Source organism: Solanum pennellii, chromosome 2 (genome assembly GCF_001406875.1).
Source record: "Solanum pennellii chromosome 2, SPENNV200".
Lineage (NCBI taxonomy): Eukaryota > Viridiplantae > Streptophyta > Magnoliopsida > Solanales > Solanaceae > Solanum > Solanum pennellii.
Genome location: NC_028638.1, coordinates 55815206 through 55944368, shown reverse-complemented (window position 1 = coordinate 55944368; position 129163 = coordinate 55815206). Strand labels below are relative to the sequence as shown.

Here is a 129163-nt window from a genome sequence, read left to right as displayed (position 1 = left end):
ATCATATATTATTATAAGCATGAAGCTCAAAACTTAAAAGTTGAATTACCATTTTGCCCCTCTAATAAATTAAAAGTTATATAATTTATATATATATAATCTTCTTATTCTCATTTCATAATCTTGACCTTTAAAATTTCTAACATAAATGTAAATAAAAATAAACATGAGTAATTATCAAGAAATTAAAGTAGATTCATGTATCTAGGGTGATCAAAAGATCGAATTACTATGCCTATCTTGGTGGTCGTTACTTTTGGTGGTCTTTCTTTTTGGCTGACTCGTCTAAGTATAAAATTAAATTTCATCTCTATCTTTTTATATTTATTTTAACAATAATTCATGTGACTTTTCATGTTTCTATAATTTTGTTCTATAAATTTAACTTTTTCAAGAAGAACTTTTATTTACCACTCCTACAATTCTTGTATCTAGGAACTCTAAACATGTGAAATAATGTCACAATTTGAGGTGAAAGTTGTGAGATTCCCTTATGCAGTTACGAGAATAGATAAGAATTCAATTACTGAAGCTTCGGAGCTTGATGTGTTAGTTTTATACTTATTTGTAGTAAGAATTATAATAAGACTTTTTTTTGTCTCTCTTCATATAGTTATAGTTGAATTCTTGTTTTATTAGCAAGTTGCTCTAAATTCATATTTATATTTTGTATGCTCAAATGTTCAGTTTCACTATAGAGACAAACAAAATAAAATGCCTAATTATCTTGCTCATGTGTANTGTACCTTTTTTTTTCTTTTCTCCGTACTTATAATTTTTACATATACATTAATTTTCATCTTTAAGAATGAATGTGATAAAATAGGATGTTTACTCTTTTCTTTTCTTTTTATGGAAAAAAAAAAGGTGAAACATATAATATTAGATTAATGGTGGATAAGTTATGTATGACAAAATTAAATTTTATATAAAAATAGTAGTTATTCATAAATATCCTGATTTTTAAAATATAAATGATAAAACTTTTTACATCTTAGTTTTAAATATTTATAGTTAACTAATTAGTTTAAAGTATTTGTGGATAAAAATTTAATTCAATACTTAAAACACATTCATTAAAAAAGTTGAAAGGTTTTGTTTTCCTTCACTCAAAGTTAATCTATACTATGTAGCATTATTCTACAAATAAAACGGAACTATCAAGAAATTTAATTTAGATAATTGTTATTTTTTCTTTTAATTTTCCAAACTTATTTTTTGACTTACAAACAAAATTTATTTTATTAATTTCTCATATTATTATCTCGATGCATTCACTTGGAGGTCAGAAAATTGGAGTGTCGCAATTAGTAGTAAAACAAAGTAAGAAATCTCAATTAGACATATTTTATTATTTAGTAGTATTATCTTTTAAGAAATAATACATTCATGGGTTACACGCGCAAAGCGCGTGGAAGGAAACTAGTACGTAGATATACATAAGAGTATTTACACAAATCAGTTCAAAGTTACTACAATTAAGTGAAATAATAAAGTAAAACATATATTTAATAATCATAATTGTCATTCATAATGCTGATTTGGACAACATCAACGCGAATAAATTTTTATTTATATGAGTGCTTAGGAAAAGGGTAGCTAGTTTATAAATACATAGACGGATATTGAATAATTAAAAAACAAATCAATTCAAATTTACTATAAATGATTGAATTGGTAAAGTGAAGAACATCTCTTATTTAATCATATGATTAAATGATAATTATGCATGTCAATTACTAGTATTTATATATTAGGTCCGAACTCATAAACAGATCACTAAACTTGTTGAGTTTTTCCTTCAGGTACCTCAACTAAGTCATTTTTCTATTAAATCATCGAACTACTCATAATTTGTTCCTTTTAAACATTGTTGACTGATTTTGATCGGTTTTTCTATTGTAAATGACTTCAATTGTGTTCGTATTGTAATGATTTTAATTGAATGAAGACAAATTGTGTGTTACTCTCATTTGTTTTCTCTGTTCGAATGACTCGAAGTAAAACACAATTATTCTCGAACAGTTTCACTATCAATTGGACTAATGAGTTCTAGAACAATATATGTATTCTCTATCAATACCCTTCAGAAAATTTGGTTCCACATTAGCCAACATTATTTAAAAGGAACAAATTATGGATGATTTAATGATTCAATAGGAAAATAATATAGTTAAGATACCGAGGAAAAATCTAACAAATTTAGAGACCTATTTATATATTAGGCATATATATTAATTTGATATAAATATAGTTAGGATAATTTTTTATTTGTAAAAAGTATTGTTGTGGTGGGGTGACTAACTAGTTTACATATCCATAGGAAATAGCTAGGTCATAACGTATTTTCTACACAAACCTTTTTAACGGAAAATTGAGCCTTCCATAGGTTGTTTTGAGGTCAACAAAAAAGTTGTACACTAGAAAATTGGAGTAACCATGGGCCATGGCACACTTAATTAGGTATTTCGTGTGAATTCAACCACTCATATATAAAACTATATGCACACATGTATATGCATGTACCTATTATATTGTCATTATTATTAATAATTTTGTTATTAGTATATGATTCATACCCTAGAACTACCAAATCCTTGTATATTAGGAATGGTATCCCACTAGCTTTAACTAATTAGAATTATTTCAGCTACTTAAAAGATATCCAATTTCACGACGACAGACACACTCAAAAAATATATCTTTTTGGAAATTAAGCTTTTATAAAGAAGAAATTGTATTAGAAATTAACTTTTGCTTTTTTAAATGCTCTTGTGGAAATCATATACGTATCTTTTTTTCATTTTCAAACAGTGCTTCTTTCTAGAAAGTACCAAATGCATTAACTTTTCTTGGCTTTACACGAGGAGTTTTTTTAATGCGCTCACTTAAGTATTTTCTTCGTTAATTTTTATTTGTTTATAATATTAAAAATTCATCATACATAAGTAAAAGCAAACTGAGAGAGTATAACGAAGGAGGGATGGTATAAATAGCAAGGTACCATGTCTATTGAGTTTTTTCTTTTTCACATAAGGCTAAAAGAAGAAGAAAAAAAAAGTAGTGCCACACCTCAAAAGAGATGAAAGGTGAAAGGAAGGGTTAAAGGGGGGCATTGGATACTTAAAAGGAAATGAAGTTTTGTGGGGTTCCTTTTGTCTAAATCTTCTTTTTGTTAAGAGATACCTATATTGTCCTTGAGTAACAAAGAACTAATTGTTTGTCAATAGAATCCTCAAAATTAAATTAAAATATGGTCATGGGACATAGACACTTGAACTTTTCCAAGATAGAGACAAAACAAAATAAGGAGTTGTGAGTATTTGCTAATGTATGTATGTATGTAGCCATCAGTCAGGCCTTTGGTTTTTGTCGTGATGTTCAACTACTCATTAGAAAAGTTTCTTTCTTAATAGCTACTTGTGATAGCAAGAAAGGAACACTTTCCCATAAATAAATTGCATTTAACTTTTTTTAGATTTTTCACTCGATGATATATTAAAATTTCAATTAAATTTAAATCGCGTATTATAGAGTTTATTTGGAGTGGTGTTTTTAATAGAATTTTCTCTATATACAAAGCTCGAATATAAGACCTCTGATTAAAAAGAAAATACTCCCATAATCATGTTGGTATATAATTTTTGACTTATTGCGGAAATGTGATTTTAGTGATCTTCACAAATAGTTAACAAATTAATTAAGCTCGAAATAAAAAGTGAAGTGGAGTTGTATTTGCCTGTGTACATTAAAGCTTTGACTGAGATGACAAACAATACAATTCAATTCTTTTTATAAAAAAAATTTTAAAAATACTTTCTCTAAATAAGACAAAAAGTTAGTGTGAAATTTTAGTGTTACGTTAGTGGTTTCTACTCTTATATTTCCCCTTTTCCTTACCCCTATGTAATATTAGAAAAATAAAATTCATAAAAAAGAAAGCGAAAATTTTGTGAAACGAAAATAGAAAAACAAGCTTCATAAATAATATTTTACTTTTCTTCGTCGTCTCACCCGCAACTTCCACCTCCACATAATTTTCATTTATATTACATAAATATTTTTTATATAATACTTTTTCCTCACTTGTGACAAAGGTAAATTTAAGAGAAAAAAAATGGAGCACATCAACATCTGATATTTATTGGCACATGTAATACAAAAAAGACTAATTGTCCATTTGGATTGATTAAAAAGTACTACTTCTTAAGTCTAAAAGTAAAAAATTAAATTTAAATAATTTTTAAGTTAAAAATAAAAAAGACCTAATTTTGGTAAAAAGACTTTTTTAAATATTTTAACTTATAATTATTTTTTATTTATAATTATTTTAAATTTATTTTAAGTTATTTTAAATTTTGTCAAATACTCTTAAAGACTAAAAACCTAACTTAAAAGTAAATTTGATCAACTTTTAAGTCAATTTAAATAGGATCTAAGTTAGCGATGGCATTGGGGGTGTGGGGCGTGTTGGGTTTTATTTGCCCTAAATTTCTTACCATAAATAGGTTTTCCTTTTAGAAAAAGGTTTTGGATTGACTAATCCATTTTCTTGTAGGAAAAAGTTTAGGACTCTATAAATAAAGGAATGTTCCTTCTAACTTAATCATCATTCACAATGTAGTCTTAAGGGTTTTGAGAGTTTTGGTTAAGGGGGAGAATTTATGGGTCACAAGCTTGATACGTTATCACTTGTGTGAACCTCCCATGTATTCCGAGTGAATTGGTTGAGGTTGTTTCCCTCTGTATTTTGTACTCTCATATTTATAGTGAATTGCTCATCTCCTTTGTGAACGTAGGTCGATTGACCGAATCACGTTAAATCTTTGTGTCTTTTGGTATATTTCTCGTTGTCTTCTTACTCGTGGTCTTTCGAGGTTTGCTTTGCTAGCTTCCGCGTTTACACCTGCTTATTTCGGTCCTAACAGGGCGGGGGGAGGCAGGTTGAGCTTAACCCGCAAAATTTTTAATTCGCCCTGCATAATAACTTTTTTTCCTTTTCAACCCGTCTCATCATGTACTGCATAAACCCGCCCTGCATAATTTTTATAATATTCTCTTTTTCTAATTAAGTTTGATACTAAAAATAAAATTCGTACAAATAAATTCATTTTATTAATGTAATACGATAGTGACTTAAAAAATTGTTTTTTAAAGGTCAATTGGAAAAATGTAAGAAATTGTTTATTTTTCATTGAACCATTTTCATTTACTATTTTAAATATTTTAGTAGCTTAAAGAAATTATTATAATAAATAATGTCCTATCATTCTTATAGCAAGTTAAAAGTTAAAATTAAGTTTAAACTCACGTAAAATCAAAAATATACCTCAACCCATCCTGTCCCATATTAATTTTAAAAAGACCTACATCAACCCACCCTGCACAATCCTAAACTCGCTCCGCTGCGCACCGCCCCATTGATATCCCTACTCTAATTACACACTTGTCTAAGATTTAGCTATTTTCCTAAAGGAACTAGTGTTCAATTTCCTTTGAATTCAATTATTCCTTTTCTTAATGATTAATTCTATAAATCTTGGATTCGTCACTATCAACCAGACCCCAATTAAGTCCAACATTAACATACATTGTCTTTAATTTAGAGCATCACCAGAAAATGATAACCTGTGGTCCTAGTTAGTATATTATTATGAATTACGCTAAAAAAGAAAATAGAGAGAGAAGGAGAGAAAATTGAAACTTCTATTTTATCTTATTGTCCATTTTTATATGAACTGATTCGGATTGGGCATCTCCCAATGTGCAGGGTAGGCAGAAGATAGTTAAAAAGTGTTCTTCTATTCATTAAATTAAAATACTTATGATTTAGTGGAGCAAGTGAAGCAACTATTTTCAAATGAATCTGACAGACATCCCTTGTGATTCCATGAATAATTGACTTGTTTATTTGATATTCTGTAAATTGTGTATTACTAAAACCAACATGCCCACTATTATTATGCTACCAAGATATTTTTTATTTTTTTTTGAAATTTCTAGGCACTAAATTAAGATTAGATTCCCCTGTATCTCCTTGATTTTCACTGAAATACTTGATTTTTTTCAAAAAAATTGTACTTCTCAAGAAACTCTCATCAGTTGAAATGGTCAAACATAGATTAAGCTAAACAAAAATCTAGAGTGTTTCATTGTTAACAGTCACAGAAGTAAAATAGACAGTTGCTGAAATTAACAGTGTGGAAATATTAAGAACTAATTTTTTCACCAAATTCAATCTACATGTTAGAATCAGACAAATTAGAAGAACTTAAGCTTAATTTTCTTGTATAACATAAGCTTAATTTTCTTGTCGCCATCAATAATTAACCAATTGTCTGTTTACTTATACATGTCCATGAGTTTTAAAATTAAGATGTTAGAAAATTAGTTTCCCGATTACTAGTTTACCACTAAATGATCAACTTTGTCATGCTCCTGTATGAGTGAAAAAAATGATAATGTGAAACACTATTTCAAGTGTTATTTATAAACGGATACTACTATCAAAAAGAAATTCTTCTAACTTATTTAAGAGACCTGACTGTGTAGATATTTTTTCTATATCAGTACATATATGATGTGAAGAGGAGATGCGCGGTTAAACTAATCACCAGGAGTGGTGAAAGGTTGGCTATAATGTGTGTTAGGATAGAGGTAAAAAAAAGGTTTGGAGATCGAAAATTAGTGTGTAATGTAGTGACATAGCATCTTTAAGAGGGATGAGAGAGTCTTCACTCTCCTCTGCTACTTTTATCTAATTAGTAGTATTACTATTTAGTATGTCAGTAATTTTTACTTTCGTTTTATTACTACCTATTGTTTTATTGCTTATGTCTGTTTTGTTATTCATATTAATGTTTCGATAATTATTCTTCTAATTTGAAATCACCTCTTTACCTCAAAGGTAGAGTAAGATTCCACATATCCAACTTGTAGAATTAAATCGAGTATGTTGGTGTTGGTGCTTTATCATAGCAGTGGCTCTTTTCAAGTTTCCATGCAGAAGGCTGTCCGTAAAGCATTAAATATGTGACAAAAGTCATTTATGATTAGAGAGTAGAACAGTTGGGGTTCTTTTGATGTGTCCATATTGTACTCATTTAGATTCAAAACTAAAAACGAATCAGATATTTTTGTTTTCACTTCATTTTCTTTATCAGTTGCTGTTTATATGAATCATGATGTGAATATCTCACAAGCGCATAGAGTCAGCAAACAGAGACATTGCTAATAAACTTGACATCAACATTTGAGAGAAAAAGTTGAAGGCTTTTTTTGTGGGGCTGAGAAAAGAGGGGCAGGCCGTGATTGGAGAAAGGTGTTAGAATCCCCATAAAAAGAAAAAAGACATTAAAAAAAGGGAACTTTCCAAGAGGATTTGGACAAGGGAGTCAATGCCAATGATATAAGGGTGCAAAAGGCATCTCTTTCTCCCAATGTTGTCCCCACAATGTCAATGTGTGCCTTTTAAGGATCGTAATCAAATTTAAAAAATCCATATTTTTTTTTATAGTATAGTCCAGACTTATAACGTTAAATTCTGAATCTATCTCCCACACACTTTCGGTTCTTAAAACACAATGAGGATGAGTTGTATTCTAGTTATAACTGTATCTGAAGCTGCTATAGTGCTGCATTTTTCTTCTTATCTATAGTTATTGGCCACAAGTAGCACTTACACTGCCCAACGGCCACTGCACTTTAGTCCTAAACTTTGGAACTGTTGATTATAGTGTCATTTTGGTTTATTGTCAAGTTAAGTAATATTAAACTCAACTGATGTGCAAATAGAATTTTTACGCAATATATATAACTCAAAATCCTAATATAATATGATAATTAATTAATATTATTGCTGCTGATATTATGTTAGCAACACAAGACTGTATTCCTGAAATGTAATTAATAAACTAGTAAGACAAATCTTAGATTCAACTCCGTGATTAGTGCAGCTTGTGTTGCCAGGCCACGCACTGTCCAATAATAAAAATTAGAAAATCCATACTATTCAACTATAAGTAGTTGTTTCCTTTAATATATTATTATCCAATCTATGACTTCAAATTGGTTGTAAATTAGCAGATTGTTTGCCCCAACAGTCTGGTTATTGTGGTTGCATAAGCAACTAGTAACGAAGCAAAAAGTTTTACCAACAATATTAATTAACCAGTCTGAATCTGGTTATTGTGGTCGCATTAGCAATTTTTTTCTCCTATTAGTATCAATTATTAAAAAAAAAAATTGATACTCGTGGGAAAAAAATAGAAAATAGAAAAGCTTTTCTGATGTACAATATATTTATGAGCAAGAAAAAACTTACTCGCATTATGTGTTTACACTAAATTAATGCAAAATGCATTATTATGTGATTTAAATTACAAATTTAAACGCATGGCATGCATTTATTGGCTTGGTGTAAACATTTGATGCGGATAAGTTTTACCCGAGTATATTGCTATAATTGTGACATTGCTGATTTTTTATGATATATTAATTGTCCAAATTATTACTAAAATCTTATTTTAATTAATTAAATCTTGACTACTAATAATTTTTATCAATGTCATGTGTCTCTAATTCAAGCAAAAACTCTAAAAATAATAGAGAAATAGATAAAAGGAACCCCGATCTATTTACTTTTAGATAAAAAAAACTTTCTTAAAAGAAATAGGTAAATTTACATAAATATACTATAAATAAAAAATATTTACTATTTATAGTAATATCATATTTTTTTTTCACTTGATCACTTTTAATACATTTTTAATACACTTTTAATTCATATTATAAAGAAAAATTTATTTTTTATATATAATACAAGTTGTATTGATAGATAATACATATATCACACATTTTAATACATTTATAATATAATGTGTCAATTTCTTACCAAACAAGTCTAATATACTTTTAAAATAGCTATAATACATATATATTGCATACTTAATTTAATTTTAATGCATATTGTAGATTTAATATGATATTACTATAAATAATAATAATAAAATCAGTAATTATTTATTAGAAGACATTTATACACGTAATTTTTTCAAAGAAAGGGAATAAGTCTCTAGACTCATAATGACCCGTCGGTTTGAGTCGTCATTTAACATGGGCTTTTCAGCCCATTAATCTGCTCAATTCCAGGTCCAACAACCCTCTACACCTATTTCACTACTAGTAAATAGTAATTGCTCAATGCTGTAAAAATTGAAATTAAAATTCCCTTTATGAGGGCGAGGGGCCGAGTATTCCAAATAAGGAAAGTGGTACCATAGTGTCAATTTGTTTATTTGAAAAAATCTTAACCTTTGATAATTTTTAAAATGGATTTCAAATCCCAAATTTTCTTTCAAAAAAAAAAAAAATAGAGTAAATATGACTTTGAATTTTACATTATGGTTTCAATTTATTTATTTTTTAATGTAAAACTTGACACGTGTATTTATATTTTGTTAAAAAATAACACTATTATTTTTAAAATTGAAAAAAAAAAGAAAAAGGAACAATAATAATAACTCAGGGTCGGTATGAAGAGAATGTTTGTCATATAAACAAATTTATATTAAAAATTAACTAGTTACTAATGTTGTTGATTAATGAATCTTTATTAAATTATGTGTTTTCGAAAAATTCTAATTGCATATATTTATTTGTAAAATGAATATAGATATGTGATTTGTAATGTGCTTCCTTGGGATATTTCAATTTCTTGTTTGTGGACTATGATTTGCTTATTTGGTAAAGATTGTATAACAATTGAAGAATTTTATATAGTTTTGATAACTCATGAGTTTTTCGTGATATGAGGAAAAATATAACTTAATAATATCAAATTGTCTATCCAAACAATTCTTCAACTCCATATTAGTACAATTTCAAATCATGTCTAAAATGAACCGAAGTTTAAAAACACCAAGTTTATTGTCTTTTAATTTTCTTAAATTTTGTGCAGATCAAAATTAATCAAGCAAATTGAAAAAAAAAAAACGCAACGATCTAGATATAGTGAGTAATAGAAGATAAGGCAAGCTGAAAAATATTAAAAAAAAATTATTAGACAAGACATAATACAACTACAGATTTAGGCTCTAATTTTGAACATGACCAAAAATTTCAGGCTCCAATATGTATTATTTTTTTTATAAAGAGTGCTTCTCACAAGTGATTTTTCTGCTAAAAAATCCAAGCAAATTGACCCCCCTTCCCCACAATGAAAAAAATTATTTGGGTTGGAGTTTTTTACTGAATAATCATTGATTTTAGTAATATCTTTTGTTTATTAAAATCAATAATATATTATGATAAATTTCGTACTTCCTCTATTCAATAAAAATTGTCCATCATATTATTTTGAAATATTCAATAATATTTGTTCACTTTATAAAATAAATGGATAATTTTACACTTAGGAATTGTTTGATGTGATAGATAAGAAGAGTTAATTTAACGATAAATTTAGTGTGACATTTAATTTGTTTTTTAGTTGCAAAGGTTGAGAGAACTTATTCCAAGATTAACAATTAGTCCTGAGACAAGTTATCTCTCACTAGGGTGGATAGTAATCCCAAGATAACTTATCCTACGATAAAGTATGTAAATAATGAAAATATTCCCTTAAACTTTTTTTTATATACCACTTTTATATTCATGATGTATACTAACATAATTTTTAACATCATTTATAATAACATTCACAACCTTAATAATTCGTTATTTATGATACTATATTTTTTGATTTAAAAAATTACATTTTATAAATACAAATTTTAGTTATGAATATATTATAAGTTGAATTTATTTACCTAAATTCTTATGTTTATTTATATTTGATTTCTCTTAAAATGTCCGCTCCACTACCAAATTACATATTTTTATTAAATAATATATTACTCACTTAAAAATTATATTTTATATATCAATTGAAATGTAGATAATTTTAGTAATGAAATTTCTCTCACTTTAACAAACTTAAAATGAACATTTTATTTTTAAGTTAAATAGTAAGATGAAACATTTATTTTTAAACTAAATAAGATGAAAGCTTTATTTTAATCTAAATAAGATGAAAATTTTATTTTAAAGCAAAATAGATGAAAGTTTAAACTTTTTGGGAATTCATACACAAAATATTTTTGCTACAACTAAGCGTGCATGAAGATGCAAAAAAGAGAAACTAAATAAGGTGGAGAGTATTTTTGCTAACAAATAACTTATTCTTAAAAATTAATCAATAAATATAAGTTTGAATATGACAAATCAAACAATCAATAAAAAGTAATATCAGCAAAGAATGGTATAGTAAAATTAACCGTCTAGCTTACTTTTCTAGTAGCGAAGGAGAGGACAGGGCTTTTTTCGTAGTAATAGTGAGCCGGTCTCATGAGATCTATGCCGGCCGGCGGAATCAAACAAAGGTCGAAGGAAATTTGGTTAGAACGGGGGCTGCTCTCTCGCACTTCCCAATCTACGTTCAAGCACACCAATTCTAGCGAAGCAACATCCAACAGCTCCAGTCCTTCTGGGTTGTACTAAAGTGGCTTAAGTAGCCCTCGAGGAGTCTGTTTATTCTCTCCGCCTGAGCTTTCAAAGATATACCGACCTACGGCATCTGATGGTCAGATGCCGTAGGTCGTCTTCTAACATTACGGACATTTTGAGTTTTCATAATGACTAGTTTATTCCGAAGTGTATCAAGTCAATAGTAAACAAATATTGTTGAATAGAGAAAGTATGTGTAAATGGGATTTACACAAATATATTACAACCATTTAAAAATATTATCATTGTTTGCATTGTCAGTAACGCATTATTTTTAGATAAAATTTTATATTAAATGTGTTTTATAAATTGTCCTCTATAATATATATTGAAACTATATGATAAGTGTTTGTGGAATTATTTTAATTGCTATACATAATTAATATTTTTTTTAAAAAATTTATGTGAATTGATATCTTTTAATAAATAATTACTGATTTTTAGCGACATTTTTTTTATTACCATTATGTTAAATCTCCAATATGTATTAAAAATTAATTATATATGTAATGTATGTATTATAAATTTATAATTTTTTTTAAAAAAAAGTATTATGTTTGTTTGGTTAGAAATTGACACATCGAATTATAAGTGTATTAAAGTATGTGATAAATGAATTATTCATCAATAAAACTTGTATTATATGTGAATAAGAAATTATTTTTTGTAATATGTATAGAAAATGTATTATAAATATATTAAATAAAAAAATTATTACTATAAATGATAAATATTTTCTTAATATAGTAAATTTTCTAATAAGTATGAAACCGTAAAATTTTTGTAAGCCCATAGCGGCCCATCCAAATTCCGTCTTCTAAAATTTGAATTCCCTATTTTAGCCTTCTTCGAAATTAGTCCATCCCCTCGGTTTACTTTAACGCACAACTACCAATCAATCCTCTCGATGTACGCATTCTCATTGTTATAGAAAATTCCATAAAAACCCCTAACTAACCCATTTATTCCAAATCTAGACCCAATTCACGTTACGGAATTCCCAATTTCTCATGCCTTAAATCTCCTTCACCTACGCCCCACCCCCCACCCAAAAAAAACTCCATTAATATTCTACTTAGGCCTTTTCTTCTTCCGTTATATATATTTATATAAAATTTTCTCATCATCATGCCCCCTGTTTTCTTTCATCCCCAATTTACCACTTCGATTTTATAATATATTTGGACCCTTATACGTGCCTATTCAACCATTATTTCTAAGCTTAAAAATCTGGTCACCACGCATTTATTATATCTTTCCTTTTTTCCCTAACACTCTTAACAATATAACTTAGTCAAAAAAAATAAAATTGTTATACCCCTCTCTCCAAATCTGCACCCACTGGAAAAATATTCTTAGAATTTCTTGATCTCTGCTGTAAAGGTACATTATCTATCATCTCTTTTATGCCTCTAATTTAGCTTAGACAATATTAGTCTTGATATATATTATATGTCACATATTTAATTTATATGTGTGTTGCCATGTCTACCTAGGTCTCTTCATACCCAAATACGACAACCAACATGCACCAGTAAACCCTTGCAACAAAACCCACTTCCCTTTTGATTTTATTTTATTTTCATTAAAGATTTCTAGGGCGATACATACACATTTGGGGTAGGTCAATTGAATTTGGTACCTTTTTTTTTTTTTTGATTTGGACCCACCTTTGGTTCCTAGGTTTGTCGTGGTACATTCTTGATCTGTGTTACAATTTCAATCTTGATATAGTTAGGGTTTTAATTGTATTGATAATTAAGATAATGTAGGTTTATGTTTAATTGTGTTTGATTTGGTAATTTATAATTTCATATACATGGGTGTGAAGCGGTGTGTCTTTGATTATTCGTAACAGTTTCACACCAGTATCGTATGACTTGTTTAAAGACAATTAATTATTTGTAACAGTTATTTGATGTTACTTTCTAGCTTAATGTACATAATTGACATGGAATTCTGCTCGTGTATCACTAGATGTCATTAGTTACAGTTGAAATTGGATGGAACTTAAATTGTTTAGCAGTGAAGTTTTTTTGGTTCAAACAGTTGAATTATTCGTTTCCAGAGAGGGATTTCTACATGGATTAGTACTTGAATTTGTAGTAATACTGTACTGATTTGACTTATATAATTGGGCATTTTTACTTGTATATTTTCTGCACATTAATATTTTTTAGTTTTGGTTCAGAAATTCTCTCCTCCTTGGTAGCATCACAGTTACTATTGTTGTTTTACCTCATCTAGTAACATACTCAATTGTTTGTTAATCTTTGAGGAGGTAATTAGTCTAACTTACTAGCAAGTAAAACAAATACTCCCTCCATCCATTTTTACTTGTCCAGTATTGACTTGTTACACCTCTTAAGGGTGGACAATAAGTAGAATGACAATTTTACTATATTATTTTTCGAATATAACAAATCCAATGTTTTAAGAAATGACTAGTAAATAATAAGGGTGAATTAAGAACTAACCGATAAATTGTATTTGGATTATCTAAATTGGACAAGTAAAAGTGGGCATGTATTTTTAGTATAGTGGACAAGTAGAAGTGGATAGACGTAGTAATTAAGAAGGAAACTATGGATTTCTGTGAGATAAGCTATGCTGCATTTTTTCTCTCAAATATTTGGATACAAAAGATAATTCTCTCCTTTTCATCCTGATGTGTTCTTGGGATCTGTTTTTTGGAATTAAGCAAGGATATTTTAGAACATTATTTTTACAATTTTATGAATAACTTTGGATTTACAATCTGCTCATATATATGTTCCTTTTTATTATATCCAGTAAACATAAATCAATGTCCTTTTCTTGAAGAAAATTATTTATATGCATCTCTGTGTGTTTGTGCATAGTTTCTTCCCTCCTTTAACAATAATTTTGCATTTTCAGTTTGTGGAACACTTATGATAGGCCGAGTGACCTGATTGTCTAAATGAAGTACAATTATAGTACTAACTGTTCCTTACAGAGTTTAGAGTATATGCTCAAGTTTCCACTCAAAGGCTTTGCAATTTGAAGATTTCTTTTGTTCTTAAATGACATTTGATCAGTTGGATAAACATATAAATAATATGATGGGACCATAATTAGTTGCATATTTTGAAGATATTCAGCTACAGTACTAAATATTAGTGGCAATATGATAATGATACACATGTTTGGAGGTGGTAAGATTCTTCATGCAACCTTAAATAAAGTAAATCTTAACACTAGTAACTAGCAAATACACTGGCCAAAGTTACCTTTGTATATAATATTTTCACCAAATAGGATCCATGGTAAGAAGTCTTGAACGAGAAAGATTCTGTTGGTTTCCTATTAGCCATGGTTTGTTAATAGCAAGCTAAATGTATTTTTGAGAGTTCAATTCAATGGGAGGAGTTAGTCCACATCGGTTTTAACTCTGTGTGGCATGTAATTTAAGATTTGAGTCCTGCTAGCTGATATAATTATAGAGATTGTCAGAAAATACTCTGCCTGCTATTTCAAAAGAATATCATTGCTGCTGTATGCAAGCAGTTGAAAAAGGTGCATCTTTAGTATATCATAACCTTTTGTATTTGTCGCTGGAAAAAGTAACTTCTTTTTATTCTGCTTATTGCTAAGACAATAAACTGTGTGCATGTAGTTTATCTCAGAGGATTTGTATATTTGTTTGTTCTTAGAATTTTCAGATTACTTGTTTAACCAGGATACTAGTCAGGTTAGCATATAATAGAGAGGTTGAATTCATCGCCAAACTCGTCCTGTCATCGTATGGAAGTGAAGATTTTCTTCTGCAATCATGGAAGTGCTCCCATGTTCCAATTTACATTATGTCCCGGAGTCTGATTGCCCTCAACAGGGCTCTGGAACTACTCTTATGTATGGTGGAAAACCAAACCACCTTGAACATGCAGAACAAGTTCAATCCGGTGATGTGAAAGTCGATGATGTCCTTCTTAATACAAAGGAGTGTCAGGAAGAGCAAGCAGATGGACGTCAATTCTCTGTCGAGGGATCACCAACTGCAGATGTGATTCCTACTAAAGATGCATATTATGATTTTGGGGGAGACGGCCAAATTCTGTCCAGTGATTTCCATGATTCTGTAGATGACAATGTTGTGGAACATGATCATGTTACAAGATCTGATCTAGTGAGAGAGTGCCTACGACCAGTTGTTGACACTAATGAAATTGGACTCCCTTATAGCAACCAAGTTGTGGGATCCTCTTCCTGCGAGTCCAAGTGGCTGGATGAAGATGGACCTCTGGCAGTATGGGTCAAGGTATTTATTAGTATTTGGTCATTTTATCTCGGTATATATTTCTATAACCTACATGTTTAACTTTTCCTATTTGGATAAAGACATTGCTTCCTTTTCTTTCGGTAAAGTCAAGCACCCCTAAGATGGTGTCAAAAGTATGTGGATGTATGTCTGAAGACTCTCAACCACAATAATCCATCAAACTATTCTAAATATCTATACAAAAGGGGATCCTCTATTTCTTACAAGATATAAATGAATCAAATTAGAAGTGAAGAGTTACCTAGTACCTGCTGTTGGTGGGAGGTGGCAGGTATACCCTGGAATTAGTCGAGGTGAGTGAAAGCTGGCCCGGACACCACGGTCATAAAAAAAAAAAAGAAGTAAAGGGTGATATCAACGAAGGGATGAGAAGAGGCGAAGTCAACTTGTAAAACTGATGTTGGACATAATTGGCTGGTAGTCATCTGTCCATCTTAAATAGCAAATTTATGTTCCCCCTTCCATGCTCGAAAATATTGAGGAATAGCTTTAATGTACAATCTGATGATGCTCTTTGTAAAGTATAATTTAATGGAAGCACGTTGCATTTTGAACACTCCACCCCCCCCCCCCCCGGGCGGAAAAAATAAATAAAAAAAAGGAAACAAGATTGCTTACTGATGATTCTTTATTGATTTTGCATATTCTGTAGTGGAGGGGGTTGTGGCAAGCAGGAATTAGATGTGCAAGAGCTGATTGGCCGCTATCGACTCTCAAAGCGAAGCCTACGCATGAAAGGAAAAAATATCTTGTGATATTCTTTCCTCGCACCAGAAATTATTCTTGGGCCGACGTGCTTCTTGTTCGCCCCATTAGTGACTTCCCGCATCCCATCGCATATAAAACCCATAAAGTTGGGGTGAAAACGGTGAAAGACTTGACTCTTGGTCACCGTTTTATCATGCAAAGACTTGCTATCAGCATACTGAATATTATTGATCAATTACATGCCGAGGTTTGCTTTTGAAGCTCATATTACATATAGAGACGCACATTCACATTTTATTTCATGCTTATTCTTTTAACTTTTTTATTATCTTTTTAAAGTTGAGATGCTACTTGACTCATTAGGCTCTAGAAGAGACTGCTCGCAGTGTGATGGTATGGAAGGAATTTGCAATGGAGGTTTCCCGCTGCAAGGGCTATCCTGATCTTGGAAGGATGCTATTGAAATTTAATGATGTAAAATCTCCTGTCTTTGAAGCTGCGCTAAGATGCATACTCTCCCCTCTTCTGTGTCGCACTCTCCTTTAATGTGGTTCACAACACTAAAATCTGGTTCCTGAACTGCATTGTTGTTTTTGACACTGCAGTTTGCCAGAGCCATTCTTTTGCTTCTTTGTTTTAAAAATGGTAACATAACTTACGCGGATTCTTCTTCTTATTGATCTTAAAGTGTCAATTGTTTCTAACCCTCTGTTTTCTTTAAGCTAAGTAGAACAACCACTACCCAAAGATTCAGGTAGGCCTATGTCGCTGGCAAAACATCTAATACTTTGGAATCTTCAAACTAGCCAAAATTGTGTTGTCAAACATTAATGTTGACAATTGACTATTGGATGAATGAGTCAACACACATCCTTAACACGTCTCTAGCATGGCTAGAATGGGAGTGCTCTTGGGCTTTAATTTGATTTATCATGAAGATTCTTCCAAATGGACCCCTTGAGTTATTACTTAATACTTTTTGTAAAGATATGACACATGGACCAAAAGCTAGCTTATGAGGGGAGTATTACCTAAGTCTTTATAAGCAGACCATTGGTCCATTCCCAACCAATTTGGCCACTTTAACACTTCCCTTCATGCCTAGACCCTATTAGAGTGTGGACCGGGAGCCCAAATGGGGATGAACCTAACCCCAAAAAGCAGCTATGAGGGGAGAATTTGCCCAAAACCATATAAGTATACCACTAGTTCATTCCCCAACCACACTATCTTTGATAGGTATAGTAATGAATACAACAATGTATATTTGTCGATGCTACTCTTGTATATATGTTTTTCAAGTGGAGGGTAAAATGAGTTCAGTTTACCAAACATCATCTCTAACGAAGAAAAGAAAAGGACAGAAATATATAGTAAGGTAAAAAACCGAAACAAATAACTGGTATCCGTAATCAAGGTTTGACTTCTCATGGCTTGCACTATACTTATTCTTTCTTGGCCTGGATAATGCTGTTTTCGCTTGTGCCTGGATAACACAATCATTTACTTATGCAGATGATACTGCCGTTGTATAAAAAATCATTTTCGATGGAGTCTTGGATTCAGCGCTGTCAGAATGCCGACAGTGCTGAGACAATTGAAATGCTGAAGGAGGTAAATCCCTAAATGATGCTCATATATGCATCCATTCTGCTGTATATCTATGGTTGTAAATTTTTTATTGTTTGTTTTGCTTTTCTTTTGTTGTCTTTTTCTTGAGTGAAGTTTATTACTTCTAATAATAATTATGAGTAATTTATTATAATAAATGTGTACTTGACTTCTTTTGATTGAGTTTCTGTTTCCACACAACTGGAACTTTGGAGTTTTACTGCACCACCGAGGCAGTTATATGGATGGGTGTTACTCTTTTAAGAGTTGATTGCTGCCATTGAAAGTGAAGTTTTGCAAGGACTAAAGTATGATTGTTGTTGATGTATAAGAACATGCTTCAATGTCAAGAAGCAGAATCCAACTTCCTGTTGGCACTTTGGGATGTGGGAAGGACGTCTGTGTTAGTCCTTGATTATGTCTGCAGTTGCTTCACTGATGACACTTGCTACCTTCTCAATAGCATTTTACCTTATCAGTGGAAAACCCATTTGATTGAATAGATGCTGAACTGGTCTTTTGATATTTCATCATAGTAATATCTTGGCGCAGACTAAAGCTTTTATCTTTCTATTCAGGAATTGGCTGATTCTGTACGTTGGGATGAGTTGAACTCACTTCCAAATGAAGGATTACATCTTGATCTGAACTCTCAGTGGAAGAATTGCAAATCTGAGGTTATGAAATGGTTTTCAGTTTCACATCCCGTATCTGATAGTGGAGATGTTGAACAGCCGAATAATGATAGCCCATTGAAAATGGAGCTTCAGCAGAGCAGAAAGAGGCCCAAGCTTGAAGTTCGTCGTGCTGAGGCACATGCTTTGCCAGTGGAATTTCAGGTGTCACATCAGGCTGTCCCTGTTGGATTTGATGCTGGTGGTCTTGGTGGCCATGATATCTCCAAAAATGTACTTTTAGAATCTCAACCAACAAAAGATGACATTTCTCTTGGAGAGGCTCCTCGAAGTGGTTCTCCTGGTAGTGTGGCAGATAGATGGGGAGAGATTATTGTTCAAGCAGACAATTCCGACGTCATTCAGATGAAAGATGTGGAACTGACCCCTATAAATGGAGTTTCAAGTAATTCCTTTGATCATGGAAGTAAAAATCGCCAGTGTATGGCCTTTATTGAATCCAAAGGAAGACAATGTGTCAGATGGGCAAATGACGGTGATGTTTATTGTTGTGTGCACTTGGCCTCTCGCTTTGCCAGTACCTCAATTAAGGTGGATGCATCTCCACATGTTGATACACCTATGTGTGGAGGGACCACTGTTCTTGGGACTAAATGTAAACATCGCGCCTTATGCGGCTCTCCTTTCTGTAAGAAACACAGGCCCCGAGATGAGAATGGATTGGGTTCTATTTTGACCGAGAGTAAACATAAACGAAAGCATGAGGACAATGTCCTTGGAATGGATACCTCAAGTTGCAAAGATATTGTTCTCGCTGGAGCATTTGATGCTCCGCTCCAAGTTGATCCTATCTCAGTTCTTCGTGGAGAATCTTGCTATAGGAACAACTTGCTTGAGGTGCCTCAGTATTTGCAGAACAGACCAAGTGGTTCTGAGATGCATTGCATTGGTTTGTGGCCACATGGAAGTGAGCTTTGCGTAGAAAGTCCAAAACGACATTCATTATACTGTGAGAAGCATTTACCAAGCTGGCTTAAACGTGCGAGGAATGGCAAGAGTAGGATTATTTCAAAGGAAGTATTCATAGAACTTTTGAAGGATTGCCAGTCCAGGGATCAAAGATTGTATTTACATCAAGCTTGTGAGCTTTTCTATAGACTTCTTAAAAGTTTACTTTCTTTGAGAAACCCAGTTCCAAAAGAAGTGCAATTCCAGTGGGTCATATCTGAAGCTTCTAAAGATCCAATGGTTGGTGAATTCTTAATGAAATTAGTTTGTACTGAAAAAGAGAGGCTGAAAAGTGTTTGGGGATTTAGCGCTAGTGAAAATGCACAAGCTTCCTCTTACGTCGAAGAACCAATTCCATTATTAAGGATTACGGAAAATGACCAGGATCATTGTGATGTCATAAAGTGCAAAATTTGCTCTGAGACGTTTCCAGATGAGCAAGTGCTTGGCACACACTGGATGGACAGCCACAAAAAGGAAGCTCAATGGCTGTTCAGGGGTTATGCTTGTGCTATCTGCCTTGATTCTTTTACTAATAAGAAAGTTTTGGAAACTCATGTGCAGGAAAGGCACCATTCACAGTTTGTTGAAAATTGCATGCTTTTTCAGTGTATTCCGTGTACTAGCAATTTTGGGAACTCAGAGGAGTTATGGTCCCACGTGCTCACCGCACATCCTTCCAGTTTTAGATGGTCTCATACTGCTCAAGAGAATCATTTTCCTGCAAGTGAGGTTGCGTCAGAGAAGCCTGATATAGGCAACTCCTTGTCGACACAGAATTTCAATTCAGAGAACCAGTCTGGTTTCCGAAAATTCATCTGCAGATTTTGTGGCCTGAAATTTGACTTGCTACCTGATCTAGGCCGCCATCATCAGGCTGCTCACATGGGTCCTAATCCTGTTGGCTCTCATATCTCCAAGAAGGGCATCCGTTTATATGCTCATAAATTGAAGTCAGGAAGACTTAGCCGTCCAAAATTCAAGAAGGGTCTTGGATCTGTAGCATATAGGATTAGGAACAGAAATGCTCAGAATATGAAGAGACGCATCCTGTCATCTAAGTCCATTATTAGTGGAAAACCTTCGATTCAACCTAGTGCAACCGAGGCAGCTGGTCTAGGTAGACTGGCAGATCCCCACTGCTTAGATATTGCAAAGATATTGTTTGCTGAGATTAAGAGAACAAAGCCACGGCCAAGTAACTCAGACATCTTATCAATAGCTCGGATTACTTGCTGCAAAGTAAGCCTCCAAGCATCACTTGAAGCAACATATGGAATTTTGCCAGAGCGCATGTATCTCAAAGCAGCAAAATTATGTAGTGAGCACAATATCCTTGTCAGCTGGCACCAAGATGGTTTCGTTTGCCCCAAAGGATGTAGACCTGTTCATGACCCTTTCATAGTATCTTCATTACTTCCCCTTCCTGGTCAAGTGAATAGAACCGGAAGTATTCCACCGAATTCTGCTATTAGTGAGTGGACTATGGATGAATGCCACTATGTCATAGATTCTCAACAGTTCAAGCATGAACCATCTGACAAAACTATTCTCTTGTGTGATGACATAAGCTTTGGACAGGAGTCAGTTCCGATAACTTGTGTGGTAGAAGAAAATCTTTTTGCCTCCCTCCACATTCTTGCTGATGGCTCCAATGGCCAAATTACCACAAGTTCTCTACCTTGGGAGAGCTTTACCTATGCAACAAAACCATTGATTGATCAATCCGTGGATCTTGCAATAGGGGTAACTTGTTTTGACTTCTAGTATTCCATGCAAGTTCCATTTCATCTGGCGAAGCATCGGAACAAATGGTTTTCATAACCTCGAGTTGTTATTTTCCCTCAGTCACTGTCTCTTCTCCTCTCTAATCATCTTTTCCCTTTTATGGCAGAGTTCCCAATTGGGGTGTGCGTGTCCAAATTCAGCATGCTCTTCTCAAACTTGTGATCATATTTACCTCTTTGATAATGATTACGATGATGCAAAAGATATTTATGGGAAGCCTATGCGTGGAAGGTTCCCATATGATGAGAGAGGTCGGATTATGTTGGAGGTAAAAATACATTTCTTTGATTTTTCTTTCCTAATTTTGTGATTTGCAGTCTGTAGTTTTTTTGGCTGATAATTACGCACTCTAGGATGCCTTGTGTACTCTTGTCATTAAAAAGATAAGGATGCCCTGTGTATATTTTCTGCTCAATAATATGGATTTGTCTTATAACTGTGTTGGCTGAAGAGCATTACAGTATGATAATCATACATGATGCTAGAAATTTGTAGGGTGTGCTCGATTTGATAAGCATTTTGCGCCTGATTATCTACTTGATTTTCAGGAGGGGTACCTTATCTATGAATGCAATCAATGGTGCTCGTGCAGTAAATCTTGTCAGAATAGGGTTTTACAGAGTGGAGTGCGTGTGAAGCTAGAAATATACAAAACCGAGACAAGGGTAACACTTTGATCTGAAATTATGAAGGCGTAAGTTTCTCTAGTTATTTACTATTTTGTCTTACAGGGATGGGCAGTCAGGGCAAGAGAAGCAATCCTTCGTGGTACATTTGTGTGTGAATATGTAGGAGAGGTACTTGATGAGCAGGAAGCAAATAAGAGACGCAATAGGTTATAAGCTTATAACACATTCTACTTGGTAGCTAAAATTTCTTTGTTGTATGTCATTGTACCTTATTTATATCTGCATCCACCTATTTGATTAGGTGTGCCACAGAAGGTTGTGGGTACTTCTTGGAGATAGATGCTCACATCAATGATATGAGCAGACTGATTGAAGGGCAGTCTCCATATGTAATTGATGCTACTAACTATGGAAACATTTCACGTTATATCAACCACAGGTACTGTTACAGCTCTCTTCTTGATTTGCTTTAATCGCAATGTGGTTATAATTGCCTCAATTTGCATTATATTGGGACCATCAGCTCCAATAGAAGTGTATAAGTAAAGGCAATGTGGAAATATCACGTCTCAAAGTTCCTTTATAATGCCAAACGATGCTTATAATGGTCAGTTCATTAACTGAAGATTGACAAACCAACAAATCTATTATTACAATGCCAGCTTGAAATTCCTGTACTAGCCAAAAATTCAATTGAGTTCTACTCCAACTTGCTATAAAGATAAACGGTCTTCTTTTACGTAAAAATCACTGTTAAGCAGTCTGCAAGAATACCATCTTTTTGCTCCACCCGTGCATGGCACTCCTTGCCCATGGAGCAGCATACTGAAAAAAATTCACAATCAGGATACCACAACTGATTTACTATCTTTTTCTGTTCTTTTTTTTTTAACTTGGCCAGTACACTCTAGTGATCGATTTGCTTAACTCAACTGCATACAAAGCATAATTCATGTTTTCAATTCCGCCAACTTGTTCTCACTTCTGCCATTCCGTGCTTCTACCTAACCTACCTGTGTGTTGCTGAGAGATTTAAGTAGATACAACTATTTGGGATTACATTGGGTACACTGTTGTTGTATAACTGTGTGAAAGTTTGTCCTATGTCTGACATCTTTTATTTTTTTTGATGATTGTGTAGACTTTCGCATATGATTTACACCTTGGTTTCTTATGAAGTAGTTTCCCATAAACACTGGGCCGCTTTTTTTCCAAGCAAGATAGCTTTTTGGTGGGCCCCTTCTTATAGAATGTAGAACAATTATACTGGTGTAGTACTGATTGCATTAGGACATAGTGAGTACTACAACCATGCTGCCTACATGAAAATCTTAATAGATGAAATATTCGTACTTAGAATGTATATGAAATTAGGATGGCTTCCAATGGCCTGTAGATTGCTGCTTGTCAATGGAATGATCCTTCACTTAACAAATGTCTTATTTGTAACTCGAGGAGTTTAAGTTCTCTTCTGCTGTAAATGTAGCACACCCACAAACACAGAAGAAAAAAAACAATATTGATAAGTGAAACAGTAGCTGTTTTTTTTTTTTTGGATTTCCTGCTGCTGATCATGAGTTGATGTGTAATATTATTTCAGATTGCTTTCAGTTAAGTTCTTACGAGAATGTTTTGGTTCCTTTTTTGTTGCAATTTTAGTTGCTCACCAAATCTCGTGAATTACCAAGTTCTCGTGGAAAGCATGGAACATCAGCTTGCACATGTTGGTTTTTATGCAAGGCGAGATGTATGTTCTCTCTCCTCTTTGGTAAATATTGGTCAAGTGACGATGCACAATTGTATTAGTCAGATCATGAAAAAAAAGATTATTGCTGCTTGTTCTTATTTTTTCTACTGGATTTTTTTTTGGGCAACTTAATTTGACCTCAGCTAGGACTGGGTTTATCCCCTCATGTCTCAAGTTATACATTGTGCCCCCCTCCTCTTCGCGTTTCATGACTGACATATTGTGTGCACCCTTGATTTCCTTGAGCAGATACTTGCAGGTGAAGAACTGACCTATAACTATAGATACAAACTATTGCCCGGAGAAGGGTCTCCATGCCTGTGTGGATCCTCCAATTGCAGGGGACGTCTTTACTAAATCCTCTACTTAATAGATTGTGCATTCAGAGGTTTATGAATTCAGATCTGTAGAGATTTGGAATCCCGAGGACTGGTGTTTGCAGGAAGCAAAAAGTTTGTAATTGTCCTTAGTTTATAGTTTGTGTGACCTAGTTTTGTCACACGTCTTCTAGTGATGTAATGAACTTTTTACCATCACAGATTTGTAGCTTTTCCAGTTTGCTTTTTTTCTACTCTACAGTTTCTGGGGTCACTCACTCTTCAATTTCAATCAGAAATGCATGGCCAAATTTCCACTCATAAAAATAGAGGCAAGAACTTGAGTCTAGACACTGCTGCTAGTAAGATTTTCTTTTTCCAGTAAATTTATTACACCGGGGATCGATTTAAAGGAAGGGTAAACAGAATAGTGAGAATTAAACTGGAACCCAACTTATGAAATACTTTTACTGATACCACTAGACTTAAAATATTGTAAGATTAGAACTTCATTTCTGGCTTTGAGAACAAAAAGAAAGCGAAGGACAAGCCATAACCTATTGCAACCAAGATTGACTGACCTGCAAGCAAAAAACAGACGCATGACATAGTGGAGAAGCAGTAATACAAAAAGCTAAAAACATTCAACACACACATGAGAATCAAAACCAAAGGAATAGAAAAATTACCAAGTTCAACATGGTTTGAAAGTGTTGTATTATTAGGGTTTCCTTTTTGAAGTTGTATAGACATGGAGAGAACAACAAGTCCACTTCCAACCTTTTCCCTCACTACTCTCTCCCTCATATCAAATGACCAAATTCCAGATATTCCTTGAAGAAAACAAACATCTTCAATGACAACTTTGAGGAATAAGATGGTTCCCAACAAGAGAGTAGTTTTGGCTATTTTTGTTAATCCATTGACCAAGTTGACAAGGCAAGCCATTGCATATAGAGGAAACCAGAAATACCAATCTGAAATCCAAAAACAGAAGGAAATGAAATCTCACTTAGGGATGGATAGCTAAATGAAGAAAGGGTAATTACCAGGGTCATTGAATTGGAAAGATGCAGAGAGAGCAAAAAGGAAAGCCATTAATAGTGAAGAACATGTAGAAACTGTAAATCTTGATGAGTTCATGTGTTTTTGAGAAGATGATTCTGCTTTCATGTTGTATCTACTGGTGTAGAGATTTGACTCTTCTCATTTGAAGTTGTGCCAGGAGGATTAGATGATCTAAGCCAACTACTTTCATTGATAAACAAGTTCAGTAGTATATTTTATTGTGAAATGATGTTGACCAGGACTTTTGCATCCCTTCACCAAAATTTTCATGGCTATGAGGAGAACTCAAACTTGATAAATTTCACCATTACTTGTTAATGGTATCGAGTAAATCTATTTATCAATTTAAGGCTTCGCTAAAGGGAAAGAACCTTTAGGCCTTATTTGTTTGCACTTAATGAAAATTTTAATTTAAATGATTTATATCTAGATTATTAAATGTATTTATTTAGATTAAGATTTAAGCACTTATTTAGTATTAGATAAGTTTAGTCATTAAGATCTTGAGCAAGTCTTAATATTATTAAAAGGTATTTTTGTGTGGATAATTTCACCCCGTTCTGTTGACAATCACTAGTTACTGTCAGTTACCACCTCAATCATCCCTATTGCCACCACCACAACCATTACATATCAACCATCACTGGGCACTGACAACCACCACCGGTGCTAACCACTAGTATCAATCGCTATCACACCTATTACTTTTCCATCATTATAATTAGTTCACTATCACCAACCTCACCACATCCATTATGACTCTCAATCACAATCATCACTATAGCCGATTCCTATTACAAACAACCTCCACCATCAACACATTGTCAATCATCACACATTTTTTGGTTACCATCATCAACAGTACCAACCAGTTTCACCACTGACAATCACCATCACTGTCAACTACTAGTGTTGTTCACAACCATATCTACTACTCCATCATTATAATTATATCCTTTGACATTGACATCACCATCTCCACCATTATTATTGGTACAATGTAACCAACTCCTATTACCAACCATTTCCACTTCCAACACATCATCAAGCACCCATTATATAGCTCTTTATGTACTCCTTGGGGATAACCTACTTTTTTCGAAAAAAAGTTTGAGAAGAGAAAAAAGTCCAGCTTTCCAGTTAATTTTTCTGTTAATAGGTATTACTCCATAATTTACATTTTTCACTACTTCAATTTTCAAATTTTTCTCTAATTTCTTTATGTTTACTTATTTATCGAATATATTCAATTAGAACAACAGCATATATTTGCCCCAAAAATAAAATGAAATATAAAAAAACTCGAGATTTTTAAATTGGGTAAACAGATCATACTCATAGTTAGGTCTTCTCTATTTGTTTCTTTTGTTTTTCAATCAGAATTCGCGTTGAAAAATTTCTATGCTCCCGAATAAAAATGATGTAACACAATAAAAAAAATAATTTAAATTCGAGACCTCTTAATTAAAGATAAAAGAGTGCTAACCTAAGTTGTATGTCCGGGAATATATATATGATCAGATTCTTAAGCAAAGTCCCATTCCCATATATTTTACAACGATTAAGGCTGTTTTAATATTAGATGGGCACATAGATTTTGTAAGATACCACACTTCCAAGTTCCACCCCACATGGAGCTAGCATATATAGTAGGAATTAGAAGAATGATAAAAAATACCAATATATAATAAAATGGGGCCAAGCCAATATTGGTGTGACAAAGAGAGGTAGCTAATTACAATAGTGGACTTCTTTTTGTACACTATCTATAACTACTCATGACAAGAACGTGTCTCTTTTTCTTCTTATAATAATAATAATAATAATTACACACACATAGTGTCATCATCACTTTGCACATCGTATATTCTAAAACATTACTTTATACTCCATGGAAACAAAAGTATTACTGTATTAATGCCCCCACCTTCTTTTATTTTGATATCAATAACTGCACCTAAATTTGGGTTGAATAAAGATGTAGACTTCATTTTTCTCTTTAATTTGCACATAATCAAGATATCCTAGGAGAGTAGAAATGAATCAACTCTCGAAGTAAGGGCCCTAAGTTTTTCCTTTCAATCCAAATCGAGGTAATAGAGAACTAACGAGATTTTTTCCCCTTAAGATAAGGCGTATAGATATGTTTCTGAATTTCGAAAATAGAGGAATAATATTATGTTTTTTTAATGAGAGGTACAATTTATTTTTTTTAAAAAAAGCTACTAAGATTTAAATTATGACCTTCCCGACTACTAAATTTTGTTGAAAGGAAACTTAAATCTAATTGAGAAGCAAATATGAGATCTTGTCGCAAAGTATGGTATTAGCTGTCATATTGAGTAAAAGAAAAGGTCGCATATATATATATATATATATATATCATGTTTCAAAGATGTGTAATGGATTAGTGCCAGTTAAACACCAATTAATGATGATAATACTTATAAAGAATTGACATTAAACAGTAAGTGATGTTTAATGTCAATAATTTGTCAACTAGTCATGAGTTTTGTTGGCTAAATCTCAATCATGACAAAAATCATCTTTATGCAAATTATTCTTTAACACTTTTGTAGTTAGTGAGTGGAAATGAAAATAGAAAAGAGTTGAAAGAGAAATATATGTATGTACTATACATATTTTAAATATTGTCAAATGTCAATAATTAAATAACCATGTAATTAAGTTTTTTTTTTATTTGGTTAAAACTTACTCGATACGAATAGGGGAATCATCAACAAGTTTCCACTACAAGTGCCAAATTTTAATAGATGCTTTTAATAAAAGGAAAAATTAATGGGAAGTCTACTTCTTGGAGTTCCATCCATTAATTTTCTTCCGTTATCCCTACGGCAAAGTTGTCGTACCATTTTCATTTTTTATTTCTTAACTTCGATCCCCACACCCATACATAGCAAATAAAAATCTATATTATTTGCTGTTTTTACCTTTTGGTTTTGATTTTTTATATAATCAAGAGGATTTAATTTCAACTTTTTTCAAATTTAATATTCTCTCCATCCCATAGATGAGTACTTTCTATTTTATGCCATTATTATTAGATTGATTTTAAATTTACTATTTTGTCCTTCACTCAAATTAATAATTAGCCTCCCTCCTGAATAAAAAAATTCTATATCTTCAAAATATGTTTATTTTTATTCAAACTATTTATTGGTGATCAAATATTACTTCTGGTAATTCTTTGAGGGTAGTCTTGTCATTCAATGAACTTTGTTTGGTTTGAAAATTATGGTGATTTCCTTATCTTGAATTGATGAATTTTTCTTCTTTTTTGTAAATAATTTAAGGAGAATCAATTCTGCAAAGACCCAGAAAGCAACAGGAACAGTTTTTGTTTTTTTTTTTGAAAAATAAAAATATAGTATTAAAAACCAAATAAAGCAAAAGCAAGATTGGGACTTTGAGAAGACAACCCAAATGCATGCCTTGTTAGAGTGTTTTTTAAGGGAAAAGGATAAAATAAACTTGTGAGACCTACAAAAGCAGATTCATAATAAAAACAGAATAAAGAAAGTGAACATCATCAGTGAGACAAAGTGATAAAGTTGCAAAAGACACAGCGCATAAGCCATCTCTCTCATTTCTTTTCTTTATTTATTTGGACCCCAATTTTTCAATTCATATAGGAGGGGAGCTCATCATTCCACTCTGTTAAATCTCTGATTTGGTGGTTCCCTTCATGCTTGACATCAAAGCTTTCATTCAATCATTTTCAATGCCTCTTCCTTGGACTTTTAAATTAAAGATTTGGGGTTTTCAAGAAAATCTCAGATAGCTCTCTCTGTTTGTAGGTGAGTATTTGTTGTTTTCTCTATTTCAAGAATTTGGGTGTTTCAAGAATCCCTTTCTCCTGCCATTTTACTTCTTTGGGAGTGGTGAGTTTCAACTCTTCTTTCTTTGTTTCTTGACCACTATACTGTTAAAAGGTTTGATCTTTTCTTTTGTTTGCTGTCCTTTTGGAGAAAGAAAGAAAGAAACAATTTGTTTTTTCTTTTTATCAGAGTGGAAAAAATTAACTCTTTGATGTTTTGTCCTAATTAGTATATGTTCGTTCTTATGATCAAAGAGTTCCTTAGTTCTGTGTAGTCAACCTGATTTCAATTTCATCATCCCTTAAGTAAAAGAAAATGCAGAACTTCCCCATGATAACGCATAGCGGATGTTGTAAATGCCATATATTGAATTAGTTAGGCATTGAGTCTTTTCAAGAATGGCTGAAATTAGACTGACAAAGGTAGAACAAGGCCAAACCAAAATTAGGAATGTTCCAATTGCTGTGACCCCAGAGGGTTTCTGGTGTTGTCCCTCTCCCAATGTGTTTCAGAAGAGCCTTAAAACACCGAATCCTTTAAACAAGCCCAAAGCTCCACTTCCTACAACTCAAACCCCAGCTCACAAGAAACAAACTTCAGTAACTGAGAAAAGACCGGCTAGTGCTGCACCTAAGTCGGGTGCTGTTTCTGATGAAAAGCGAGGTGTTAGTTCTGATACACCTAGTGTTACCACATCGGTGCCTGCAGAGAGAACGCCTCGGTCCAAGACTGAAAGTGTACCAAGGAAAGTGTCGATTGAGTTTGGTGAGCCTGGAACTAGTGATCTTAGGGTGATCTTGCTAGGAAAGCAGGGGTTTACTGTGAAGTTGAATGTTCACAAGAATATTCTGGTTGCAAATAGCAGTTTTTTTGCAAATAAAATATCAGTACAGCAGCCAGTTTTTCCTTGCATTGAAATTGATGATTGTGAGGATGTTGAGATATGTGTTGAAACCATTGGCCTCATGTATTGCAAAGAAATGAAGCAGCGGTTGATCAAGCAAAGTGTTTCTCGTGTTTTGCGTATTATCAAGGTAATTTGGAAATCATGAGATGGACTTCCCTTTATATACATCTTTGAAAGTTTCCACTAGAACTGCTGCTTATATGTTAGATAACTAAATGTTTTGTTGATGCAAGTAGTTAACTTAGTCATCAGTTTCCCATAAAGTTTCGTTCTTCCCATTTTGTAAATGTAGTAGAAATATACTAGGTTGCTGTATATCTGCTGTAGCTCTGTGCTTCCATATGCTTAGAGTGATCGATAAATGTATTGAAAGATGCTTAAAGATGAAGGCATAAACCGTTCAAAGCAATTTGTTTCAGTTCAAACTATAGCTCTGACATACATTTTAATGGAAACATAAAACCTAGCTCACTTATCAGTATATTGTTACATGAGTGGAAAAAATAAATACTGAAAGAAAAACTTTTAGACAAGTTCTCTCTCCCCCTCTCACTTTCTTGCACTGCGTGACCATCCTGCAGGTGTGTGAGAGATTTAGACTGCCCCACGCTCTCACAACTCCATCAGATGCATAATACTTTGATCCTGTTTACTGATGCAGGACACCAATTCAGTGATGGTTTTACTGGGAAGGTCCTAAATAGTGTTGAAAACTCTTTTAAGCACCCTCAGAAAGTTTGCATAGAGTTGTCCAAGAGTTAGGAAATATGGTTGACTATTGTACTTTGTAAAGTTGCTGTAGAAACTAACATCAGGCAATTTGAACTGGACTCAAGTTACTATTATAGGCTATTGATCATGGATAGATATATATCTAGAATTCCTATTATAAACTACAATAGGGTTTATCAAATGCTGGGCTATTAAGTATATGTTAGATATAATAGGAAGGTCTTAATTAGTGTTAAAAACTATGTTAAGCTTCCTCATAAAGTTCCCATAGAGATATGACTGAGTTACCGAATATGGTTGGTTTTTGTGCACTATAGACTAACATAAATTTAATTGAGGATTTGTAATTGTTGCATAAATCACTTCGGATAGCTTGAATGTCTTGTCTTTCTGTGATAGACTAATCGATTGGGAGGTTATGTATATATGCTTTGACATTCAATTGTAAACTGCAGTAGGGGTCATTTATTCATCAAATGCTGCACGGATCTTAATGTCATAAAAGGAACATTTTCTTCGCCTGTTATTGCATTTCTATTAATATTCTAGTTTTAAATGGAGTTTAATTGAGCCAATACCTTATCCAGTGTTTGTGAACTTCTTTACAACACATCCTTGAAGCTTCAATATTTTAGTTTCGTGAATATTCCCCTCTGAATTTGTTGGTTGTCAAATTTATTTTGCATGCAAATCATTCTTATATCTTCGAAATAGTAAACAATTCCTAACTCAGACCCGCACTGTAGGTAGCGGAACAACTTGGATTTCAATCATGCATGCAGTCATGTTTAGAGTATTTGGAAGCAGTACCGTGGGTTGGGGAAGAAGAAGAGGAGAAAGTTGTTTCCTCGGTCCTACGGCTGCAGAGTGAGGGAATTGGGGTGACCCCTGTGTTAAAGAGGGTGTCATCTGATATTTCAAAGCCTCACAAGGACACATTCTCGCATATCCTAGAGCTGGTGCTCAAAAGTAATGAAGAGAGAGGCCGCCGGGAAATGAAATCTGTTGTACTGAAGCTTCTCAGGGAAAATAACTGTCTTCCAAGTTCCTCTGGCTCAGTTGACAGTTACAATGAAATAATATATGGCTCGTGTAGAAGTTGCCTGGATTCAATATTGATTCTGTTCAAACAAGCAGCTGAACCTGTGTTTAGCAGCAATTCTACTGATTGCAGAGAACCAGTAGTGAAGCAGATGGTTCTTGAGGCTGATAACCTCTCTTGGATGCTTGAAATTTTAATTGACAGGCAAGCAGCAGATGAATTTGCGGTGATGTGGGCTAGCCAGCAGGAATTGGCGTCTCTGCATACTAAGCTACCTATTGTGTCTCGCCACCATGTCAGCTGCATCACAGCAAAGCTTTTTGTAGGTATAGGAAAAGGGGAACTTCTGCCTTCAAAGGACACACGTAACCTCTTGTTACAGACGTGGTTACAGCCATTGATCAATGACTACAGCTGGTTGCAGCATGGATCCAGGTCGTTTGACCGAAAGGTTGTGGAGGAAGGAATTGGCAGGACAATCCTAACACTACCTCTGGAGGAACAGCAGAGCATTTTGCTTTCTTGGTTAGGCAGTTTCCTCAAGTCAGGTGATAATTGTCCAAATCTACAGAGAGCATTTGAAGTCTGGTGGCGTCGTACATTTGTCAGACCCTATGCAGAGACAGGAAGTACCCGCCCATTAGACCATGTTACGACTCCAAAGGTAACAGAACATTAGAAGTTTATGGTATCATTTAAAAGGAAATTGTTGAAGATCAGTGTTTAGTTGAATTGAAGGAGACTTCTGTTGTATGCAATGAAGAAAGCTCGGGGGCTCTGTCAAATCAAGGATAAATTACTCATCTATGTAAGGTGTCTAACTGATTCCTTGTGTGAATCATGTAAATTTAGAGTATCATTTGAATTGTCCAATTTGGTGTGTTAGTGATAATGTAAGAGGTATGTAATACAAGTTGGTTGTGTTAAATTATAGATTGATCAAATTTTCTGACAGGACCATGGCTAATGTAACATATTGTCTTAACTGTAACTCATTTAGAGATGAATCTGTTAAAAGATTTATGCAACTTCTGTAAACTTTCTTTTATAAAACAATGGGGCCTGGTGTAGTAGTGACAGTTCAAGAATAGGAAATCTTTAGGTCGATCAGTTGATTTGTATCCTTATCTGGCAGTTAGCCAAGCGAGAAGCTATGATCGAAGAAGCCACGCCACTCCGGTCACCGGTGGCATAAGATACCCAACTCAAGTCAGATAGCAGCAATCACTCGAAATAGTCGTGAAAACATGAAAGTTCAGATAAAGGAAGGGGAGTCAAAGCAGAAAGAAAGCCTTAGATGGAGCAGTAGTCAGAGAAGCAAGAGTTGAAAGGCTAAGTAGGCGTTTGACCATGCGATATCATATCATGTTATTGTATCATGAGATGGAATCAGCTTTTGGACATGCGATTTTACGCAGATTTCATCTCATGATTCCATATCATGAGATGTGATTTCATATTCTCCAAAAATCATGATATTGAATCATGAGAATATCATAGCATGATTTGAGATATTTTAATACAAATATTAATCCACGAGTTTATATTTTGTTAGAACAACCCCACATTTATATCTATTAACCATTTATTTCACATGTAAATTAAATTTATAATTACATCATTACTTTTTATAATTTATTACTCTCACCGACATAAAATTTATCATTCTCACCAACATATAGTCACTTTAACTCACACTTTACGATTGTTGAGTAATAAAATTTTAAAGAGCCCATAAAAGGTGTTCCATTTTTACTCAAATATATTGATGCGAAGTGAAAGTTAGGTTGAAAATTAGATTGAAACAATTACTTAAGTGGAGAATAAATAGTTTTGTAATAATTTATTATGCGATTTTATAATTTTTTGTTTATTTGATAAATTTGAATAAATAATTGGGGCTATTTTAATAGTTTTAGAACTTATAGAATTTTTATGTTTATGAAGAAATATACAACACCAAAATTTCATATGACATATTCAAACAAAACTTCAATTTCATCTCATGATTCTGTATCATGATACCATATCATGATTCCAAACGGGCCCTTAAAGTGGTCTTATGCATTCCAACTACCCAGAGAGTCTTTTTATTTTGCATATCTCAAGTTTCAAATTCTCCTCGCTAGTTGATTCTTAACCTCCTTTCTTTTCTGAGTCTTGAAGGAACTGATACATATAAATATTTGAATTTTTATTCCTAAAAATAGTTTCATACACAAATCTGGAATTTCCCAAATTTATATGCAATTTAGGGATGGGCTGCAAAATTGACTCAAACGTATGTAATCCGTCTAATTCACCCAAGTTTTAATGGGCTTGAATTAGAGTAGTTTTTATAATGGGCTTATTTGGGTCACTACCCAAGTTAACCTATCAAAAATCATTAGCCCAAATAGGTGTGTGGTGTTGCCCAATCTTAACCCATGAAAAATATTTTTGATCTTGATGTCTAACAAACAAATCTCATAGTGCTAATGATTAATTACATCCTATCCCTAATTGTTTTGTATGTAATATTTTAAAGGGTAACTTTCACATATATCAGATATAAAATTCATATTTGTATGTTATAACAAAGTTTGCATAATTGCACTCCATAGCAAACATATATATATGTATGTATGTATGTATGTATGTATGTATGTATGTATGTAATAATTCACTATACATATACAATTAAAGCAAATTGTATAAAACGAGAAAGAGAAAGAGACGGTGGGCAGAGAATTGTATAAAACGAATTGTATAATTATAAGTGTATAGAACGATTATATACAATTTGAATTTGTATGAAATGAGAAAGAGAGAAAGGCAAAAGAGACTTGGGCAGGGAATATACAATTGAATCGAATTGTATAAAACGAGAAAGAGAGAAATTTTCGCTTTATGCAAACACAAATTATACAAATACAAATGTCTTAATCCGATTCAATTGTATACAAATTCAAATATTATGCAGATATACAAACACAATCATTGATACATATACATAATAGTTACATATATACAATTATCTATAAGATATACATATAGAATTCACCTCTTTCCACTATCCACTCGCCTCTCTCATTTGTGTCTTTAGCTTATCTCGCTCGCCACTCTAACCTAACTCAGAGAACCTTTAGAACTCAAAACATACACATATACAAATGCAATTTTCACAAACATAGAAGCTCAATTTATACAAATAAGACGTTTCATAGCAAACATAATTTGGCTATAATGCATAAATATAAAAAATGTAGATAGCGTGCTAATATTATTTTTATCTTTACTATTCCTAAAATTTTCTTTAAAATAAATTATATATTTAGGTAATTTATCCACAAACAATGCATTCAAATCACCATTTTACTATAGTATATTCTTTCTTGCAGAAGTACTCATGATGTGTAGGATAGGAACCGTAAAATAATTGGTACTCAAAGTCGAACGAGTTGAGTTATGATTTATCCTACTCAAATTCTTCTAAAATGTTATCATATCTATATCAAAACTTTTTGAAAAGTAAGACCAATATAAGTTATAACCTATATTTAGTCTATCTTTACTCATATAAATTTAGAATAGGATTGATTCATCTCATTTTAATTCGCCTAATTTCGAAGGACCAGCAGAAGTGGTCAAGTGGATATTGGTTTTAAAAAAATATAATCAATGCGCACTAGGAGTAAGAGTGAATGTGGTCCTTGCTAATAATTACACCTATTGGTCGATTGAAATCATGAAAGTTCTCATTCATTGATTGCTTTAGTAATGTTGGTTCAGAACTATAGTGGTCCTTATAATATATATAGCTAGCTGCTACAAAATTAAGTAGCTGTGTGAGTCTCTGTCTCTTGTCACAATCAATATGCATGAGTAAGTTTTTTTTAAAACATGAGTGTTTTTTTACCAAAGAACTCTTGCATGGTGAAAATGATCGATTGATTAATCATCATTTTCTTATAGTAGCACTATACTAGTCATTCATCTATAGGAATTCCAAGACAATGACATCCTTTTCTTCTATAGCTCGTGTGGCGTATGGACAATATAATATTAAATCTAGCTAGCATTTTTTATTACCCAATATAGAAATACGCTTATATTAAAAAAATTTACTAGTGACTCAAAAATCAAAATTCTAGATCCGTTTTACTAGAACGTTATTTTGAAAGTAAAAGGTGAAATCAAAATGTGAAACAAGATAGAGCAGCTGAACTAACTTTGTGTTCAGAGATGGATGATGAAAATGGGCTATCACTCAAAAGTAAGAAGAAATTGAAGTAGGTTTGTTTGTGATTTTGTTAAAACTTAAAAAGGCCAAACAACATCTTGTGTCACATGATCCAAATTTTGTTGAGGCTAATCTGATTAGTGGGGGGGCCATGAACAGGACATGCATCTTTAATTTATTGTTTGCTCTTTGCATTCAATCAGAATAACGGGGGCCACCTTAGCCAAACTTCAAGTCATGTACTGCTACATTTTGCTAGAAAATAGCCTTTGCTTTATTTATTTGAAGACAAATTTTTATTTCCCAAACACTATATATGAAATTTGTACGATTGACATTAGTATTAATTATATTGGTCAACCACAAGCAGTGAGAATAGTAAATTAACAGAGAGAGAAAGACAAAGAAACCATTCGGAGGGGTCACTCCATTAATTCAGCACATCACCATACTTGGGCACCATTTAGCCGGTTTTCAAAATTAAACAATCAAGTGACTATTAGCCAAAAGTTCTTTAATTATGAGTAAAATTAAATGAAAATAGAGGGAGAGCTAATTAAAATTTGGAGATTGAGTAGTATTGTGTGAAGTAGTAGTAGTAGTAGTAGGAGCTAATTAAATGAGAGAGGCTCATAATAGTATATATCTTCCAACTAAACATGTACAATAAATGTAGCAAGTTAAGTTTAGATGCCAATTGCATTTTATTACTGGAAAATGACATCTCCTCATATAGTCAGTAGATTGGGACACTCTTAGCATAAATAGACAAAATCTACTCCCAAGCATTTTGAGTTTTACTTCATACTAATGAGACTGACATATCACCTTATTGTAAAGCCATTCAGAACTGCTCTGCAAATATAATAAAAAAAGAAATGGATATTAGGTGAAAGGTGATTGTAACTTTACATCTAATTGTATGTTTGAATTTTAAGAAAAGAGGGAGAAGGTGTAAGTTGGACAAAATAGGTAACATAACCAACTCACCAGAACAACGAGTTTTGCAGTTTCTAGTTGTTTTCCTTACCAACATTATAAAACGCTCCCTTAAAAAAGACGACTCTGACTCTGTATTGATTATTACGTAGGAAATAAAACGATCTACTTTAATATATTATCGTATTGTGGCAGTTGGATATGTATTGACGATGTTACTCACAGCAAGAAAATGTCTTCTAATTATACTCTAAAATAATAGAGATGGAAATTTAATCAGATGGATTGTTGCTTTCTATCACCACACATGATTTAAATAATAAATAATTGAGGAATAAAACTTTTGCATGAAAAAAGTTTGCTAGCTACCTTATGATTGCATTCACATTACACATAATTAGTTCCCTCATTTGTCCCCTATTGTAGGTCTGAAGATATATATGTGGGGATACTTTGATTGACAAGTTCCCTAGCTAGCTCTCCCACCCCACAAAGAAACAAAGCCTTCTTGGGACTAGGTGCTAACCCAGTAGGCCTTTTAGTGAAATTTTTTTTTTAAGATAAAATTGAAGGAAGAAACCAAGAGATATATAAGAACAAAAACAATGAGACTATTACTGTTACTGTGTATGAATTTTATACACTTTTACAAAGATTCCAAATCCAATAAATAAGGTAATTAGAACAACTGTCTCATTTTATTGTCCAAAACCAGCTTTCATGAGGTACAAGACACTATAAGTACAATGAAACAAAAAGCTGGTGGAAAAATTTAATAATGTACTAGTACTACTATACAATTACAGTAAAAATAAATATCTCATAGCGCTTGCTGGCTCAATGCTAACACAAAGCTAATTTATGGAATTTCTTATAACAAAAAGCAAGGCATAAATTATGATGAGCTGAAGCAAATTCAGTTTTTTAAAATATTACTATGGGAAAATACGTATTAATTAACCAAAGAAATGAGTATTCTCTGGTAAATTTCCTGCATGTCGTAACCCTAAGGTGAGTGACACATCACCAGCTGTGGTCCCAAACCTTATCATGGTGGAGCCCATATGATTATGTGTGGTGGTCCCATCGTCACCGGAGAAGTTACCGCGACGGCAAGCGTCGGGATCATGAATGTTGGTCGTAAAAGCAGCTTGGTTTTCCGAGAAGGAATTGATTGCTACAAGTGAAGGGTCACTATCAGTGGCATTGATTTGGGATCTTTTGCTTGAGGTAACAGTTATGGGAGTGGCAGCTGTTCCTGTCTCTGCAGCAGCTAGTGCTGTCGTAGTTGTAGGGGCTGTTGTTGTTGTTGCTGTTGTCGTCGTTATATTAGTAGATGAGGAGTTAGTCAGGCTATTAGGCGTTGGTGTTTGTGCAATTATATTATTGCCACTGTTTTGGCTTTGGCTATTCTCATCTTCATCTTTGGCTTCTTGTTGATACATATCTTCTACCATGGGTTTCCACAACCGAACTCTCGCATTAATGAACCAATTTGATACCTGAATAATTGACACATTCATATACACAACATTAATTAAAACTCTTATTTTTTATAATAAGAGATTAACTTTCATGTACTATCCTATCTTCTGTTTCAATACATTTGTCTGATGTCCACAAATACAAAATTCAATCACTTATAGATACATACTGTAAAATATATCAAAATTTCTTTAATCTTATGTGATTAAATATATCATACGAAAAATAGAATTACAAAATATCTGGAGAAGAATGAAAAGATAGATGATGTGAAAGGGAGTTAAGAATAGAGGTGTAGAAGCGTTCAAAAGAGTAAATATATACTACCCCACATGTGTTAATTGTATTTCATCTTTCAGTGAATAAGATCCAATCATGTCACTAAATTGAGAACATGTATGACCAACATTACATTTTTCAGTTTCTTGAAATTAATTTTTGTCTTAAAGAGGAAGAAAAAAAAACATGACATTTCAACCTATGACATTTTTTAATTAATAATTGTGGTTGGGTTCAACATTCACCAGACAAAAGAGGGAATGGAGGGAGTATGCACAAACAGAGCTGTAAACTTAAATGGGTCGTGGAAAAATGTATACCTTGCCTCTGCACTTACTATTCCTAAGATTTTCTTTCACAAACCTAGAATTTATGTCTTTGTAGAAATAATATAAATAGAAAAAAATGTTCATCCTCTACCCCTAAGAAAAGAAAAAGAAAGTCATGCACCACATAAAATTACTTCTTTTATTTTTAACAATTTTTATTGGTAATAATTAATTCAATATCTCTTGAGCTAATTAACTCTATATTTTCTTGAAACTAAAAAAGAAATACTACCCTCTATGGTTTAGGAGATTCAAAATCATCTTGAGGTTGCACTATATTTTTGTTTTTCGTATCCTAACTAAAGATCCTGGATCCACCGCGAGACTCAAATATGTAATGAAAGTTAAAGTAAAAGTACTAGTTTAATTTCATAGAAGAAAAAAAGAACAAAAAGTATAGCATATGCATATGCATAATGTGAATAAGAAAGCTTGAAAGAGAAAGAACAGAGGATTCACAATAGAAATAAAGCAAACCTGATTTCTGGAGAGACCAGTCTGTCTTGCCAACAGATGTTTATCAGCATCACTTGGATACCTGAGAAAAACCAACCACACAAACACAAACAAAAAATAAATAAAATCATATTCCTTACCAAAACTGTATAAAGAGATGACTAACTTTCTTTATCACTACATCTGAATTAACATTATTTTTTCTCTCTGCATGGGCGTGACAATCCAAGAACCAACAGCAGCAGTTACAGTACCTCTCTGCCACTATTCAACAACCAAACCCAAATAAAATAAAAAACTGCATGCACTCATCTTTTTCATAACATATACTCTACTACATAGATTCTATTTTATTTTACCATTTCTTTTGTGCCATACTTTCTCCGTCTCAATTTATGTGGTTGTTGTCGTTTTCTCTTGTAGTCAAACTACGGAAATTTTCACTTAACATTTTATAAGTACACATACTTTTCATATAATTAATTAATACTAGCTAAGTTCTAAAAACTCAAAATATTACATTCAAATTAATCAAATTGATTTTCAGAAAGAACAAAAGGATGGAAAGAGCGACTCGCAAGTTGCTTTTATTATCATTATTGTTACTATGCAATGTCAATGAATAGGTTGGTTTTCTTTTTGTTATTGTTCAAATTCATGCCAATATAATGTCAGCAGTAGTAGGGCATTGGATCCAGGAGAAAAGAGGTTGTACTAGAGGAAAAGAAAAATAAAGTAAAGAACGTAAATTATACTTTATACATCAAAGGACACTGAATTGGGATTCCTTTAAACTCAGAGACACTGCAAGAGAAAGAAAAAAGAAAAAGGAAAAGCTAAAAAAGAGATGTTGGAAATGTGTCTTCCCTTAGACTAATAAAAAAAAGTTGATTGATGGGTTTGAAGCTTCATTTTGTCTCTTCATAATTCCATAATAATGCCACTTTAGACTTTTGTTTATACAGTAAAAATATAAAAAAAGATTCAGATTCCATCGGTATTAGGAGTTAAGACTTCTTGAGAACGAAAAAGGTTAGACTTCACAACAGTCAATGGAAGAATGTATGTACGGGTTTAACTTATACACTAAAAATATTTTTTTTTAAAATCCTCCTATTAACATGTATAATACCTATAAAAGTGAATTAGTAACTTGAAGATTAAGAAAAACAATAATGAAATAGCTTTGCTCTAACGTATAAACTACATTGACAGTGAAAGCCTTAAACTTATACTCCCGACTACTTTTTCTCTCGAGAATCAATATAACTCAACTTTAAAGGTGAATTAGATTGAATAAATTTCATATTCAAAAATTAAAATTTAGATATTGATAAATACCATTAATCATAAAAAAAGAAAATAAATTAAAATTAAAATTTCCTTTGACCTATCAATGATGTTTAACTTGTTATATTTTAAATAAATAATAGAGTAAAGATATACGTACGGGTGTAGAAAATGCTCAAAAAGCCAAGCTCTTAAAATATTGACCGAACGTTCAGGTAAGCCTCTTTGTGGTCTCCAAGCTTCTTGTTCCATCATTCCCATTTGGTGAAACGCCCTTTGTTGCCTCAAACTTTGTTCAAGCATCTTAAGCCTCGGAGTTTCTCCTTTAGTCAATCCCGAAGTTCCTGCATCTTTCTCTCCTAATAACTCACAACTCTGCTTCAACTGTGCTCCTATTGCATCCTTTAAACACCTGAAATGTCTCGACATTGCCTTCTGTGCTAGTGCTGTATACGGAACTGCTGCCCCGAAACCCATCACTAAATCAAACGAATTCACAACCATCTGCATTTGTTCACAGTAATGATTGTACCTCCTATCTACCTGCTTACAACATTATTTACTCTTAGTACATGTCAACTTCTACTATTTGAATAAACAAATGTATTAAGATTAACCAAACGGACTTTGTTTGCAATAATGGTAGCTAGCTTACTTGCTAATATAATTATCATTTAATCTCCGTGTACTCGTAAGAAATCTAAAACCGTTGAATTACTCTATATTTATTCTAATACGGATTTCTTAATCAGAATGTAATAAAAAAAAATCTATGGAAATGACGAAATCTAATCCCTTAGCCGGCATTTTCTAGTCCTTGTTTATAAAATATATATAATTAACTCCACAAGAAATGCCGCAACTTTCTGTAAGGTTTTTTTTTTGTTTGTTTGTTTAATTAAGAGATTAAACAAACAACAATGATTGGTAATTGACCCCGTAAGATATAGAGAGATAAGAGAGAGATTAGGATACATGCCTCATCAAGCATAGATAAAAGTTTGACCTTCCTTCTCTGATGCTCAATTCTATCAGCAGCGGACAAAGTAGGAACATCTTTTGAAGAAGCTTCATTGTTAGCTCCACCACTAGGGTTATTGGCTGCTGCTTTGTTGTTATTCTTCTTCAATTTACCTCTTCCAACACTGCAGAATTCTTCCAGTAGTTCTTGGGCAGCTTTCGCGTATTTGGAATTCCTCAACACATTGACCACTCCTAAGGATGACCCATACCCAACATGGACTTGATGAATGTTTGGGCTTATTCCTGATCCACCCATATTCATATTCTTGTATCGATATTGACCGGAAGTACTAGACCCTCCTTGATTGAAGAACAACATTCCTCCAGCTTCTCCGCTCATCTGTAATTCCTCCGCCTTGTGCTGTAACGAAGAAGACAAGGATAGAGATAGGCCTTGACTTTCGACGACGTTTACCCCTCCGATTTCATTCTGGGCATTGAGATGATGAGTGGCTGTAGCAGCACTTGCTCCTCCATTCCCCCATGTCATGAACTGACCGAAAGATCCTTCGGCCGGATTAGGAAACCCTTGAAGTGTTGGAGTAGATGATGGGTTTGGTAACAACATATGAAGCGTAGAAGAAGTTGAATTAGGAGGAGATGGAGAAGGTGACCTTGGTTGTGGATTCATTAGAAAAAGTTGCATGGAGTCCGTATGATTTTTTGCATATCCCAATGGTTGACTACTTGCACCTCCACCCACTACCATACCTTGTCGGTGGTTCCCGAACCACTCGTTCCCCATGGCCGCAGCAGCATGAATCCGTGGATTCGGCTGTCTAAAATTCGGATTGAATTGAGTTTCTAATAATTCCGCTGCGTTGGTTGCGGCGTTTCCAGGAGGGAAATTAAACATCTCAGATAACATTCCAGCAGTCTCATAAACTGTTGGTAGCCCGCTTGTTTCATCTTCAAACGGTTCGAATCCTTGCACTCGCAATTTATCTCGACGGATCTGTTGAGCTTGCTGGTGCTGTTGCTGCTGCTGCTGTTGTTCGGCTTGTGATCTCTCGAACCCATTAGGGAAACTGAAGAGACTGTGGTGATGATAATCTTGGGACATAGAATTGAGATTTTCTACAACTTGATGAATTACTGGATATTTGTGACAAGGACGAAGTGTAATTGGTTGTGTTGCTATTCCCATGGCAGCGTTGTCTTCTTCTTCATCATCTCTTTTCTTCTACTGTGGATCGGGCATGAAATAGTTAAAATCGGTTTATAATCATTAAAATAATTCATCATGGGATACAATTATTGTCAGGAGATTGAAAAAGATAATAAGTGTGACAAAGAGTAAGAGGTGAGGAAGGGAGAGAAAAAGACTCTTTCTTAATTTATTTATTTTATTTTTTTTATAAGAAAAAAAAAGTAAGAAAACTGATAATCAGCTTTATTCATGTAAGCACAAACCTCATAAGAGTTTTTTTGCAGGTCGGAAAAAGGGTTTCTCAGATATCGTTTTCTCTTCGTGGGATTTGAAAGGCAAAGCTGTTGTGAGTGTCTCTCTCTATTTCTCTGCTGTCTGCTGTCGTTTCTTTTTTATTTCTCGTGCTCTACTCTATGCTGCAATCGCCTTCTGGAAATATAATTGAGCTAAGCTTCCAACAAACATATTTTTTCTTAAAATAAGAAGATGAACTTTGACATATGTATTCTGGTTTTCTTTGTCTCTCTCTGTGTGTGTGTGAGAGAGAGACATAATTAAGGGAAGAAAATAGAGAAGAGGTCGCTGTTCTCTTTTTTCACTCAACTAATTTTTATATTCCAATTAAGTGTGTACCAGTACTACTTTCCTATTTAATTTCCTTGCTTGACAAATAAACTTTAAACTAACTCAACCAAATTATAAAATACTACCTGAATTATTTAGTCATATTTTAAATTGACTCATATAACCTCCTAGCTAGTACTAGCCTACATGTTGATGGGTGACTATAATAGGAGTATGCTCACCAAACTTTCAGGAATAAATGTAAAAAATATATATTACAGTACCGTAAACTGAAGGTTTCTCATAGTTTACTCGTCATTTTTGCAAGTTATCTACCATACCAACTTGTTTTATCATGAGAAAATGTATTTTATATTTTCTTTTCTTATTCAGTATTTGATAGATAGAGAGGGATTTTCTCATTTGAAAAAATGCTTACTAAGAAGGAATTTTCTATATTTAATCTTCTTTCATTTTGTTTCGTAATGATTGCAACATAACGTTCGTGAGGAGATTAATGATTCATCAAGAATTAAACTCTTACAATTTAAGTAAGTGAACTTTAATTTGCTGAAGGTACAATTATTTCTTAAAAGTTTGAAATTAAGGTTGGCTAAATAGACATTTCAACGTCATTTTATTAAACGTTAATCTATCATTATCACAACATTTCTCAATTTTCAGGGAACCTACGGTGTAATTGTCATGGTAACCAAATGCTGCTATATTTTGAATTTATAATAAAAAGGATAAGGTGAGCAATGAGTCATCCCAGTAAAAGAAATTATTTAAAAAAATATTTATTTCAATATAGATGACAATTATGCCCTTTATAACATTGCCTGCATGACAGTAGTGGTATTACTGGTATTGTTGATAGGGTCATGCCAGTCACTTTCTAGACTACTAGCTATTTAATTGCTTTCTTTTCTTTTTCCCTCCCTTTTATAATTTATCTCCTCTCCATTAAACTATATACTATTGAACACCTCAAATTCAAAAGGAGGAGAAATAAAAAATAATTTGATGTAAATTAATTAGTATTTACTAATATGGTGACACAAACAAAAAAAGATGACTTAATTAAGTTAATTTATTGCTACTTGTTATAAAATTTTATAATATTACTAGTCCATCCTATATAAACAGTCATTTTTATCTCTAACAAAAATCAATAAATAAGAAGATTTTTTTACTAAATTATTTTTTACTCCTTCAAGGTAATCATATTATTTTAGATTCTATCGATCATATTTTTATAAATTCAACAATAAATATTTTAAATAATGTTACAATTAAAAATAGTTGTTAATACTATAAAGTAGTACCCCAATGAAGTTGATATTATGGATTGGACTAGTATCAATAATACTAATGAATAGATAATAAAATAGTTAAATAGGAAGAAAATTAGAGAAATGTTAAAAGAATTAAAGGTGACACGTGTTGGAGGGTTTTTGTGTATAAATGGTGTGGAGAGGTGAAAGGCACTCATAACTGACTCATGTTTGGCACTGAAGAAGACTTGTACAACTATCACTATAGGTTATATACATACATGTCTATCTATGATTTTACCTGCTTTAGTCACTTTCTTCATTTCTCCCAAAATTTTATTTTAAATATTATTGGCTTACTCTTCTCTGGATATTGTATTTTAATCTCTGATTGTAACCTACACATATAGTACATCATTTCCCTTTCAAGGGTACGTACCTACACAATAATCTATACGTTGTACCTCCTTAATATGCATATATATAATGTGGTAAAATTAAACTCAACTTATCACACTAATTAATGCATGCATTTTACTTATCAAAATCATATAAGTTAGTAGTAAGTATTTTATTTTGTCAACTAATTAACGTGAGACATTTTAACAGTTCACTTTGAACCTCATAAGCTAACATGTATAGTAGATGATGCAAGCAAAAATATATTTACTTGAATAATGTAATCTTGTTGGAAAGCAATCATGTTGATGGCATAAAAAATTCAAAATTCAAAGATGGCTAATGTAACATAATTAATAATGTGGAGAATGATAATTCATATATGAGTTTAGCAATATGTGAATTTAAAGTTAATCACGTTTCATTATAAATATCGAACATCGGAGGATGAATATAAAAAAAGTGAGGAAAAAAGTGAAACTTAGGAAGATGAATAAGAGGATTGATGGTAGACAGACTAACTTTCAGCTGTCTTTGGTGAACTTTAGGGTGATGTCACGTGAATCTCACACTTCACACGCTTCAACTTAATTGACAGGACCACTTCAACTTAACCATTCAAAGTCCAATAACTATCACTTATCTCATTTACACGTGCCACCTTCCAATTAATAAAAAGAGACTTATTTGAATTGGAACCCAAAAGGCTAAATATTTAAATGAATCATGAAAATAGTTATTTAAAATTTTGAAAGAAAAGTAATGAAAAATGTTGTACCAAATTTCAAACATTATCAACTGAGGGAGTATAATTTTAGACTGTTATTTGGAGTTTTAGTGATCTATATAAGAACAATTAGGCGCCTTAATTAGTCTTGTTTACATATTTGTAAAAGAGTCGGAATTCACGTGTTAAAGTAGAGGACTTTATGGATTTAAGAAGCATCGATCACATTTTTGTTATTTTATGTGGGCATGCAAAAAGCTAAAAAGGGTTTATATGTCGGTTGGTTTTATTTAATTTGCCTATTTATGAAAATAGTAGTTCTAACAGTCTCTTAAATTCAATTTAATACTACCTAAATTATTTGCACTAACATATATTATCAATTAATTGTCATTTACTTGGTCATATATAATCAGTTTTTTTTCTTACTCGATAACTTCAATCCACAATCTCAACATTTACTAAAAAAAACAGTGTTAAATCATTCGACCAACGTCTCCTGTCTTATGTAAGACAATAGATAAGAAATCCGTTTTGATTTCTTTAACATTGAAATCCGTTGATACGAGTAATGAATTTAAAAAGAGTTCAAGGTATACGTAGATACACTTTAAAGGTAGATGCACTGTCGATTTTTAGATAAGAAAGATTACGTAAGAATAGGTAAATATAACGTGATGGTTTAATCTGATTTAGGAAGCTAAAACAATGATGTTTTTCTTTACAATAATTGGGCGATAGTGGAGTTTGGAAGCTATAATTATCGTTGACAAGCGCTTTGCAACTTCTTTTTCTATTATCATGATATATGATGTTTTAATTTAGTGTGTAGTAACTTAATTCTCAATGTCAAGATATCTTTGTGCTTATAACTTTATATTTTCTTTCCCCATTATGTTTACAAAATCAAAAAATATCATTTATGATCATGCGATACGCAAATAAATTAACTGATATGAAGGAGAAGAGAGAAGATGAAAGTGAGTTTTTCGTACGAGGAAGCGTCAACTCCATTTCCTATAACTGTCTCTTTGCCTAATGGAGAAATGATAAAAGAGAATGATGCAAAGCAACAGAATCAAAAGAGGACCATAATTCATCACAACACTCCCACTCAATTACACCCCCCACCCCCACCCCACGTCGCAACGCTTCGTTATAATTCATAAAAAATATTTACACAATCCGATCGTTTATTATTACCTAAATTATAAACATGTAGACAAAGGGTTGAAAATGGGAGGTTTTTTTTTTTTTTTGGCATCACTGAAATCCTCCTTTACCTTTTAGTGATGCTCTTTCTTTTCATTCCCCCTTTTGAGAATATAATTATACGAAAACTTTATTATTAGTAGCAGTGACCACAATTCCACTGGAGGAAAGCTTACTTGATAATTTTAAGTGGACTTATTATTAAAAGCCACCTTCATGATATTGACATTGTGGGTTCAACTTCCCCTTTCTATCTTCAAAACCTAAACAATATTAAAAGCAACAAAATTTTGTAAATCTTTGAATTTATGTCACACTATATCTTTTTCTTCTATTTTTTTTTTCTTGTGGCATAGAGTATTTTGCTGCCATTGACTGATCGGAACCCTTTTTTTCTTATGGATCAAAACTTGACCAACTTTTGTTGAGGTAACATGTCTCATTAAATATTACATTGCGGTCCATAATTTTATGACTTTAGTTTACTCCTTTTTCTTTTGAGTAGGAGACGTTGTAATCGAAAGATGAATTTTGGATCTGAAAATTGAAATCGTTTGTGGATCAGCACTTTTGTTTACGTAACTTTGTTTAAGTGCTTAAATGTGAAATTCATGTAAGCAACCTCTCCAAATTAAAACGAATATATATCAGACATCAAATTGAAAAATTAAACCAGACTCTTTTTTTAGATATATCTAATGAAACTTAAGAAGGTTTCATCAAATAGCACCTTTTAAAAAAGTCTTGAATAATCATATGATAATTTAGTTTTATTTCCATTTCCAAATAAGAACACAAAGGGAAAATGAAGGGAGATTCTTGAGTGAAAGTGACTGTGAGTAGCATATACCTAGGATGATATATAAGATCAATATTGTCATGTCACTAGCTATGAAAATGTTTTTGTCGTAGCTCTGAATTTTATCTCGAGTGTGAATGGTACTCTAAGAAGTCACTCACTTTCCCCAAAGGTAATTTAGACCTTTAAAAATTCAAGAACCATACAATTATAGTATATGACAGCTACCAAATAGTAACAACGTCCATTTTCAAAAATGTTTATCCGTCAAAGTTGAATTTGAAAATTTTATAATCAAGTGCTGATTTTAAAATAATAAAGTCAAAAAATAATTTGACAAAAAGATTGATAATTTGGATAGCCAAACGTGCCCTTAATTTCCTAGAAGCGAAATCTCCCAAGGATTAATCTATAACCACCTAGGTCATAAAGAAGAAATATATTTCGAAATAATAAGTCAAAAAATATTTTTGAATAAAAAGGCCGAAAATTTGAATAGCCAAACGTGCCCTTAATTTCCTAGAAGCTAAATCTCCCGAGGATTAATCCATAACCACCTAGGTCATAAAGAAGCAAATATTTCGAAATAATGAAGTCCAAAAATATTTCGATAAAAAAGGTAAAAAAATTTGGTTAGCCAAACGTGCCCTTAATTTCCTAGAAGCTAGATCTCCCAAGGATTAATCCATAACCACCTAGGTCATAAAGAATAAATATAACCCATAAACTAGCTAGTAGGAGTATTTGGAGTTTCTCTGATATATATTGTTCCAGTAATTACAGCTACAAATCGGAAAAGCCCAATTTGTATATATTTTTTTTGAGGGTTAAACCATCAACTTACATGCACCCTTCATTTGTCACATGACATAAAAAATTAGATAATTGTTGATAAAACCTTTAAAGTTATAGAGAGTTCAGGGGTCACTACAACAAAACTGACCATTAACGGCATTTAATTCTTAATTGTCGCTAAATATGTATTTTTAGCGGCAATTGTCACTCTTTGTATATGTCCCTAAAACCTTTAGCGACATTGGTTCTAATGTCACTTAACAAATGCCGATAAAGACTTTAGTACTCTTTATTAGTGTCAATATTTAATGCCGTTAAAAGTTATTTTTATTGTAGTGAATGTATTTCTCTTAGGTTACAAGATTGAAGGTGTATTTAAGTTCAATTAGTCAAATATTTTTAAAAATATTTTTATGACTGTCAATAATTTAAAACGAAACTAATAATTCACATTAAATTTTAAAATATTTTCAATACCTCGCTCTACCTAGATATATACTCTATCTATTCATAGCCTTGAATGTGAATAGTCACAAAAACAAGTAAGTCAATACAAAAATAAGAACACATGAAAAACGAAATTCTAATTTTTTTAATCTTCTTATTAAGAGAGAGAGAAAAAAGTAGAGTACACAAATATATTAATAAAAGAACATAACCTTTTACCTAATGATGTAACCTAACTAACAAAATTTTCAATAATAGGGATCTCTGTTGATTCTATAATATGGTATGCTCTTCTAAGCAACCTAGAGAGCGAAATCAATTAAAAAATCTATAAATTACATATGATCAGTAATACTATTTTACTTAAACTCAAAGGTTATTATGACAACAGCCCCCACCAAACATACATTAAGATAGGTGTTTTTATTTATTCAGCTTCTTCTTCCATTGGCCCAAAAAGTTGAAATCTATCCCTCTTTTAACAACTTTTGTAATATGAGGAAAATCATTACAATTACGTCACACAAAAATATATGTTGTTTATTTCATAGGTGCCATTCATGTCGTATATACATAATCATTCACCTTTGGTACGTAGCCCAAAAAAAGTATTTTACATTTTTATATGTTGCTAATAATGTTGGACCAAGTAAAACGTCTTAAGAATTGCCAATTAAAAAATTGCAAATTGAGTACCACTATGTCTTCCTAAGCTTCATTAATTAGCCAGTCAATGCAAATAAAAAAAAAAGTTTAGTTAGTGGTATTTTTTTTGTATCATTCTATGATCAAATCTTAAGCAGTAGATTTGTCCTTACAACTGTAGTTTCTTTTTTTAGTTTTTCTTTTTGGAGGTTGGTGAGAGAGGGGATGATATTGAGAATTAAAAAGGGATAAAAAAAAAGATTGATATCATTAATAATTGGACAGTTAATTAGGGGATAATACTGTATGGACAAGTTTTGTACTAGGAATAATTAGTCTTTTGAAATAATTTATGAAAATATTAGTTATCTCAAAATGTATTATTATAGTTTCGAAATAACTAATTTTGAGATTATTGATCGAACGTTAAGAGAAGAGAAAAGCGGGAGTAGCTAGCTAGGGTCTTTCTCAATATGAGTCACTTTCTCATCTGATGATTACATTTAATAAAGGACAAACATTCTCATGGTATGCCTCCCTCTGTCTTCTCCATTAAATTAATTTTTCACCTTTTTAATTTCTTTGCTACCACCCTAGTCTTACTTTTCACCTATTAGTTACTAGTATATATATTCACCTAAAAATTAATGAAATAGATATAAAATGATAAATAAACACAGGGAAACAATGAAGTAAAAATAGGAGCTATGGACCCCATTATGGAAAACGACATGAAATTATTGAAAGTTAGAAAAAGCCAAAGGGGGAAAAAAAAAAGAAAGAGTGGGAGTGACAGATTCACTTCTTTTTTTCCATTGCTTTTTTAACTTTTCCTTTTCAATTACCATTTCACACCATAAATGAACGCAAAAAAAATAATTAAAATTCCATTTCTCTTAAGTCTTAATCAAGCATTTCATCGCTCTTAATTTTATAAATAAAAGTGTAATGCGTATCTCCATTATAATAAAGGTCATGTCCGAAACTAATTAAATCAGTAAATTTTAAATATTAGTCTTTTTATCTTTAATTAATCGTTCATTTTTTAATTGAAAGCGACAAGTAAAAAGGAAAAATTGGACGGAAGATATAGGAGGGAGTATTAGGAGAAAAGATTTGAGATATTGGGGGCCTATAATACAGGCAACATGTAAATGGTGGTCCTGAAGGGGGTCCACGTGGCCAGACAGGCAGAGTGGTGGGCCCAGCCACGTGGGAGATGTGGTCCAAGTGGGACATGAGTTGTCCGATATTTGACACGTATACTGTAGAAAACGTGACAGACTGTTTGCGTTGAGTATGGGGGTTGCCATATATTAGCGGGCACACACTCAAACAACACCTAACACCCATTTTTATTCAAATTTAATTTTAAAAAATCAACGTCTATCAAATATTATTATTATTATCGTAAATTATCATCTTCGATTGCATCATCAAAAAGGTGAAAAGTATGAAACAACACCTATTTGCAATGAGATATGGCAGCCTCAGAAGAGGAGCTATGAACTTCACTAACAGTAAACGACTCAAGATTTTCATGGGAAAAATTTACTTGACATAGGGGTAGAAAAAATAATCGATAAAAATATAGCTTACTCAATCTATTTCAGTTCATTTAATTTGTGTAAAATTATGGGCTTGCAGACGAAGTCCGGCCCAACAAAGGATTGCCAAAGGGGAAACTTTTTAAAATGTCAATATTTTAACATTTAAGAGGGCTCATTAGCAACACTTTTAATATTTAGTAAAAATATCAAATTTTAGTTTGTTATGTATCTTATTTATGTTTTTATTATTTGTTTTTATTTAAAGAATATAATTATTTAATAACAAAAGGGAGAAAATTAAGGGAGAGAATATTTCAAAAAAAAGTAAGGATCACTTAATTTCTCATCAGTTACATTTTCAAATAAAATTAAACTTTGTTTTTTTTTCTCCAGAATTTTTACCTTTTTAAAATTATATTCATCCACAATATATCTATTTATATTTATTATAGTTTTTTATTAGTTTGTATTCATTCCAATAAGTATGCCGAATGTATCTATATAGTCATTTAAGAAATATATTTATATTCATATATTTTTTTTTCTATATAGTTATTTTTTTTCTTCAAAAATTTTTTATATATTCATTTCAAAATGTATTTTATTTGTATTTCTATTTATTCTAGTTTTTATTTAGAATTTTGTCTAATAATATATAAAAATACAAAAAATTAGTGTGATGAAAAAGTGAATGAAAAATAATTTAAAAAAAATAATTGAATATTTGGTGAACTCCTTCTTAAATAAAATACATAACAAGTTGACATACCTTTAGAATAAATACAAATTAGAAAAAAATGTCAAATTCAGAAACAATACAACACAATTTTTGAATGAATACAACTATTAATTGTAAAAATACATACTGACTAAAATAGTATCAAAATTCAATATATACTTCCAAATTTATGAATACAAAAAACAATAAAACTATGAAATACAAAAATAAATATTAACTGTGGTACATTAATATAACTATCACAAAAAAAACAGAATACAAAATGAATTAAATATATAAAATATAATTCCAAATTTATGGATACAAAATACAATGAAATACAAAAATACATGCTGACTAAAACAGCAATAAAATTTAATATACACTTCCAAATCTATGAATACAAAAAACATTAAAACTATGAAATATACACGAGTCCGGAGCCTAAAGGGTACAAAATATTAACAAAAATTCCAAAACGATATAAAAAATTTTATATTAACCAAAACGGTAAAATCGCTGCACCAACAGCGACTTACCCCACCGGAAAAAGCAAAATCGTTGCCTCTGCAGCGATTTTGCAAAATGTCATTTTTTTAAAAAAAAAATGAAATCGCTTCCTAAGTTCCGATTTATAAATTTTTATTTTATTTTACAAAATCGCTGCCTAGGCAGCGATTTTAAAAAAAATAAGCAAATCGCTGCTAAAAAGAAAATTTTTTTTTTAAAAAAAATAAGGAAATCGCTTCTGGGGCAACGATTTCAATTTTTTTTTTTTTAAAATCGCTGCCTAGGAAGCGATTTTATTTTAAAAAAAAATTTTAAATGTCAAAGCAGCGATTTTATAAAAAAAAAAACTTAATAATATTTTTTGAAATTCAAATATATAACTTATAAGAAAATATACATTATTTTAAAAAAATTAAGAATAAGTAAGATAACAAATATATTTTCTTTCTAAAAGATATTATATTTGAATTTAGAAATCTATTTGAATTCAAACATTATTTAAATTTAAATTCAATATAATATCTTTTTTTAGAAAGAAAACATATTTGTTACCTTACTTATTCTTAATTTTTTTAAAATAATGTATATTTTCTTATAAGCTATATATTTGAATTTCAAAAAATATTATAATTTTTTTTTTATAAAATCGATGCTTTAACATTTTAAAAAAAAAATTTTAATAAAATCGCTGCCTAGGCAGCGACTTAAATTTTTTTTTTTTGAAATCGCTTCCCCAACAGCGATTTTCTTTTTTTTTTTAAAAATAATCTTTTTTCTGAAATCGCTGCCCCAGCAGTGATTTCCTTATTTTTTTAAACTTATTTTTTAAAAAAAAAAATTTAAATCGCAGCGATTTTGTAAAAAAAATATTTTTTTTTTATAAATCGCTGCTTAGGCAGCGATTTCAATTTTTTTTTTTGTAAAAAAGACATTTTGCAAAATCGCTGCTTTTTCCGATGGGGTAAGTCGCTGTTGATGCAGCGATTTTACCGTTTTGGTTAATATAAAATTTTATATACCGTTTTGAAATTTTTGTTAATATTTTGTACCCTTTAGGCTTCGGACTCAAATATACACAATCAAACTCATATAATGTGTTACATTGACATAACTAACACATAAAAAAAAACAGAACACAAAATACAATAAATATATGAAAATACAAAAATAAATACTAACTATAACATAATAAAAATTCCATATACACTTCCAAACGCATTGTAACATGAATTTTTTTGAATCTTAAAAATTACTAAACAAATTAAAGTGAACATGCAAGACACAGAATATGCAAAAAAAAATACCTCTTCTCCAACAAATTGGTCTTCTTCAACTTCATGGTTATGAATTTGTGTGGAATTTTGCACATCGACGGATTCAGGCATTTTTCTGTGTTGTATATCCTCCTTAGATTAGAAGCGGAACCTACATTGTTGTTTAATTCTTGAGTAAAAAAAAAATTAAATGATGAAAAATCGGAAGAACTTTGATTATTTAGTCAAATACCTCTAGTAACTTTCTTGAAAACGTCCATTGAAGAGACAATTATGTAGTCTCAAACTCTAAAAAATGTTTTAAGAACAACAACAAAACAAAAAAAATTAAAAAAAAAACACTAAAATCAGTAAGTAAATAAATAAGGAATCTGAAAAACATAATACCCAAATCAATATTAATCTCAAATCAAAAATCAAATCTTGCAACGAAATTAAATGAGAATAATAGAAAATATTAATATATCGAATCGAAAATCTATGGGATTGATTTGGAAGAATGTTAGAGAGAGAAATTGAAAAGAAGCCTAAGAAAAGAGAGAAAAATCTGGGGATTTGATTAGGAAGAAAGTAAGAGAGAGAAATTGATAAGATTAAGAAAAGAGAGAAAAAAATTAAAATGACATTAATATCTATCCAATTATAGAAAAATGTGTAATCTATGAGAAAGAAAAAAAGGATGTAAATAATGAGAGAGAATATATTAATAATATCAAAATAATTATTTATTTTTAAAATAATGACATTTTTGACATTTTATTAATATTATTAAAGTATGGATATTATCACTAAATAAGTTGATTTTTTTGACTAGTTGGCTAAATTTTCCTTGCCGAAATGCTGCTCATGGGCTATATAATGAAGTGCAAGTATACACACCTCGGATTATTTGAACTTTTGTTCTTTAAGTTTATGTCTCTAATAGTAATAAATAACTTTTTTGTTGAGCACAAAATTATAGTTTGATATTTCAAAAATTATTTATGAACGTGATTTCAATCTCTGAAGAATTTATGCTACGTTAAGTTAAAGATTAACAATTTGAAGAATAAATGTGCAATTTTATGGTAAACATGCGATGGAAAATATTACCATCATTATTCTTTCTTAAAAGTAGTTGTCTCTCTTTGGTTTTACCTGCCAAACTTTTCTTCAATAGCTCGTGAAATTGTGAAATTAGGTCTTACGCCTAACTCACACCCCAAAAGTTAGCTCAAAGGGAGGAGGATTGCCCGAGCCTTACAAGGAATATTGTTCAAATACTTTTACGAGAGGGTTTTATCGAAAACGTGAGAAAACATCGAGAAAACAACAAATACTTTTTGGTTTTAACCCTGCGACCCATCTCATTAATCACCGATGTGGAACTTTTGTCATTCTTTAACACTCCCACCTCACGTCCAGTGCTTAGCATCTGGTGCATGGGCAATTTTAATTTTGCGGACCCCAGCATCGGGTGAGACGGGCCCTGCTCTGATACCATGTGAAATTAGATTTTAGGTCTAGCTCACACCCCAAAAGCTAGCTCAAAGGGATGAGGATTGCCCAAGCCTTATAAGGAGTCCACCCATCTCATTAATCACTGATTTGGGACTTTTGTCATTCTTTAACAGAAATATAATAACGGATAAGCATCGATAACAATCAAACACAATATTCAACAATAACAATAACATAATCCTTATAATCCTATAGGTAAAGTATGAAGCAAATAAGACGTACGCAGATCTTACTTATTAAAAAAAAGTTCCTTAAGGTATGCTCCTAAATGGAAAGAAAAACACTTACGTGGCCAAGGAAAGAGCTAACAAGAACTCAAATGAATAAAAACAAACAGTGAATTCTACTGGACCCTGCATGACTGGGCCATGGAAAATCCACAAGTACATTATTAAGCTTAAATTTCGAACATGGCCTGAATCAAATATGCGGGCTTCATCAATCGGCCCAATAAACACACGTGTTTCACAAAATTTCAATGTTGTATAACTTTCAAGTTTCATTTTTGAAATAACAGAATTTCTAACATAGTGTAACTATAGCTATTACATTGTTGCATATGAAACCTTTTCTTGGATGCTAAAAATGTTTTTGTAATGTTTATTGCATAAAATTGTGTTTATCTCTTGTTTAATAAAGAAAATTTCATAAATAGCCAAGAGAAGAAACTCAATAACCCTTCTTAGCTACAACTTCCATAATTACATTTCATAGTTATAGATCCATATGTGCTATGCTAATTTTTCATTTGTATATTTATTTTTTTATTTTTTTTTAATTAATTGCACCAGTTGGGTTTATATGTTTGCTAGTTCGCCTAAATTTTCCTTCTATTATGTATACCTAAAAATGTATATTATGTTTCTACAGAGAAGGAAGCTACAAATAACTTGCATGACTATTTGCATAAAAATAAGTAATATGATTATTTTACTATTTTTAATTGATTAAAGCCCAGATTTACTCCAATTTCCAAGTTGTGATGAACGTTTGAATATGATAAACTTACTGTTTTAATTTAAGAGGATGGTTATTTAAACTAATTTTCCTTATTATACTATGATTTTCCTTTTACACATACCATTACTAAATTAGTGGAAATCATATCTCTAGAGATGTAGAATCAATGTGTCTTAATCATCCATTTCATATTATTCAAGCTAACTTTTTTTGTTATTTTCTTTTTCAAATTGTATATCAAGTATAAAAACTCATCAGCAAGGAGTCACTATCAGCAAAAAACCCTTATCTAATGCTAACATAATATGATTGATCATGTATTATAGTAAACACTAAAGTTTGAAAAATTTGTGTGGTAGTTAGGCTCACCAAAACTAATGGTTCTAAAGGAAGTGCATTATTTAGCGTTAGGTATCGATGTGTAGGTAATGAAAAGGACTTTTTTTTCTTTTCTTGTAACATAATGAGTTACGTACGTACATATTAAGGAACAATTAATTAAGTTATTTATATCAATAGTATAGCAACCCATATGGTTGTGTTTATTTTATTTGGATTTCGATAATTGAGTATCATCTTTGACCTTTAGGAAACTTGGTCTGCTTTCCTATTACTTTCTTTTTCCTTTTGGCCAACTACTTCCTCTTTACAATTCGGGCATTTCCACCTATACAATCATATGCATGTCTTTTGACTTTTTTTTTTCGAGGATATAATAACCTGATAACGTTGTATAATCAAATAATTTTATATTAGTGAATAAGTTCGAAATTTAGGATATCTTTTTCTCTCTTTTAACTCTTTGTTCACTATACTATGCTCACTTTTATTATACATTGTATACTATAATTTTTTTTCCACATATTTCTAATATAAAATATTTTTCATAAAAGAAATTTCTCTATGTATATAGGTATAGGAATCCTTCCATAGAGTGAATTAGAGAGTAGAGTAAGATAAAACATGTGATACTGATTACGACATATTCAAGTCTTAATGTGCTAATTAGCGGTAGATAATGACATGAGATAATACACCACTACTTTTCTTGTCAATTTATGTCCACTTATAGCATGAAAACATATATTGGATTTTAATCTTAAAATGCACATAAACTCTAATATGATAAACCACTATATATAGTTACAACCGTATATGATGAATAAGATACATTTCTTTCCTCTTAATTAGAAATTCTAAATTTGAATTTTGGAAATGAAAAAATTTCTAATGGTGTATTCTCTTTTTGATGAATTATTAAAGTGTGAATGGGCATTAGGCTAGCATGTAAATATCGAATGTCACAGTTTTAAAAACAATGAAAAATTGGGGGCTAAAATTCATTTTCTCGCTATGATAGATATAGATACCTAAATTTTGACTAATAATGGAGGATAAGGTTTCAGGAGTTAATATTTTAAAAGATCACTCAACTTTAAGAATTGATCTAGCAAAGTCATTAAAGTTTGTTTTGTATCAGAAAAATCACTCAACTTAGATTTTTATATCAATAAAATCACTCAACTTTAGGAATTGATCTAACAAAGTCATTAAAGTTTGTTGGATATCAAAAAAATCACTCAACTTAGATTTTTATATCAATAAAATCACTCAACTTAGACATTTGTGTTAGTAAAATCATTAAACAAAATTTATCATTATTCTTGTTTGTTTCATATAAAATTGACCCTACAAATAAATAAAATTAAGAAAACTAATTTAATTTTTTTATGGGAAACTTCTCTAGTGAAACAAATACTTTTACCTTAATATACTACTTACTAAATAAAAAGAAATAATTAGGAGTTCTATTTATTGGTCCACTAGTGTATGTTATTGAGAATTAGCACAAATAAATTATCGATGAAATTTGTATTCACAAATCTAATTAGGATTCGTTAGAAAATAAAAGTACTAAAATAATATTTAAAATTTATGACCTCAATTAACTTTCTAAATATGTTATAATTGACAGCTTTTCTTTAACAAAGCAAAAATTAAACAACAATGCTCTAATAAAATTTTTCTTTTTTGTTTTGTAACTTTTTTTCTAAAAAGAAAATAAAAAAAATAATGTCATATATTATTGTACTTCTTCATTGAAGCTTAAAATTATTTTGACACTGTTAATCTTGATCTTTTTTTATAACTTTAATTTTTCAACTTGATTTTTTGCTTTAACTAGTCAATTTTGTGTAAATATTTTTTTTTTGAAATGATAATAATAATATCATAATGCTTACATACTTTAATAAAAGTATGTATTTCATTAATTAAGTTTATTCATAAAATTTAAATAACAATTTTTAATTTTTTTTATTCATTTATAGGGTTCATATTTATATGACATAAAAAATATATTTTTTTTTGCTATGTCAAATGTTTTTTAGTGATAAATTTAGTTGAATGATTTTATTGATCAATTTGGTTTTAACTAGTCAATTTTAACAAATAATTTGGTTTCCCATAAAAAAGTTAAAATAGTTTTCTTAATTTTATTTATTTGTAGGGTCTATTTTATATGAAACAAATAAAAATAATGTAAATTTTGTTTAATGATTTTACTAACACAAATTTCTAAGTTGAGTGATTTTTTTGATATCCAATAAACTTTAATGACTTTGTTAGATCAATTCCTAAAGTTGAGTGATTTTATTGATATAAAAATCTAAGTTGAGTAATTTTTTTGATACAAAACAAACTTTAATAACTTTGCTAGATCAATTCCTAAAATTGAGTAATCTTTTAATTAACTCAAGGTTTCAGGTAAAACAACTGAAACAGAATTTTGTTATATAATCATCCAAGTAGCTTTCTAGATTAACAAGATTAAATGGTGGCAGTACATATTTACAAGTGTCTATTTAAGATAATGCGTTGATATTAAAGGAGCTAGGAAAATTTAATTGATTAATTAATTTCAGTGCAACTTTTGTACTTTATGTTGATAAAACCCTTTGAAATGCCAACCGTTTTGTATAGGTTTGAAATTTCAAAGTCACTATGCTTTTAGCTCAATAAATTTGAGATAATTGACAAAAAGTAATGGCGCCATGGCCCCTAGCCTCGAATTGAGGGGCCGCTAAGAGTCTGTTTGATCAAACGGTTAAAATTAATTTATTTAAAAATATTTTTTATATTTAAAATGGAGACAAGAATAAAAGAAAATGAGAGTATATATTTTGTGGTGTACAATATGATTATCTTTGAAAAAACAAAGGGATTTGGTGGATGATAATGATGTTTTAGGTTGATAATCCTAATACGCTGTCGGTGAATGAATCCAGAAAATTAAATGAATGCTAGACGTATAAAGTTGACTCAAAACATATTATAAATTAGTTCTTACAAAAAATATCTATGTTGCTACCGATATGTCTAGAGTAATTAACTTAGCATCTTATTTTTGTCTAAATTAAGTTGCAGTTATAGTGAAAATTCACATTTATCTACACACAGGGAGGCTTTATCCTTGATTTTGAATTTCATAATATAAATTTAATTTAATTATGCTTTAATATAAATATCGAAATAAATTAGAAGGGAAAAAAAAAGAGTAGACAATGTTTACAACAAATTTTAATGTAAAAATAAAATGCAATCACAAGAAACATAGTTTAATTGAAAAACATTGCGAATTCTCAGGATAATTTAAATTTGATTTCTTTGTGAATATTTTATGATTTATAGAATATTTGAGATTATTTTTTTATGGAGCGGAATATTTGAGATTATCTCTTTACGGAGTATTTGAGATGTCACAGTATAATCATACAAACATGAACTAAAATTTAAGGTTTAATGCAAAATTTTTAATTTTAATTATAAGTCCCAATTCAAATTGAATACATGTAACTCGTGGACTCCTAGAAATTTCAATGTATACAGATATTCATTTCTACCTGGACGGCTTTAAAGTTCAAATAGTATGTAATTAAGAATTATTTTTTGAAAAAGCGGAAATTGAGTTGGATTTACTCTTCCACTTTATACAAAGAGGAGACATTGCCAATAAGATATGCATCATTGATTTCGCGAGATCCAAAATTATTTATCTGCAACTTCACTCAATATATATGTTTGCGAAAACTAAAATTAATTATTGGATTTAAATTAGTAAAATAATTTAGATAATATTAAGTTTAAAAAATATTAATTTAAATAAATATTATGAGTTTGATATAATTGAATTAGTTATTTCAGTTCAATAAATATAAATTTAATTTTTGGTACAATTTGTTGAGTTATAAATGCCAAATTCACTATGTAAAGTCCATGATCACATGTTCTTATTCAATACGTCTAGTTTGATATCATGTATCAAATGATGTGGCACTCTAATTAGTCAAATAAAGAAGTTAACGAAAATGTCAATTTTCGAAATGACAATTGACATAGTAAAGCTAGTCAAATCAAAGGTTAGTGTAAATGTGTCGCATATACAAATGACATATTTTGTTCAATCAAATATAAATATGTCATTTCGATCTAAGTATTTCAAAAAAGATAAAAAAATTTATTATAGTTTCCACGAGGCCTCATAATTTAGACAAAATATTAGAATATTCAAACAAGAAATTAGAGAGGGCTCGTAGATCAAATGTCTGCAAATTTCTTTATAAGCTAGAAAGTTCAAACAAGCGAAGTATTTATCTACAAGTTCTAGAGATTAAAAAGAAGATTCAATATCAAACTTCAAGCCATTGAATTTTAGTATAAGTCAAGATCAAGTTCAACAAATTTAAAATTGATCGCAAAAGCCTTCGAGTTTGTTGTTAGAAATAAGAACCAAATGATTTTTATAGAGAATGCAACACTCATTATACTTAAAATAAGATATTGTGATTATTATAATATTTTCTCGATCCAAATTTTATCATCTAGTACATATGCATTCATGCATTATATGACTTTTGTAAAATATTGAGAAAGTACAATGAATAAATTGAAAAAGTGTCAGCTGATGATTGAAATAGTGTACCATATTGCTAAATTTATATGTTTGATATTGGAGTCCGGAGCCTAAAGGGTAAAAATGTTAATAAAAATTTTAAAATAGTATATGAAATTTTTTTTAACCAAAAGGGCAAAATCGCTTGCGAAGTATCGATTTTGTCCACTGGAAAAAGCAAAATTGCTGCTATAGCAGCGATTTGTTAAATTTGATTTTTTATAAAAAAAACAATTTTTTAAAACAAAATCGCTCCCTCGGGAGCGATTTTCAAAATAAAAATCTTTTTTTAATATCTTTTTTATATGTCGCTGCTGAGGCAGCGACTTATGTTTAATTTGTTTTAATTAATATTTTTTGCTTCTTTTTTTTTTTTTACAAAAAAATTTAAATCAATTTTTTTTATTTTTTTAAAATCAAATAGCTGTCAAGGCAAGGCAGTGATTTTTAATTAAAATTTTTTATTTTTTAAAAAAAATTAAATCGCTGCCAAGGCAGCTATTTTAAATCAAATTTTTTTTAGTGATTTAATTTTTAAAAATAAATACAAAATTTAATTAATTTTAAAAAAATATTTTTTTTTACTTAAACTTTTTTAAAATAAAAGAAGCAACAAATAAAAAATAATAATAATTTAAGGTTATGTCGCTGCATAAGCAACGACTTACTTAGAGAAGTTATAAAAAAAATTTAAATTGAAAATCGCTCCTTTGGGAGCGTTTTTGTTTTAATTTTTTTTTAAAAAAAATCAAATTTAATAAAATCGCTGCTATAGCAATGATTTTGCTTTTTTCGGTGGACTATTTCATGAGCGATTTTGCCGTTTTGGTTAAAAAAATTTCTTACATCGTTTTGAAATTTTTGTTAACATTTTTCACCCTTTAGGCTCCTGAGTCTGGAACCTAAAAAGGTGAAAAATGTTAACATTTTTCACCCGAAAAAAGCAAAATCACTGCTATAGCAGCGATTTTGTTAAATTTGATTTTTTTTAAAAAAAAAATTAAAATAAAATCGCTCCCAAAGGAGCGATTTTCAATTTAAATTTTTTTTTATAACTTTTTTAAGTAAGTCGCAGCGACATAACTTTAAATTATTATTATTTTTTTATTTTTTGCTTCTTTTATTTTGAAAAAGTTTAAATAAAAAAAATTATTTTTTTAAAACTAAATCGCTGCCAAGGCAGTGATTTTTAATTAAAATTTTTATTTATTTTTAAAAATTAAATCACAAAAAAAAATTATGATTTAAAATCCCTGCCTTGACAGCGATTTAATTTTTTTTTAAAAAAAAAAAATTTAATTAAAAATCACTGCTTTGGCAGCTATTTGATTTAAAAAAATAAAAAAATTGATTTAAACTTTTTTATAAAAAAAAAAAGCAAAAAATATTAATTAAAAAAAAATTAAACATAAGTCGCTGCCTCAGCAGCGGCATATAAAAAGAATATTAAAAAAAGATTTTTATTTTGAAAATCGCTCCCAAGGGAGCGATTTTGTTTTTAATTATTTTTTTTAAAAAAAAATTAAATTTAACAAATCGCTTCTATAGCAGCGATTTTGCTTTTTCCAGCGATTTTGTTCTTTTGGTTAAAAAAGAATTTCATATATCGTTTTGAAATTTTTGTTAACATTTTTTACCCTTTAGGCTCCGGACTCCTTGATATTGTTGGTGGCAAACTAGAAGCAGCAAATCTATCAAAATGGGACTGAGTACTACTTGACGTTATTTATGGGTTATTAGTCATAATTTAAGCTGAAACATTGCTTTTATCCCCAACTCCCAACAAAACAAATAAATGAAGTTTAATACAATTAGCAAAATATTTCCTTAAATAAAATTTCATTTTCCGATAACTCAAAAAATCCATAAATGAAAGTAAGAGGAATACAGAGTACTCTTTTCCGAAAATAGTAAATAGGAGTATTGTAAGGCAGAGTAACAGAACCAACAAATGTTTTGACATCACACAAACATAAGTCAGTTCCCTACATGGCTATCGATAAATAAAATGATAGTTTGATTAGCTGAATACGTTATCTTAAAATTATAGTTGTTAAACTAATTTTTTAAGGTGATAGAATAAGGTGAAATATTTTGTAATTAATTTTGAATACCTTTAACTGAAGAGCAACTTTCACATATAGCAAGCACAAAATTTATATTTGTATGCTATAACAAAGTTTGCATGGTTGTGCTCCATAACAAACATAAATATGTATAATTTGCTATACGTATACAAAGAAACCAATTGTATATTTCGTTATACATATGCAAAAGAAAGCAAATATATACAAATCAATTGTATAATTTGTGTATGTATAAAACGAGAAAGAGAGAAAGACAAGAAAATCGAGGAGGAAAATATTTGTACTGTATAATTATAAATGTATTGGACGAAAATATATATATTTGCATGTGTATATACAATTTTTTCTCGCTATATACAAACAAAAACACAGTTTATATGTTTTGTTTCTGTTTGTATAAGCGATAGAGACGAGGGTGGCGATCGAGATCTGGGAGAGTGGCGAGCGAGATCTGGGAGAGGAGAGAGAGAGGAACAAAAATATATGTATACATACAATTTTTTCTCGCTTTATACAAACAAGAATGCTATACACTTGTGTTTTGTATAAAAGTGAGAGGGAGCGAGCAAGAGATGGAGAGTGGCGAGCGAGAGTTTGAGAGAGAGATGACTGACAAACAGTTTGCTACAGGGCACAATTAAATTAAAGTCTGATTACGACATTTAATTTGATTTATTAATTTGCCATTATATTAATTTTTCCTTAACTCAATAAAGCACTATAAATTTGAATTTAATTTCAAATTTGATCTTGAAATGTCTTATTTTATGAATCAAATGTTAAAATAAAATCAAAGACAACCACGGTGAAGCATTTTAAAGTGAATAAGTTTTTATTTATTGATTAGCATATGTAATTTTAACACGGAGTTTTATTGTCTAATGGGGAATTTTGAAATATAATTGGAGGAGTGCAATTATGAATTACTAATGGAATGATTTTTAATTTGTTAGGATATGACTAATTCAAACTAATTATTTGAAATTATTTCTATTATAATAAAAAACCTAACTAATTAATTCAAAGTTTCCATATTTAATTAGAATTATGATGTCCATATTTAACTAGAACTCAAAATCATATTTTAAATAGTAATTACAGTGTTCATATTTAACTAAAAGTCAGGAAAAGGGAAAGAGTAACTTGAGTTTTTTTATTTTCAAGAATAACACGATTATTTCTCACTTTTGGACTTCAAAAATTTCCTGTAACATATTTATCCACTCAATTATTGAGAGAGTTAGATCTTACTTGGGATCACTGAAGAGTAAAATTGTTTGTCTAATAGCATAAACACACCCATAATTTTCCAAAAACTTTTAACATTATTAATATAATCCATAAAAGAAATACAAGTCGAACCTGAACCTTAACATTTTTAATTATATTATAACCTTCTGATCAACAGAATAGGTCAAAATTACTAGGGAGCGAAATTCAAATTTTAATCGAAAAAGTGATTTTTTATTAAAAAAATCTCCGTTTTACCGATTAAGTTACTAAATAGGAATAGTAGAAAAAAAAGGTTATGCATCGATTTAGATCAGTTATTGGTTAAAATCAAATTAATTTAATTGATTCTAAAATTATCAAAAGCAAATCATATATAATATACATTTATTGGTTTGATTTGGTTCGGTTATTAAATTAAAATAAACAATTTATTCAAAACGTGAAAGAAATGACAATATTCCATTGAAAACTAAAAATAGTTAAAATTACTAACACTAGAGAATTTCCGACGTTGTCTTTTTCAATCCTACAAAGAATTGTCATAGATACCCTTATACATGAAAATAATAAGATAAATATTCTCATGGTGACTTTTTTCTTTCAGTAGTAATTTATAAATAAATGTCTATGAGATCTTTAAAATTGTCTATAAAATAGGAATAGCAAAATTCAAATTTCAATCGAAAAAGTGATTTTTTTATTAAAAAAATCTCCGTTTTACCGATTAAGTTACTAAATAGGAATAGTAGAAAAAAAGGGTTATGCATCGATTTAGATCAGTTATTGGTTAGAATCAAATCAATTTAATTGGTGCTAAAATTATCAAAAGCAAATAATATATAATATACATTTATTGGTTTGATTTGGTTCGGTTATTAAACTAAAATAAACAATTTATGCAAAACGTGAAAGAAGTGACAATAGTCCATTGAAAACTAAAAATAGTTTAAATTACTAACACTAGAGAATTTCCAACATTGACTTTTTCAATCCTACAAAGAATTATCATAGATATCCTTATACATGAAAATAATAAGATAAATATTCTCATGGTGACTTTTTTCTTTCAGTAATAATTTATAAATAAATGTTTATGAGATCTTTAAAATTGTCTATAAAATAATATATTATATATGCATATATGGATGTAATTTGTCAGTTTAATTCGATTTTTCGAAAAAAATCATTAATCAAACCAAATACTATTAATTTTTTTAAATATCTAAAATCAAATTAAATCAAGCCCAAATAAAAATAAGTTATTTGATCAATTTGGTTCCTTTTTTTTAAAGTTGAATGGATTTTTATCTAAACCATAAATAAGTGGCTTAATTGAATTTCCTTCCCTCGAAAATTATAAATAGGATAAAAATCAAAGGTTTAAGATATCTCACTATAGAGGTATAACTCAAAAAAAATTGGTAATACATTGAAAGCTTATAAAATTTACCAAAATAATTCAAGTGTAGGTAAACTTGGTTCGGTTATTATTACGTGCAACATGGAGAAGTAATCAAGTGTCAGTAAGTAACTGTCAGGATTGTTTGGTGCGTGAGACTAAAAATAATAGTAATAAAATAATTTTTTTAATTTTGTTTAATTATCTTATTTGAAATAATTTATCTCATCATTTATATTATAATATAATAAAATAAGTTATACGAGAATAACTAACCTTACGATAACTTATCTTGAAATAACTTATTTCCGGCCAAACACCTAAACCTTTTTAAAGCGAAAACAGAGCAGGTGAAATGTATTTTTTGTAAAGTAAAAGTTTGGGAAAGGCAGATTGATTTTTATAGGAGAATACAAAGTAGACAGTCACTTGGTGTCAGAAGTTTAAGCAAAGATAGATAGGATTATTATTTGGCCACTTGTCAGTTTCCTCAGCTCTGATTTGTACTTCCCACCTGCCACACATCCTTAAACTCCCACTCAAAATACTTCACTCTCGATCAAGTAATTTCATTTCCTCTTCATTTTTTTACCAGAAAAACACAGCTGAGTAATTAAATTGCAAGGCTTATTAATCAAGTTCAATGTAGAGTTCCCACTTGGAGAAAAAGGCCAAAAGATTCAATAGTGACAACATAAATGGTCTTCTCTTTCTCTGCTGACGCATTTTCTTGAAAAAGTTTAGCAGTTAAGTTAATGGGGTTTTGACATATTGTGGACTGATGATACCAAATCAATGGTACAAAGGTCCCACCTTTCAACAAAAGCACAAAACTTTTTCCAATTTTGAAATATTTAAACTTTTCTCATAATCTCTTCTTTGACAAAGTTTTTTTCTTTTTTTTAAAAAAAATAAAAGTTGGACTTATGTTTTGGGTGGAATTAAATTCCTTTCATTTGGTTTCTCCTTTTTCTGGCTTACTTTTTTAAATCTTATTCACACTTCCACTGGAATGTTCCTCTGAACCTCTGTTTTGTAATTTTGCCAAGTTGTTATTCTTGTATGGAATGATGATGGTGGGGATATGGGTATCTTTAGTGTCATCTCCGGTTCTTGGGACATGACCTACCTTCAAACTGAAGTTTTGATGCTTTGTACTGATTCATTTGGAAGTGAGACTCCAAATATAACCACTTTTTCCCTGTTTCTTTTAACTTGGATCATAGTAATTCAAATGTTTTTCTCTGGTCTCGTAATTAGACCTCAAATCAACAGTCGGTTGTCTTTCTGACGGTTGGTGGGTGGTCATTATTTTGTACTGATGAGGGCAACTTGTTTATGATGACCAATATATTATGCTGATATTACAATTTTCGAGAAGATTGTCGTTTTCCCTCAGCTGATTATCGGTTCTGTTAGTAGTCATGTTGAATTTACTTTAGTATTCAGATGCTACCTTATCTTTTTTGTGATTTTCTTGATCATTAATTTGTAGATGAGCAGTTTCAACTCTGCCGATAGTTCATGTTAGTTTTGTTACTTATAGGATCAATTCGAGATTGCTAGCAGATACAGATGATCCAGTTCACAAGCAGTTCCTAATAAATATCCTTATTTGGCTTTGCAGGTGTTTATTGCTTACCAGTTTCGGATTCATATAGCCAACTTCAACTTGTTTGGGATTGAGGCGTAGTTGTTGTACACCAGGGACAGGAAATTGTGTTATGGGTTGGTTAGAAAAGATATTTGGAGGTTCCACACACAGGATCTCTGGTGGACAATACCATGGTGGGTATGAGGGTGCGCAATATCATGGGGGTTACGATGGAGGGCAATATCATTCGGGGCATGAAGGAGAACAATATCATGGAGGGTATAAGGACAGTACTACTTGGGACGGACCAACTACATCAGTGGTAATCAGTGATTCTATTGCTAATTGCTTTAAGTTGTTCTGTCTTTTCTAACATTTGATAAGTGCATTACAAATTGAGCATTTTCCCAGGCTATGTTGCTGAGAAAATGGTCACAGAGTTCTAGCTTTTAGTTAAGTCTATCCCTTGCTAACTGAATATGATAATACGGACCGAGTGTAGGATGAATTGTCAGATTTTGATAAAGAAGAAATTGATCGTGCCATTGCACTTTCTCTAGCAGAAGAGGATCAGAAAGGGAAAAAAGTAATTGGTAAGTAACATTATTAGGATTTAATATGAATATCATCCATTTGTAAAGATTGATTTCTAGTCTAAATCATCTGATGAATAAATAATAAGGTAAACAATGACAAAACTTTCTGTCTTTCTCCACTCGACAAGTTTTTCAGTGACTTCATTATAGAATTGTATGGTATATCTGAAGTATTTGGCAAACATTCATCTTATTGATATTGTTGTGTTTGCATAAATCTGCAACTCTTGTCCTAAGTTTTTTCTTTTTTTTTGAGAATTTGTGTGGTTATAAATGCAGAATCAATCAGAAAAATGATGTTTTTGTCAAGCATGGTCTGATGTAATAGGACCTATTTACTGTTGCTTCTTTTGTCAGGATAATTGTGGATTTAGGGGTTATAGTATCTAGGTTAGTTTGTAATGTTTTATGTAGCTCTAGTATATTGGTGCTTAATTGCAAATCAATGTGTATCTTAATCTTCTGCTGCTACTAATAGAGAGTGAACCCCATTTGGAGGAAGACGAGGCTCTCGCCAAGGCCCTTCAGGAAAGTTTGAATGTGGAGTCTTCTCCACCACCACCACCACCTCGATATGATTATGGAAGTCCCTTTCCCTCACTCTCATACTCGTTTCCGTATGGGTATAGGTAACACCTCTTCTATTCTTTTGGAATAAAAGTACTTTTAACTATTTTCTCTCTTAATTGAGTTGTAATTTTATTCTCTCATCATGTCCTTGTTAACATATCCTTGTACTGATGTGTCTGATTGTAGGGTCTGTGCCGGTTGCAATGCTGAAATTGGACATGGAAGATATTTAAGTTGCATGGGAGCTGTTTGGCATCCAGAATGTTTCCGTTGCCATGGTTGCAATCAACCAATTTCCGACTATGAGGTCTAAATGTAGTCAAATTTTACTCGAATAAGTTTTTATCCATGGTTCTTTCAGTTACTATCTTGACTTGTTGAATATTAAAGCAATTCATTTCTTGTCTTTTACAGTTTTCAATGTCAGATAACCGTCCATACCATAAATCATGCTACAAGGAACAGCATCACCCAAAATGTGATGTATGCAAGAGCTTTGTAAGTGTTGCATTCATTCTTGTTTGTGGTATTGCACCATGAGCTTTACTACATCCAACAGCTTCATTCTGGTAAAATATGACTAACCATATTTTTTGTATTTCGCCTCGACTTCTATGTGCTTAGATTCCAACAAATCCGGCTGGTCTAATTGAATATAGGGCTCATCCTTTCTGGCTTCAGAAGTATTGCCCATCACATGAAACTGATGGGACGCCTCGTTGTTGCAGTTGTGAGAGAATGGAGGTTAGCTGCTGCCACTAACTATTGTAACATTTCTTTAAAGTGCATATATGTCTTTAAAGATTAGCAGAACAAATAGGAATACTATAAAACCTGAATATATGTTAAAACCTGAGACGTTCTTTTTTTTTTCTCTTGTTCTTGTTGAGTACTGTTAAGATTTCTTGTTTTTGTAGCCCGTAGATGCCAGATATCTGATACTTGAAGATGGTAGGAAGCTGTGTCTAGAGTGCTTGGACTCTTCAATAATGGACACTCATGAATGTCAACCCCTTTATCTTGAGATACAAGAATTTTATGAAGGTTTAAATATGAAAGTAGAGCAGCAAATTCCTTTGCTTCTAGTTGAAAGACAAGCATTAAATGAAGCAATGGAAGGAGAAAAGAACGTAAGAGTTCTGTTCAGAATTATCCATTTCTAAAGACGCTATACAATTACAGTCTGAGAAAGCTGTTACCTAACATCCAACTTCCATTTTTATCGTCTTGATAGGGTCATCATCACATGCCTGAGACTCGAGGACTCTGCCTGTCCGAGGAACAGACCATTAGCAGTGTATGAGTCTTCCCTTTTTCTGCACTCTTCTTAATGTCCATATACTGTTCAAAATGAAATATGTCTTGATTCAAACAAATATTTCAGATTTCAAGGAGACCACGGATAGGTGGTTATCGGATTTTAGATATGTTTACAGAGCCTTACAGGTTAATTCGACACTGTGAAGTGACAGCTATTCTAATCTTGTATGGTCTTCCTAGGTAATAAATGTCACACTTCTTTCATGCTTAATAGCATGGTCTAAAAATCATACCTCATAAGATATTCTTATTTCACTCTATCTGAAGACAAATTTACTCGTGACTTTTTCAGGTTATTGACTGGTTCAATTCTGGCTCATGAAATGATGCATGCATGGTTACGGCTTAAAGGTGGATGTTTTATTTTGATAACACTTGAATGTGATATCCTTTTATATGTTAAGATTCTAAAGATAAGTTCTCCATTTAAATGTTTATTAGGTTATCCGAGTTTAAGTCCAGAAGTGGAAGAAGGTATCTGCCAAGTTTTAGCTCACATGTGGTTGGACTCAGAAATTATAGCTGGTTCTGGCAGTACTTCAACTTCTGCATCTACCTCTGCATCCTCATCATCATCTTCATCACCATCTACTTCATCAAAGAAAGGGAAACGCTCCGACTTTGAGAAGAAACTGGGTGATTTTTTTAAGCACCAAATTGAATCAGATACATCAGCAGCTTATGGGGATGGATTCAGAGAAGGTAACAAGGCAGTGCTCAAGTATGGCCTTAAGACGACACTTGATCACATCCGGCTTACAGGAACCTACCCGTGTTAAAATTTTCAGTCATTCCGAGTGTTTCCACTTCCACGCGGATGCTGTAAACAAACCTTCTATACTAGTTTTGTAGGACCACATAGCACATACAATTATAATCATTACAGAATAATTAAAAGATAAAGAGTAAATGCAGCAATAAGATGCAGATACGTTTAATACACTTGTGTCTGCTTCAACTTGTATACTTATTCATATAAAGGAAATCCAAACATATTGATGCACAAGTATCATTTTTATCGTGGAGAAGAGGAAGATAGATCATGTAGGCCTAATTGACTCCATTTAATGTATGGAGCAGCACCAATTATATCTTATTTGCATGCTCCTGCAATTATATGGAGTTATATTGTGTTTGCCAGACCCTGTAATTATATGGTGGTATTCGCTTATTTTTCATCTTATTCAGAAACATTTTTGGTTGAGTTTCTTCTTCAGCTTACTTCAACTGTGCTAGTTCTACAGACTTTGTTCCAAGTTACAAGAAAAGAGGAGGATTGCATTAGGATGGCGGGTCATAGTAAAAATAGTTAAACTATAATGAATCACTAAATTCATTAGGTTGAGCTAAGAGGATAGAGAGGATTCATATACGACAATAGATAATCATACAAGCAAAGCTATAGTTACATAAAAGATGCAATTGGAACGATGAGCTCTCTCCACAATTTAATGCATATTGCAGTCCTTGTGTCTGGTTATTCTCTGCATTTTTCTTGCAGCTGAAACAGTTGATGGCATCCATGAAGAATTAATATATAGCCCATTGGGTGAAAACTAAGAAAAGAGAAAAGGAAGGAAATTGGGACTAGATGAACAGTATAGAGGCCACACCCAAGTCTTTAACTTTACATTTAAGAAACAAAAGTTCACTGTTGGGACCTCTCTGAACATAACATATAAGCACTTATTCATTTGTACACAAGTTCTCTAGTTTTGTACATCAGACTGGATTTTGAGTAAGGTAGATATTACTTCATTTGCACTTGGTCTTCTTTCAGGTTCCATCGTCAAGCATGCTGCACATAATCTCACCAATCGAAGAACGAGATCAGTCTGTTGAATTATGTAACCAAGAGGGTGCTTAACTTGTAGCCTTGGATCTGTGAGTTCTTGAATTTTAGATTCTTCATCCATACTTTCAAGCACCGTCTCTGACAGGAGTACTTCTTTTCCATCCTGCTCAAAAACAGCCCCTTTTCCTGTTATTATCTCCAACAAAACGATTCCAAATGCATAGATATCTATCTTGGGAGTAACCTGACCAGTTTCAATGTACTCTGGTGCCATGTAACCATTGTTTCCCTCGATGAATTTCATAGATGAAGTTATCATTCCTTCATTGTTAGCTGACCGCGCCAGGCTAAAATTTGAAATCTTGGCCCTTAGATGTCTGTTAAGTAAGATACTGTTACTGCTTATGTTATTGTGCACATAAGCTGGAGCTGTGAAGTTATGAATATAATCTAGACCATCAGCGATATCTAAGGCAATACGAATTCTGCAGTTCCAGCTCTGAGCCTCGGGGTTATCATCCTTGAAAAGCCATTCTTTTAAAGATCCATTTTCCATGAACTCGAAAACAAGATAGGATAGTTGATGATGCTTACAGAAACCAGCGAGGCTAATTAAATTGAAATGGTTGATCTTTGCAAGAAATTTAACCTCCTTTGATATGTCTGTGCTCATCTCCTTGATGGCCATCAGTTTTCCTCGAAGGACCCCTTTATAAACACAATGACCAAATTTTTTTCGCGAGCTGAAGTTTTCAGTTGCAGCCACCAGTTCTTCAAATTCATAAACTTTGATCATTTGACCTTCACCAACTATACTTTCCAGGACATGTTCTGGCAAATTCCTTTTTTGTTTCCCTTGTCTTCTGTTCCCAAGTATTTCACCTCTTACGCTTTCCTTTTTATGTTTTAAGACAATGAACAAGATAAAACAGAGGACTGCAAGGGATACACCAGTTCCTACCCCAATGAAAAGACTGCGGTATGATATTTTGTGTCTAGAAGGGTAAAAGATTTCAGTGTGTGTTCTCTTAATAGTCCTTGTTTGGGAGCTTGATGGTTCTTTTGGCAGAGGAATCAGTATTGTTGTGAAAGGATAAAGAACTGAATTTTCAGATAATCCATTTGCATATGCTGTACTTTGACTACTGACACTGAACTGCGCGCTAATGCTAGAAACGTTGTCTCCCCATGTAACCAAATGAGTCACCAAATATTTCACACCATTTCTTGACTGATCCCTTGTAGGACAGGCACATCTGAGTGGTACCCGCAAATTTAGACCTGGAAACAGATCCAGTGCATTGTAGACATTTTCATGCATAAGAGCACTGCAAGTAGATAACCCCTGATACGTGCTGGTTGCGATGCGAAAATAGGTATCATATTTGCTTGGTATAACATAAGAGGTGTCAGCCTGATAGTACAGACCTGAACATGAACAATTTACTGGAACTATAACTTCTTGGTTCTGATCCAATATTTTAAACCTTGAAATATTGTTGATGTGGACAATCTCATCAGGGTTCGAAGATAGGAGTTTTGAGATGGAAGAAACAGTATTATAAGGAGAATCTGATCTAAAAATCACGAATGATCGACAGGAGAACTTTTCACCATTGCAAGAAAAGAGAAAAGAAGCCGTAGTTCCTGTTTCATTGGTTCCTTCACAACTCATGACAGTATTGCCTGAATAATTTTGTTGGGCATAGACCTTTAAAGCTAAAATGATGGAACTTATGAAAAAGATAAGTGGAAAATCACCCATGGTATGCTATTGTCTCAGAGTCACCCAATGGCAGCTGAGAAAGTTGAGGTACATGCCCTTATGGCCAGTGTAATTCAAGTGAAAACATAAAATATTCTTCAATGTAAAGTCAAACATCATATGTCATTGACAATATGAAGCCACCACATTGATGCAGACCACTTACGAAATGAAACAATAATCTAGTTAAACGACATTTTCATCTAACAACCATTTGGGCTTTCCACATTTAACTATTAAACAATTAGCACAAACGGGAAGTTTCAAAATGTCTATTCATATCATTCTCTAAGACGGTATGTACTGTATCATCAACTGTTGACCTTGCTTGATTGAGCTGGTCTAGCGTGTAATTTCTGTTTTATACAGTCTTGCAAGAAACTAAGATGCAACTGCTTATAAAGGTGCCGTCCATCATAATAAATCGAGGAATAAATATTTTATCGGGAAAAGTAAGATCACTAGACGCGCCAAAAAGAATTATTTTGCTAAAGCTAAGACAGCAGACTCTAAACTTGATCACAACTTGATATAAAGAGCAACAACTCCTACTATGCTCAATTCTATGCAAGTTGGATCAGCTATTTGAATCCTCATTGTCCATATTGCTGCTGACTCAACCGGATCTTAGTCCAAAATGATCACAAATTAATATACCACTGGTATTATACCTGTCATAAATCATTTGATTACAAGAAGCTCGAATATACATTAATCACGTTATTGCACAGGTATTCGCTTTCTATTCAGGGGCCATAAATAAATAAAAAATAATAATAATAATAATAACAACCACTAGCCTGTTGTCCTTTTTGAACAAAGTCAAGTCACATTAAATTAAGCAAATAAACCAGCCGGCCCTGCCTTCATTTTGCCCAAGATATGTATTCAATCATTGCATTTGAATGCTACAAGTCAATGTTTCCACTTTCATCTTCTTGTTGATCACATACCTATGCCATCATCATCATATGCAAAAGCCTTCTAATACTTTATTGTTCTTGACCAGCAAATTCTAGAACTCAAAGACGGTTTTATTAATAATTAGTTTTCAGACGGCTAGACTAGCTCATAATTGTGGCATCAGTGGGAACATAAAGGTATATTCCTTCAATCAGTTAGCTTTTCTTTATACTCAATTTACGTTCAGCTGATTCTACAGATACAACATAGCTTTATAAACAAGCTTGACCTGTTGTGTTCACAAGTTGTATACCAACCAACAATACGAGATGCATAAACAAAAGACAGGCCCAGTGATCCATTGTCACTATAAGGTATAGCCAGCAAGTTGCTTCTTTGATCTATGATTCAAGGTAGATTTAGTTCTGTTGTTTCAAACCAGTTATCAGGATCTTTGTTATGTATGAAGTAACTTTGTTTTTCTAGGTTAAATCCAGGACCTATTTGCGCTTGTAACGTATCTGGAACATGAGGAGGACTACATGCATAACTCAGAGCAAGAAAGAACATAAGTAAGAGAGCACAAGGTGGCTTGACTGAAATGTTAAACTGATTTTTTGTAGGATAAATGGTGCAATAGCTCTTCCAAATTCATAAACAAGGTAATAACAATATGCACATAACAAATCATGCTAGATGTGGAAGGAGGAAAAAACAAAAACAAAATAAACAAAAAAGAAAACCTTACAATCATTGATCTAGGGCAATCTATGTGGTGACACTGAAGTGCTAAATGACGTTTCCCATGAGTGTGTGGCTGTCATAATTCTTGAAACAGATTGCACAATCTCATCCGTATTAGGGCGATGTGAAGGATCTTTCATTAGGCAGTTATCGATCAATCTGACCATGGCAAAAGCAAGTTCCGCAGGGTACTTCCCTTGCAGAGAAGGGTCGATGAAGTTGCTCAAATTCTCCTTTGCATTATCATCATTAAGCACCGGGATCAACAACTCAGCCAAGTTTGTGTTTGAACCTTCATATAAAGCGGAAACTTCTTTCCCGGTGAGAATCTCCAGCAACAGAACTCCCAATGCATAGACATCCAGCTTCGGTGAGACTAGCCCATTCTCCAAATACTCAGGTGCCATGTAGCCTTGGGTCCCAACTATGTGCCTTGTCAATGCAAACTCACCTTCTTGTCCATCTGCTGACCTTGCTAGACCAAAGTTAGCAATCTTGGCTCTTAAATCACCATCAAGAAGTATATTATCACCGTTTAAATCCTTGTGAACATGAGGTGGGGATGTGTAGCTATGGAGATAGTTAAGTCCTGTAGCCACATCAAAAGAAATCTGTACTCTTTGTGCCCAACTTAGTGACTTCTGATCACCATTATGGTGACATATCCAATCACTTAATGGTCCATTGGCAGCATATTCATATACAAGATACCAGTGACCATCATGAAAACAAATTCCCGATAGACTAATAAGATTAAAATGATTGATTTTGCTCAACAAATTAATTTCCTTTGATACATCACCACTCATTTTCTTTATAGCAGCAAAATCCCCATTTATCGTGCCCCGATAAACAGATCCCTTAATCAAACATGTAGGACTGAAATTTTCTGTGGCTGCTTTAACCTCTTCAAACTTGTAAACCTTAACAGATTGAGCTATGCTGGATAAACTTTCCAAAAACTCCTCTGATTCTTCTTCAACTTTCTTATTCGACGGTTTCTCAACAGCTTCAAAGCTTTCAGAAACAAACTGTGGATCAGCTTTCTTTTCCTTTTTCCTGAAAAACAAAAAGAAAACAACAACCCCCAGAATACACAAAGCAACAAGTCCTCCAACAACACCAGCGACAACATATATCCAAGTTTTGTTCGAGCTACTCTCCGATACAGGGACAGCAGGTGGTGATGGTGTTGTTGTCGCAGGGGGCGGTGGTGGAGATGGTCCAGCAACTTGGGAACTCAAAGGTGGGGTCAATAAAGGAACTAATAGAGTAGTATTTGGAAAGACAGTAGGAGCATCTTCTGGTATACTATTAGCAGCAAGAGTTGCCCTAAAATCCACCCCAAATTTATCACTAATAAAGGCAACAAATTCCCCAGAAGCAATCAAATAAGTAAGCAGATAATTTGTACCATTATTAGTTTGGTTTTGCGTAGGACAAGCACATCGCAGAGGAACATTAATTCTTGAACCAACAACAAGATTGTTAGCTTGTTCACTGTTCTCCGCGTTGATAGCTTGACAAGTTGACAATCCTTGTAAGGTATTCATTGCAATATTCAAGAAACTATCATCCCTTCTGATAACATAAGATGCATTTGATTGATAAAACTGACCTGAACAAGAACAAGTGACAGGAACAAGAACCATTTGATTGGTGTTAAAGGTAGCATTTTGAGAAACTGAATTGAGCTGAGAGAGCTGTGAAGGATTAGCACCCAGTAAAGAAGAGATTGAGGACACAGTATTGAAAGGGGGTTGAGATCTGAAGGTCAAATAAGATTGGCAAGTACGGTTAACGCCATTGCATAAATACCCAAAAGCAGAAGTGGAGGTATCTTGGCTGCTGCAGTCATTTGTTCCACTTCCAAAATAAGGCTGTTGTGCAAGAATTGAAACAGAGAAATAAGCAAGAATGATGGTAAAAACAAAGATGAGATGAGAATAATTCATTTTCAGTTCATTAGAATCAAGAAAGATTAGTTCAAGAGACTGTTGTGTTGTTATATAAGCGTAGCACAAATTTTACTAATTTTTTAGACAATAATCAAATACCAACGCGGCATTAATAATGTTTCAAAAGAAAAAGTCAACGTAAATGCGTGTAGGAATATTATATGAGAAAGAGAATAATTGATGAACCATATAGGATTATAGGAGTTATATTTAATCACAAAATAATTTGGTGGTTGATCCTTGAAGATTAAATATTGTGTTTATTACCAGACCCATCGCTATTAGAGGTGTACTGTTCCATAGACGAATATACATAGGCTGTGCATTTGTCATTGTGATCTCTGTTAGTCAATCCATAAAAGGTGGACGTTCAAGTCAACGTCTCAAAATAAATAAAATTATATTTCTCTATTCACTTTTAATTATGATGTTGAATTTTTTGAAAGTTAATTTGATTAATTTTTATATTTTAAATAAAAAAATTTAGATATTCAAAAACTATAGAAAAACAACTATTTAGATATCAGTATAATAAAAAATATATCGTAAATCATTAATCAAAATTATTTTTATTTAATTTTAAAAATAAAAATTACAATTAAAAATGAATATCAACGTAAAGAGGAATAAAAAGGAGGGAAAATTTAGAGAGGCTACAATGGAAAAAATGGAGCAATTGGCCCACCTGAAAATTATTTGTAGGCAAGAAAGCGTGTGGATTGTGGAGAGGTTTTAAGCCGCTGAATGAAATTGACTCGAATATCAACTATTCAAGTGGAGATACTTGTGCTACTAATTTGACTCCTTCAAATCTTTTGGTCAACTTTAGAAATAAGTTTTGAACAAGTTCCTTGGGTGGAAATTTTTGAAAAGTATAAAAATAAATTATTATTAAATATAAAAATATATAATGTCACGTAAATTAGCAAGGAAAGGAAAATTATTTTTTTACGGTTAAACCTATTTGGTTGGTGGTTTGAAGAAGAGAAAAACTGAAGCCTTTATACTTGGGCTTTCTATTGAGGCCGATTAGCACCAAGTCACCAATACGGCCCATATATTATTAGCCCAAAGCGCTTTGGGACGGGCTTACGAGCTTTCTGTTTAAGTTTACCAATACCTGTAAGTTTCAGAGCATAGAGCTATCTGGAATGGAGATTTGCCGGCTGCCAAATCAACCGGCTGTTATTCATCTCCGGCAGGGTCAAACTGCCGGAATATATTTTATTAAAACGCCACAGTTTTCATCTAATATTAAATGCAGTGTAGGTGAAGAATCCAGCACTAAAAACCCGGATTTGAAAAATCGAATGTTCATTCTGGGGATGGGTTTCGTAGGAAAATTCTTGGCTGCAGATTTGAAAAGCAATGGATGGTGAATAAGACTAATCCTTGATCTCCTTTTCCTCTTTTCGTAGTAGTTGAAGTTGTGAAAAGCAGCAAGCTGTTAACATTTGTTTATTGCGTAGGGAAGTTACAGGAACTTGTACCAGTACTGCACGGAAGAAGAAATTAGAGGAAATGGGGTTGCATGCGCACATATTTGACGCTACTGAACCACAGTGAGTTTTCATGTCATCTCTCTTATTCATATAAATGTTCTTTGGTCAGAACTCAGAACATAACTCCACTGTTGTTGGAAGCTTCGTCCTCAACTCTTTTAACATAACAAATTAAGTACGTCGTTGCTGCAAATTTTGTCTAAAGTTGAATATGGATCAACCCTTTCGGATGCAACTAGTCGCCTCTTAAAATAACACACTAGGATTTTGCTGTATATGACGTCACTGCTACTGGACATTAATCAATGGCTAAAATGGCCAGAAAATGATATGGTAAAGGGACATAGTATAATGAAAACAACTGGAGAATAATTGAATTCTCAAAATCTAAAGGAATAGAGGCAAACCATGTGTAATATAACTAGGCAAGTGACTTCAAATGATAAATGCATAATGTGTAAACTTCGAATTGGTGGAGAATTAGAATATGTGAAGCAAAGACTTTAATGGCAAGAACTCCTAAGCTGTTGTTGGTTTTCCCTTTTGTGTTTACTCCTTTTTCAAACAAAATATACAGTACACAATACTTTCATGAATAAAGTGAATGATAAATTTCTTTGTTAAGTAGCAATTAAGTCTCTTTGATTCAGTTCTTTTCTCACACTGTTGTTGTAATAGTTACTTCATCCAAATAAGATCAAAGTTAGGTTGTGTTTCTTATATCCAGACTAATGTGTTCATTGATTTCTGATTTAGGGTGTAAATGTAGGATCACATATCTCAACCTCCATACTTGTAGGCGGTTTTATAGAAGAAACACTCTTTCTATCTCCCCCCTGTTCTGATAAGTGTTTATGCTCTCTTTCAGACAGGAAGTCCTCGATATCTTGAAATTCCATTCACATCTTCTTATCTCCATCCCTCCAGTTTTGGGTGTTGGTGATCCGGTAAATTTACTCAGTATTATGCTGCTGTTATAGTAAGCAATATGACAAACATAGGTCGTGCTAATTGTAGAGACCTTCCATGTGAACGTGTTTATTGATGATGTTAATACTAGACATTCCTAACGACTTTTTCTTTGTCACGATATTCAAATGAACTATGATAAAAAAGAGTAGAAGTTAATTTTGTTTCTTCTTATCGTTTATCTTAGCTTTTTTGTGTTTCTTTAGGTGTTAGAATTCTTTTTCTTAGCTACATTTTGCTATTATGCTCAATAGTTAGCAATATCATTTATTTGAAGATTGTTTACTTTTGAATCTAAAAAATAAGGTAAACTCATGCACCGAAGCCATAAAACTTTCTATGTAACTGTAGAATCTGGAATGGAATGGAGCTATATGGTATCATGAAAAACTGTAGGAGAAGTTTTTAGTTTACCTTTCCGCTAGCTTACTTATTTAGTAATAGTTGTGTGTACTGCAGATGCTTCGGCGTAAAGAATTGCTAAAAGAAAGACTAAAGGATGGTAACCTCCAGTGGCTTGGTTACTTGTCATCAACAGGTATGTCTTTTTTAACTATTGCAGGAAGAAATTTTGCATTTGTATTGTTAATCACATTGCTACATGGTAAAACTACTTCTTTGGACAGACTGTATTCACAAAGTCTGTTATTGACTACTGATCCTAAGAAATTTGTTTCCCTTTTGGACTATTAGGTGTTTATGGAGACTCTGGTGGTGCATTGGTTGATGAAGAGTAAGTCTATGTTAATCAAGCACTCAATTTCTTTGGTGCATTCGAAGTAGTCATCCTAGATTTATATGTTACCATATTTCAGGTTTCCACCTAGCTCGACGACTGAATTGGCTAAAGCAAGGATAGCTGCAGAGGAAGGATGGTTACATCTGGCTTGTGATGGAAGGGTCTCTGCCCAAATATTTAGATTGGGTGGCATATATGGTCCTGGTAGAAGGTTGTTATGAGGACATGTTTACTCTAATTGGACATTGCAATTGTTTTTCTCCGGATATGCTGCATCCAGCAGTTAATCTAATGAAGCACTCTTTGATTTAGTTGCAATCTGACTTACTTTTACTAATGTTTTATTGTAGTGCTGTTGACACTATTCTCAAGCAAGAGCCTCTGTCTAAAGGTCAGAAGATGAGATTCTCCAGGCATTATACCTCCCGTATTCACGTTGCTGACATCTGCCAGGCTCTTAAGGCCAGCATACAGAGGCCATCTCCTGGGTACACATTTTCAATAACACTACTCTTTGTTCATCCAATTAGATTGTCTTAAATGTACGATTTATGCTTCTTCCTTTATTTCCAAGATAATAATAAATCATGCCTCTGAAGTTGGTAATACCTTGTCCGCATAAAAGTGGATTAGAAGCTTTAGCACACTTCTGTATTTGCTTCTGCTCAGGGGTTTCTATGTGCAATAACTTTTAGGTCATTTTGATGGGGGTACTTTTCAGCTTTCTATTTAATTATCTTGTAAGTTTCATCTTAATCAATTTATTGTCTGGTTTGGCATTTCAGGCATATATACAATGTAGTTGATGACGATCCTGCTCCTAGAGAGCAGGTATTTAAGTTTGCTAGGAACTTGGTTGAGGAGAAATGGCCAGGCCACTTAGTCTTCAACAACTCCGCTGAAGAGGTAAAGTCTCTAATCCCGCAGGGAGGTTCAAGGGGAGAGAAGCGAGTCTCCAATAAACGCATTAAAACGGAACTGGGAGTGAATCTGCTTTACCCTACATATGAATCTGGATTACGGAGCATTATTGAACGCATAGAAATTCCATTTGGCGTAAGTTGATTGCTCTATCTTTAGACCGGGAATGGAAGGTTTCCAATGTATGTGGTGTTTAGGATGAAAAGATTGAGCTATTAGGATGAAGTAATTTTTGTCGACGTGATGTAGCTCAGAATGCAGATATGACAACTTGTTATCCTTTCTATTTTTTTTCACAGATAATAAGATAGTGATAATGCATTGTTGGAGAATCTCATCCGCATAATACAACCTGTAAATTAGTACGCATTTAGTAAGACCATGTGACATACACCATGGAGTCTTTTCTTTCTAAATTTGGACAGATTTGATTTTGGAGTTGGGAAATTTAAAATGAACTTGTATTCCATATGCAACATTAAACAAGAGGACAGAGAATTTCCAAATCCATTACGTAGTGATGAGATATATTTCCTGAGCAAATATAACAATTTTTTCTTTAGTTATTGAAATTAAATTAGATGTAAAGTATTTCATTCCATTTTCCTAATCGTATTCAATCCCTTGGATATCCATGTCAGCAATTTAAGATAGTTGAGGATAAACATCATTGTAATTTGTGAATTGTTACTAGAAAAGGTATGCATATAGGGATTGGGAACAAGTGTAAAATGCGGGTGGATACGTGTCGAAGTTATCTGATTGACGCAGCGCATGTTCGCCGCATATATGAAAGTGGAAACGTCTTTTGTCGTTAGCTACTATACAATCCTGAAAATGTTCTTTTTGATTTAGCAGGTGAAGAGTTAATATGTTTTGAAGGATAATGATGAATTGCCCCATTCCATCGACTCTTCTGTCCCATACTGCGCTGCTCATCAAGTGGAATACAGGTCGTCTGCTCAAAAGGGATGGCAAGTTGAGAGTAATAAATCAAAAAATAGACGTACTATTTATGTCTGCTTGCGTGCATTCAACATATTATGTAAATCAACACGGGAATAACTTATATAAATTTCAGAAGCTAATTGTTTAAATATGTTTTATTTTGAAATTTTACGTATTTCATTAAATTTTGGTGTTTCTGAATACATTAAAAAAAGTCCAAATACATATGTGAAAAAATAGGTTTACAAGGCAACCATTCACTTTAAATCGAAAATAAATTCGATATAATTTACCAGAATCAAAAAAATGATCAAATTTGAAAATCACTTTTATATTAATTCGATAAAAGATTAATTTTCTTTTTTGAATGAATATAGTATATACTTATCAGGATTGTTTTTCAATAAAATAATAGGTCACAACTTAACAAGGCGTACATACCCTGGTACGATCAAGGAGTACTTGATTTGTACTTAATGTTTGATGATATAACAAATACTGTACAACTCCAGGATTGATAGTGAAAATTAGGAGTAGTTGAACCCGGCCAATATAGCGTGTCTAATTCAACATGATGCTTCCTTTCACAAGAATGGTTCGTATAATCAGAAGGGTGCAGTCCATATATTAGTTAAGGTCCCCTTTGCATTACTGAAGAGTTACTCACATTAATGTCAAATGTTGCTAAAACAAAAAAAATGCCAAAAGCTATTTAAGCTATCTTGTCTTTTACTGCGTGCTGCATTAGAGCCACAGTTTCTGCCGCGTATATCATATTGACATAAAACATACTTCTATATTTCAATTATGTCATTAATCGAAAGGTAAGACTAATATAAAAAATAAAAAACTAAGAAGAGTAGCATATATATCACTAATAATAATTGAATTTAATGAAATTAATACATTAAACGTTTAATTAGCAATATGTTTGTCATCTTACAGGTAATTTGTCAACGATTAATACCGAACATTTGTTGAAAATAAAGTTTGATTCGATAATATACAAACAAATTACGCTTTCTTTTTTTTTTAATTTAACAAACTACGTATTAAATATTCATACAGCATTGTTTAATTACAAAGCATGAGCATCTTTTTCTTTTTTGTTAAACGTGTCAATGAATAAAATTATTTAAAAACAACAATTGATGATAAAATAAATATTGTGTCTATATAAATGATAAAAATTTCATAATAAAAGGGTTAAAAGAATTGTTCAACTAAATAATAAATTTACCTATTGCATAATCGTATGTAAAAATAAAATAAAAAACTCAATCGAGTACTATAGATTTCTTTTCCGGGTTCTCGCAGCAGTTACGGGCCACAAGAATAGGTGGTGTCGTTTAAGCGTACTTGCCCCATATTTTTGAGGGGCAGAAACGTTAAAGCAACGCAACAAGGTTACAAACTCCGAGCATGTTTTTGTTTTACTCCTATTTGTCTTGTTAGTTTTGAGTACTTACTATTCGACCTCGGAGGGGTTAATGCTATACCCTATATATATAAATATATGTATGTGTCCCTCAGTTTAGTACTGTTCGATTCATCATTTGTAGAAGAAATTAAAAAATGAAGGTACTTATGTTGTTGCGACAGCAGGAGAATTCAATAGCGTATTGTGTAAAAGAGAATAAACCATGCGTTGTTGGTTGGGTGAATTTGTATTTCAAAGATTGCCTTTGCAATGTCCGTGATGAATTCTCTTTCGGTTTTGGTTTTGTAAGCCTAATCTGTTGGGCTGTTGCCGAAATCCCACAAATTGTCACCAACTTTCGAACCAAATCCAGCAGTGGTGTTTCACTTCTTTTCCTTCTTGGTTGGGTTGTTGGGTAATTAATTTTATCTGTCATTACTCCATTTTTCTTCAATTTCACAATATCTAAAAAAGAAATTCTGAACCATAAATCTCACCATTTTGTTCGATGCAGTGACGTATTCAATCTAACAGGTTGCCTTCTCGAGTCTGCAACGGTGAGTAGCTTAAAATATCATTAAATTAATTTGGTTTAATTAATGTTTCTCATTTTTTGGTGTTGTCTTCTCTTCATGCAGTTGCCGACCCAATTGTACACAGCTGTGGTAATATGCAATCTTTTTATTTACTAATTAATCATATGAGTGGTATTTTGTTTTTCATTTTACTCATCTGTAAAATATGGAACAGCTTTACACAGCGACTACTATCATACTAGTGCTGCAAATCTTGTACTATGATTATTTCTACAAGTGCTGGAAACGCAGTGAAAATGAAACTCGACAATTAGAGGTACAGATTAAACATTCTCAAGCTGATTAATTAATTTAATGACATGAAAATCGACAAAATTTGATTAACTTTAATTAGGTGGAAGAAGTACTGAAGAAGCCATTGAGACCACAAAAAACAACAGATTCAGGGATTCCAATACCCAGCAGATCGGCATCACGCCCCATGGACTTCTATTTCATGTGAGTGTTTTTTTCTCAATTTTTCCCGTGTCACATGATACATGTCTTTTATATAGAAGTAGTTAATTTATTACTCAAATATGGTAAATTAATATGAACTAAGGAAGTTGTCAGTTTTTCGGGTGGGTTAATTAGATTAATTTATTGCTAAGTATTTAAATATCTGGGAACAGGTCTGCAAGATCATTGGCTGGCAGTTCAACCCCGCCATTTAGGTCGAATTTGAGGCCTATAGCAAGTGAGCCGTCTGCAGTGGGGCTTAACCACAATTACTCTTCAGATGATGATACGGTTGATGCACCATTTAATATTTCTGTTAGCCAACCTAAGCCCATCCCGCGATCTGTAAGTGAATTAGTTCTATTACTTCTTATATTGATTTGTTAGAGTTGGTCTTTAGTTTAGTGCAAGTTGAAAATTTTCTGATGTCTGCTTGCTTATAATATTATTGATTTGTTAGTGTTGGTGTTTAGTTTAGTGCAAGTTGAAAATTTCTGCTGTCTCTACTTGCTTATAATATCGTGCACATACTGTATGTACTGTGAAGTATTGCTGGTCCCAATATATGAGACAAGTAACCAATATTCCCATAGGCATAATGCCCAAAAGCCAAGTCGAGAGGGTTTCTCTACTTTGTCCACTTCCTATATATATATATATGTAATATTGTAATGTGAAATATTGATGGTCCGAGTATATACCAGAAGCATCATATATATATATTCCCACAGTCATTGTGCCCAAAGGCTAGTTGAGAGGGGTTTCTCCTCTCCTCGGCGGAGCCTCAAGGGATCTGAAAAAAATGCAAGTATGGCCCACCTAAAATTCGAATATATGAGCTCAATGATTTTGAGTTAAATTTACCGCTGTCCTCTACATCAGAATTTCCTTATTTCAAAGGGATTTGACAATTTATATACTCCATAATAGAGAATCATTTTTCCATAATTTTTTCGATGAATTAAGAAATTTAAAATTTAATTGAATCCACTTTGGAGATGTAGTTTCATTTTAAACCTAAAAGTAATTTTATATATTTTTCTTGGTCTGGGATGATAAAATTTTTGATAGTAGACGATTTTCAGGCAGGTTATGGAGCGTTCTTAGCAACAGCGTCTGGAATGCCTCACCAGACAAAGGCTTTAATCGTTGGATTTGGTGGAAGAAAATTACTGCAAGTATGTTTCTTCAGTAATTGCATCTTAATAATGTGAAAGTTTCAGGGCTGATTCCGGACATATTTCTTTTCTGGCAGGAGCATGGGACGGAGCACAGTGCACTTGGCCAATGCTTGGGGTGGATGATGGCTGCTGTCTACATGGGCGGTCGGATACCTCAAATATGGTTAAACGTAAGTCATGATTCTTCTTCACTTTATAATTCCAACAACATGCTAACAGTTAAAGTTCCAGTCCTATTTTGTCTAATGCAAAGCCATTGAATATATTTCTTTGTTTGACAGATTAAACGAGGGAGTGTCGAGGTAAATATTGCACAGAATCCTCCTCTGGACTTTTTTAAACTTGCATTTTGGGCATCAAGCAAAAGGCTAATGTGCATTCTTTTTACACCATTAACAGGGCTTAAATCCTTTCATGTTCATGTTTGCACTCATCGCCAATGTCACTTACGTAGGGAGGTAGTTTCCCCTTTATTTAACTCAGTTTAGTTAACATTTCCAAATATATTTGCTCTGTTTACATATATATGTTAAATCGTACTGAATATATGAAAATTAATTTGTCATTAAAATACATTCGATAACCTTTTAATAATTTGCTTGTTCTGTTCACGTGATGCAGTATACTACTTAGATCAACTGAATGGAGTAAGATTAAAGCCAATATGCCTTGGTTGTTGGATGCTGTTGTCTGCGTTGTGCTCGACTTATTTGTATCCTCACATTTCTCCTTTAGTTTTGTCTTGGCAATTTCTCAAACAACACATTTATCTGCTGTTTTCTTATACCACTTACTAGTAGTTTGTTCATTTTTCCAAACTGTCGGGGCCTTAACACATGTATAGATCATATTACAATATGTCTACTACAAATACTTGCGAAAGAATCCTTCCAGCTCCAATGGCAGAGAAGACGAAGGAGCTTACAAGAAAGCAAATAAAAATTGAGGACAAATTGTTACAGCATATGGCTAGATGTTGGCTACTTTACTCTATACTCCTGTAAAGCCTTGGGATCTCACTGATCTGCAACCAATTCGGGAGACCGTTGCAGCTAATCTTCTAGTAATCAACTCTTACCTCCCTTCTAAAATTATCTAATTTATTAACCTGTGTTTCGTAATTAGTGATGAACTTACTATCTTGTGATCAGAATCTTATTCTGAACTGTAGAAGAATTTCGGAGAGGTTCTTTTAACTTGTATGCCTCTAGTTTAATATAGCTAGCGCATACCTTGTTACGTATCTTCTTTAGTTTGAAATTTACATGTTTTTTACATTTTCACATCATAGAGCTGTGTCTTAATCTATAAGGGGCTATATTTTGTAACTTTTTTTTTTATCGTCATGGATGTTCAACTTTTTCAATTTAATATATAAGAATTTCCCTAAAGAATATGGCCTGCAAATGATACGTGAAGCTTATGGGCCTCTTTGTTGGTCCAGAAAAGCTGCGTACGTAATTTTGAATGACAAGGTGAAAATTCGCAGTCTTTAATCTTTATGCTTGACTCCTTGCAAACAACAAGGACAATGAATTAATGTTTGTCAATTAGCTCCTTGTGACAAAGTTATATCAAGAATGTACACACTAAAAGGTGGAGTGCAATTAAAAATCAACGTAGGAAGCAGCATGACTTGTTCGTATCTGCATTTAACAATGTACTCTATTTACTCGCCACATGATTGTGTGAATGTGGACCGTGGTGCTGTGATAGCAGTGACTATGAACAAATTATTGACGTTTCAATTAACAATGTGTGGCTGTTTGATTTATTTTCACAATTTCTGAATTTTTGTCTTTGAATGATACATCATGTGTATGCTCTTTTATCTTATAATCTAAAAAGTTAAAAGTGCACACTTTTTTTTTGTCAATAACCATTTGGTATCCGATATGACTGTTTGATCACTAATCATCTATTTATACGTTCGCACCATCATGAAGTGATCCTTACCAGAGGGGCATGGGGGTTCAAATTCAATTATTAAGGGAGAAGGAATTTCATTTAAACTTCTTGATGTTAACTTGCAAAGTTTAATTTATTTAATTATATAATGACATCAATCTCAAGAAAGCATCTTCATGATTGAATAAGATGAGTTATTGAAATAATGAGTCACTATCAATAAAGACATGTCATGACTCTTTGTATTGGGCTTCATAGCAATCCATTTGCGTATTCAGAGGCATAACTTATGGCTTAACAAGTAATGTTTACCGACAAAATCTTGATTGCAGTTTCTCAATAAAAGCATGCTCTAGAAAATAACAGAAATTCATTTGACTTGTAAAAGGGCACATAATTAGAGCATTTGACTACCTCTTAAACTTTGCTTTCTACATTCTTGTCTTTACATGTTACAAACCAACTGTTGAAAAAGACAGAATTTGCACTAATGTGATTCTTTATGTGCAGTGGCTTAAGCTCACTCAGCTCCTTACTTTATTTTTTATTTAATCAGCCGCTGACAAGATTTAATATGAAATGCTTAAAATGCGGAATGACTTTTGTAGAATCTGTACATGTTTCATCCATGTGGTTTTGTTTTAAAATCTACCTGACTTGTCCCGCACAAACAAATCCCTCTCACTGCCGACACTCGTTCTCCTCTCTCTTTTCCTCGTCAAATTATCTGTGTGTGGTCGACCCAAATGACATTCCATAAGTATTTTTTGGTATGATACTAATTATTTTTCTACCACCAACTAAACATACACGTATATCACTTTTTTTTTTTTTACTTCCACGGTTCCACCAATCTGAGTTATATAAAAGATGATGACAAGGAAATCATAGAACGAGGTTCACTTTAATTGCAAAAAGAAAAAGAGAAAAAAGGAAAGTATGCTTTGGTGAATTGAACAAGAGCTTACAAGTGAAGAAATGGATACTATATTTAGATGAAATGAACAAACAGTAGTCCTTTTTTTTTCAATTGTTGTTTAGAAAAGCCTAAAATGGTGGGAGTGAGAACAGTAAGTGCGTTATATTTCATGGTATGTCTCAAGAATATCATGAAATACCTATAGCAGACAAGGCTACGTCTTATTTCCTTTCTTTAATAAACTTAATTGATCGCAAATAAAAAGATTTCATATCATAAATGATTTCATGTCATAAGTTCAAAAATAATACTCTATTAATGTAAGAATTCTTGGCTAGCTACTGTATACTATAATCTATAAAAATAGTAGACCTCACCTAGCCCTTCTGGGGTGACTAGCTCCGCCATAACACAATCGAAGAGGATCACAAGACACAGATCTCTACTCTCGATGTCAATCTCTAATACACCTGAAATCATACAATAGTATTAGGCAAATTTGAGAATTTACATGAAAAAAAAGAATATTTGAGAGTAATTCTAGTACCTTAAGATTCAATTGTATAAGGTGTTTGCAGTAGGTCATAAGGTGACCATAGACCATCTAACGGACAAGGGCGATTCGCGTCAAGTCGAGCCCATGGTTTGCCCTTTCCACTCCAATGCAATAGACTAACTGGACCAGGGTGCAAATCCCGACAGAGTCCATGAAAATTATCTCCACCAAGACCATGTTGGTTCCAGCTATGATCAACCGGAGCTATATTTCCAGCAAAAACAAGCAGAAAAGGGGGTAAAGATCCCAATTCATAGATCCTCATTCTCTTTTGCAACTCCATCCACTCCACAATCTTAGTAGTATAATCCCCTGCTCTCCATCTCTCTAGATCAATAACCATCACTCCAGTATTAAAATAACAAGGCCTTCGATTTCGATTTGCAAAAGTTAAGGAAAGAGAAGGATTAGACCAAAAAGTCGGCGTGAAGTAAGTAGTAAAATTAGCATTGCAGTATTCAGGTGCTGCTAAAACAGAGTCCCCTGTTAGAGGCGTTGCTGCTAATTCAGCAATGTCGTCTACTAAAACAAGGTCCGAATCAAGATAAACAACCTTTTGAAGTTGCTGAGGAAGTAGATCAGCAAGATAATTGCGAGCATAATTTAAAGGACAATCTAAAGCAGAGCGAATCGAGGTTGAAATTAGTCCTGCTACAGATGCAACATCTTGAATTGGATAAATTGTGAATTGAAGATACGGAAATGATTTCGTAATAGTGAAGTTCAAATGTGTGGATTCAGCAGATGAAGAAGAGACAAAATGGAATACAATGTTTTCTGGGCAAGAAGAGTGTTGTAGCACTGAAAGAATAGCAGCCATAGATCCCCTGAGATAAGCTATATCAAGAGTCATAGCTACATTTACCGAAGAATTAATTGAAGAACAACTCGGGGAATTATAGAACTGCGGTGCTTCTTTAAAATGGAGACTGGAATTGGAATTAGTGTCAGTGATTGCAGAATTAGTACCATTTAGTGTGGATAATAAAGAGAAAATGAAGAACAAGAGGGGGGTGCCCCCAGATCCCCTAAGTTTAGGCATAATGGAGCAGGGAGACAAATTATAAAACATGCCACACAAATATCCTTTATATATATACTACTCCTATCATAACTTCCCTTTGCCCCGCTTTATTAATGGTATAAGTAAGAATTTATTTAGTTATAAGTACAGTGTTTAAATTCTATGAATTCAATTAGTCAAAGAAAAAAGTAATCTAATTTCGTATATATAGCACTTAAGAAAGTGATAATGGGTTTTAGACCAACTTATTTATTACTGGATTCTATTTTTCATTTGGAAATAAGTAAATTGACTTTTTTGTTTTAATTTATAAGTCAAATATCATGATTCATAATTTATTTTTATTATTCTAGATCTATATTAAATGCTCATAATGATTTTTCAAAATTTATTTAAATATTATTAAATTATTTTAATTTAAAAATAGTCAAAATAAATCAATCTAAATAGACTCACGTGACGATAAGAAGGTCTAAGTCAGTTGGCAGGTAGTTCATGCGGGTCTCTTTATTTTATTGGGGGCTTTCTTCCTTAACTTTTGGGTTAGTTTAAAATAGATGTCGAAATTAGGTTAACATTTTTAGAACCAAAATCATGATTTTGCCAATATAGCGTTACGATGCAATATTCTTCAAACCAAAATAAGTGAATTTGGAGTGTGAAACACCATTTGTAAAAGTTAATTAGATATACTAAGTAAATAATTATTTGAAATTATTGCCTTTTTACTTTTTCCAAAGTTTTGTTAAAAGTAGGCATTTGAGATTTGAAAAACTCATTAAGAGCAGGGCAATTTTTGAAAAAGTTAATTAATAATCTCTTTGACTTTGAGAAAATCATTTATTTTGAACCTATAAATAATTAAGTACTAGAAATTCACTTAATTTAAAGTCTATGTATTCTAAATTTTTAGGATGGCGACAAAATCATTATAAATTCTAATTTTAGAACGGCAATATTAAAAATGCGCCATAAAATTTGAAAGTTTATAAATTTTTTTTATTTTAAAATAAATTTTATCTTTCTTTTTTTTAATTAAAAGGTTTTAAAGTGAAAAGATTGAAAATATTCAAAAAAAAAATAACATAGATAAAATACTATTCAAGCCAAATTTACTACATTTTCTGGCCAATAGGATTTTCTCTTTTTAATAATTGAGTTATGAATAATTTTTATACATGTTTAGTGGAAATTAAATAGAAACTAAGAGGTAAAAGATATGCTGTGGAAGTTGAATATGGAAGTGTCCCCAATTTCTTAGTTATTATTATAGTGCTCTTTAGCGGGTCGGTAGTATTGAAGTCCATAAGGAGAATAACTCCAATGAAATGAATTTCAACGTTGGCTCTACTCCCAGATAACATCAATTCTACGAGTTTTTAAAAAAATTAGATATTCAAAAATTATATGAAAAATACTATAAATTACAATTTTATATATTAATAAAATAAAATAATTCATTACAAATATTAATTAATATTTTTATAATTTAACTCTAAAAGGAGAAATGATCGTGACAATTAAAATTGAAAGATGATATTAAGTTGAAAAAGTTTCCATTGGACTAGTACTATTCTGCAATTTCTATAAATATCGGCATACCCCATTTAATTGTAAACCTACTTCTAACTTTAGCTATTAAAGCATTAGTCAAATACTTTCTCCCCATGTTAGTTGTACATCATATTACAAATAATTATCTCAAATTATGTTAATTTATAAAATTAAACTAATATTAATTATTTTTATAATTAATAAAGTTTTTGAAGTATAAACAAGTTTGTAAAATTTCAAAAGAAATAAATCATAAGGGGTGAATAAGTAAAATAATTTTTATCTGTCATATCTTAAAAAATATGTAAAGAAGAAAGTGGACAACGAAAATAGGACAAAGAGAGTAGTTTATAGTTTATACTTTATACCTATACTGAAATTTGCCTTATGGATATTTACACATGGACGAATTGAAGAGAGGGTCGATAAGATCTATCATAAATCGAAATGGAAGTGGAATCTAATAGTTGCAACAAAGTAACAAGTAATAGGGACTTATCGTCTTTATATAGCTTTAGCTGCATGCATGCCATGCCCCATGTGATCCACTACTGAGATATATACTATGCTCTTTATTTATTATTATCCCTAAACGACTTAATTGCCCTAACCTAAGCTTAAACACAATGCCTTTTTTTTTATACCTAGATTACATTTTGGCATATGTTACCTTCCTCATTCATTAGTATTTAGTTGATACCAACTGTCACACATGTCTTGGAAGGGCGACTAGATTAGAGTATTAGTATCGTCGATATGAAAAAATCAATATATGAATATCAAGAGAGCATTAAACGAAAGCTTACAAGAACAACAATCACAAAAAATAAAACAATAACGTGATGTTGAAATGGAAAGGATAAACTAGTAATTATTACATCCGTATTATTAGTGTGTATATATAGGGTTAATTGAAGGAATAAATAATGCAGTGACCAGTATGGTTTAGAAATTGTCATTTAATTGCCCTAATGATGAATAAATGTATATATTAATTTCACATGTTCATTGTTTTAAGATGTTCCAACAGAACTGAAGGAGACTGACACTGATTAGTGTGTAGTTACTCATTATCAGGAATTTAAAATCTTGTCTCTTTAATATAACTAACTAATATATCACATCGACTGTCTTTGCTCTGCTTTATAATTAATAGAAACATATTTAATTTAGAAAATGTTGAAACAAATTGACATCAATTTTAGTCAAAATGGAAGGTCAATTTGCTTACCTATATATAGTGAGTAGGAAATAGGCACTGTAATTCTAAATGTTACGATATATTTTCAAACCTTTTTTTGTTTTCACTTTGGCACACAGCTGTTCTTGCTCTTTAATTCAGCTATCAATCCAATAATGTTAAAGCAAGAAAATCATATGAGGTAAATGATGGATAAATTGTTTAGAAACTGTTGCTGATCACTTTTCTTGTCATATTTTTAATTTGAGTGTTCCTTAAAATCATGCTCGTAGCTGTTATCCTTAAACATATTAAATGTTAACTTTCTTCAATTAACATTTTATCTTTAATTTTTCTTCAGTAAATAAAAAGAGCGTCAAGTTAATCTAATCAATCACAATAGTGAAATATATATAGGTATTTCTCACTTAATCTAATTAATTAGTACTGTTTATCACTTTCAAGAATAATTAACTAGGACGAATGTACTCAATAATATTTTTTATTTACTTTTTAATCTATGGTCCGAAGGGAGCATCTTTGGCAGATAAAAATGTCATGATTTCTTTGTTATAGAGCTTTTTTAGTTGGTTGGTAAAGTAAAAGTGGAGAATTACTTCGTACCAAACATTATTGTAACTTTAGCTTGTAAATGGAGAGGGACTCATTTAATTTGAAACCTACTCGTAGTGAAGCATTAGTCAACAAAATATTAAAAGCATTAGTCAAATATATATGTGAATTCCCTGTTTCACTTTAATGCAGATGGACCTACTTGTGATCTGATCCCATTTCCCTTTCAAAAATCTTTTCTTGTCTTTATTTACTATCAGTGCAATATTTGAGAAGTAACTAATCTATGATCCCAAAACCACAACCTGATATCCTAACAATCTTCACCATTATAACTACTACCTAACAGTAAGCAGTTCAATAAAAAGGAATCCAACGATGAGACGGTCATGACGATACCTTTCAACAACGGAAATTCTCCTCATCACTGGTCTGTGAGACTGATCTGATCTACTGAAGACACTGCTCACAAGGTAGGCAAAAACAGGCACTGCAGAAGAGGAAAGAACGTTTCAAAGAGGTAATAGAATAGTTCCTCCAAACTGTCATACAGAACTCATTAAAGATGAAACTGAACTATCTGGAAACTGGACAAGGACTTGCCACCTCATCATATTAATCCAACTATATTTTCTAAACTACTCATGGAATGCTTTATCATTACAGTTGCCATACGTTCACCCTAACCTATTTTGTACAGACACCAACCAAACGTGAAGCCCGGGAAAATTTTTCGTCATTCAAGGGCAAAGTAATATCAATCAAATTCAAATCAAAACACAAGTAGCCACACTGCTATTCCACTATGTCACTATTGTAAATCCTCTATTTTCTTTAGGGTAAAGCAGGGGTTAGAGAATGAACTACGATTAATAGAACTAAAAATCACAAATATGCCTTCACCGTACTGTCCAACATCACAAACAAATGAGGTTATAACCACCCAACTAAGCAGATGACCAAAAATCATTACAAGCCATCAAGAGCATGGGTTACTTTGGTATCCTCACCCAACAGAAGGTGCAAAAACAACGAGCTAGAACCACTTTAAGTATACAAAATATACACATTACACAGATATAAACTTGTTACATTAAAGTAACAGAGTGCTCGCATCTATAAAATCACCAAAGTTAGTAGTAACTTCAAGGTGAGTGCAGAATTGACATATCCACATGCACAAAATCTGATAGCCAACATTAGCATCAGGGGTAGACCAAATCCATTCTTTAGCCTAACAAATAAATTAGCACAAGAAAACCAACAAGTAAAAACATTAACTTGAGATTGCTATCTGCTTGTCCTTGAGCAGTGTCTTGAGCGTTACGAACATGTGGCCCGTGATATGCAGGAGTATATCCAAAAGGGTGATTTGATGCGGTAGGATATGCTGTGGGACCAGGAAATCCATGAAACTGGAAGCTGAGCAATGAAGGGAGCAATCCACCAAAACCAGCAGACATTGTAAAGTTACCAAATCTTGCAGTTGCTGTTGGAAACAATCCTCCCATGTGCCCAAATCCATGATTAGGAAAATGATTTGGTTCAGGTTGAGGAGCAGTTTCAGGTCGTTGTCCAGCAGGTCTACTAGGAATTTCAAGGCCAGGAATTGGTTTTGATCGGGGATCAGTAGAAGTTCTTCCTCTTCCATAAAGTGGAACTAACTTCTCCTCTTGAATAAGTGCCTTACAGACAGGGCATTCATGGCACTGCGAGTGAAGACGTAACCATCTATACAGACATGGCCAACAGTAAAGGTGACCACAGAGTGTCACAATGGGATCTTGGGCCAATTCAAAACATATGTTGCATTCAAAATCACCAGCATCATTGTTCCCATCTCCGGAGGAAGAAGAAGAGCTTTCAAATGCCCTGGTAGTTGAGTCCTGCATCTCACTCAGTTTTATTTGAATTGGAAATATCAGAAGTTTGCAAACACCCAAAACCTGACAAATAAAAGTATTAAGGGTTGGTCAAAAAGAATGAAAGCAGATGCAAAAGGAATACCAACTCTCCATTTAAATACACCTCAAACAGTGTGTTTGGTATGGCAGAAAAATGATTCACCATGAATATGTCAAATAACCGAAAAGGTTCATACCAAGTATACATTATTTCGACTACAAGGACAGAATGACTTCCATCACGACATTTTCCTCTACGAATATATTTTTCCCTAAATTCTTGCATAGTATCTTTCTTTCAACTAAAACAAGCTAAATTTTCAATCTAAAACCCTTGGATTAAAAAAATCAACAAGACACCCTCCTAATAAGCTACATTCCGCCTTGTATTGCCATGTTTCACAAGGATATATAAAAACAAAAGACAAGAAAATGATATCTCAAGACCATAGGACAAAAAGTTAGATGCTATAACCTCTTACTCATATGAAGGATATAATACAAACAAAAGACAAGAAAATGATATCTCAAGACCACAGGACAAAAAGTTAAATGTTATAACCTCTTGCTCATATGGTAGATCTAACTGATTTTGCATAAGCCAAACATTTTTCCAAAAGGAAATTACCCACATGATATAATATACGATAAAAACCAGCACGAAACGGAAACCTCAAATCTGATCAAACCCTATGTCACGACAGCACAAGCAATAACTAATTAACTTCTTGAAACCGTCTATATCAATCTTATGTTTATTTCACATTTCATTATTCGGGCCCAAATCATGGAAATTATTTGCCTTTAACGCCTCAATTATTACACATACAACAAAAAGGTAAAAACTAAAATCTACGCAATCTTGATTCTGAGAATTCAAGATTTCAATCGAGAAAAGGTTTTCGATTTACATAAAAACAGAATAGATCAGAAAAAATCAAATTTTACATGCAAATTGAAAAAAAAAATTAAAACGAAGAAGCCTTCTAGGATGTATGAACGTACCGATTCAGAAGAAAAGCAAGGGGATTCAAAGGCAATGAATGGATCGAAGCTAAAATGCGGTAATTGAGCCCTTCAATTATTAGTATTGAACAAGTATTGACTCCATAGAAGAAAGAATCTAGGGCTTTTCACCCTGTCTATCTCCCAGAGTTCTTACCTAAATTCATCTCTAATTTCAGTTATACCCGGGAGACGGTCAAGTGGATACCCGTCATTGCTTTTTTATTGGGCCCTTTATGTTTTATGAAGAGGATGTTGGATTAATAGGCCGAGGCCCAAACCTTCATATTCTGTGGATTTTGGGTTGATTTGATTTTCGGTACATCTTAAATGTTTAGCCAAAATTAATGTAATTTCGAGAAAAAAAATTACTAAATAATGTATTAAAAAGTTTTTATTAGTTATTACTAGTCTTATCCAAATTATCTAGCAGTAGTTTTAATAAGTATCAGTGATTTCTATCAAAATCTAATAAATTAAACTATAAAATGAAAAAAAAAATGTAATTAATATTTTTTAAACTCAATAATAAATCAATTTTGTTTTTCATAATTAAAGAGTTTTAAAACTGATAGAATATCAATCTCCTAATTTTCTCTTAATTAATTAGTAATTAGTATTCTTTTTTATAAATTTTTCCTACATTTTTACTTCCTCGCTATATCTCCTTTTTAAAATTCATAGTAAATCTTATTATACATGCCTTTATTCTCTAGTTTATTTTCTAAAAATCCATTACATAATTGAATTCACTCCATTAAGTAAATCAATTTGTATATAGCATATTTTATACACAAATCGTATACTAAAATGTTTGTATAAATTTTGTTTTAAAAAATTACGTAATTCAATTTGTATACCATATTTTATACATATATATATTTATATAATATAATGTGGTTATAAAAAAATAAATAAGTAAATCAATTTACATATCATATTATTTTGTGATTCCATACCATATGTACTCAAACAAAAATAGTTTTCATACATATGATAGTACTAAAAATATTTTCTATTAATAAACGCTACACGAAATTCATTCACACATCTTAACTTGATGTAAAATTGATCAGGACTCTAATCGTTATGTTATTTGTCAAAATGATAACTTGAGAAATGGAAACAATAAAAAATGGAGAGAAAGTAAATTCATCAATATTGTAAATTCGATAGGATATAACCGCTTACAAATAAATAGACCTAAAGACTAAAAGTAGGCTTAGAATTTGATTCTCCTATATTATTGTAAATAATTCTAGTATAATGGAGCATAAGAACAAGAAAATTGTGTAGAAATTGTAGATAATTCCAGTATAATGGAGCATAAGAACAAGAAAATTTAGTAGAAATTGTCAAAAGTAAACCTTTTGAGTTGTGGATCATTGAGGAAAAGAAATTGTGGGGCATCAAAAGGTTAAAAACGTGTCCTAATGAATCCCTTGAGGTTTTAACCAAATTAAGCCATTATATAAAGCCATTCACCAAAATAATATGTTTTTCTAAAATTTTATAAAACTAGTATAAACGTATTTCACAGTAACGTTTTAGGAGATATTTTATTTTTTAAAAGTTGATGGCGTCAGATTGATATACGTTACTCACAGTAACGTTTTACTTCTAAAACGTTACTCGTAGTAACGTTTTAGGAGTAAAACGTTACTGAAAATAACGTTTTAGGAGTAAAACGTTACTTACAGTAACGTATATCAACCTAATGCTGTTAGTTTTTTTAAAAAAAAATATACCCTAAAACGTTACCGTGAAATATATTTATACTAGTTTTGTAAAATTTTAGAAAAATGTATTACTTTGGTAAATTATTTTATATAATGGCTTAATTTGGTTAAAAATTCAAAGGTTAAAAACGTGTCCTAATGAATCCCTGCTTCATTAAAAAGGTCAAATTATAATGTGGTTGAAGTAAAAATAGTTACATAGTGGAGTCACTTAAAAGGTAATTAGTAAGTAATAACTCTCTATGGTATAATATTATATTTGCTATTTACTGAAATTTTCTTTAATATATACCTGCCGAAAAAATGAAGTCTTTGAAAAGACGGAAGTACTTATGATTATGATATTTAATATAAATTATAGGGAAAAGCGTCGGATATACCCCTCAACTTTATCATTTGGAGCTGATATACCCCTTGTTATAGAAGTGGCTCATATATGCCCTTACCGTTATACAAACGGCTCATATATACCCATGCCGTTACAAAATGGCTCACATATACCCTTCCTTTAACGGAAGTTAAAAAATTGGTTTTAAATTTATATTTATTACTTATAATTTTTTTAAAAAATTATTTAGGTGTATATATGATTCTTCTATCAAAATTCAAGGTATATTTTAATTTTTTCATACATAAATTATTTTTTGACTTCTTTTATTATAATTATTTGAGTTTCTTATTCTTATTTTATTTTTTTCTTACATTCCTTAGTTTAAAGAAAAAAAATTAAACTATTTTTTTTTGTGTGTATTGTAATTTAATTTCGTATTCAAAGAAAAAATTTGGTCATCTACAATAAGTTTTACAAGAATATTAGTGAAACATAAATAAATTTGATTATCAAAATAATAATTATAAATTAGTCATTGAAACAGAAAAAGTCAAAAAAAAATATGTTTGACGAGGATTAAATTTACTCATATAGGATTATATTTTTTAGAAAAAAAAATAAAAATTTAGATTAAAATTATTTTTTTTTCATTTCCGTTAGAGGAAAAGGGTATATGCGAGCCATTTGTTTACAAGTAGGGGTATATATGAGCCACTTTCATAACAAGGGGTATATCAGCTCTAAATGACAAAGTTGAGGGGTATATCAGACCATTTTCCCTAAATTATATACTCTCAATGATTTAATTTAATTTAAATGGAGTTTAAGAAAAGAAAAAATAAATTAATCTTGTAGTTTTAAATTAAAGTTGTGTCAATTGTATCAAAATATCCTATAATTTTGTGATCTTAAACATGTCATGTAGAAAGTTAAAGTGTTGTCAAAAAAGAAAAGGCGTGATTCTTTTTGAAACAGACTAAAAAGGAAATAAGATCATTTTTTTTAAAACGGAGGAAGTATTAGTTTCATCTTGAACTATTAACATTTTTAAAAACACTCTTTTAATTGATTTACTAAACTTAAATACAATTTCGATCTTGTAGCATGAATAAAATACATCTCTAAAATTTCACCAAATTTAAAAGAATTTTCAACACTTCTCTCGACTTATCCGATAAGAGTTTGAGACTATTTATTATATCACATGACATATCAAAAAGTATCGAGAAGCATATCTAAATTAAATTAATCGAGTAAAATAATTATTAAAACTGTCAAACTATTCTAAAATAAAATTAATAATTACATCAAATCGATAAATATTCTCATATACTTATTCCTACAGTAAATTAATTAAAATAAGTCATAACAGAAAAAGTGGCAAAAAGAAACTTTGATATTCAACGTTTATAGATGAGTCCTAGGCCTAGTACTATATATAATAGCACAAAATTTTATAAGCAGTCATTTTCCACCGAACATTTCACTCAAAGCCTCATAAAAGAATCGGAGCTACTACTGGTGTACTAAAAAGTCTAGCTGTGGAACTACGCAGTCTTTTGTGCAAAACACATTAATTCATTATCAACTTTTTAATTTCAAATCATTTCTCCAGCTCATAGCAATTTGTTCGATGATTCACATCGTGCGTTATTATCTCTCCCAGCACCCTTCTGTTGTAAATTTTCGTTGGAGTCATAGCCAATCATGGGGTAACACGTGGTTCTTCCTCTTCACCTCCATTGCTGCCTATGTTATCTTCTCCCTCTTCCTCCACCTTTTTCTCTGCCTCCTCTTCCGCAACCGCCGTCCTCTCCCTCTCGGCCCTATCCCTGCTGTTCACTCCCTCTCTATGGTCCTAATCTCCCTCACCATCTTCACCGGCATACTCCTCTCCGCCGCCGCTGAAATCCGCGAAACTCGATGGTTCTGGCGCCGTAACAAAACCACCACTTTCCAGTGGCTCCTCTGTTTCCCTCTCGGCACGCGCCCTTCCGGACGTGTCTTCTTTTGGTCCTACATTTTCTACCTATCTCGCTTCCTCCACACGCTACGTACTTTCTTCTCCATTCTCCGTCGTCGAAGACTCTCCTTCTTTCAACTCTTCAACCACTCCATACTCATATTTATGTCCTTCCTGTGGCTAGAATTCTCGCAATCGTTTCAAGTACTTGCAATACTATTTACAACGCTTTTATATTCTGTGGTTTACGGTTACAGATTTTGGACGGCGATTGGATTGCCAAGCGCGTGTTTCCCGTTTGTTGTAAGCTGTCAGATTCTGTTACTGGGATGTAACGTTGTGTGCCATGTTGGGGTGCTGTTGCTCCATTTCATGAAAGGTGGGTGTAACGGAATTGGGGCATGGCTTTTCAATTCAGTGCTCAATGCTGCTATTCTATTTTTAGTCCTCAATTTTTATGTGAAGGTGCATTTGAAGAAAAGGAGTAAAAGAGACTTGAAGTGCATCTAAATTGTCTACTTTTTTTTTAATATAAATATAAAATTTTGTATTAATGTTATGTCAGTTGGCTTTGTAAATTATGTTAAAAGGAAAGTTCGATCTTCACAGTTATGAATATATGTATATTACTAATTGATACATCTATCAGAATCTATAGCCAATGATGTAAGTTGTGAAATTCAGCTGGAATCATGGCAAAGTCATTTCACGCATGGGCAATTGCTTCCCTTTAAGTTTTTCGGTAACATAATTCCAAAAAGTAATTTATTTAAAAAAAAAAACTTTGGTTACTCATTAACTTGTTATACAATTGTTGTGATAATATATACTAGTAATAATTTTTAGAAGGGGTAACTTACGAGGGTCTTTTTTTATGGTTAAAAATTAAAATGAAGAGGACTTGTATAACTTAGATTCTTAGTTGTGCGCCCATCGAACATGCACACATACTTTGGAGTTTTGATAATAAGGTTATTATTATTAATTAAATTATAAATATATATGTGAGAACTGAGAGTATCTTGAACGTGGCGCTATATAGGAAGCTTGTTAAATTCTCATTCAGGTTTATTAAGATAGATAATACTAATAATTACGTTATATAATTCTGCAAAAAAGAGGAAAGAAGTTAGATGACATATCTACTTTAAGGCCAAGTGGCCCTTATTAATGCAATATACTTTATGAAGATTTAATATTGGAATATAGTATTACGCTTCTGCTGCTAGTGAGCACCAAAGTTTATCCATTTATCCTTGTTATTATCTTCGTTCCATATTATAAGTCTTTTTTTATTTGTATTTATATTTAAAATTAAAATGGTTTTATTTTTATGTTTTTATTTAATTAGTAATAAATTTTTAAAGTTAATTAAAGTAAATATATTTTTAAAATTAATTAATTAATAAGGATTTAATGGATAAAATATAATATTTTATGTATAAATTTTATAAAATGACATATAATTATGATTCATTTATTTTCAAAAAAAGATAACTTATAATATAGAACAAAGGTAGGTAGCAATAAATTATTTGAAAGTTTCAGTGCACTGCATTTCCAATGGTATAACATATTACTCCATCCGTCTTACGGGCTCATTTTTTACTTTGACATTAAATCCTAATAATAAAAATTAATACCATGAATTTATTATTTTTACTCTTATTGATTTATAAATGTTAAAATTAATTATTCATTAAAGAAGTTCTATATTTTTAAAGACATTAATTTTCTAAATAAATTTAAAATATAATAATAGGTAAAAAGTTTATTTCTTGATTTCTAAGAAAATGACAAATAAAAAAGCACAAGTAAAAAGTCAAAATAAAACAAATTAAAAGGGAGAAAAGGAGTATCTCATAATTTCAAATCTTTTTTTTGTTACAATTTTTAAAAGACAAATAGTTATTACTTTAAGTAATTTATAATTACTCTCTTTGTTCACTTTCACTTGTTATAGTTTTATTCATTAAGAAAAAATAATTAATGACATAGATATTTAACAAATTTATCCCCTATTAAAAGATATCTTAAAAAAATAAAAAAAAATATGTATTTAATGCTAAGGATGAAAGATGAATAAAATTATTATTTTTTCTTGACACAACTGATCTTTATCTTTTATTTGAATTTTGTATGTGCTATGTGAAATTCGTATTGACATTGGAGGACCACCAGAGTTTTGATGGGACGTCATGTCAGATTCTTCAATACTTAATTAGAGATTTCAAATTTAAATTCAATCTTAATTAAAAAAAATTCTAATAGAAATCTTTAATAATTCTTACTCCACGCTAAAATCAAATTAGTAGGAGCTTCAAATCATATATGACACGAAAACATCCAATAAGTATTAAGGGGTTACGTTTCTTAATGTCATTATTTGAACAACTCTACTTTGTCCATCTTTGCTATTATTTCCATATACCAATCATTATGTAAAAGTCATTGAATTGGACTCTTATCCCAATCTTATGGGGCAAAGTATGTGTCGACACAACTCTCAATAAGAGTGGATTATTTCTTGTCAGTTCCCTAATGTTCCCAGATGCTGTGCAGTGATCATTTTTTGTGGAGAGTTTTCCAATGAACTTATAATATCAATGGCACTCCAATTAATGTAAGACAAATATTTGTTTACATCAAACTAAGAATATTGTATTATACGCATGCATATGTAAGATAAACATTTATTCGTATAAAGTGTATACACCAAGTTAAGAATATAGTTTTAATGTAATTAAAATTAAAGTAAATATAGATATTAAACTTGTAAATGCTAATAAGTAGAGTGGAAAAAATTCGGTGGAGATTAAAAAGTTTGACATGGCACTGGCAGCATAATTATTGGAGTTGTACTTTAACGTGCTAGCTAGGTGGGGGTAAGTTTTTAGCGTGCTGCCATTAGCTGTTGAAAAAAAAGGGCAGTCAAATCTATAATTATTTGGTTTCTACTTAGTACTTAGCAGGAATATTATGGAGATTTAGATACAATAATATGAGTGATTAAATTGCTCAAAAGTATGGCACATTTTAGGGTAAAGATGCACATGGCTACTTGCAACTTTGGGTAATTATCAGATCGATCTACTAAGATATTTTGGATGTATTCGCAAGAAAATGTTTTTTAAAGAATTTAAATAAATGAGTTTTTACTTTTGTTTCTTTGTGTTCGTGAAGCAAGTTAAATTTATTATGCTAAAAGTAGCTTATATTTAATCTTGATAAATGATACAAGTGAAGAATTCAATATCTATTATATATACATCTAAATTTATTTTAATCATTTATAAATTATATATTTTTCGCCGAAGGGGGTTTGGATGAACCCCTTGTATGAAGGCAGTTTCGCCCCTGGTGCCCGGGTAATCTCTGGAGTGAATATAAGATGTACATCAGAACTGTGGAGAATACAAATCAATATGAAATGTCACTTAAATGATTTGTTTTTCATACTTTAAAAAGTTATTTTTCTTATTTTTAATAAACTTAATTTGCTATAAAAAGTGTTTTCCAAATATGTTGATGGAAATATGTCTAGTCTCTCTCCTCTTTTACATAAGACATTTCTTTCTTTCACTATTCATTCCCCAGTTCTATCCTTTCATTGAAAAGGAAAATATATTTGGAAATGATATATATTTAGGTGTCAAATTTGTTGTTAGATATGGATCAAGAATTTGTCTCACCGAGTCCAGTGGGCTTTGTACTCAAGTTCACAGTTTTCTGTTTGGGCCTCTGCTCTATCTGTTCTTCACATTACTAGTACCATTTCAATCTTAAAAAATTACTTCAATGGCTATATTTTGATAAATAATTATTAACTGTAGCAATATTTTTAATTTATTATCATATATAATAATAATATGATACATCTGTAATATGTATAAAAAGCAAATCATGTATGCAATATATCTGTATTATAATTGTTTTAGAATATATTATGCTTGTTTGGTAAGAAATTGACACATTCTATTACTAGTGTTTTAAATATGTGAAAAATATATTATCAGTCAATAAAACTTGTATTATATGTGTTTTATATATTGTTTTCTGTGATACGTATTAAAATTGTATTAGATATGTATTAAAAGTGATCAAGTGAAAAGAAAATGTTATTAATATAAATGGTAAATATTTTCTTAATATAGTATATTATGTAAGTTTTCGATCTTAAATGAGTCCTAAATCATAATTCTAGAAAAAACTACATAAATGGGCATAAAACTCAAAATAGTTACATGCTCATATCTCAATTCAAAGTAATTCAAGAAAGAATTATTCTCTCTCAAAAAAAAATTACAACCCATAACACCCTCATTTATTAAAGCTGATAATTTTCGCTTAATTGATACTAAATTTGTATCATATATTATATATCATAAGGTTTCTTATTCAGAAATTATTCATTTGGATGGTCATTCGATTCTTTGGTTCGATTTTATCAAACTTTTTATTTCTTCGATTTTCATTTTCAGAAAAGTATACACCATATTTCAAACCAAACTAATTTGGTTCGATTTGATCCAAACTTTTTCTGCACAAATTATAGCTATGGCACGTAATTAAATTAATTTTATAACTATTTAACGGAAATTTCCCAAGAAAGTATTAGATCTTTGCTCACCCTCGGTAAATCAGTAGGAGAATAACCTACTAGAGTCTTCAATTTTAAGTAAATCAACAAAAAGGAAATTAATATTTCATGCATATTGTCTTTTATTGGAATCAATTTTTACCACATACACTACAAAATTGATCGTGAGTCCTTCGTGCAATATTCCTCACTTAAAATTTTCCATTGAGCTTGTTCTAATATTAATTAAGCCTAGAGATTTCATTAATTGAATTGCATAAATAATTTTTTTTAATTAATGTAAGTCATAATCAGGATAGTACTAATGGACAAATATGCTGAGTGACATTTCTTATCATACACATACTAAATGTATGATAATTAGTCGGTGTATTAATAATTAAAATTATTTAGATTCTTCGGAATTCACTGGTCATGTCTCTAATTTCTGTACAATGATAGAAACATGATCAATCTTAATTTGTAAAAAAAAAAAAAAAGAAGAAGAAATTATTTTAATCAAAGTATCTTAGATAATTTCAGACATAATGCTAATATCACATGGCATGCATGATTGACCTGAACCTTTGTAAAGCTATCACACGTATTATGATTTAGGCAGCATATATTTAGGTATTCATTTGAAAAAAATATTATTATTTATATATGGATAAAATTATTTTTTAAATATGTATAATAGATATCAAACCCCCATTCAAGTTGTTCATATATTTATTTCTCATATTTTAAACCCCCTTATTAAAAATCTTGATCAACATGCTATATGAATATAAAGACATTTTATTTTTCATCTTTGTGTTTCGTAAGAGTAATTTCTTCGGTATCACTAATCGTGTATGATGTATGAATGATTTATTTTCGTAGTTTTCGATGATATAAAGATAACACTAGCTTTGGTGGACAATGTTTTATGGTATATGTTGTTGATGGAAGGTAGTTGATATCTTGTGAGATTAATTGAGATAGATAAGGTGATTAAAAAAAAGAAGATAAAATAACACGAAGTTGAATGAAAAAGAAAGCTTTCCTTGTGAGGGGGATCATGCTGGGGCGACAATTGGGTATGTTGGGAAGATCAAAATGGGCCAAGACAATTAACAGGTCAAGACCCAACCGAAATTTGTTTGAGCCAAAATAGGTTGGGTCAAACAGGTTAGTAACGATTATATTCAAGGACAACTTTCACATATAACAAACATAAAATTCATATTTGTATGATATAGCAGAATTTGCATAGTAGCGCTCCATAGCAAACTTATATATATATAATTCGCTGTACATATACAATTGAAGCGAATTGTATAAAACGAATTGCATAAAACGAGAAAGATAGAAATTACATACAATTTTGAATTGTATAAAACGAGAAAACGGGAAAGGCAGAATTGAATTGTATAAAACGAAAAAGAGAGAAATTATATACAATTCGAATTGTATAAAACAAGAAAGCGAGAAAGGCAGAATTGAATTGTATAAAACGTGAAAGCGAGAAAGACAAAATTGAATTGTATAAACGAGAAAGCTAGAAAGGCAGAATTGAATTGTATAAACGAAAAAGCTAGAAAGGCAGAATTGAATTGTATAAAACGTGAAAGCGAGAAAGACATAATTGAATTGTATAAACGAGAAAGCTAGAAAGGCAGAATTGAATTGTATAAAACGAGAAAGAGAGAAAGGCAAAAAGAGACTTGTGCAGGGAATATACATTGAATCGAATTGTATAAAACGAGAAAGAGAGAAATTATACACAATTTGAATTTGTATAAAACGAGAAAGGCAAAAAGAGACATAGGCAAGGAAATATTTGTATTGTATAATTACAAGTGTATAGGACGAAGATATATGTATTTGCATACGTTTATACAATTTTATCTCGCTTTATACAATTAGAAACACAATTTATACAATTTTATTGTATAAAGCGATAGAGGCAAGCGACAGGAATCAGCGAGCGAGAGAGGGAGAGTGGCGAGCGAGAATATGAGGGAGAGAGGGACTGACAAATAGTTTGCTATGGAACCCAAATAAATCAAAGGGAAGCTACTATATTTATTTTATATTATTAGTTTGTCATTCATTACAATTATCCCTATATTCAACCCGCTCAAATTTTACTAAGTTTTAATTATTTTATAAGCTTTCAGTACCCACTAAAATTATTATTTTTCTTTATTATAACTATATATATCACATAAAAACAAAATCAAAATTAAAATATTTTGACAAGATTTTTCAAAAATTAATTTGAGTTACATATCAACCAAATTTTCTATTGGTTGAAATGAACTGAGCTAACAAATAAGCGAATCAATGACCGATCCAAAATTGGATCGGTGGAATTTGATTTTGCCACCCTACATCATGCAGGCACATGAAAAGAAGTATTGTTTGGTCATGCATGTTAATTTGTAATGTCTCTTTCAATAAGTTTGTAAGGCATTAGTCATATTGCATTCGGTAAAAATGAATTGCACCAATCGATATTTTAATGAAGGGATAGGACAAGTAACAAATACTTGTTTAGTTGGACGTTGGTTTTGGCATGGAACTTGCTGTTACTTTTTTGTTTTAATTCTTCTATTACTGCAATATATTTACTCCAACTACCCAAAGTCTCTCTATATATATGTACAGTTTCACTCCGTATTCATGTTTGTGTTGAGATCCTAATTAAATATTTGTATTGAAATCCCGATTAATGCCCCAACCTTTGAGATGGAATTTAACTAGAAGTAAGAGGTCTTCACGGCCTAGTTAAAATCCTGATTTTTGAAACCTTGACAACTTGGAGCGCCTCCATTTGTTTTGAGAGTCAGAAAAGTTGAACATTGTCCTATTTTTCATGTAATGTGAACATGGGACCTTAGACTTAACAACATAATATCTTATGACATTATTATTGATTTGCTGAAACAAGCATAGTCCAAAGCCATTTAATGTGAATCAGCCTGCCTAGAAAACACCCATCCCCTATTCCTCTTCCTTATCAGAATGTAAAAAGCCAACTACAGCTTACTAGGAAGTACAGACAAGTTGCAGTAGCCCAACCACTTGTGTAAATGTAATTCAAACAATATTTGGTGCTCTTTGACTAAGGTGAATTACATTCATTAGTATATTAGGAATCTGAAAATGTGGTACTTATAGTAGTTATGTGGTGCAAATTGATACTTGTCCTATTCTTATATCATCAGATTAGATTCCCCAACAATCCGGGGAGATGAATGGGTAAACAATGACTCTGCTCGTGAGAATAATATTTGTTAATCTTTTCCTTTCCAGATACACAGAACATGAATTTGGTAGACATTAACTCCATCTAATCTAATATTTTAATCAGATTGTTAGTTGAATGCACCATGATTCTTGGGTCCCTAATGCGCAAATCATGTTATGTGAGCAAACCAAGTTTGAAATTTCTATAATTTTTTAGAGCCCTCTTCACTTAAAATACATTAGCCGTGACATAGAAAAACTCAAAGTTAGTCTAGGTCCAAAGTACTAGTAAACAACAACGACGACGCCTCAGTCCCATATCAATTGGGATCAGCTCGAAGTATCCCCTGTATCCATTCGACACTAACTTAAAAGTAAACAAGTAAAAAGAAAGAAAAAAAACGAAGCAAAGTATATCATCTGTCCTTTCCAATTTTAGGTTCCCAGTATTCCTAAACAATATCCATCTTACCCACAACATGTTCCTGTAAAATTGCCACATTCTATGTTGTGGACATCATGGGTGTTGAATGAAGTGTTAAAGTGTTTCCAGTAGGTATGGACGAGTGCGGATCACAAGCTTTGCGGAGTTCATTGTACCTCTGAAGATCAAAATTGTGAAGCTTCATGAGCTTCTTTTGTTTTGCGCTAAAGCGGCTGTGGAAGAATCCTTCATAAGTAGGCTCTTTGGATGTCCTAAGGAAGAAAGCATAACCAGCCATGCAGTAAAAGGATGTAACATAGAAGCAAATTGGCTCCATTACATCCCATGTTAGCTCCCAGAAAGTGAGCCTCATGAAAGCTGCAGTCTGAATCACAAAGAACCCTAGCCCACACCATAACTCCCTTTGCACCATGGATTCTGCCTTTTTGTCAATAGCTGATTTCTTCTCATCCATTTGTTGAAACTCTTTCATCATTTGTGGGTCATTTGGCTGAGCCAAAGGCCTTGGCATTAAGCCTTCCATGGCTTTCACCACCTGTAGCAACAAAACAAGGGACCAAAATGCTTGTGTAAAACAATAGAACTCCACTTCACGCGCCTTATCACATAATGAGATGAGAAACATCTTCTCATTTGCAAGCATTCATCTAAATTGGATTCGCTAATTAATCTATATTATCAGACACAATCACGCACGCACTTAGACACAAACTTAAAATTCTGAATCTGTTTTAGTAAAACAGTATCTATTCCTAGGCAAATTGTCACTTGCGTCAAGTATTAGAAAACACAACTAGAGGAGCTGTAAAGTGGAAAGGGAATAGCTGTATTTCGTTTCCTTCTGGGGTAGGATTTACTAATTTTTGGACTCTATGGAACCTCTTCTCCACCAAACTATTAGCTTAAAAAAGTTTCAGTAAATAAAAATTTCAGTTTTTGCAAAAAACACTTTTTAAGCCAAACATTATTTTCTTCCCAAATGTTTGGAATTAAGAGAAAAGGGTGTTCAATGGTGTAAGTTGGGGTGTTTGGAAATGGTCCAACTGGTGCAGTCCCTTATAAAAGTCACCATCTCGTTTTAGAGATCTGGAATAACTTTGTTGGCTTTCCTGTCGAAAAACATAGAGAATAGATGAAATTCTATCAGTTTTCGGTAGACTTGTAATGCACAAACTAAAAAGAAAAAAAAAGTAATATTTGTTACAACTTATCAATACTTCTCAGCAGTACAATAATGCACATAGACATCTTGTAAAATCTGTATCATGGCAAGTTATGGAAATCCACATTGAAAAATTTATAAGGGGAAAAAGCATGAATCGGAAAAAAAATAAATAGAAAACCAACCTTGTCAGGCTTAAGGAATACGACGTTTCCCAAAACAATTACAATTCCTGATTGATCGAGCATCTTTGCGAATTCTATGGCTTGATCGGAGTTTGAAGAAGCGCCATTGCAGATCTGAAAAAATTCCGGAAACGAAATCCAGTCATTCTCCATCTGCCTCAGCCTCGATTTCACCACCTCCAGTTGTGCCAATCTCATAACCTTCTTTGCATCCGCCACCGTGAATTTCTCCTCCTCGCCTTCTGACTCCATCTCCGGCAACAATTCTTGTGGCGGCGGTGAGATGAGTGCATCCAGTCTTATCCTATCTCTACCAATGTCCATCCCTCTCAATTCCTGACGGAGCTTTTCACCGATGGGAAAAGACCGGAGCTCCGACGAGGTTGCTAATGATTGGAACAAAGAGCTTCGGTGGAGAGATCGACGGAAAAAAGCACCCTCGCCGGGATCTGGGGCTATCCTTTCAGGATTAGGAGAAGCCATCGATTTGGTCATGGATGAGGAACAAATACGGCATGTTGATAGGGAAGGACGACTAATTTTGTATGAATCGAAAAGACGTTGAGCTACAAGTTTTTTGAACGCCATTGATAGACGAAGAAACTAACTCTAAAGCTTTCTGAGATAAAGAGAATTGATAAAAGTTGCAGATTATCGCATTGTAATTGGCTCCAATTTATAGGTCCTTCTGCCGTTGAAGAAACGCTAGTATTTTTTTTTGTTTATTTGGGGTTAACAAACGGCGTTAGGATTATTTTATCCTTTCCTTTAATTACTCGCTGCTATATATCGCGAGAAAGGATAACACAAAGGCGAGAAAATGAATATTTCCCAAAATATTAGCCACGTAAAGTAGCGATAAAAGTATCATATCGTGTGCGGTTTAACTTTGATTACCATAAATAGGTCAAATAGAGTTTAAAGGAAAAATCAAATTTGAAAAAAAGAATTTTGGATAAAAAACAAGGTATGACGTAACAACTGTGTCGTTTAGTTTTATCGTTTAACACAAATTTTATTATCATCAAAATTTTACTAAATTAATACTTGATTAATTAATAATTTTCTTGAATCTCTGTTTGGATAAATAGAAAAAATCACTCATTTAGAGAAGAAAACTTATTTTCAGAAGGCATCTGTATAAATATATGATTGCATTAATATTATATATTAATAATTTTTTCAAAGTATAAAAATGTATCTAAGACAATTTAGTTAAATGTAATTCTATTATGTTCGATTTTTTCTTATAATTAAAATTTAGTTGAAAGTCATCTCTAATTTTACTTATTACATTCAAATGTTTTGGTGGTCTTTTTGGCTATATTAAAATTGTAAAGAATTTAGATGCGATTGGTTTTTTCTTACGTCTAATTGCTTCTAAAAATATTGTATAATTTCAAATTTATCAGCGACATTATTTTTTTTTCCAATTATATCCACAATTTGTTCTTACTCTAGACATATGAACATATATCATTTTCACCTATTCAAAAGGTTATTACCATCAATTTTATTGCAGTAATCAAGATCATTAATCATAACCTCAAGTTCATGGCAAATGATATTTTCATAAGTGGATTCATGCAAATTCGTCGAGATTTCATTTTGAACAAATTTTATGTCATAGAAACACTCTTTCAATTTAATAGTACATCTACAAAATAATAATAGTACTTCTTGATCTAACCCACATCAATTTAATTCATTCTATTCATTTTTACTTGTCATTGTTTCACTTGGCATATCTATTAAAAAATAATTATATATATATATTATACTATCCATATTAAATGATTAATTAATATTCTATTAAGTAAAAAAAATTTATACTATAAAAGATTATAATCACTAATTTCTTTGACAATATTTTCTTCATAGGTAAAGTTTTGTTGTTCGAGTTGGATCAAATATTTATTCTTATTATTTTTATCTATATTTTTCGACTAACGAGTTGATTATACACAATTCAATTATTCAATTCAAACATATTTACAAATAGTTTTTATATAGAGAGTTTTAGAAGACTAAGATATATACATTAATTAAAAAAAAGTCATTTTCTATAAAACTTCTGTTCACACTTAAAATTGAAACTACCCCAAATTAATTAGTACAATCAAAGAAGAAGTTCACGAGGGCAAATATCAAAAATGGTAATCTTTTTACCACACATGTGGCTGGCTAGAGTAATGAGTACTGCTAATTGCTAAGGAAATGACGATTTTAGGAGAAGATAGTTCGTCGTTAACACGTATTATTGGTTTTGGCAAAATTGCAAAACAGTCCATCTAAAGTCTAAACATCCACTTAATATTTCACCAATGATGTGTCACAAAATAGTATACAAATAAATTACTTTAAATAATTATTCATTATTTATTTAGTTTATAAAATTTAATTTTCTTTTATCAATTATCACATAAATTAAGGCGAAGAAAATAATATGTTGAGGTCCGGGTAAACGCATCAACGTATTGCCGCATATATTCCGAGGTGGCAGGTCGCATGGAATCGATTAAATGTTTTCGAAAAATGGGGAAGGATAGGATAAAAATAAAAAGTTACCACGTAAGTTATTGTAAAATGAAAAAACAAAATGTAACCTCCACCAACTACAGCCTATTCATAAGGTAAGTCAGTGTTCTTTAAATTCTTAACGATCCACAAATGACGATACAACCTAGCCTTGTTTTTCTCTTTTAGCTTTTTCATTTTTAGACTTTAGACTTTAATTAAGAAATTTATTCACTTTTAAAATTTTAAAATATTTTTATTTAAATACTAGTATTAGTTATCACTTTCTTTTATTTTTGGGTTGATGTACTTATCATTGTAATATGATGATGTGTCGAGGGCGAATATGACACAAATAATTAAATTCTTTTTTAATTTTTTCATGTATAAATTATTTTACCTATTTTTAGAAATCCAAAGGTCAATATTTTAGACAGAAAAAAAATAATAGTTTACTATAATCCATTTTCAATTATTAATCTCAATGTTTTTACACACATTTTTTTATTTTGATTTGAAATTGTAAAAGATGGAGTGATGGAATATATTCATTGCGGAATTTTAAATATATAAATGTACATTAGCATTTTTTTTTTGACTAATTTCCTATCGATCATCACGTTTTTATAAGTTTCCTTAGTTATCGTACATGAATCAAGATACACGTGTGGAGACTATATATAAATAGATTAAAACATCTCCATATATCAAATGAAAAATCATACTTTTACCCAGGTTTACTAAAATTAAATACTAATCTATTTTTACTTGATTGGTTTAGAAATTCAATAGACAAATTGTCCTTGTTATTAACTCTAATTCTTTTATAAATATCTTTCAAAGCTTTGAATAAATTATACTCAACCGGTGCATATTAACATTATGAGGTCGATTGTCAACTTATTATACATTTATTAATGTACAATGCACAAAGCTATATTTGAATAATAGGCTCATTGCTTTGAAAAACATTCTAAAAAGAAGTGAATAATTGATATGCATCATCAACCATTGGAAGACACATCCTCAATATATATAAAGGAAAAAGCATACTATATAACTAGGCAGCTATTTAGAGATAATGCATAGTTAAGTAATTAAAGATGGGGAGATTAACAGCCGTTGGAAATAATTAAAGGATGAGATGGACACACCATTTCTTGCAAAGAGAAAATTCATAGTGAAAATATATTTTAAATGATGGTGGGAGAGGAATGACGCAGAACTTGTTCCACATATAGATTAGATTGATATGGAATAATCTTTTTAATTGATCACTCCTCCATTTTCTCCAAAAAAACAAAAAATGAAACTAAAACAAAGTTGAAAATTTACCTAACACGTAGTTATACCCCATCTAAGTAATCTTTCAATCAGTATCACATTTGATTGGAGTAATGCGCACTAGTTATTTGAATTTATAAGGCAAGGCCTCACTATATATTTATAAGAACTTTATTTTAATAAAAGATCGCTAAATATTCTGTCTAGCGATATAAAACTATATAAATTGAAGAAAATAGGGTAATGTTCACCATTGAAATCAGGAGATTGCATGTATTAAGAGGACCAAACTAATATGAGGGGTCAATGCTAAGATTAATTATGATAAATTTAGTTGTGATATTGTGAGTAGTGAAATTAGTTATATTGGAATGGATTACATAAATTAGTTATATTGGAATGCATTCCATAATTTTTTTAAGTTGCTTGTTTATAAAAAGACATAATCCATAAATATAATCCTTAACTTGGCTTCAGCGAATAATGTCCTCCAATTTTGATTATGTATAACTAGACACTTAAACTTGTATAAAATCAAATAATTAGACACACATGTCCTACATGGCATAATACATATAGGACGCCACACAGGACACAAAAATGTCATGTATGACGAATGTTTCTATTTATTCAATTTTATGCAAATTTAAGTGTTTATTTGTGCAATCCCAAGTTAAAGGTTATGTTTATATATTATGCCTTATAAAAATATCTTCCAACTAGTCTTAGTGTGTAAGTTATACTAAATTTAGTAATTAAATAACAGATAAAACAGTACTAATTCCTTTTTTTTTTTGGTTTGTATCACTGTATTTGAGATATGGACAATCTCTTCTAATAACTTGTCTCAAACTAATTAGGATTGAAAATCGAAACTAACCTAAACTTAACGAATATTAATTATTCCCCACGTGACTTATTTTATTTCAAAATATAAATTGTACCTCTGTTGAAGTTTTAATCTATTTATATTACTCGCTAATAAATTATTTTCCCAAATACTCCCCTTTTATATATATATATATATATATATTTGTATCATCGTATTTGAGATATACATGATCTCTTTTATCAACTTAGTAAATGAAAGTTATCACTTTCTCTATTTAGCTATTATTAATATTGATTATAAGAAAATGTAATTATTTAGGAATTTTTTATCCATGAATTAGCTGAAAATTATCGATAAATTTTACAACTATCCTTTTTCTTTTTTTTTTTAGTGAGAGTTGGGTGAAGAGATATCACTATTACACAAAGTAAAAGAGAAGAATAGTGGTGGTGATTTTGACTAGATGGGCCGAGGTGGGGAGTTAGTTAGCCCATTAAAATAGAATAGAAAGATGGGATGATTGATGATTGATTGTATTTGAATAAAGTCTCCAAATATGATGAGTTTATCTAAAAAGATCAAAATTCTCAAAGGGAGAATACAAATATACGTTTTGTTTGAAATTGTTCATTCTATATTAGTGTTAGAGGGCTATGATTGAGACAGTTAATTAATACGTACCATAAAAACAAAGATTACTTAACTGGTCTCAGATTTTGCTGAGTATATATAGAACCTTAGCCTATTTTACGTGCTTAGTTTCTACAATGGCATATATTCCCATCAATACCTTAGTCCCATGGACAAACATTATTCGTACTGATTTGATTGTAACACAAGTAATATTTTTATCTTCCATTTTCTTTATGCCTTTGACAATGTAACGCTCTGGTCCAAGACTTTCTTGAATCCTGTGTATATAGTGGTAGTTAAGTTGTGTTTTTACTATTGTTAGCGTGAATTATGCAAATTTGACAATTTTCTTAATCATTTTCGCTTGAAGAATAACCAATATAATATCGAGTGTTACGTTACTCAAAATCAATAGAACTCATCTTGGTAAAGTGATTTAATAAAAATAATAATATACATTGATTGATTAAGCAACATTCACTGAAATATTTTCTCTTGTATTCTTTATCATAGGTGACTCATCCCTGATTTTATGTATAAAAATAATACTAATTATATACATTATTTTTAGATTTTCTGTTAGGTTTTAGTGTAGTGGAGGATAATGGAAGAATAGCCTTCAATTATTCCAGACATGCAAGTACAATGGATGGACTATAAAATATGAACAATCAAGATGTAAATGATTAAATTGTAAATTAAAAGTCTAGTTTTGCTGTCAACCGTGAATTCTTAAAGTTGAAATATAACAGGACTACTTCAGCTAAAAGATTTAATATTAATACATTAACGATTTACTAAATAAATTAATTAAAGGACTAGGAAAAAGAAAACAAGCTTGCCGCCAGCCCACTACTATTAAGTTTTATCATTATCAATGATTGCGTAGCTCTATATATTATTATTGTAAAACTGGAGATTTTCTCTAATGAGTATGAAGATATATCATGACCACATCAACTTTCAAGATATTCAGCTATATGATTCTGAATCCACAAAAATTAAGGGTTCCAACTCCAGTTAAATGAAGTTTAACATTGAACTTTACTATTTAAAAAAACATGACCAAGTAGTAACGAATATTATCGAAGCAATATTGTAGTAGATGTCAAGAAATTACAGATAAATATAGTTAATTGTAGACTAATGCCAACAACAAAGTCGTTGTAGTATAGTGGTAAGTATTCCCGCCTGTCACGCGGGTGACCCGGGTTCGATCCCCGGCAACGGCGTTTTCTTTCCTTTTTGATAACGGGCCGAAAGAAGTTTGACCCAATTATGAATGTGGCCCAAACGCGAGTCCAATCAACTTTTTCTGTTCTTTACTTTTCACAACGGGCCGAACGAAAAGTTTGACCCAATTATGAACGTGGCCCAAAATCGAGTCCAATCCACTTAACCATCTCCGTTGATGAAGACTTGTCCACTTGATAAGCTTTCTGGACCAATAACCGAAGTCATAAGAAAGAGGGCCTTTGTTACCATTCAAAACATACACCATGAACTAATATGGGGAGATTACGCAGAGTCACAAATATTTAGCCACAATTTAAGAAAATAATTATTATTATATTTGCATGTATTGACAAGCGAAATTATACACATAGAGTTTTAAAAATGTTTAAATATAAAATTCATATATACTTTTATTTACTAGAGAAATATATAAACTAATGAAAATATACAAACCACTGTTCTTATTGTGTCCATCTATTTGTGGAATTTTTTCAAAAAAATCATCCACAAAAGTTAGATTGCTCAAAATCAAATAATATCTCGGCAAGGTCACTACTCACGTGCAAACATGTCCTCCTTTCTACTGTACATAACAAAACGAGATTGGACCAAAACTTAACCCACATTTTCATACCCCACTTGAAACTTGTGTGGACTACACAATCTAATTTTATCTCCATTGTCTCCTCATCTACCATCTTTCCTTTTCTATGCCTTCTTTTTCTCTACCTTATTTTTAATATTAGCCACAAAAACGTTATTTACTACTCCATTTCTTAATTAAAATGGTACTCACTTGTCTTAGATTATATCTACGGTATGACTTCGTCCATCAACTAGCATTATTTTTTCTCTCTTGAGTATTTATCACATCCTTTATAAAAATAATAATAAAAAACTTCTGGTTAGTATTTGACGAGTAAGCGATCTGATCTGTTCTCTCAACCTAGTATTAAGAACACTTTCAAATTTGGAAATTAGAAAGACACAGAGACAATGACAAAGCAGTCATTATTCTTCATAAGAAGTATAGAACAATAAGAAAAAGACTTGTATTTGACTTGCTAATCAACTGATGTTACGTCTACAATACTCACTTAGATATTTCAACTCTATTTTGCCTTTAAAAAATAAAAAAAAATACTGTGGTTGATTTTTATTTTCATTTTTCGGTTAGGGAATAAAGACAATGAAAAAGACCCTACGATTATAACAAAATTAATGGTGGTTTGGTTACATAAGTAAATTTACCTTTTGGAGACAAACTAAATCCCTATGGTGAAGGACAAAATTTATTCGAAAATAATGCTTCCAACTAGAACTCGAATACGAGATCTGAAAATGTTCCGCCGCTTGCGATTGTTATCAAAACACAAAAATGATGGGTAACAAATGTTGGGAATTAAACACACAACACACACAAATAATCTAGAGAAAAGAGAAACGGAACACAAACGGGACACACAAGAATTTAACGTGGTTCGGTTTCCCTACTCCACGACTGTAACAGGAGGATTTTTATTTCACTTGTGCTACTATTTTGAATTACAAATACAAGGATCATATTTATAGGAAAACCAAATAGTTAACCTAGGGTTTCAGTAATGGGTCGGGCCGGCTCACAAGCCTCCACAAAGCCCAACAATCTCCCACTTGGAGGCTTGAAGAATTTCAACTGCCATCCACTTAGAACACTTGTATCTCTAGTAATCTTTTTCAACTCTCTCCTGCTACAGCGGCCTTCTCATCAGTCAACTGAAAGGCCCGTTGAAGCTCCCCGAAGCTTCAACACATCAGTCACGGCTGAAACTGCCCTTGACTCGTCCTCGGTCCCTACCGGCTCCCACTTGAGACACGAACTGCCGGATCCTAGAACTCCCTGAGAACAAACACTCTCCATACTCAGCAAGAAATTTTCTGGAGACGTATCAACAGCTGGAATACTGGTTCTCTTGACCCACTGTCTTCTAGGAGCCTTGGCTGAAGCACGGCCGGTGCTCCCACTGCCACGAACGCCTCTGACTGGTCTTCCTGAACCTTTCCTTGCTCGTTCATCCTGAATCTGACCTGTGGCTCTGGGTTTCTTTCTTGCAAAGACAACCTTCTTCTGCCCACGAGATTCTGTGAACCGGACTTTGTTTTTCTTCTGAACTGGGACGGTCACTCCCTCAGACGGTAATCCGACAATATACAACGATCCTCTTTTTGTTCCACGAGCCATGACAAGATTGCCCCTCACGACCTTCCACTGCCCATTTCCGAACTTCACATGATGTCCCTGTTCATCCAACTGCCTAACAGAAATCAAACTTTTCGTCAAGCTTGGAACAACTCTGACATCCTTCAAGGTCCAGAAACCGACTGGCGTCTTCAGCACCATGTCACCCATGCCCGTAACATCAAGAGCTCTATCGTCTGCAAGCCTTACCTTTCCAAAGTCTCCAATAACCAGATTCTGCAATGCTTCACTGCTGTGGGTAGCGTGAAAAGAAGCACCAGAATCCATGACCCAGGAATCCACATTGCTCTCCGCGCAACAGATAAACAAATCCTCGTTGACGCTGTCTTCTGCAATGTTGACTTGTTTGTCTTTCTGGCATTGATTCCTGAAATGCCCCACCTCCTTGCAGTTCCAACATGTTACACCTGAGCCATCCCGAGCCTTTGACTGACTCCTTCTTCGGTTCCTGCTCCCACTACCTCTGTTATTTCCTCTGCCTCTGACGACGTTTAGCATATCACCTGATGATTCTCCAGAACTCCTTCTTCTGACATCCTCGCCAAGAACGAGATCACGAATCTTCTCAAAGGTGAATCCATTAGGTCCCACTGAACTGGCAACTGCTGTAACCGTTCCGGACCAACTGTCAGGCAATGATGATAACAGTAGTAAAGCTTGAACTTCATCATCGAACTTAATGCCAACTGACAAAAGTCTGGCTAAGATCGAATTCAATGAGTTGATGTGCTCGGTAACTGAACTGCCTTCCTTCATCTTTGTGTTCACCAACTCTCTAATCAGAAAAATTTTGTTTGCTGCAGATGGCTTCTCGTACATGTTAGACAAGGCTTCCAAGATGCCTTTCGCTGTCTTCTCCTTAAGAATGTTGAACGCAACATTCTTGGTCAACGAGAGTCGGATAACTGACATAGCTTTCCGATCCAAAACTGCCCACTCTGCATCAGACAATTTTCCTTGCTTGTCACCCAACACTACGTCCAAATCTTTCTGAACCAGCAAATCTTCAATCTGCATCTTCCACCAACTGAAATCTGTACCATCGAACTTCTCAATTCGGAACTTCCCATCTTCTGCCATCTCAAAGGACTTCGGCAATTCCCTTAACGGCGTCTACAGACAGCGGGCGGCGATTTGGACGATGCTCACGATCTGGACGCTCGCGGCTGGATCTGAGGCTCCTCGACGCGGCGGCCACTGGAACGGCGCGACGGACAGCACACGGACGACGGCTGTTCGCACCCTGCGCGGTTCTCCTAGCCGGCTGCTGCTTGAGGTTACCCACACGGTAACGGCGGCTACTCCTCCCTGCACACAGTTCTTCACACAAGAACCCTAGGTGACAATTTCTCACAGTTTGTGTTACAATGTTGTTGAAACCTCGCTCTGATACCAATTGTTGGGAATTAAACACACAACACACACAAATAATCTAGAGAAAAGAGAAACGGAACACAAACGGGACACACAAGAATTTAACGTGGTTCGGTTTCCCTACTCCACGACTGTAACAGGAGGATTTTATTTCACTTGTGCTACTCTGGAATTACAAATACAAGGATCATATTTATAGGAAAGCCAAATGGTTAACCTAGGGTTTCAGTAATGGGTCGGGCCGGCTCACAAGCCTCCACAAAGCCCAACAACAAACAGTAGGCCAGTCATTGGAAGTGGAAGCTGCGCTTAGTGAAAGTTATCAAAAGTAGCAAAAAACTAGGAACGTGTTTTAATAATTTCCCTGTTAGCGGTGACATGTTCCTAAATTAAGCTGATATTGGTTGGAATGAAAGTTATCATCTAATTTAATATAAATTTGTATATTTTTGTGTCTCCTCCCTGTCTGAAATATTATTTTTTTTAATAGTAGAATATATTGTTGATCGTGTTGGTTGTTGACCATAGTGTACTCAGTTTAACCTGTGACTCTTTGACTATTGTTATTCCAGTTTCCAATAATTGAAGGGCTAGAAAAAGGAGAACACAATGATAAAAGAATTGATAATAAGAAAAAAAAAATTTTACGATATGATTAAATGGAAAAATGAGGGTCCCAGTTTAAAGGTAATGTGTGGCTTGTTTTAGGTGAATATTGCATGTGTTGGACCACATGTACACTTAATTATAGTAGTAGAGTACTCCTTCACTATAAGAAGACCTTTAATTTTCTTCTTCCACTTGATTAAATATAAGATTCTTCCAATTTTTATATCTAGCTAGAATTTGCTTCTCATTGTTGATCATATTTTGTGTACAAAATAGAGATGATGAAGGGCAAAAATGAAGCTAACTTAAAGTCAAAGAAGAGAATATGCAGTGGAAAACTTGGGAGATTTCTCAAGGAGCAGAGAGGAAGGCTATACATTGTGAGAAGATGTGTAGTTATGCTACTTTGTTGGCATGATTAATTGTACACCTATAATTGTAAATAGCCAAGAGAAAAATAATAGTAAGCTCATTAGAGCAAATATATATAATAGCGATATAATTATAGTTGGTGAATTAATGTAGTATTTGAGTTTCAAATATGAATTTGATTATTGTGTACCGATGCTTTCTTCTTACCTCAATTTGCTATGCATGTTAGCTTTATCATCTACTTAATTTATTTTCCTCTTTTCTCTTTTTCCCTTTAATTTCTACTTTGCATTTATAGATAATAACATAATATTATCTATAAATTAAATAAAGCATGCATGAATCTTGTATTGCTCAACTAATTCTATGACAATATATAGGATAAACAAGTTCAAGCTCAAGAGAGATTTGTATGTAACCCAATAGCACTACTCCCATACATATTTATGATTCATGGTATATTATTAAATTTAAGAATCAATATATTTAAGGATCAACCATATAATGTTTGTGCCATTATTTGGATCAATAAATAATACTATGTAGAGTATATTATTCTATTTTAATGCAAACGTACATCAGTTTTATGATATAACATTTGTTAATTCATATGAGGAATGAATTAAAACGATCTAGCATTGTATTTTCCTGTAATACTCCTAATCCATACTCTATGATATCGTTCTCCTCAAAATTCCATCATATATGAGTGAGATGACACATAAATAATTACTGGATTGCCTCAAAAAAAAAAAAAGATGGATGGATGTAGTGTAGTTATCATTCTTATTTACCAATTAAGAATGTATTTGGATTAATGGGTTGCTAAACCCCACGGCCGTACGTTCTTTTGAAAAAATTGTTAGGAAAATGCATGTGGACACTTGTCTACATAGTTACGTTGGAAAAATCACGATAAATGTTATCGCTAATAATATGTCATTTCCATTTGGACTCATTATTTCATGTCACAATCTTCTACATGATTGATCCCTTTACTATTAGAAATAATACAGCTTTAAAAAAAAAAAAACTGAATAGTACGTACGCGTAGAGTTTTGTGTGTGTTTGGTAATGAGAATTTTTTTTCTTCTAATTTTAGTCAATTATCGAAAAATATTTTTTCACTTTTTTAAAAGAAAAATAATTTTTCAAGTAGAAATAGATAACAAGTCTTAAGTATATATCGTTCCACCCAGATTTTGTCTTTCCCACGCTCCAAATGGACTCGTTGGCATCTTCTTTGACACGATATAAAGGTATCAAGTGGTATTAAGTATATTACTATGAGAACCAAAAAGGATATTGAAGTCTGCCAAGTTTGATTCAAATTTTGGCATTGTTTAGGCAACACAAGTGACAAATATCTTGCAAAAGTGGATCATATGGAATCTAGCTTAGTTTTAATTTACACGTACGTGTGTGGTGACTTGTTTAATTTTTCTAGAGATAAGTCAAGATCAAACAGTAATACTACTGTTTCTTTTGGTCCAGAAACTCTCCAAATTCCAATTCCCTGCTGGTAAAACTGAAAAGGATCTACAGTTCAAAAATAAAAAGAAGAAAACGTACTATCTGCTACTGTAACCAAAAACAGTACAAATCGTTCTAAATTTGTCAGCATGCTCTGTCTCTTTTGTTTCTCATCATTGTGAAATTCAATTAAATCGAATTTATTAATAAAGTAATTTTTATTATAAAATCAAGCTCATAAGAATATAATCATAAAGAGAAGAAGACAAGAGAAGTATATAGAAGAAGAGGAATTTTCTTCTTATTCAAGTGTATGTAAGTCTCATCTGTATGTCATACAATAGTGAATGAACAATCATATTTATAGAGTGAGAAATCACTCCAAAAGTCACCATATTAAGCATCATAATAAATAGATATATTTTTATCCAAAACGGTTCATTAATCTAGTGAATATGGATGGTTGTTCATATACCAACCTTATGGACTATCCACTCATTCAATGAATTTATAACAATTCTTACCTATTTTAATGATTTATCCATGAATTTTCTCCAACAAAATCAAACAAGATTAATAAATAAGCCAAACGACTATTTATTTCTTTTTTAATTTTAAAATTTTCAGTTTCAAATCTAGGTGCATGAATCAATTTATTACTTACAATCTTCTTTTTTACGAATACAGATTATTAATTATAATATCGAGGATAATTACTGTCTAATGACTAGTTTATAAAATAGCCATTAGCCAGCCATGTATCTTTATATATTTCGATCATATAAATAAATAAATTTATTCAAACTGTGAATAAATTTAACCAAAAGAAAAATCTTGGATATTATTTTGTTGCGGACAGCAGCCACGTGGGAGAGCCCCACATTTCAATCTAATTATGATGTTAGTCCCATTTATAAGATTGGGCTTTTGGTTTTTAGGGATGGCCCGCTAAGGAACGCTGGGCTAATATACCGCGGGCCCACCCACTGCCTAAAATCAAGCAATCCCTCCCTCCCCTCTTAATTATTCGTAAAAATTATCTAAATATACAATTTATTGTAACATATTTTTTAGAAAAAAAAAAAAGGTGTAATGTCAACATTTGGTAGTATTATTTTAATGGAATTACAGTTTCACAAAATTATTTTTCGTGGATATAGTTTAATAAAACGTGCTATTAAGTGCGGGTTCCATAGATGGTTTGTATTTGAAAAAAAGATACACTAGGCCAATTTGTGTACAATTTTATACAAATCTAACTTTATTTCTCCTTTGTCTTTTCTCCACTTATTAATTTTCTCCTAAAATTTCTCATCCGATTTTCTCCCTCCAAATCAAGGTATTATAATTGGGCAACTTTCACATATAGCAAATAAAAAATTTATATTTGTATGTTATAGCAAAGTTTGCATAATTGCGCTCCATAGCAAACATAGAAACTGTATAAATTCGCTATACAAATACTGTTGAAGCAAATTGTATTATACGAAATGTATAAAACAAGAAATAGAAAGACACTTGGACAGAGAACTATATAAAAACGAAGTGTATAAAATAATTGTATTATTATAAGTGTATAGAACGATTATGTACAATTTGAATTTGTATAAAATGAGAAAAAGAGAAAGACAAAAGAGACTTGACAAGGAATATACAATTGAATCGAATTGTATAAAACGAGAAAGAGAGAAATTAGATACAATTTGAAAATTGTATAAAACGAAAAGAGAGAAAGGCAAAAAGAACTGAGCAAGGGAGTATTTTTATTGTATAATTATAAGTGTATCAGAAGAAAATATATGTACTTGCATGTGTATATACAATTTTCTCACGCTTTATACAAACAGAAACGAAATTTATACATTTCGCTTTTGTTTGTATAAGTGAGAAAGGCGAGGGTGGCGAGCGAGATTTGGGAGAGTGGCGAGCGAGATCAGGAAGAGGGAGAGAGGGGGAACAAAAATATAAATATTTATACAATTTTCTCTGCTTTATACAATTAATAACAATTTTTATACACTTGTATTTGTATAAAAAGTGAGAAAACGAGCGAGAGATTCGAGGAGAGTGGCGAGCGAGATATTTGGGAGAGAGGCGCCTGTCAATTTTTTGCAAACGTTTGCTATGGAGCACAATTAAATCAAACCTTTTCTACTCCATTTATTTTAGGTTATTAGTTTGCTATTATATACAATTTTCCCATTATAATTCAACATAACAACCCAAACATTTTTAAAGTTTTTTTTCTTGTTTGTATATGATTTCTGTTTATCTAATATTTTCTAATATTACATTTTGAGTCTTCATTTTAGAAGTTATGCGATCCAGTTTTACGAATGTCAATTTGGTGAAAGATAGGAAAAAATGTATAGTATGACAACCTAGAGACTTTATTTGCAATAAATAGCCGACTTTAAATTTTTTAGCAAAAAAATATTTTTTAAATATTTATTTGGCATTAAATAGCCACATTCTTTTTTTCCTGATTTTCTCACTCTATTTCCCCAACAGTTATGCTTTTATTGTTCCTTATTCAATTTTATTATTATTATTATTATTATTATTATTATTATTATTATTATTATTATTTTATGTGTTCTTCAATTCTCTCTCTAGTAATTCAAATCATACTAATTTTATTTATATTGATTGTATGGGTTAATTTTTTAAAAAATGAGATTTTCTACATTCTTTATCTTGTCGTTGGGTGCAACATTTTTTCTTTTTATAAATTGTCGTATTTGTATTTTTGCGACGTTTTCCTTCCACATAATTTCAATATATAGTGATTTCTTGAATTGAGATTTCTCAATTTATAATAATTTATGACAAGTTTTCAAAATATTGAATTTTGGTGATTGAATTTGATAATGAATATTTATATTGTCTCCAACAAATGTATCTAAGTTTGTTAATGAATACAAACGAACACATAATAATTATTAACAAATTTCGTTGATTGCATTACCAAATTGTAATGCAAGCAATTGTATACATATGTAAAATTATAAACATACTGATGCAAACAAATGTATATCAATTTATAAATGAATATGAACGAATGTATCCAATACAAATGTATACCTATGTAAATTTGAAAAATATTAATGCAAACAAACGTATACCAAATTATTATGAATACAAACAAATGTATACCAATTTATTATGAATACGAACAAATGTATACAATACAAATGTAAAATTAGAAAGATATTAATGCAAACAAATGTAAACCAATTCATAGATGAATATGAATGAATGTATCCAATAAATAAATGTCTACTATATAATTTGAAAGATATTACTGCAAATAAATATAAATGTATATCAATTTAATTATGAATACGAACAAATGTATCCAATACAAATGTATGTCAATCTATTATATGAATATTGATTAATGAATACTAATGCAAACAAATGTATACAAATTTGTTAAGTGAATATGAATTGAGTTTAAAGGCAAAATAACTGGCAAGTAATGAACACATAGGATGATATTAATATATTTATTTTAAAAAGAAATGTAAAATAATTTGAAAGAAGAAAGTTTTGAATAATCTTTTGCTAGTTTTAAGGAGAAATAGTTGGAAGTTAGAAGAGAGATGAAATCAATTTTCTTTTATTATTTCAAAAAATATGTAATAATTTGAAAGGAAAAATAATTTTAAATAATCTTTTGCTAGTTTTAAGGATTAATGATTGAAAGTTAGAAGAGAGATGATATTAATTTTTTATTATTATTTAAAATAAATAAATAAAAAATGTGGATAAATCAATTATTTAGATCCAAGTAAATAAAATTGCTTCTAATAGAATTGAGTACAAAACAAACAACGATTAGTTCTATATTTCTTTTTTGTTTGTATATTTTATTTTCATGTATAGTATCACCCCAACACCATATAGAAATTCACTGTATATTTTTCAACATTTATATACCATTACTTATTTGTCACTTTTAATGATTTATATAAATATACAATAATTGTATATAAAATGTACAAACATATCTTTTAGGGCTTTAGATTTTTACTTAAAGAAGCATCTCAAGGATGCCCCACAAATGCAGTGTTATATAGTAAATCTATACTAATTTTCAATACGGAGTTCATCGTATCGAAGAAGTCATTTTAAGCAAATCATACACAATTATCTTATTTTATTTGGGATTGTTTGTCAATTTTTTTGACTTAAATTATCGTCATTTCATCATTTATATTAATAAAAACAATTTGTATAATTTTTAATTGAAAATCTGAGGTATACAAACATGAGTTGCGTAGCAAATGAAATCATATCCATGAAGCATAATTATGTAAAATGTAGTTAAGGAGGCTAATTAATTTTTCTCTCTCTTTGCCATAAGTGAAAAACTTTTCTTCTTTAAAACTTCCTACCATTTGAAAAATTAACAAAAATCTCTACCGAATGTTCAAAATTGAGACATGATGTATCAAAATGTTGAGAGATATCTTTAAAATCAAAACATGATGTATTAAAATGTTTGGGATGTATTCGATTTCTCTAAATTTAAGATTTTTTTTAATTTAGAAAAAAACAAAAAAAAATATAATTAGCTCTTAATATTATGAAATTAATATAATATTTTCATTATTTTCTGGGTTTAAAGCAGAATATATTACCCGTATACTTTCAAAATTATTAAATACATAAATGACCCCTCAAATTTAGCTCAAGATTTGATTTTGCCACCTCATTTTTGCGTGGAACAATTAGTATCAGTCATGGCTTAGGGGTATATATGAAGAGAACTTCAAATTAAATTTTCAGTAACCCTCATTCCAATCAAGAAATTGAGATTCATAGTAGTATTCTTTGGAAATTTTGCGTCACTATTTAATATTTCTGAACTTATATTATTTAGCTATTATGTTCACATAACTAATAATCATAATGGACCTAATTTGTTACTTGAATGATACTAGAACTTATAATATTATATTAAATATTTAACGTACTCACCATTTTAAATTTTCACCATAAAATTAGAATCTTACTTCTTATTCTTTTAGTTATATTCAAGTGGTGTAATTTCATAAATTTTCACCATAAAATTAGAATCTTACTTTTTATTCTTTTAGTTATATGCAAGTGGTGTAATTTCAAAACAAAACAAGTACTGAAAAAAGAAATTTAGATTAATAGTAGTATTCTTTGGAAATTCTGCATCACTATTTAATATTTCTGAACTTATATTATTTAGCTATTATATATGTTCACATAACTAATAATCATAATGGACCCAATATTTGTTACTTGAATGATATTAAAACTTATGATATTATATTGAATATTTAACGTATTCGCCATTTTAAATTTTCACCATAAAATTAGAATCTTACTTCTTATTCTTTTAGTTATATTCAAGTGGTGTAATTTCAAAAAAAAAACAAGTACTGAAAAAAGAAATTTATTATTTCACAAAGATTTGGAATAGTAGCCCCTAATTCAAAGGTAGATAATAATATCTATTTGGAGAAATTTCGCAAATTATAATAAACTAGTGAACTTAGCCGCGCTTTGCGCGATAAAAAATTACTCGTTAAATTTGCTAAATAATTAATTTTTTTAAATAGTTGATTACTAAATATATTTCTAAAGATTCTTTATAGTCTTTTATCTAAATATATCAAATTTTAAGTCTTAATTAAGTTTATTATTAGTACTTAAATATTATATCTTTTGTAATTTGAAATCGCTTAAGATTTTCGAAATTATAAAAAAAAAATCCTAAATTTATTCTCTTTATTTTAATAAGAAAAGTAAATTTAATGTAATAAGTTGAACTCTTTATGAAATTTAAATTTAATTTAATAATATAATAAGCTTAATGTAAATATAGTTTTTTTCTAATATCTATTCTTTTCCTTCAAAAGTATTATACTTTCCTTTAGTAATGAATTTTTTTTTTCATCTTTCACTTATCTTAGATTATGAAATGTTTGTAAATCATTTTCTATCTTGACTAATTTTACTACAATTATCATATACTGCCTATTATTTATATAAAAATGAATAGATTGAAAGATAAATAGTCTCAATTACGCAAATAATATAAAGTATTCAAATAAATTAAACCCAAATTATATATATGTATTAACTAAAATACAACTTTAAACTTACCTATATTTTAGTTACAATTTCTAAATTATTCTAAAAGGTAAACATAAATAAAAATTGTGAAATTGCCTAATCCTCAAAATTGATTTCATTATTCAAAATAAAATATATACAATGTTGAAACCATTAAAA

The 129163-nt window shown here is 31.6% G+C and overlaps 14 protein-coding genes and 1 non-coding gene across 25 annotated transcripts; 8 read left to right on the top strand and 7 right to left on the bottom strand.

Moving 5' to 3' along the window:
* Positions 1 to 12600: 12600 nt before the first annotated feature.
* Positions 12601 to 24541, top strand: LOC107011301 (histone-lysine N-methyltransferase SUVR5). 3 transcript variants are annotated; one of them, XM_015210728.2, is made up of 12 exons: positions 12601 to 12927; positions 15245 to 15823; positions 16497 to 16799; positions 16916 to 17026; positions 18068 to 18166; positions 18742 to 21552; positions 21701 to 21862; positions 22143 to 22259; positions 22326 to 22429; positions 22525 to 22662; positions 23883 to 23970; positions 24220 to 24541. In XM_015210728.2, exons 2-12 carry the CDS (start codon positions 15338 to 15340, stop codon positions 24325 to 24327), a joined length of 4527 nt encoding a protein of 1508 aa, XP_015066214.1. In that variant the 5' UTR covers positions 12601 to 12927; positions 15245 to 15337; the 3' UTR covers positions 24328 to 24541. The 3 variants fall into 3 exon arrangements, with proteins under 3 accessions (XP_015066214.1, XP_015066216.1, XP_015066215.1); XM_015210730.2 differs by having other exon boundaries at positions 15228 to 15823; XM_015210729.2 differs by lacking the exon at positions 12601 to 12927 and adding an exon at positions 13013 to 13164.
* An 86-nt stretch (positions 24542 to 24627) lies between these two features.
* On the bottom strand, positions 24628 to 25749 carry LOC107011303. Its single transcript, XM_015210732.2, has 3 exons — positions 25337 to 25749; positions 24977 to 25264; positions 24628 to 24868 (listed from the first exon to the last, which is right to left on the bottom strand). Exons 1-3 carry the CDS (start codon positions 25458 to 25460, stop codon positions 24789 to 24791), a joined length of 492 nt encoding a protein of 163 aa, XP_015066218.1. The 5' UTR covers positions 25461 to 25749; the 3' UTR covers positions 24628 to 24788.
* Positions 25750 to 28803: 3054 nt separating this feature from the next.
* LOC107011611 (BTB/POZ domain-containing protein At3g50780) lies at positions 28804 to 32903 on the top strand. The gene is made up of 2 exons (XM_015211192.2): positions 28804 to 30228; positions 31580 to 32903. The coding sequence occupies exons 1-2, from the start codon at positions 29593 to 29595 to the stop codon at positions 32552 to 32554; spliced, it is 1611 nt and encodes a 536-aa protein (XP_015066678.1). The 5' UTR covers positions 28804 to 29592; the 3' UTR covers positions 32555 to 32903.
* Positions 32904 to 37712: 4809 nt separating this feature from the next.
* LOC107011192 (BEL1-like homeodomain protein 2) lies at positions 37713 to 43675 on the bottom strand. Of its 2 annotated transcripts, none has more exons than XM_015210592.1 (5): positions 43312 to 43632; positions 41855 to 43084; positions 41036 to 41418; positions 39607 to 39667; positions 37713 to 38538 (listed from the first exon to the last, which is right to left on the bottom strand). In XM_015210592.1, exons 2-5 carry the CDS (start codon positions 43043 to 43045, stop codon positions 37993 to 37995), a joined length of 2181 nt encoding a protein of 726 aa, XP_015066078.1. In that variant the 5' UTR covers positions 43046 to 43084; positions 43312 to 43632; the 3' UTR covers positions 37713 to 37992. The 2 variants fall into 2 exon arrangements, with proteins under 2 accessions (XP_015066078.1, XP_027770365.1); XM_027914564.1 differs by having other exon boundaries at positions 37993 to 38538; positions 41855 to 43081; positions 43312 to 43675.
* A 23285-nt stretch (positions 43676 to 66960) lies between these two features.
* Positions 66961 to 71117, top strand: LOC107012053 (protein DA1-related 1-like). Its single transcript, XM_015211781.2, has 12 exons — positions 66961 to 67267; positions 67723 to 68011; positions 68192 to 68282; positions 68764 to 68914; positions 69042 to 69162; positions 69270 to 69353; positions 69480 to 69599; positions 69773 to 69985; positions 70090 to 70152; positions 70240 to 70355; positions 70468 to 70526; positions 70617 to 71117. Exons 2-12 carry the CDS (start codon positions 67820 to 67822, stop codon positions 70952 to 70954), a joined length of 1548 nt encoding a protein of 515 aa, XP_015067267.1. The 5' UTR covers positions 66961 to 67267; positions 67723 to 67819; the 3' UTR covers positions 70955 to 71117.
* A 577-nt stretch (positions 71118 to 71694) lies between these two features.
* LOC107010761 (protein LYK5-like) lies at positions 71695 to 73996 on the bottom strand. Its single transcript, XM_015210044.2, has one exon. The coding sequence runs from the start codon at positions 73733 to 73735 to the stop codon at positions 71885 to 71887; it is 1851 nt and encodes a 616-aa protein (XP_015065530.1). The 5' UTR covers positions 73736 to 73996; the 3' UTR covers positions 71695 to 71884.
* Positions 73997 to 74131: 135 nt separating this feature from the next.
* On the bottom strand, positions 74132 to 77533 carry LOC107008847 (lysM domain receptor-like kinase 4). 2 transcript variants are annotated; one of them, XM_015208042.2, is made up of 2 exons: positions 75387 to 77533; positions 74132 to 74406 (listed from the first exon to the last, which is right to left on the bottom strand). In XM_015208042.2, the coding sequence occupies exon 1, from the start codon at positions 77335 to 77337 to the stop codon at positions 75397 to 75399; it is 1941 nt and encodes a 646-aa protein (XP_015063528.1). In that variant the 5' UTR covers positions 77338 to 77533; the 3' UTR covers positions 74132 to 74406; positions 75387 to 75396. The 2 variants fall into 2 exon arrangements, with proteins under 2 accessions (XP_015063528.1, XP_015063527.1); XM_015208041.2 differs by lacking the exon at positions 74132 to 74406 and adding an exon at positions 74417 to 74750.
* Positions 77534 to 78269: 736 nt separating this feature from the next.
* Positions 78270 to 82554, top strand: LOC107009456 (protein YeeZ). Of its 4 annotated transcripts, none has more exons than XM_027914363.1 (9): positions 78270 to 78715; positions 78810 to 78902; positions 79711 to 79789; positions 80271 to 80349; positions 80505 to 80544; positions 80627 to 80761; positions 80901 to 81038; positions 81336 to 81606; positions 82330 to 82554. In XM_027914363.1, the coding sequence occupies exons 1-9, from the start codon at positions 78492 to 78494 to the stop codon at positions 82339 to 82341; spliced, it is 1071 nt and encodes a 356-aa protein (XP_027770164.1). In that variant the 5' UTR covers positions 78270 to 78491; the 3' UTR covers positions 82342 to 82554. The 4 variants fall into 4 exon arrangements, with proteins under 4 accessions (XP_027770164.1, XP_027770163.1, XP_015064280.1 ...); XM_027914362.1 differs by having other exon boundaries at positions 82327 to 82554; XM_015208794.2 differs by having other exon boundaries at positions 78271 to 78715; positions 81336 to 81456.
* Positions 82555 to 83735: 1181 nt separating this feature from the next.
* LOC107012002 (probable vacuolar amino acid transporter YPQ2) lies at positions 83736 to 87337 on the top strand. Of its 2 annotated transcripts, none has more exons than XM_015211706.2 (12): positions 83736 to 84254; positions 84354 to 84396; positions 84478 to 84504; positions 84590 to 84691; positions 84770 to 84873; positions 85047 to 85218; positions 85959 to 86051; positions 86129 to 86224; positions 86336 to 86356; positions 86454 to 86512; positions 86676 to 86766; positions 86855 to 86986. In XM_015211706.2, the coding sequence occupies exons 1-12, from the start codon at positions 83995 to 83997 to the stop codon at positions 86885 to 86887; spliced, it is 1101 nt and encodes a 366-aa protein (XP_015067192.1). In that variant the 5' UTR covers positions 83736 to 83994; the 3' UTR covers positions 86888 to 86986. The 2 variants fall into 2 exon arrangements, with proteins under 2 accessions (XP_015067192.1, XP_015067191.1); XM_015211705.2 differs by having other exon boundaries at positions 83739 to 84254; positions 86899 to 87337.
* On the bottom strand, positions 87330 to 90524 carry LOC107012003 (probable galacturonosyltransferase-like 1). Of its 3 annotated transcripts, none has more exons than XR_003576952.1 (3): positions 89429 to 90524; positions 89259 to 89351; positions 87330 to 87566 (listed from the first exon to the last, which is right to left on the bottom strand). XR_003576952.1 is itself a non-coding variant. In XM_015211707.2 (2 exons), exon 1 carries the CDS (start codon positions 90507 to 90509, stop codon positions 89430 to 89432), a length of 1080 nt encoding a protein of 359 aa, XP_015067193.1. In that variant the 5' UTR covers positions 90510 to 90524; the 3' UTR covers positions 88890 to 89351; position 89429. The 3 variants fall into 3 exon arrangements, 1 of the variants encoding a protein (XP_015067193.1); XR_001455965.2 differs by lacking the exon at positions 87330 to 87566 and adding an exon at positions 88313 to 88689; XM_015211707.2 differs by lacking the exon at positions 87330 to 87566 and having other exon boundaries at positions 88890 to 89351.
* Positions 90525 to 94641: 4117 nt separating this feature from the next.
* On the bottom strand, positions 94642 to 96872 carry LOC107008836 (E3 ubiquitin-protein ligase RNF185). The gene is made up of 2 exons (XM_015208028.2): positions 96678 to 96872; positions 94642 to 95714 (listed from the first exon to the last, which is right to left on the bottom strand). Exon 2 carries the CDS (start codon positions 95658 to 95660, stop codon positions 94998 to 95000), a length of 663 nt encoding a protein of 220 aa, XP_015063514.1. The 5' UTR covers positions 95661 to 95714; positions 96678 to 96872; the 3' UTR covers positions 94642 to 94997.
* A 3281-nt stretch (positions 96873 to 100153) lies between these two features.
* LOC107010488 (elongation of fatty acids protein 3-like) lies at positions 100154 to 101355 on the top strand. The gene has a single exon (XM_015209773.2). It carries the CDS (start codon positions 100381 to 100383, stop codon positions 101218 to 101220), a length of 840 nt encoding a protein of 279 aa, XP_015065259.1. The 5' UTR covers positions 100154 to 100380; the 3' UTR covers positions 101221 to 101355.
* A 7346-nt stretch (positions 101356 to 108701) lies between these two features.
* On the bottom strand, positions 108702 to 110981 carry LOC107011976 (calcium uniporter protein 2, mitochondrial). Its single transcript, XM_015211673.2, has 2 exons — positions 110319 to 110981; positions 108702 to 109506 (listed from the first exon to the last, which is right to left on the bottom strand). The coding sequence occupies exons 1-2, from the start codon at positions 110904 to 110906 to the stop codon at positions 109030 to 109032; spliced, it is 1065 nt and encodes a 354-aa protein (XP_015067159.1). The 5' UTR covers positions 110907 to 110981; the 3' UTR covers positions 108702 to 109029.
* A 5763-nt stretch (positions 110982 to 116744) lies between these two features.
* Positions 116745 to 116816, top strand: TRNAD-GUC. The gene has a single exon. It is a non-coding gene; the product is annotated as a tRNA-Asp (tRNA).
* Positions 116817 to 121236: 4420 nt separating this feature from the next.
* Positions 121237 to 121603, top strand: LOC107010787. The gene has a single exon (XM_015210064.2). The coding sequence runs from the start codon at positions 121321 to 121323 to the stop codon at positions 121462 to 121464; it is 144 nt and encodes a 47-aa protein (XP_015065550.1). The 5' UTR covers positions 121237 to 121320; the 3' UTR covers positions 121465 to 121603.
* The last annotated feature ends 7560 nt before the right edge of the window (positions 121604 to 129163 follow it).

What these genes read in the sequence shown, in the direction of transcription:
- LOC107010787 (XM_015210064.2), top strand. Translation starts at nt 121,321, where the DNA reads ATGATGAAGGGCAAAAATGAAGCTAACTTAAAGTCAAAGAAGAGAATA.
- LOC107008836 (XM_015208028.2), bottom strand. Translation starts at nt 95,660, where the DNA reads ATGCAGGACTCAACTACCAGGGCATTTGAAAGCTCTTCTTCTTCCTCC.
- LOC107011976 (XM_015211673.2), bottom strand. Translation starts at nt 110,906, where the DNA reads ATGGCGTTCAAAAAACTTGTAGCTCAACGTCTTTTCGATTCATACAAA. An exon ending in TATTCCTTAAGCCTGACAAG is followed by an intron (nt 109,507 to 110,318) that starts GTTGGTTTTCTA and finishes TTGTTGCTACAG; the next exon opens with GTGGTGAAAGCCATGGAAGG.
- LOC107011303 (XM_015210732.2), bottom strand. Translation starts at nt 25,460, where the DNA reads ATGAAAGCAGAATCATCTTCTCAAAAACACATGAACTCATCAAGATTT. An exon ending in TTTCCAATTCAATGACCCTG is followed by an intron (nt 25,265 to 25,336) that starts GTAATTACCCTT and finishes TTTGGATTTCAG; the next exon opens with ATTGGTATTTCTGGTTTCCT. An exon ending in TTCAAACCATGTTGAACTTG is followed by an intron (nt 24,869 to 24,976) that starts GTAATTTTTCTA and finishes TTTTGCTTGCAG; the next exon opens with GTCAGTCAATCTTGGTTGCA.
- LOC107012053 (XM_015211781.2), top strand. Translation starts at nt 67,820, where the DNA reads ATGGGTTGGTTAGAAAAGATATTTGGAGGTTCCACACACAGGATCTCT. An exon ending in GCAGTTGTGAGAGAATGGAG is followed by an intron (nt 69,600 to 69,772) that starts GTTAGCTGCTGC and finishes TTGTTTTTGTAG; the next exon opens with CCCGTAGATGCCAGATATCT. An exon ending in AGGAACAGACCATTAGCAGT is followed by an intron (nt 70,153 to 70,239) that starts GTATGAGTCTTC and finishes CAAATATTTCAG; the next exon opens with ATTTCAAGGAGACCACGGAT.
- LOC107010761 (XM_015210044.2), bottom strand. Translation starts at nt 73,735, where the DNA reads ATGGGTGATTTTCCACTTATCTTTTTCATAAGTTCCATCATTTTAGCT.
- LOC107008847 (XM_015208042.2), bottom strand. Translation starts at nt 77,337, where the DNA reads ATGAATTATTCTCATCTCATCTTTGTTTTTACCATCATTCTTGCTTAT.
- LOC107011192 (XM_027914564.1), bottom strand. Translation starts at nt 43,045, where the DNA reads ATGGGAATAGCAACACAACCAATTACACTTCGTCCTTGTCACAAATAT. An exon ending in TTTTATCTATGCTTGATGAG is followed by an intron (nt 41,419 to 41,854) that starts GCATGTATCCTA and finishes TGTTGTAAGCAG; the next exon opens with GTAGATAGGAGGTACAATCA. An exon ending in TTTGAGCATTTTCTACACCC is followed by an intron (nt 39,668 to 41,035) that starts GTACGTATATCT and finishes GGTTTTTCTCAG; the next exon opens with GTATCCAAGTGATGCTGATA.
- LOC107010488 (XM_015209773.2), top strand. Translation starts at nt 100,381, where the DNA reads ATGATTCACATCGTGCGTTATTATCTCTCCCAGCACCCTTCTGTTGTA.
- LOC107012003 (XM_015211707.2), bottom strand. Translation starts at nt 90,509, where the DNA reads ATGTTTTATAATTTGTCTCCCTGCTCCATTATGCCTAAACTTAGGGGA.
- LOC107009456 (XM_027914362.1), top strand. Translation starts at nt 78,492, where the DNA reads ATGGAGATTTGCCGGCTGCCAAATCAACCGGCTGTTATTCATCTCCGG. An exon ending in GATTTGAAAAGCAATGGATG is followed by an intron (nt 78,716 to 78,809) that starts GTGAATAAGACT and finishes TTTATTGCGTAG; the next exon opens with GGAAGTTACAGGAACTTGTA. An exon ending in TTTGACGCTACTGAACCACA is followed by an intron (nt 78,903 to 79,710) that starts GTGAGTTTTCAT and finishes GCTCTCTTTCAG; the next exon opens with ACAGGAAGTCCTCGATATCT.
- LOC107011611 (XM_015211192.2), top strand. Translation starts at nt 29,593, where the DNA reads ATGGCTGAAATTAGACTGACAAAGGTAGAACAAGGCCAAACCAAAATT. An exon ending in GTGTTTTGCGTATTATCAAG is followed by an intron (nt 30,229 to 31,579) that starts GTAATTTGGAAA and finishes CCCGCACTGTAG; the next exon opens with GTAGCGGAACAACTTGGATT.
- LOC107011301 (XM_015210728.2), top strand. Translation starts at nt 15,338, where the DNA reads ATGGAAGTGCTCCCATGTTCCAATTTACATTATGTCCCGGAGTCTGAT. An exon ending in TTGATCAATTACATGCCGAG is followed by an intron (nt 16,800 to 16,915) that starts GTTTGCTTTTGA and finishes TTGACTCATTAG; the next exon opens with GCTCTAGAAGAGACTGCTCG. An exon ending in CAATTGAAATGCTGAAGGAG is followed by an intron (nt 18,167 to 18,741) that starts GTAAATCCCTAA and finishes CTTTCTATTCAG; the next exon opens with GAATTGGCTGATTCTGTACG.
- LOC107012002 (XM_015211705.2), top strand. Translation starts at nt 83,995, where the DNA reads ATGAAGGTACTTATGTTGTTGCGACAGCAGGAGAATTCAATAGCGTAT. An exon ending in TACCTCAAATATGGTTAAAC is followed by an intron (nt 86,225 to 86,335) that starts GTAAGTCATGAT and finishes TTTGTTTGACAG; the next exon opens with ATTAAACGAGGGAGTGTCGA. An exon ending in GCGTTGTGCTCGACTTATTT is followed by an intron (nt 86,767 to 86,898) that starts GTATCCTCACAT and finishes ACACATGTATAG; the next exon opens with ATCATATTACAATATGTCTA.